The 131539-nt window shown below is 47.3% G+C and overlaps 2 protein-coding genes across 2 annotated transcripts; both read right to left on the bottom strand.

The window, feature by feature from the left end:
• Positions 1-43478: 43478 nt before the first annotated feature.
• LOC149326726 (acetylcholinesterase-like) lies at positions 43479-44954 on the bottom strand. Its single transcript, XM_089564660.1, has one exon. The coding sequence runs from the start codon at positions 44952-44954 to the stop codon at positions 43479-43481; it is 1476 nt and encodes a 491-aa protein (XP_089420786.1).
• Positions 44955-63714: 18760 nt separating this feature from the next.
• Positions 63715-130941, bottom strand: LOC149326725 (acetylcholinesterase-like). The gene is made up of 7 exons (XM_089563455.1): positions 130813-130941; positions 106790-107010; positions 99969-100315; positions 86323-86610; positions 80726-80993; positions 75990-76354; positions 63715-68473 (listed from the first exon to the last, which is right to left on the bottom strand). Exons 2-7 carry the CDS (start codon positions 106988-106990, stop codon positions 68338-68340), a joined length of 1605 nt encoding a protein of 534 aa, XP_089419581.1. The 5' UTR covers positions 106991-107010; positions 130813-130941; the 3' UTR covers positions 63715-68337.
• Between the last annotated feature and the right edge of the window lie 598 nt (positions 130942-131539).

Raw genomic sequence — 131539 nt, 5'->3', positions numbered from 1 at the left:
TCTGTACGACAGATTATAACCTAGATTACTTTCTTCTAGCCTTCTTTCCATATTTATCACGTAGAGCATGAACAGCAGCGGTGATAGAGGACAACCTTGCCTTAATCCTTTGTGCACCCCCACAGTTGTGGTACTTTTTTTTTCCTTCCCATGTAATTTCAACTTCATTACCTCGGTATATTTCCTGTAGAAAATCAATTACCTGATGACCGATACCTAAATCTTTCAACATGCTCCACAGGAGTTCCCTGTTCACGTTATCGTATGCACCGCTTATGTCCAGAAAGGCTAAAAACAGAGGTCTGTTTTCCGCCTCAGCTATTTCTATGCATTGGGTAAGCACGAACAGGCTATCATCTAAGCGCCTACCCCTTCTGAACCCTTCTGAACCCAGCTGGCGAGAGCGCGGCGAGGGCAGCACCTCCACTCGGCAGCGGCGCGGCAACAGCTTTAGTGCGCCGCGCCTCGCGCCGCCCTTGAAGGTCAAACGTGCCTCGCGGCCGCCCCGACGCGAAGGGCTGAAACCTGTCGTAATATTGCTTACGCAATAAAATCTACGCTCACTATGCACTGAGTGCAAATGTTTTCAAGCCCTTCTACATACACGTTATCTACACCCATAATGCGCAATGCGTGCATTGCAGTACTAAATTTGCTGAAAGCAGGGTGGAAAAACGGAATATTGCAGTATTTGAAAGATTAGAACCTCAGAGTCAGACCAAAGTCTCACCGAAGTTTCAGGGCCGACTAGGAACTTTCTTCAGGGTTGACTGGATGTCAGCAAGAGCCACACATTTATTGCGTAAGCAATACTGCGCCAGGTTTCGAGCCGTCGAGTAGCTCCCGGCGGTGGCCACGGTTGACCTTCAGCCGCAGCGAGGTCAAACAGATGGAGCTCTGTTGCCATAGCAACTGTTTCAGCCGCGCTCCACCAGGCGGCAGGACCACCGTTTCGCCGCCGCCGCTACCGCGCGCCTAGTCGCGCCCTCTCGACGCATGTGTCGGAATGTGGACAGAGGAAGAGAGAGGGAAGCGGGAAATAAATACGCGCGTTCGCCTCGGGTTGCTGCTTGCTTACGCAACTTGCCCGGTTTAACCAGAGATAAACCTCAACGAATTTTTTTAAAAACCTTCTCTTGGTTCACTGCTGAGTTCCGGGAAAAGGGTCGCCGTCGTGTGCGTCACAAGAGTTGGGGTGCGAACAATGCGTGTTCCCAGTTTGCCGGGGGACGTGCTGTGCGGCGTTGCGGATGCCATGTCCCCGAAGGAAATGTCCAAGTTCTAGTCATTTGATCAGATGCATATTTAACGCTGTGTAGCTCCAACTAAAGTTCACACGTAACCATTCTGGACCCAATTTCACGAATATATCGCTACAGGTCGTGGCCTAAGCAAAAGATTTTTCTTAGTGCAGTGACAATACTACCCACATTCTTGTAAAAACACGATGCCTCAGACTGCTTTGTGGCAGGCTGCCAGCCTGCCCATCGGGTTGTGGGCAATATACCAGGTGCATATACACGGTGTTTCACCTAAAGCTTTAAACAATTCTTAAAAATAGGTTTTTTGAGTTAAAAGAGCTCTTTTTTAACTTTAAAAAAACGCCCGAGGGAGTTTTTCTGCACAGCACTGTTAGCTGTGAATTACAACAGAATACAGCTGAGGTGTGCTAACTAGTAGGCTGTTTAATTATTATTGAATAAACTTTTTAGCTATTACTGCTTAAGCTCCTTAACTATTGAGAGGCATGCAGTCTAAGTAATAGCCATATCACTTTTTAGAATTGCGAAAGCGCGATTACCCTCGGCGCTGTGGCGCAACGAATTGTCGTTATTTCGACGAGTTACGTGCACTGGAGAGGTTGCTTTGCATGCAAGCTTATCTAAAGCGCATGTATTTTGGCGGGATGTGGGCAACATTTGTTGGGCCACAGCGCCGAGGGTAACCGCATTTTCGAAATTCTATAAACTGATACAGATATCACTTGCCATGGGCTACACGCCTCTCATTATTTAAGGAGTCCAACAGTAACAGTTAAAAACCAAAGTATTCCATACTAGTCAACCAGCCTGCTGCTTAGCAGATCTTAGCTTTATGGTGATGTACTTCACTTCATCACAGAAGCATTCAACGATCTCGTCATCATGGCTTGGTGTAGGCGCGTAGGCCTGCACCACCGTCAGCTTGTACATGTCATTAAGCCTAATTACAATAGCTGCCACCCTCTCGTCAACACTATAAACTCCTCTATGTTGCCAGCTATATCCCGATTGATGAGGAATCCCACACCTAGTTCTCGTCTATCTGCTAATACACGATAGCACAGTACGTACCCACACTTTAGGACTGTATACCCCTCATCTGTCCTCCTAACTTCACTAAGCCCTATGACATCCCATTTAATACCCGCTAACTCCTTCAACAGCACTGCTAAGCTAGCCTCACTGGATAAGGTTCTAGTGTTAAATGTTGCCAGGTTGAGTTTTCAATGGCGGCCTGTCCGGAGCCAGAGATTCTTAGCACCCTCTGCTGCGTCACAGGTCTGACCGCCGCCTTGGTCAGTTGCTCCGCAGCCGCTGTGGACTGAGGGCCGAGGGTTAATTGGTTTGTTCATAGAAGGCTGTGGCCAAGTACTACACCAGGGTGGACAAAGTTGTTACGCTTCGCCTTCTGAAGAAAAGTCGGCACGGTTGAAGCGGAACGCCGACTAGTCACGAAAGGCACGCGGGGTCAACGCCTGAATTGGAAGCAGCGTCCGTCTTCCAGGAAGAAGTTTTCAGCGAGCGTCTCCCCTACACCACGTGGACTTGCACGTAGCCTGGAGCCTGCACGTGCGAACGCATGAAATGAGCGGGAACGCCGCTCGTTGATATTCCAGCGTCTGCGCGACGTATATGGCATCTTTCTCCCTCTCCCAAGACGTGACGTGGGTGTATTCCCTAAGGAGAGAGTCTGATGGGTGCCACAGGGAACTTTCCAGGACACTCCTTCCTCGGCAGGCCCGGCCCCCATCTAGGGAACCTAGGGAAAGGAAATTCTTTAAAAACTCGGCAGCGAGTACGGCCGAGTAATTTCTCACCATCGGGCGTCTCACCATCGAGCGTCTCACCATCATGCCTCTCGTCATCAAGTTCTCTGTCGAGACTCTTTGCTTGTACATAATGTAATTTAATAGTATAAAGTTTTTCTTGTCTTTCCCGCACCCTCGTCTTCGACCTCCCTCATTCCCTCTCCGGCCCGACCATGCTACCTGATCCGCAACGAAGTGTGTTGTCGGTTCTGGTCACCGAGATCAGGCTGTACTCGAGGCCAGGTAATGCGATTCCATCGACAGGCGATTTTTTTAACCCGGTGGAGAATTGCGTGGCACCAGGATTCGAACCTCGGTCCTCCCGCACGTGAGGCGGAGGTTCTACCTCTACGCCATCGCTGCACTTAGGAAGTCTACAAAGATGTGGAATCGGCAATGACCAGAGTAAAATCACTGTACACTGTATTGGTGGGCGACATCAGTTCGAAGGTATTCAAGAAGCAGGCTGGAGACCAGGCGGTAGGCGACTATGGGATTGGTTCTAGGAATAGGAAAGAGAGTTATTAGTAGAGTTCGCACATAGAAATATTTAACGGATCAGGAATACCTTCTTCCGCAAACCAGCAAACAGGAAGTTGATGTGGAAGAGCCCCAATTGTGAGACCAAAAATAAAATATACTTGATACTGTGCGCTCACCCTGGCATCATAGAGGATATGGAGGTCCTCTGGAAGGTCCGTTGTAGCGACCACAGAATGATAAGGTCCCGTATTAGCTTAGATTTGAAGCGGAAACGGAGGAAACTAGTGAAGCGTAAGGCTATTAACGAGTTAGCGTTAAGAGGAAAAGTAGAGGAATTCAGGATTTTGCTGCAGGACAGATTTTCCGCTTTAGCTGAAAATGACGACCGTAATGTTGAAACAATGAACGAGAATCTCACAGCTATCGTTACGGAGAGTGCCGCAGAAGTAGGTGGTATGATGGTTCAACAGGATACCGGCAATCTTTCTCAGGAGACTAAAGATCCGATTAAGAAACGTCAAAGCATGAGGACATCTAACTCCACAGGCAGAACAGAACTATCAAAGCTATCGAAGTTAATAAATAAGCGCAACGTAGCCGACATAAGAAAACTTAACAAGGAGAAAATCTAGCATGCTCTAAGGAACGGAGGCAGCCTAAAATCAATGACGAGAAAACTAGTCATCGGTAAAAATCAGATGTATACGCTAAGAGACAAAGAGAACAATGTCGTTAGCAATATGGATATGATAGTTAAACTAGCCGAAGAGTTATACACAAATCTATACAGTAGCGAATGTAATCAGAACGTTACTGAGAGAGACAGTCGAACACAGCAATGGGACATCCTGCCAGTAACGAAGGAGGAAGTAAATAAAGCCTTAGGAGCAATTCAAAGGGGGAAAGCAGCTGGTGAGGATCAATAACAGCTGATTTGTTGAAGGACGCAGGGGAGATTATGCTAGAAAAATTTGCCACCCTGTATATACAATGCCTTGTGACCTCGAGCGTACCAGGAGCTTGGAAGAACGCTACCATTATCTTGATTCATAAGAAAGGAGACGTCAAGGACTTGAAGAATTTCATACCAATCAGCTTACTGTCAGCTGCCTACAAAGTATTTACTAAGGTAATCGATAATAGAGTCAGGACAACCCTAGACTTCAACGAACCAAATGATCAGGCAGGCTTTCGTAAAGGATACTCGACAATAGACCATATTCACGCTATCAATCAGCTGATAAAGAAATGCGGAGAATATGACCAATCCCCATGTATAGCCTTCATTGATTACGAGAAAGCATTTGACTCAGTGGAAACACCGGCAGTCATGTGGATGCAGGGTATTGTGGATGCAGGGTGTAGAGGAGTTTTATGTAAAAATATCGGAAGATATACATAACGATTTCACAGCTACCATAGTCCTCAATAAAGTCAAAAATAAAATTTCAATAAGGAGATTTGTCACGCAAGGAGACACGATCTCGCCAATGCTATTCACCGCTTGTGTACAGGAGGTATTCCGGTGCCTGAAATGGGAACATTTGGCGATAAGAGTTGTGGGGACGCTTTCGTCCCCTGCGTTCGCTTTCCCTCAACGCGCTAGTTCCCTGTGGTTAGCTCCTCCGCAAAGCACTCCTCTCGGTTCGGTGACTTTCCACTAACAGGGGAGGGCGCTCGCGTCGCAGCGACACCAGCGCCACGGATGGCGTTTTGCTGCGCGCTCGCGGGGAGCTACGGGGCCTCTTCTCCCTGGGACAGGATAGCGTGTGGACGTTCACGCGCAAAGCTTCGCTCTTCGTCGACGGGCGCCTCTTGGTCGGAACTTACTCCCGCCGAGCCCGTTCCGCTCGACCTCGGAGTTTATCCCTTTGCCCTACCGTGGGCGGACGTTCGCTCGTAGCCGTGCTGGTGAGTCGGACATCCTAGATTCCTCAGTGTATTTTGTTGCTAGCTGGCGTTATTGTTGTTATAGCAATAAATGCCTTGTTTGTGTCAGCCAGTGTGTCGTTCCTTTGTTCCCGCAGAGCACGGCCCGCCGTGGTCGGCGTGCGCTCAGTAGCGTACGCGACCACGGGGTGGGGTCTGCGCGGTTTTGAACTGTGTCAGCCGCGCTTAAAAGAGGAATACGTGTTTATCTCCCCATTTTAACCCCACAGAGTTAATGGAGAATACCTGAGTAATTTGCTATTCGCTGATGCCATTGCCTTGCTAAGTCACTCAGGACAAGAACTGCAAAGCATGATCAATGAGTTAGACAGGCAGAGCAGAACAGTGCAGCTAAAAATTAACATGCAGAATACCAAAGTAATGTTCAACAGCCTAGCAAGGGAACAGCAGTTCGCAGTTGGTATCGAGGGGCTGGAAGTAGTAAGAGAATATGTTTGCTTAGGGGAGGTAGTCACCGCTGATCCGGATCATGAGAGGGAAATAACTAGAAGGATAAGAATGGGGTGGAGCGCATATGGCAGGTTCTCGCAGATTATGAATGTGTCGTGTCCGGTCGCTGTGTTGAATGCAGCGAAAGACGCACACGGTACTTTTAGACTTCGTTTATTTAAAGCCGATGAGGGTGCGACCAGCGTCGACCGAGGCAGGAGCCGAACTGGCCGCCCGAAGAACGGAGGGAGTGGAGAAGCGTCCACGGGAGGGAGTGGCTTCCCAGAACAGGAGGAGGGTGCGGGGGCGCACAGTGGGGGGGCCTCTGGCGACAGCGTGCGACGAAGGGCAAGCGGTCGTTAGGAGGGGATGCGGGTGGTCGTTAGGAGGAGGATTGAGTGGTCGTTAGGAGGGGGCGCACACACACAAAAGCAACAAGGGGACACAACACTTCCTTCCCCCTTAGAAAGTTGCCTGGTATCGTGCAGGGGGTCGGCGCTCACGCGTGGAGGCGCGCTGGCTTTGTGCGCTCGGGGGAGAAACACTTGTAGGCTGGCTGTTGTTCGCTGCGTCTCCCAGGTCTGTCCTGGGCGAAGTCTCTTCTTCCGGGAAGGGGTGCCAGGCTATGTGGGAAGATGGTGCACGTGTTCTCTCCGCTGGCGGACAGCTCTCAGACGGCGTCGTAAATCTACGCAGCTGGTTGAGATGTCGGCGTGCTACTGTGCCATGTATGTTGACGAGCCAAGAGCGCAGGCCTATGCGTCTGACAATTGTAGCTTCCTCCCAGCGTGGCTTTTTCAGAAACTGTCGGGCGAGGACGCGCTGCCCCTCATTAAGCGTGCCGCAGCGCGGAATTGCTTTTTCTTCCCGGAACGTCTCTGCCTTTGGCTCGGGGAGGATGGCTGTGAGCTGGGTTCGCATTTCACGCTCGAACATCATATTCGAGGGGGTCTCGCCTGTTGTGCTCTGAACCGTCGTGTGCTGCTTGAAGAGAAAGCGCGCAAGGCGGCGCTGCAGCGAGCCTGTCTGATCTCTTTCAAGGGCGCGTTTTAGCTCGGCTACGTAGCGCTCGGCTTGTCCGTTTGTCGCTGGGTGGTAGGGGGCCGATGTAACTGATGAGATCCCGTTGTCGCGATAAAACTTGAGGATCTCCGCAGACACAAACGGTGTTCCGTTGTCCGACACTACCTTGCGCGGCAGGCCGAACGTTGCAAATAGTGATCGGAGGTTGTCAATGACTGCTGCCGAAGTCGTCTGTCCCATTTGCCTTATCTCAAGCCACTTTGTGTAGGCATCTACGACCACAAGGAAAGTGCAGCCCTCAATTGGTCCTGCAAAATCAATGTGCAGTGTGTGCCATGGTGTGTCTGGCTTTTCCCATTCTGGGACAGGAGCTTTCGGCGGGGCGCTCCGGCTGCTCTGGCAAGGCTTGCATTCTCGCACCACTGTTTCGATGTCGTTGTCAATGCCAGGCCACCACATGTAGCTTCTGGCACACTTTTTCATTGCAACGATGCCCCGATGTCCGGCGTGGATGAGAGACATAGCTTGTGCGCGTAGTTCTCTCGGCATCACAACTCGGGACCCAAATATGATGCAGCCGCGATGGGTGCTCAACTCTGTAGCTCGCCTGCGGTAAGCGTCGAAGTTGTCCCGTTTGAGTTTATGCACGTTGCCTTGTTGAACAGCTGTGTAAACTAGCCGGAGAGCTGCGCACTTCTGCGTAGATGCTGCAACTGTGCCTGCTGTAAGCGGAGGTTCTGGCAGTGCTTCGAACATCAGAACGTCTCCTGGTGGAAATGGTTCGTCAACAGTTGCGTCTAGTGGCAGACGGCTTAGCGCATCGGCGTTTTGATGTTTACTCCCATTGCGGTAGACCAGAGCGTAGTCGTACGCTGAGAGTTTGATGGAATGCTGCGTCGGCTCGATGACACCTTGCTGCTCCAGTTTGTCCAACTCTTTTTCAACTGAATCTCGGAGAGCAAACGGCACCGGCCTGGCCTTCAGAAATTTGGGTTGCGCGTTGTCCAACAACTCCAGTGTGACCGGGGGCCCTTCGTTTCCTGGAATCTCTTCCGAGAATACTCTTTCGTATTTCTCTTGCAGTTGCTCAACCATGTTCTGGCTCGGCGTCTGGTGTATGCCGCATATCATCACGCCTAGTGGAGAAAACCAGTTTCTCCCTAGAAGGCTTGATCCTGTGCCCTTCACAACAAGCAGAGGTAGCGTATGGGTCTGGCCGTTGTAGTTAACCTGCACGTTGGCAGAGCCCAATAGTGGCAGATTCTGTCCTGACCACGTTCGCAGGTGCGTGTCGTCTTGTTGCAGGGCTGGTGCGTCAGATGGCCATGAAGTTCGGAACGTGTCCTCACTGATCAGAGTACAGGCTGCGCCGGAGTCCACCTCGAACTTAATCAGCTGGTGATGTACGCTTACTTCTGTAAAAATCTTCGGTCGCGTGCCGAGATTCATGGTGTTCAGGTCGTACAACACAGATGGTGTTGCTGATGTTGTTCCATGGAGATCAGCCAGCGGCGTATTCTCTGAGGCGTTGACGCTGTGATTAGGCTGGGAAGGTGACTTTATCTTGGCAAGTCTCCGTTTCGTAATGCATGCTCTTTCGATATGTCCTCGCTTGTGGCAAAAATTACACGTGGCTGACTGGAATCGACATCCCTGGGGGTTGTGTTGGTCGTCACACCGCCAGCAGCGTTGTGCCTTTTTGACCGATTTTACAACAACAGAAGGCTTGCGCACCTGGTTGCTTGTCTGGTGTACCGGCTCGGTGTTCCGGCGAATCCCTCTCTGCTGGTGACCGGCGCTCTCCGCTCGAACGGCGATGTCGTAAGCTTTGCTGAATGTGAGGTCCTTCTCAGCGAACAGGCGCTGCTGCAGTGACTCGTCACTCAGTCCGCACACAAATCTGTCGCGTAACATCACGTCCAAGGGAAGCATGGTGGTGTTAGCAGAAGAAGCTGCGTCTCCCTCCTGCCCGGTAGCTGTTGTCGACAGCGTTCCAAAATTGCAGTCGGCAGCGAGCTTCTTGAGCGCGGCTACGTAGGCGCTCACAGTTTCTCCTCCCAGTTGATCTCGTCGTTGGAAGCGAGCCCGGCTGTAGACCTCGGATGGCCTTGGGTCGTAGTGCTTTTGCAGCGCTTTTACGATGTCGTCGTAAGACACTGCCGCTGGTGTGCTTGGCTGAATAAGGGCGCAGACAGTATCGTAGGTGTGCTCCCCGCACAGCGTCAGCAGGTTGGCCCTCTTCAAGGCTGGGTCTGTGATGTTGTTAGCTTCAAAGTAGAACTGAAGGCGTCCAATCCACGATGACCACGATGAGCCGTTGAATTCTGGTATCTGATTGGGAAACCCTCGCGTAGCCATGGCTTGTCAATAGCGTTGCGTAGCGCGGGTCGAATCCACTTTCTCGTCGCCACTGTCGTGTCCGGTCGCTGTGTTGAATGCAGCGAAAGACGCACACGGTACTTTTAGACTTCGTTTATTTAAAGCCGATGAGGGTGCGACCAGCGTCGACCGAGGCAGGAGCCGAACTGGCCGCCCGAAGAAAGGAGGGAGTGGAGAAGCGTCCACGGGAGGGAGTGGCTTCCCAGAACAGGAGGAGGGTGCGGGGGCGCACAGTGGGGGGGCCTCTGGCGACAGCGTGCGACGAAGGGCAAGCGGTCGTTAGGAGGGGATGCGGGTGGTCGTTAGGAGGAGGATTGAGTGGTCGTTAGGAGGGGGCGCACACACACAAAAGCAACAAGGGGACACAACAGAATGGCAGTTTACCGATATGCCTCAAGAGGAAAGTCTACAAGAGGCGTATCTTACCGGTACTCATCAATGGGGCAGAAACGTGGAGGCTAACAAAGAGGGTTCAGCTTACGTTAAGGACAACGCAGCGACCTATGGAAAGAAAAATGACAGATGTAACGTTAAGAGATTGGAAGAGGGCGGAGTGGGTGAGAGAACAAACGCGGGTTAAGGACATCCTAGTCGAAATCAAGAGGAAGAAATGGACTTGGGCAGGGCATGTAATGCGAAAGCAGGATAACCGATGGTCCTTAAAGGTAACGGAGTGGATTCCAAGAGAAGGCAAGCGTGGCAGGGGGCGGCAGAAAGTTAGGTGGGCGGATGAGATTAAGAAGTTTGCGGGGATACGGAGGCCGCAAATGGCAAATGACAGGGTTCATTGGAAAGATATTGGAGATGCCTTTGCCCTGCAGTGAGCGTAGTCAGTCTGATTATGATAATGATGGTTACACTTCTTCTAACTTAAATATACTAATTTTAAAAATCGTGTAAAGTCTTAGGTGAAACGTTCTGTATACTGCCCCCCCCCCTCCCCCATGGGAGGTGGCAGTTAAGCTAATGATTGGTCGCGAATGTTTGCTCGCGAAGAGCAACTTTGGTCTCACAAGCTCCTCCGATGGTAGTACCTCCCATCGCACACAAGTGGCGCGCCGCTTAGCCTTTTCACCTCTGTGCCAGGAAAGGTACGAGGTCTCGCAGCGATCTATGATTATCAAGTGAAAATAACCAATTCTATATATATATATATATATACATTACCCATTAACTCTATGGCGTCACACTTTTAAGGCAAAGCTAAAGTCTAATTTTGCGTATCTTCGTCTCAAGCCTTTCTCACCTTGAAAACGGAGCCTCCAACCGAAACCGAAATGAAAACCGAAGCCTTAGCAGCCGGGCGAAGCTTCCTATGCCTCCCAGTGGCCATTAATTACAGACTAGCGCCAATTCTTCCTCCCGTTACTTTCAGAGCGAATCGTGTGTGTTATATCCATGAGAATGGACGACTGAAACACGACGGCGCGGGAGCGGTTCGCATGGCATCTGCTTCATGCGCGGACTGGTCCAAAATCGAGACCGCTAGGGAAGGGGAGCGGAATCACTGGAATGGGCGAATTCACCCGTTGCACTGAACAGAGTTTTAAGGTACAAGTCTAAAAGCTGGGTGAGGCTTTTAAAAAAATCAAACAAAGCACATGATTGAAAAATGTTACTGCGCTACAACGAAGGCAAGGACTTAGCGAGTAAGGAACAAAGGACATGCACAGCAGGTCGTTTCTTCAACAAACAAAGCAAAGGTTTAAACAAAGCACGTAGTACCTGCATCTGAGAAGTGTTCGTACACACAAGGAAACTTGTGGGACGTTCAAGTGCCCTTAATAGTGGGATGGAATGGCAATAGATTTCACGTTTGCTGCCGCAGCTTCTGTTGCTACTCCTGTGGGACTCTGCGTCAGCTTGTTTGCAACTGTCGGACCGTCAACAGCGATATTCTAACTGCTAGTTGCAGTAGCAGGTATCAGCTATGCTGCGACGCTGCCAACTTTTGCTTAGAGGACTTTTTTATGCGAAGCATATTACTAGAGGTACACTACAGCCCTTCGCCGTGGTTACGCGCCGTGCACACCACGTGGTACAGTGACGTCACACCACGTGACATACCACGTGACACATGACGTCACGACAGAGGAAGACGGGGGTCCACCTCGCGCCGTCGCTGTGGTTGCACGCCGTGCAGACCACGTGGTGTGTGACGTCACACCACGTGACATACCACGTGACACATGACGGCACTACAGATCGCAGTCACGCGCTGAGAGAGGGGGAACGATGCCATCGCACAGACGCCGGAATGTCCTCGAGCGGCATTCCCGCGCATTTCTAACGCGCGTTCACACTCGGTGTAGGTGAAACGCTCGCTCCACCGGGCAGGCAGACGCGGCTTCCGTGGCAATCCAGGCGCTCACCCAACGCGCGTCTCGGGGTTAGTCGGCGTTCCGCTGTAGCCATGCCGTTGTCTTCCCCCACGACGAAGGCTTCTAGTGGTTGTATTAAAATGACCAAGTATTCAGCCAAGGAAAGCCATGTATTACCAAGGCTAGCCACCAATATGCTTCGCATCTGACTAGGCTTAACCTTAGCTAAGCCTCAGCTATTTTTTTATTTTTTATTTAGGTTCTCTATCTAGGTTGCTGAGAAAAAAGGTTGCTCACAACCCTGTGGACAAGTAGTGATGACGTCGCAAGGTCACCATACCTTTCTCGACTAATCAGCGAATTTAGTCTTGAACATCACGGGCTTTTGGTGTGACGACAACACTAATTCTACCTCATTAATGATACTCATGGAAACATAAATCAAATAACACAGGGCGGATATCAATTTTCGATACCAGCAGCTATGTACTCGTGTCGCTATAGGACGCATTCATCTCCTGTTTCGCACCGTAGGCAGCCATGACGCGGACTGGTGGCTGCACCAGCTCATCGCGGACGTGTTGTTCGTCTGTCCTCTCATCCGCCTGGCGCTGGAGTTGGCCGCTGAGAGCCGGAACGAAGTGTTCGGCTTCCTCTTCGACCACGCTGCGCGGGCCGGCCCCAGCACGCGACTCTCGGAGCTCGACTTCATCTTCGGCCGCGTGCTGGAAAGCTCGGCGGCCACTGCCGAAGAGTACCGCCTCTCGAGGACCCTGATAACCTTGTGGGCGGGATTCGCTAAGCAAGGGTGAGTGTTGACCCTCCTCTGCTGCTCACAGCAGCACTTCGAATGTGAGCAGAAACGAGGCTATAATTAGTTAAGTTTGGCACGCCATCAAGCTGAAAGCGAGTTTAGATTACGACGTTCTGGTCGCGCGGTTCAGCACTGATTCAGTTCTGAGACGTCAGTCTTGCGACGGCCACTACAGCTAAATATTGCCCTGCCCCCTCCCACGACATACATCCATAATACTGCGACCTAATAATACGGCCGAGGGTCTTCCGGTTAGGGAAACGCTGGAGCAGAAAGTCTGAAACGCCATCTGTATGAAGAAACTGCCGACCACACCCGGCGGGGAGCAGAGACATGGCCTATGTCGGCGCCGAAGTCGACATGTGCCTATATCCGCTGAACTGCGTCGACTACGACGGCGGTCAAGCGCTGTTTGAGATCAAAGGTCCCGCTTCGGCCACCGTGACGTCGCCGTGCCGCGCGCTCCGGTTTCTTTGGAGCATAAGCTTGCCTTAACAGCCGTGGTGGGCTGACTGACTAGGCATGATGCTTATGAAGGCTCTGAAAAACAAATAGTAGCATGCTCAGAGACCACCATGTGTTATCTTGTGCCAAATTCGATGCCTTGCATTGTAGCGGGGTGGCAGCAGACACCAGGGCCGAATTCTATGAGCTGTCCATTTTCCATTGTCCATTTCGCGTCGATTTGGTCTTCTGTCTTTGGTCACGCTGTTACACACGCGGCTCTCCAGCGTCTGTATGCAGTGACTCGCCCATTGGGTAGAAGGCGACCGGGCCTCACCATTGGCTGCACATCACAACCAGTGGCAACCAGTATTCGGCTCTGGTCGCCTGCTGATAGGAGAGCGCTACGATGGACCTTACCACTGGCTCCGTATCGAAGCCAATAGTGAGGTCCTTTCTTTAACCACCCAATGAGAAGGTCGCTTCCCACAGACGCTCGAAAGTTGTGGATATGTCTTAGTATCTTGAAACTTGGAGAAAACCACCTAGGCGTAAATAATTTCACAAGGACAAAAAGAGACGAAGAGAGAACCGACAGGTGCCAACTTCCAACTGTTTATTTCTAGAAAAACATACATTTTTAGCCTCAGGCAACGTCCACATTTACACACCACGTGCCTCATCGCAGCCGTGACTTATCGCCTCGCACGAACGTTATTTCACAGAAAATCGTACTCCGCCGTATGCAATTAAACTGACGCGTCACTCACGCACAAGGCTGTCTTTTTCTTTATGTGAAAGGCTTCCAGTAAAAGCCTCGCCTGCTTGATCTTGCTTTTGCCTAGAATCCTCGCCTTTTCCAGTCGAGGTGCACACTGTCCGTTGTCTCCTCGTCTCTTTTTGTCTTTGGGAAATTATTTGCTCCTAGGTGGTTTTTTCCAAGTTCCAAGATGTAAAACCAACTAGCCAGTCAACATGCCTTAATGTCTGAATAACCAATGACAGAGGACCAAGTGAACGCGAAATGGGCACTGGAACATCGACAGCTTATGGAATGCGGCCCCAGGCCGCGCCTCGCCCCTGCGCAAGGGCCACGCGCTTGAGCCGCCTCCGGGTGACGTGTTCTCGTTGGTTTGGTCCGCACTCCTAAGACAAGGACAAAGAAAGACGAGACGATACAGCGCTGTGAAACACAGAAAAGGGCCCGAGGAACTAGACATGTAACTTGCAAGGACGGAAGAGCGGGCTAGTTGGTAGTTCTTGGGGAAAACACAGCGCACTCCTAAGACAAGGACAAAGAAAGACAAGACGATACAGCGCTGTGAAACACAGAAAAGGGCCCGAGGAACTAGACATGTAACTTGCAAGGACGGAAGAGCGGGCTAGTTGGTAGTTCTTGGGGAAAACACAGCGCACTCCTAAGACAAGGACAAAGAAAGACAAGACGATACAGCGCTGTGAAACACAGAAAAGGGCCCGAGGAACTAGACATGTAACTTGCAAGGATGGAAGAGCGGGCTAGTTGGTAGTTCTTGGGGAAAACACAGCGCACTCCTAAGACAAGGACAAAGAAAGACGAGACGATACAGCGCTGTGAAACACAGAAAAGGGCCCGAGGAACTAGACATGTAACTTGCAAGGATGGAAGAGCGGGCTAGTTGGTAGTTCTTGGGGAAAACACAGCGCACTCCTAAGACAAGGACAAAGAAAGACGAGACGATACAGCGCTGTGAAACACAGAAAAGGGCCCGAGGAACTAGACACGTAACTTGCAAGGACGGAAGAGCGGGCTAGTTGGTAGTTCTTGGGGAAAACACAGCGCACTCCTAAGACAAGGACAAAGAAAGACAAGACGATACAGCGCTGTGAAACACAGAAAAGGGCCCGAGGAACTAGACATGTAACTTGCAAGGACGGAAGAGCGGGCTAGTTGGTAGTTCTTGGGGAAAACACAGCGCACTCCTAAGACAAGGACAAAGAAAGACGAGACGATACAGCGCTGTGAAACACAGAAAAGGGCCCGAGGAACTAGACATGTAACTTGCAAGGATGGAAGAGCGGGCTAGTTGGTAGTTCTTGGGGAAAACACAGCGCACTCCTAAGACAAGGACAAAGAAAGACGAGACGATACAGCGCTGTGAAACACAGAAAAGGGCCCGAGGAACTAGACATGTAACTTGCAAGGACGGAAGAGCGGGCTAGTTGGTAGTTCTTGGGGAAAACACAGCGCACTCCTAAGACAAGGACAAAGAAAGACAAGACGATACAGCGCTGTGAAACACAGAAAAGGGCCCGAGGAACTAGACATGTAACTTGCAAGGATGGAAGAGCGGGCTAGTTGGTAGTTCTTGGGGAAAACACAGCGCACTCCTAAGACAAGGACAAAGAAAGACGAGACGATACAGCGCTGTGAAACACAGAAAAGGGCCCGAGGAACTAGACATGTAACTTGCAAGGATGGAAGAGCGGGCTAGTTGGTAGTTCTTGGGGAAAACACAGCGCACTCCTAAGACAAGGACAAAGAAAGACGAGACGATACAGCGCTGTGAAACACAGAAAAGGGCCCGAGGAACTAGACATGTAACTTGCAAGGATGGAAGAGCGGGCTAGTTGGTAGTTCTTGGGGAAAACACAGCGCACTCCTAAGACAAGGACAAAGAAAGACGAGACGATACAGCGCTGTGAAACACAGAAAAGGGCCCGAGGAACTAGACATGTAACTTGCAAGGATGGAAGAGCGGGCTAGTTGGTAGTTCTTGGGGAAAACACAGCGCACTCCTAAGACAAGGACAAAGAAAGACGAGACGATACAGCGCTGTGAAACACAGAAAAGGGCCCGAGGAACTAGACATGTAACTTGCAAGGATTGAAGAGCGGGCTAGTTGGTAGTTCTTGGGGAAAACACAGCGCACTCCTAAGACAAGGACAAAGAAAGACGAGACGATACAGCGCTGTGAAACACAGGAAAGGGCCCGAGGAACTAGACATGTAACTTGCAAGGATGGAAGAGCGGGCTAGTTGGTAGTTCTTGGGGAAAACACAGCGCACTCCTAAGACAAGGACAAAGAAAGACGAGACGATACAGCGCTGTGAAACACAGAAAAGGGCCCGAGGAACTAGACATGTAACTTCCAAGGATGGAAGAGCGGGCTAGTTGGTAGTTCTTGGGGAAAACGCAGCGCACTCCTAAGACAAGGACAAAGAAAGACGAGACGATACAGCGCTGTGAAACACAGAAAAGGGCCCGAGGAACTAGACATGTAACTTGCAAGGATGGAAGAGCGGGCTAGTTGGTAGTTCTTGGGGAAAACACAGCGCACTCCTAAGACAAGGACAAAGAAAGACGAGACGATACAGCGCTGTGAAACACAGAAAAGGGCCCGAGGAACTAGACATGTAACTTGCAAGGATGGAAGAGCGGGCTAGTTGGTAGTTCTTGGGGAAAACACAGCGCACTCCTAAGACAAGGACAAAGAAAGACGAGACGATACAGCGCTGTGAAACACAGAAAAGGGCCCGAGGAACTAGACATGTAACTTGCAAGGATGGAAGAGCGGGCTAGTTGGTAGTTCTTGGGGAAAACACAGCGCACTCCTAAGACAAGGACAAAGAAAGACGAGACGATACAGCGCTGTGAAACACAGAAAAGGGCCCGAGGAACTAGACATGTAACTTGCAAGGATGGAAGAGCGGGCTAGTTGGTAGTTCTTGGGGAAAACACAGCGCACTCCTAAGACAAGGACAAAGAAAGACGAGACGATACAGCGCTGTGAAACACAGAAAAGGGCCCGAGGAACTAGACATGTAACTTGCAAGGATGGAAGAGCGGGCTAGTTGGTAGTTCTTGGGGAAAACACAGCGCACTCCTAAGACAAGGACAAAGAAAGACGAGACGATACAGCGCTGTGAAACACAGAAAAGGGCCCGAGGAACTAGACATGTAACTTGCAAGGATGGAAGAGCGGGCTAGTTGGTAGTTCTTGGGGAAAACACAGCGCACTCCTAAGACAAGGACAAAGAAAGACGAGACGAAACAGCGCTGTGAAACACAGAAAAGGGCCCCAGGAACTAGACATGTAACTTGCAAGGATGGAAGAGCGGGCTAGTTGGTAGTTCTTGGGGAAAACACAGCGCACTCCTAAGACAAGGACAAAGAAAGACAAGACGATACAGCGCTGTGAAACACAGAAAAGGGCCCGAGGAACTAGACATGTAACTTGCAAGGATGGAAGAGCGGGCTAGTTGGTAGTTCTTGGGGAAAACACAGCGCACTCCTAAGACAAGGACAAAGAAAGACGAGACGATACAGCGCTGTGAAACACAGAAAAGGGCCCGAGGAACTAGACATGTAACTTGCAAGGATGGAAGAGCGGGCTAGTTGGTAGTTCTTGGGGAAAACACAGCGCACTCCTAAGACAAGGACAAAGAAAGACAAGACGATACAGCGCTGTGAAACACAGAAAAGGGCCCGAGGAACTAGACATGTAACTTGCAAGGATGGAAGAGCGGGCTAGTTGGTAGTTCTTGGGGAAAACACAGCGCACTCCTAAGACAAGGACAAAGAAAGACGAGACGATACAGCGCTGTGAAACACAGAAAAGGGCCCGAGGAACTAGACATGTAACTTGCAAGGATGGAAGAGCGGGCTAGTTGGTAGTTCTTGGGGAAAACACAGCGCACTCCTAAGACAAGGACAAAGAAAGACAAGACGATACAGCGCTGTGAAACACAGAAAAGGGCCCGAGGAACTAGACATGTAACTTGCAAGGATGGAAGAGCGGGCTAGTTGGTAGTTCTTGGGGAAAACACAGCGCACTCCTAAGACAAGGACAAAGAAAGACGAGACGATACAGCGCTGTGAAACACAGAAAAGGTCCCGAGGAACTAGACATGTAACTTGCAAGGATGGAAGAGCGGGCTAGTTGGTAGTTCTTGGGGAAAACACAGCGCACTCCTAAGACAAGGACAAAGAAAGACAAGACGATACAGCGCTGTGAAACACAGAAAAGGGCCCGAGGAACTAGACATGTAACTTGCAAGGATGGAAGAGCGGGCTAGTTGGTAGTTCTTGGGGAAAACACAGCGCACTCCTAAGACAAGGACAAAGAAAGACGAGACGATACAGCGCTGTGAAACACAGAAAAGGGCCCGAGGAACTAGACATGTAACTTGCAAGGATGGAAGAGCGGGCTAGTTGGTAGTTCTTGGGGAAAACACAGCGCACTCCTAAGACAAGGACAAAGAAAGACAAGACGATACAGCGCTGCCTTTCTTCGTCCTTGTCTCAGGAGTGCGCTGTGTTTTCCCCAAGATGAACTACCAACTAGGCAGCTCTTCCACCCTTGCTAGAATACGGCGCCGATATCAAAAGCCCGCAAGTAATTGTTAAAGAACATGCACAATATTGCGTACCACCTCTTTTCCGCCGTTGGCCGGAATGCGAACAGCCGAATGAGCAACCGCGGCTTTCAAGGGATCGACATGACGGCTGGGACGCAAAGCTACCTATGGAGTTGTGAAATGAGAACATTAACGGTGCTTCAGCTTTGGTTAAACCGAGTGATGCGTGGCAGCTTCACGATGCTTTAGCCGGGCAAAGTCTTGTACTGTTCGTTGATCGTTTCTTTGGTATTTTCCAGGCTAAACCATCCCGTACCTACGCTTCTATCTCGTTTTAACCAAACCTAAGGCAACGCTAACTTTTTATGCTCGCCTGAACGCATGACGTCACTGCCTAGCACGTGAACACCACAGGTGAAATTCGTGCGAAAACGTGCCGCTGCTGCGGACCCTGACGTCACGGACTAGCACGTGAACACCACATGTGCACTTTGTGCCAGGCGCGCCGATGCTACTTCCGTTGTGTACTCGATTTAGGAGTCCGTGACGTCACGGCCTAGCAGGTGAACACCGCATGTCGACTTAATCCTAGGCGCGCCAGCGCTCCTTCCGTCATGCACTAGGTTAAAGATGGCGTGCCATCCCGCCCTAACATGTAAATGTCATGTTTAGGCTCCTAGGCGAGCCCAAAGTCGATCACGTGAGCAAATTTTGATTGGCATTGACGTCGCCTTGAGGTCCCCGGTTTGACCTTAATTTGACTTTGAAATGCCCTTGACCTTGTCCCTTGACCTCCCCAATAGCTTGACCATTGGTCTCACCATTGACGATCCACCGGTTCTCCACCCAAGGTTTGACATTGGCTTGAAGGTCATCGGCAACGCACGGCGATCTCGGCCTGAGACCTCTAGTCTCACTTCTCGCATCTCTCGCTTCTTTGCAAAAGCTGCTGCATCTCAGTCTGCTGGAACGGCGACACTGAGGAGTTCCCTCATCTAGGGAACATGCGCGTAGGCATGATTGCATGTGTGGGCGCCTAGCTGCTATCCCTGGGGGTCTGGTGATATAGCGAACATTATGGGAAATTTCTCATCCCACTGAGGGTGCATACAAGATCCTTTCAGACATTCAAATGGTTTCGAACCCATCACCACTGGCACTTTTGCTCCAAAGAGTTTCAACCCGTAAGGTTTGTTTTCCGTGGTTTTGAAATTGTTTTACGATGCGAATCTTTTCTAGCTCAGTATCTTAATACAGATGAAGTGGGACGCCATATTTTGATTCGACATGTGTACACAGTGCCGAACGTTCTGGATACAAATGTAGTTTTTGAGCGGTTAAGCAACTGAAACAATAGAGTATCCTTACGTGATGCCACAACGCACGCTGCTTTGAGTCCACAGAGACGGGGACGCTTCGCAGGATTTGTATTTTTGGAGCGAAAACGTCGGAGTTTAGAGCTGCAATTTGGCTTCTGGTCGACCAGGCGGTCGAAATGCTCGGCCTGTAAATTATGGTCGATTAAAAGTCTTTTACTACTACTACTACTACTACTATTTTACTAGGGCTGCAGACGTCCCTCTTTCATTCTGTGTTACTCAGGACACTTCCGAATGTACGAGGAAAGCCTTGGGCAACCTACATGGATGGAAAAGCCACGCATGTCCGCATAACTGCGGAAAAATTAAGAGTAAGTTCACCGTTGTTCTTTCAATCAACACACAGTCGATAACGTGCAAACTTTCACTACTCCGTTGCTGCTAACATTAGGCTATAAAAAGGTCATTATGCTGGTGTTGTTTTTTCTAACCCCAGTTGCAGTTCAAAGAGAAACAAACATGGCAAAGGACAAGGGTGACTACGCAAGCGTTTACTCTCGTATCAAAACTTCCTGCATAACTATGTTTGAGAGTTCGGCGTGTTTATTTTCCCAAAAAACCCCGACTCCGTTACGAAAGCCAAAAACCCAATACTTCCTCGAGGAATAATAAATCACTAACGATAGGACTGTACACAAATTTCTGCTGAATATTTGACCCCGATGAAGCAGACACCAAGAACTTGCGCATCACAAAACAACTCCGCATGTTAGCCGCGACATTGTTTCCTTTAACAGAATACGTATGAAGCGTGTTGTGTTGGTGCAATCACCACGGTATAAATTTGGGCAAGTCGGCACTGATCCATAACCTAAGAATAGCGCAAAACGACGGACAAGAGGGGAGAGAACACACACCCACAACACAGGCGCTAACTTCCGACTGACGAAGAAAGCCAAAACCAACCAAGTGAACGGAACCGAAGCATTTATCACATCTTTTTTCGATTTATTTTTTCTCTTAGGTCAGCGCATGCGCTACTTTTGCTCAGATTCCGTTCACTAGGTTGGTTTTCGCTTTCTTCGTCAGTCGGAAGTTATCGCCTGTGTTGTGGGTGTGTGTTCTCTCCCCTTTTGTCCGTCGTCCTGGTTTTGCGCTACTCATGTTATGGGTGCAATCACATCCAGCTTGAACAGTGATGCTTCTTTCAGCACTGCACACTCCTCTTCCACTTCTCGTGCATGCGCTTTAAAGTGCGGTTATCAATTATTTGTTTCAAAATTTTTACTCTGCAGGAAGTACCAGACTACAAGAAGAACATCTGCGATATCGTGGCCCATTACGTCCCCTATGGATCAGCGTAGATGGCCAGCTTGTCCTCGGCGAGAGAAGGACGGCCTCCTCGCGTTTGATTATGGCCGAGGTGATTTACGGCAAACAGTGCAGTGTTCGCGATTCACTCCACGTATTTAAGTTCTCTTCATCTCGGTCACGGCTGCTTGGTCGTCTAGTTTTGCACTTCGCCTTACTCAAATTTGTCAATTTTGGCATTATATAACTTCTTGCATTTTGTATTCTGCGCAAAGGAGAACATAATATGAAGCACTACTTCTCTGTCGTATGTTAATCAAGATTGTCTTCCCAGTGATTGCCATGGACTGCGTTTCATTATTTCAAGTTTTATTTTGTAGTAAATGTTGTGCCTTGTACCTGTATTAAACAAATTTCATTTTACTTATTTCCATGTTGATTCGCCTGCGTGAGGGGATACAAGCGATAACGCTTGGCAGAATGCCTCAGAACAGAACAAACAGATTAAGAAATGTTGGGAATGACGCCTGCTCGAATCGAAGCTTACTTCATCTCCAAAATTGGGACATACACTGCAAGTTTTTACACTGATCCTGAACAGATACCCATGCGACAACTCTATTACACATTACGATATATTGTACCTTATTATTAGTGTTCATCATTTCTCATATGTCGATTACGCAGCTATTTCTACAAAATAGGCCTCATGAGGAATAAATTGTAAATTGTGGGGTTTTAACGTCCTGACGCAACGCTTGGGCTGTGGGGACGCCAGGGTGGAGGGCTCCGGATTAATTCAGACAACCTGGCGTTCTTCAGCGTGCGCTGACGAGGCGCAGCTCACGGGCGTTTTTTCATTGCACTTACACAAAAATGCGACCGCCAGAGCCGGCATCGAACCTACGTCCGAAGAGTCAGCAGCCGAACACTAAAACCACTGAACCACCGCGGCAGATTCCTAAGCGAGAACACAGAACAAGGGCTTCAATCAGGGGCTAGATTTATGATCGGATTTAAATTGTTCACGACACATTTTCGGTAAAAAGCCTTCATGGTAACCATAAATTGTAACGGTAGCTTCTCTAAATATAGCGAGATTTGCGCAGCGTTCTCAGAGGTTGAACATTCGCCAGTAATTAATCATTGCGCACATGTGCCCACAAAGCCACAAGATGGACACACAACGAATTATTTCGACAATGCAAAAGCCACTCTTAGGTTTACTGCGTTTAATGTGAAGCATCAGCTGATTTGCATTCAAACAACTATAGCTGATGGGACGCCACTATTCCTTAGAAATCCGAAATAAATTTTCACTACTACGGAACCAAATTTCACTGAAACCATTGCTGGGCAGCAAGGACGAACGGTGAGAAGACGAACACATGCCACTGAACTATATGAAAAATAACCTCCTTCGAGGTACGCTTCGGAATTTATTCATTCATTTTTTTACACTAAATGCACAGAACTGGGCATTATGTGGGAAAGGGAGAGGGGCAGGGGCGGGTTTTTGTAGAAAGCAGCAAAACGATAAAAAAAGATAGAATCAGAAAAGCTAAGTGAATAGTTGAACGCAAGAAGGCAATTGAAAACTGGGCAAACGGGGCGCTACTGAAAGCAACCTCTGGTATCGATCAGCACAGCATACGAAACACGAGAACATAAACAAAGCAAAAATGGATCAGCAAAAATGTAACTGCATTTATCACTATCACGCGTTAGAACACTATCACGCGTCCTCTGTGTTCAAAAACATTAGTTAAGCAGCTTGAAAAGACGATACTACCGTACTGCTGACGATTCTTGTTGGTTATGCATCCCATTCTATTATTGCCAACACAAACGGCAATTGCGCATATGTTGCTGCGCGGGCGAAAATGGGGAGAGCGTTCTGTTCATGATAGAGACGAGCTCGAAAACTAGGCTCAACGGTATCTAATACAACCACAATCAACACTCACCCTTGACACATTTATCTCACCTTCGCTCACCTTTGTACCTTCGAAAACAGCAACTTTCGCGCTCTAAAGAAATGCTGTTCAAGAAAGGCACACGCATGTGTCCTCTTCCGCATGAGGTTGTTGGCCTCCATTTTTGTCGTAGTGTCCGATGTCGGCTCCGCACTATTACCGCTGTGTTTTCAAGACGCCTTGCTCTCATTATTAACGATACGGCGCAAAAAGTCCATCACGAATGCGATCTAAGTTATTCTTCTGCCCATGGAGCAGCGCTTGACACCATAGGTGTTGTCAAAGAAAACGGAGCAAAGAATTGCGTGCACACTTTGGCAACTAAAGTGTTGAGAGGCGAAAGCTGAGGACACTATGCCATGATGTCTTTCGGTGGATGTGACGTCCCACCGTTCCCGTGGCTATATCGATACCCAAATTATACACCTTTCGGGGATCCTAAGTGTTAATTACTCCTCTTAATCACACATTTCTCCATCTAATTTGACACAAATCTGACGTTTTTCCGACCATTCTGTGACAATTTTCACTACGCCATGGTGGCATCTGGTAGGTGTGACGTCACACCGTTCTCGTGGCTACATCGACGTCCGCGCTATTTCGACGCACTTTGGCCATTTTTGCCTATAATTAATTAACTCATTAACCTACAGTCACCAAAATTGGCTTCTAGGTTTATTTTTTCTTCCTCTATCTGAAGCAACCATTGGTTTTCTTCTATCCTTTTTAGTTCGAGTTAAATGCGTGTGACACGCTTTTTTTACGGCCGACAGTATGAGCCATTAAAGAACTACATATGCGTTGGCAGGAAGTAGCGTAGCCATTAGCACGCTCGGCTGCCGAACGGAAGGATGGTGGTTCGAATCCCATCGTACAGAGAGATTTTTTTTTAAGGTCTGAGTAAAAAAGCGTTACACCTCTGCTGAGAGCCTTCTGTCGACAACGATGAGGCATTAAAAGCTTTCGCCTTATTAAAATTTGGGCAACACTTCCTTGCAAATACTTGCGACACTGCCACAGCACAGCATCTCCGTGTGACTGTGCTTCTAATGCGCCACGTGGTACGTAAAATTAATGCGCATAATAAGGGCGCCCTTTTCGCCTGCGGGGATTTTCCATAGCTCCCAATGTCCTTCTTCTGGCTCCATGCGAGAAGTGAGCTTGGCACTTGCGAGCATAGCTGCCGACAACCTCCTCTCATCTTTGGTTATAGGCGCGAAAAAAGACACAACACAAGGCAGAAAGACGGGATGAAGCGCCACTCACAACTGATTTATTCGAAGGCAACACGCACAAATATATACCGTCTTACATGCCAGGAATACTATCAACTTCAAAGTTGATATGATAGCGAACGGGGGGAAAAAATCGTTCTCAGCCTTGTACAAACATATGGATGTGTCGCTGATGCACAGCCATGCACATCCGCTGATGTCATCCAAGGCTGAGAATAATTTTTTCACCCGTTCGCTATCATATCATCCTTATAAAAATGGTCTATAGACACTCTATAGACTTCTTATAGAGTGCGGGGTACAGCATGAACAAGCCGAAGGACGAAGCGAGAAGACTACACAGACGAGCGCTGACTCAAAACTGAATTTTTTATTGAAAGGAACAAACATATATACACAATAATCACGTGGAAAAACAGAGCAAAGAGCATTCATTGGTCCAGCAAAATCAAGGTCAACAACAATCGCAAAATATACCACGTGGCGAAGTCAGATCAAAGGCCCCCTGAGAACCCAAGCGAAAAAAGTCATGAATTATCTAAAAATAATACTTCTTTATCAACTAACGCCAATGAAGGCTGGCTGACACACTGTGACTCCTTCTTCCTCATGAAATGAATTATTACAAACTCGCCCAGCTATCCATCCTTGTTTAGGCGTAAGAGCAAACCCCTCTAAATAATGATACCTTCACTCACTTGTGAAGGATCAGTTTTCATTGTAGGTAGACGATTTGTCAATTGAACGCGGTAACCTATCCATGTAACAAGTGAAGGCGGGCTAGTTGGTGGTTGACAATGGAGTGCATACTGCAACCGGGCAAAACGACGAGGGACGAAAAGAGGAGAAAATTACATCAAAAAGAAAATGACTGTTGCATAAGCTCAACTCCAGTATCGTTATCGAAGAAAGAATTCAACTATCTATATGCTAACTTGTGCCACACGCTCCCACGTGCCTGTATAATGTGATGGTGTCTGCTGTTTATCAGGTGTGATTACGATTCTTGTATAAATGTGGTTTTCCTTGTAGCAAACCTGTGTTGAAGTTCTCCGTCTTGTCCATTGCTTTTCTCTCTTCGTCCCTCGTCGTTTTGCGCGGTTGCAATATGCACTCCATTGTCAACCTATCCATACCCGAAGGGTTCAGTTCTGTCCTCAGTGTCCAACTAATGCCGCAGCGCAACGGATCACCGCCGTTGCATAAACACAAGCTTGGTAAGCAGTCGTCAGGCGCAGCAGTGCCGCACGGAAGCGGAGGTTTCCATGCGCTCCAGCCACTGTTCGCACTGCGCTTGTCGGAATCCGTCCACGGCCGTCATGTTACCCGGGGCGAGCTGCATCGATGTCCGGCTGGTCGCAGTGTAGCGCGGCCAGGGTTGCCCCGTCGGGAGTTCGGGAACTCTGCGCACAGCACAATCCTTGAAGAAGAGAGACAAAGAATAACTCTGTTCAATTTTCGTGCTTAGGGAAAACCGATTTTAGCTCCCTTTGCCTATGATGACGCTTTTCCTTACAAAAATGATTGAGACTTAATTCTTACGGACTTTTTACGATTGTATTGCACTTCTATAGATATTTACTTTTTTCTATTCATAGCCGATAGACGGTCTAAAGAAAAAAAGACTACTAACAGTCGTCATCTTCATCATCATCAGCCTGACTACACTCACTGCAGGGCAAAGGCCTCTCCCATGTCTCTCTAATTAACCCTGTCCTTTGTCAGTTGCCACCACTGTATCCCCGCAAACTTCTTAATCTCATCCGCCCACCTAACTTTCTGCCACCCCCTGCTACGTTTGCTCCCTCTTGGAACCAACTCCTTTACCCTTAAGGACGAGCGGTTATTTTGCCTTCGCATTAGATGCCCTGCCCAAGCCCACTTCTTCCTCTTGATTTCAACTATCATGTCATTAACCCGCGTTTGTTCCCTCACCCACTCCGCCCTCTTCCGATCTCTTAACGTTACACCAATCATTTTCCTTTCCATAGCCCGCTGCGTTGTTCTTAACTTAAGCTTAACCCTCTTTGTTAGCCTCCACGTTTCTGCCCCATAGGTGAGTACCGGTAGGATACAGCTGCTGTATACTTTTCTCTTCAGGGATATTGGTAAGCTGCCATTCATGATCTGAGAGAACCTGCTAATACACAACTACTGCACTTCTACACTAGTACACTACTAATAGTGTACGGCCATAAATCTATGGACTGCCTATGGGGTTTGTAAGCCTATAGACCTTATGCAAAATTGCTGCCATCTATCGGAGAAAAGAAGAACCAGCGGAAAACCGCCATGTTGGAGGATGACTGAAGCTCGTTCCGCCTCTGCTCTCTGAATTTAGGCGTGCGTAAGCTTACTTACTGCTGTGCTGGCTCGAAAATCTTATTTCCTGTCACTTGAGCCTGTAAACATGACTGAATGGTGAGTCGACCTGTTTCTGCTGCCCAAGTTTCCAAGTGACTTCTCAGACGCTTACTACGCGACCAAAACACTTTCCGAACGCCACCGGGTACGACGCTACAAGTTTTTCACCGAGTCCTTCGTCAGTTTGCCGACGCTGAACACCAAGAAATGTACGAAGCAAGTGTAATTTTCGTTTACGGCTAAAAATGTGCGCATTTCAGTCTAGTTTGAGTCAGTTTTTATTTGGTTGGATACTTTGAACGGGCGTGCCGCTTGAATTGCTACTGTTGCGGTAGCGTTCTCTGTGTGTTGCGTCGACACCGAAAGCAAACGATAATAAACTTCACGCTCATGTTGGCAGTGTCGAAAGAAGTGGCCTCTCAACATGCGACCCTTTTCATTTTCCTTCAAATGTTCTACCGCATTTGTTTGTTTGCCCTAGTGCTCTAGTGCCCAGAGCCCCTAGTTTGCCCTAGTGCCCTAGACAGAGAAAGAAAACGTTATTATTATTACCGGGCACATAGACCCCTAGGTCCCCGCACGACCCCACTACACAATTGTTTACCATTCTTGGACTATCGCAGTTAAAAACACGTAGCCCGTGAATGCAGCAGTGTCTATGGTCTTACCACGACGAGCAAGCAGTTGTGCGCTGATATTTTTGGAGGATTCTACACGCGTTATTCATTCCCGCTACTAGTTTAAACTATGGTACCGCTTGAGCGGCTTCCCTTACGGTCATTTCTTTTTTTTTTTACACAACACACGGTTTCGTGGAAACCGGTCGGTTAAGTGAAATCGCTACATGCAAACAAGCCGTCGCTCCACAACATAGGCGCCTTTCCCTGGTGAACGATTGACTGACTTGCAGTGCACAAACGTTCCGTGCCACGGGCACTTGACCCTTGCTGGTGTTTCCGTCGAAACAAATATTCGCACTAAAAGCTAATGCGTGTAACCGCTGCGGCGGATAACGCTAGGAGCGACGGTTCTCACAAAGCGCGACCCGTACCACTGAACAGCTGATCACGATTACCCTCTTGCGAGGCCGATAATCGCAGCACTTCACGGGCAATCGCAGGAGAAAAACTACTTTTGTGTGATATTTTCTTCGTGCCTACAAAGCTTATTTCTAATTTCATTTGCTACATGGCGATAACGAAATGCGTTTCGCGACGTCTCGGCATGTAGCGACGGTACTGCAACATTTGTGTCGCGGATGTCGGGGATCGCAGTCCAAAAATAGAAATGCGCTCAAATCAAGCGCTCTTGCCTTTTTTCCCTGGGCGCCTTTGTGACCCTTCTGCTTACAGCAAGGCACTAAGCAATATGTGGGCATATTGAGGACGGTGAAACTCGAGCGCGCGCGACTAGCGTGCACCAGTACGTGTTGTGAATCCGGCAGCTATCCTCCAACATGGCGGATCGCTAGGTGGCAGTGCATTTCGCATAAGGTCTATAGGATATGGTTTATGGGGATTTAATTTCCCAAAATAACTCAGGCTATGAGGGACGCCGTAGTGAAGGGCTCCGGAAATTTCGACCGCCTGGGGTTCTTTAACGTGCACTGGTATCGCATAGCACACGGGCCTCTAAAATAGACTAGAAGTCAAGAGTTTAAGCCCGTCTGGTCGTGATGGAACGTAACGAGAAATAAAAGGTACCGACCAAAAGAAAGATGAGATGACCTTCGTTTGTTCACAATGAAAGCGCAGCGGAAAATTCTGGCCTTAAATACCGCGCATGTTAGATCTCAGACACATATGGTATACTTGAGGTAGATTTCCATCACAACGGTTCAGCGTATCTTTTGTCGTTTGGATAATCAGCGACTCGAGATGGAGCCGCGATGTTCGGTAGTTTTCTATTGCAAGGACATGACCCTTTTCTGAGTCAGATGCGCCCTCCCCCCCACCCTAGGGGGGGAGGGGGGAGGGGCAACAAGGCGCAATCCATGTGCCGACTGCGCAGTCGGCACATGGATTAGCGTGTACGACGCCAGGAAACTTTTCCTTCTTGAGTGGATCCTTCACCTGGACCAAATCATGAAGTTTGGTTTGGTTTGGTTTGGTTTATTTGGGTTTAACGTCCCGAAGCAACTCAGGCTATGAGGGAAGCCGTAGTCAAGGGCTCCGGAAATTTCGACCACCTAGGGTTCTTTGACGTGCACTGACATCGCACAGTACACGGGCCTCTAGAATTTCACCTTCAACGAAATTCGGCCGCCGCAGCTGGGACCGAACCCGCGTATTCCGGGTCAGCAGCCGAGCGCCGTAACCACTGAGCCACCGCGGCGGGGCCATTAAGTTTGCGAGCTGGCACATCGGCAAACTCTACATCGTAGCGACGCAGTATGCGCGCCATCGTCTCACTGTCCCCTTGGACATACGACATTTAATCCAGTTTTGGGGTGCCTGGGGTCCGGTGCAATGCAAGACGGGTGAGTTGGTGCTCCAAGGAGTCAATAAAATGCTCTGGGTAGCCGCATGCAGACAAATCGTGGCGTATGTGCAACGATTCAGCAGCGTGGTCATCGCTCTTCATGTATATTCTTTCTTGTTTGCAGAGGAGCCAGGCAAGCACGGAACGCTTTTGGGAAGCAGGGTGGACGGAAGTGAAATGAAGGTATTGGCCTGTATGAGTTGGTTTCCCATACACGGTGAATGTTAGTCCTGAAGGCTTTCGGACGACGAGGACATCCAAGAATGAAAGGCGGCCAGAAGCTTCTTCAACACTAAACTATGTTGCTGGTTCCGCGCTGTTGAGGTGTAGGGTGAAAGCATCCAGGGATTCTTTCTTCAGGACACAAAAGCAATCGTCCACGTACCTCAGAAAAACTTTCGGGGAATGTGTGAAGGAAACGAGCTTCGTGGTCCCCGATTGTCAGATTGGCCACAGTGACAGAAATAGACGTCCTCGTTGTTGCTCCATGAACCTGCTTGTATGGTGCTCGCTCGTAAGTGAACAAGGTGTTTGAAAGGCAGAGTAAAAGAAGTCGAACTAAATCCTGCACGCCTACTGGAGACCTTTCTGGCAGTGTGTGGTCAGCTGCAAAGGTGGAGGTGCAGACATCCACGGCCAAGTCTGTTGGCACGCTTGTAAACAGCCACTTTGCATGGAATGAGACCATGATTACCCCCACGACGATTTCAAGGTCTGGGACCTTCTCGATGAAGTCCTGGCTGTTTCGTATGCGCGCGGGGCTCCTGCCGACCAGTGGCGAAATAACTCTGTGTAGAAATTTCGACAGGTTTTGAAGGGGGGAACGGGTAAACTCCGCAATAGGACGCTACGGAACATCAGGCTTATGGGTCTTCTGTAGAACATAGATTTATTATAATTTATTATCAATACCTCAAATGCCCCAGGAATGGGGTATTACATGAGGGATGGGCTGAATGTGTCACTAATGGAAGATTGGATGGCAGCCTTGAAGTGCAGTGGATCGGAGTGGTGCACGGAGTCGAATGGCAGGCCGTTCCAGTCTCGAGCAGTTTGCACGAAGGTGAACCATAGTGGCATAATAAGTGGTAATACTGCGACTGGTGCTGCTAGGGAAACCATACTGAAGACGTCAGGCAGTAGCTTCTGCAGCTCTTTGAACTTTTGGTGTCGGATCCCGCGCGAGGCGAGCGCAAGTGGCAGCGTCATCTAAATCGTACACCCGACCAAATCTTTAACTGGCTCGGGCTTTGAATCGCTAAATGTACCTTGTAAAAGGTTCTTTCAGCTACACCGCTGGCATATTCATGCTGTAATTTGACGCGTGAGTACTTGCGTGTTTAGATCAAAGTTATCAGAAATATTCATCGTCTGCCACTACGAAGAGCCGAAACAAGCGGAATACGCAGCAATGGTTCTGGTCCATATGGCCTCCTCCTCTGGGTAAACTACCATTCCTTTCATGGCGGACAAGTCGTTTACCCAGAGTAAGCGCAAATGCGCCACCAGAACCATTGCTGCGTATTCCGCTTGTTTCGGCTCTTCGTAGTGGCAGACGATGAATATTTCTGATAACTAAACACAGAAGTACTCCACTCAAACATTATATTTATTTATTCAAAATACCTTACAGGGCCCAGAAGAGCATTGAGTAAGGGGGGGCAAAAACAACAGATTAAGCAAATAGGAAGAATAAATTAAAAACAACGCGTGATACAAACAACGCGTGATATGAACAAAAAGAAACCACGAAATGCCATCTTACGCGTCCAATTACAGCATGAATATGCCAGCGGTGTAGCCGAAAAGAACCTTTTACAAGGTGCATTTAGCGATGCAAGGCCTTAAAGATATGGCCGGGTACACTTGTCCAAGAGTACGGTGGCGCTACCCCTTCGAATGTACTTGCCAAACACTCGGTATCTACCGGCCGCAACATTGACTGAGAACAGGCACGTGTCCTTCCAAAAGAAAATAACCAAACATCGTGGCTCTATCTCGAGTCACTGATTTTACAAACAACAGATACGCTGGACCTTGTGATGGCAATCTACCCCAAGTATACGCTAGGTGTCTCGTATCTGACGTGCGCCGTATTTAAGGCAACGTTTTTCCGCTTCGCCTTGTGAGCAATGCACCCGTGGGGTAGCGAAAACGTCACTTCATCTTTCTTTTGGTCGGTGCCTTTTATTTTTCGCCATAGAATAGACCAGCCTATAGGGTTTGTCTATAGAATGCCCGTAGGATTTATTGACAAAAGTCCATGGACAGTCTGGAGGCTGTTTAAAGGAATTTTTGTAAGGATCTTAGTCTACAAATGATCCATTTATTGTTCAGCAAGTGAATTTACGTGTAGATATTTTTTTTTTCGGCACCAGACCGAAACCCGTGTTGGGGAGACCAAAAGCGACCCCGTGATCCACGTTTGAAAGTGAATGGCAGTGTAAGCCATCCTCAAGGACCTCCGCACAAAATATGTTGACATCACCGCATTTGCATTTTAATACAGTGGCTGGTGGCAATACCTGTATTTGTTTATTAACTTTCATAGCTGTTGCAATCTCCATTTATGTATTTATTTTATTTAAAAATACTGCAGGCCTATATGACACAGGCAGGAGGGGCATACAACACAACATTCACACACAAAGAAAAGAAAATACAACCCACAGCATAATTCGGGGAAGGAAACAAAGTAAAAGACCCCTTTTTTTCATTGGTACTCGCTAATCAGTAGATGCAAATAGGTCAGTCTAATTTTTATTTTATTTTCATTATTAGTACCTCGGTGTTCTTGGTCAGCCACCAACTAGCCGCCTTCACTTGTTACATGGGTTCTCGGTGTTCCTTTATATCCAGTAATCAAGTAACCATTACAGCTAATGCATGTTTAAGAAGCCAATAGTCCCTGAAACAAGGAAACAAAGCCTTCCCTGCTGAAAAAAAGTTATATGATGCAACCTCATAGATCATTCATCATAGAATATCATACAATCTGTATGACATATCATACAATCTGTATGATATATCATACGAATTGTATGATATATCATACGAATTGTATGATATATCATACGAATTGTATGATATATCATACAGATTGTATGATATGTCATACAGATTGTATGATATGTCATACAGATTGTATGATATTCTATGATGAATGACCTATGAGGTTATTGCATCATATAACTTTTTTTCAGCAGGGTTCTTTCATACGTATGTAATTATGAGCCCCTCGTTTCCCTACCCTTATCTGCTCAATATTGCAAATATCCACATTAAACAGCGCGAAAAAGACGAAGACTAAGACTAGCACCACCACGCGAGCGCTGACATACAACTGAAGATTTATTACCAAAGGCAACATTTGCAGACTGTCCCGCAAAACGAAACACATACACAAAAAAATCCACTGATTCCCATCTTAATCCTCGGACGTCTTATCAAGGAGGGTAAATTCGAGGCTAACCAGTGACAACGATGGTTTTGTGGCGCACACGGAACCCCCCCTTAATGTGATACACATCTGCTAACTCTCTCACTGTCTGATCGTTATGTTTGAGAGCAATAGACGTATGATGAAACAGTGGAGTGCACGTGTGTTCACGTTGCCTGCAATGAAGAGTTAAATTCGACCCCACAAAGCGTTCGCTGCACATGACACGTTTGCGTAATTCAGCAAAGCTTGGATAACTTTTCCGGAGCTGTGAATACGACTTTCACATCTAGTTTTTGCCTATCCGTTTCAAATTATGGGATATGCTGTGCATACAGGGTATCGCGGCCAGAATTTGTTTCTGTGTTCTCTCCGCTGTGTTAGGCGTAGTTTTTTACTCATTGCTGTACACATTACTTTACACATTTTTCTGCACATTTCTTCAGCCGGTGAGAGGATGAGCTTTTCCGGGTAGCTTGCTTCCCTCAACGTGCGAGTCTGTTGAATGAAGCTGCTCTCCATGGTGTGCGGGCAGGATTTTTTCAACGCATTACTCACACACAAGTTGGCGTTTTAGCAGTTTAAAATGAGCCGCCGCGGAGGCTCAGTGATTATGGTGCTCGGCGGCTGGCCCGAAAGACGCGGGTGCGATCCCGGCCGCGGCAGTCGAATTTCGATGGAGGCGATATTCTAGAGGCCCGTATACTGTGCGTTGTCAGTGCACGTTGAACAACCCCCAGAGGGTCGAAATTCGTCTTAAATTCTCAATTCTTCAGGCGGCTTTTTAGCTGGTTGTCAAGAAGACCTAAAAATATGTCGCTGAGAACATATGTGCCAGGCATGAGCCAATGCACACCCCGCCTTGTTTTGTAATTATTCTTTATCATTTTTGCTTATGAAATTGGATCCAAGGTAGAACATAAGTAATTCTAAGAACGATTCGGTGCTAAGTGCAAGAGTGTTTCGGAAAGCCACCGATGAACTGATCTTGAACAAAAAAAATTCGCTGTGGCTTAGCTTGGTTAAGCCCGGTAATTGTGAAAGCAATATCCGTACCTACGCCGTGGTTCAGCTGGTAATGTAGCTTGTGGTGGTGCTTGTGGTTAGACTTGTGGCGATGTGTCTGTTATACAATCCAATCCAATCCAATGTAATCTAATGTAGTCTAATCTAATCTAATCTAATCCAATCCAGTCCAGTCAGGCCGCCGTTCATGTGCACCGCCGTCGCACACGGACGGCGCGAGATCGCGAAGCAATACGCAGTTTTAGCTGCGCGTTTTTACGGCCAGCGGGGCGGAGCGGGCGAGCGGAGACGCGCGCGAGAAAACAGTTTTAGCCGGGCGGATCGCCCGTCTTCTCGAGCGGACTTGAGTCGAATTGCTCTGCTGCTCCACCTATAGGTCACAATTCGAGTTACAGGGAAAAGATTATCATTTAAGTCAGCTAATAATGCGCTGAAACTATTTAGTAAAGGTAGATTGTGTTTTTAGTTATTTATTGGGTAAATGTTGCGTTTTAGATGTACAAAAGAGGCTGCCATCTTGAATACCCATACACGCCCGCGCGCTCAAACGCACGCTCGCGCTGCCTATCGCTCCGCTGGAGAGGGCTTCCCAGCGGGCGTAAGCTTCGCTCCGTAAAAACGCTGGCCGGCCGAGCGACGCGCGCATGCGCAGTGGCGTCTGCGCTCGACCGGTCCTCTCCGCTGGCCGTAAAAACGCTCAGCTAAAACTGTCGAATGTTAAGCCGCTGGTGGTTGGCAGAGCTACTGCTTTCTAGCGACGTGAGTCGAGCCTAATCTTTTCAGCGTAACGCCACAATCGCGCTCCTAGCGGAGAGCGCAAGAGTTAGGCACCGCCGCGGCTTGCGACGGCGCGAGTCAGGCGCCCTTCTCTTCGGCATGACGTCACAACACCTGTTGCACTCCTAGCGGAGAGCGCACGAGTTAGACACCGGTGGTGGCACCGCCGCGGCTTGCGACGGCGCGAGTCGGTCGTCCTTTTCTTCGGCGTGATGTGCAAGTAGTAAAGCTTTCGCCTTAAAAAGCTTTCGCCTTAAGAAGCTTTCGCTTTAAGAAGCTTTCGCCTTAAGAAGCTTTCGCTTTAAGAAGCTTTCGCTTTAAGAAGCTTTCGCTTTAAGAAGCTTTCGCTTTAAGAAGCTTTCGCTTTAAGAAGCTTTCGCTTTAAAAGTGTAGTGTATCAGACGGACGCCAGGCTGGAACCGAACAAACGTTTATTGATACAGTGCCTTTTTATAGGCCGATGGACATGTGATCTGCCGACGACTGCTTGCGTGGCTGATAAGCGATACATGAAAATGCAGTGTTTAAAACATGCGTATGCGCCATCAGTACACCACACTCCTTTCTCCTAAGATTATTTGCACAATCCAAAACTGACTAGCTAGACATCAATGCCATAACGCAGGACAGGTCGTCGAACACGCGTTGATCTTCGCGGCTCGACCGGTACTTGGGTGGCTTGGCCTGGACTCGCCCCAGTGATTGCTTCTGGGCTAGCAGACAGCGGCTGTGGCTGCCTAGCTGTAGGAGGAAGCCTGACGTGGTAGTCCTCACTTGTGGCTGGGTCAACTTCGAGCCGCGTCCAGGCGCTCCTCAATTGGTTGCGGTGCCTGTGATGACGCTCGCCGTTGTTTAGCTGTACAACGTACGACACCTGACCTCTGACTGCCACAACCCTGGCAGCCTTCCGCCTTGGACCTGGACAAAAGCTTTTAGCGTAGACCGCGTCCCCGACACGAAACCTCTTAGTCTCCGGTCGTTGTAGCTCAGGCGCGTGTTGCCGGTCCGGATGGAGTCTGTCTAACGCTGACCTCAGTCTTCGTCCGAACATTAACTCTGCTTTCGATTTTCCCGTGACCGAATGTGGCGTCGTGTGTTGCTTAAACAGAAACCGGGAAATCTTGCACTGCGTCGAACCTTCCTGCTGCTTCTTCAATGCTTCTTTAACAACTTCTCTTACCATCCTCTCCGCCCTACCATTACTGGCTGGATGATAAGGTGCAGTGAAAATAGCACGCACGCTATTACACTTCAAAAACATTTGCAACTCTGCTAGTGAAAGCTGTGCCGTTATCTGAAACGATAACGTCTGGTACACCATGTGTCGCAAACATCTTCCTTAAGCTAAGCTGTTGACGACAGCCGTAGCTTTCATGGATGGCATGATTTCGACTTCAGCCCAATTGCTGTACGCGTCTACCACGACTAAGAAAACTTCTCCTTTCACTGGGCCAGCGAAATCAATGTGCAGTCGACTCCAAGGCTGATCTGGCTTGATCCAAAAATGTACTGGAGCCTTGAGATCGCTTTGACGGTTACTCTGGCATGGATGACAGTGCCGCACAAACTCCTCAATTTCGTGGTCCATCTTCGGCAACCACATGAGCCCTCTAGCTGATGCTTTCATGGCACTCATCCCTGGATGATTTGCATGCAGGAGTTGCAGCCCATTCTCTCTTGCTGCGGTTGGAATTATGACGCGATTCCCCCACAGTATGCAATCAGGATGCAATGACAACTCCGACCGTCTCACCTCATAAGGCGCAAACTTGCTGTCCACTTGTGTGTTGACGGCCAGCCACTGAGTAGCCATTCCTTCACACGGGATAGAACCGAGTCCTTTTTGATCAGCGCAGCAATGTCCGCCGCTTGCAGCGGTGCGCAGTCGACCGCTTCCAACAAGAGCACGTCCCCAGGCGGTCTTGGCTCGTCCTCGTTTCCCGGGGCTGGTAGACGACTGAGTGCATCGGCGTTGGAGTTGTCTTGGCCTCGTCTGTACTCAAGGTGGTAGTTATACGCAGACAACAGTAAAATCCAACGAAGCATTCGGGGCGACACAACTTCGGGCACTCGCTTGTCCGTGTTAAACAGGCCGAGTAACGGCTTGTGCTCTGTTATCAGTGTAAATTCTCGCCCAGCTAGGTACTGGTGGAACTTTTTTACGCCAAAGACCACAGCCAAACCCTCTCTATCAATCTCAGCATAGTTGCGTTCACTGACGCCAAGAGTGCGAGAAGCATAAGCTATGGGCTGCTCCTTCCCGTCATCCGCACGATGGGCTAGCACTGCTCCCACCCCCACAGGCGATGCGTCGCAGCGCAAAATTAAAGGACGCTTGCAATCGTAGGGCACAAGTACGGAGTCTGAGCTGAGTAAATTTTTCAGTCTCCCAAAAGCCCGCTGATGCTCACCTGTCCACTTCCATTCGTGGTCACGGTCGAGCAGTCGATAAAGCGGTTCGGCCGCTTCCGTCCTGCCCTTGAGGAAACTGCTGTAGAAATTCAGCAATCTCAAAAAGGCTTGCAGCTCCTTTTTGCTTGCGGGCGCAGGCGCTTGCCGGATGGCGTCCGTCTTGCTTCGGCTGGGATGCACTCCTGAGTCATCAATCCTGTGTCCCAAGAATTCGATGCACGTCTGGTTAAATTCGTACTTGTCCTTGTTTACTCGTAGCTGTGCCTTCTGCAGACGAGATAGCACAGTCTCTAATCTCTCGGCGTGCTCTTCTGCGTTACATCCAAAAATTATGTCATCCAGATAAGCTTTCACTCCGGGAATGCCCGCTAACAGCGTGTCAATGGCTCGTTGAAAAACCCAAGGTGCGACCGAAATGCCAAACGGCAGCCGCTTAACCTTGTACAGTCCCTTTATCGTGTTAACTGTGAGCACCTCAGCCGTCTCGTCGTCTAGCGTAAGCTGCTGATAAGCTTGGGCTAGATCCAACTTGGTAAAAAACTTGCTTGAACTTAGAGCTGTGAGCATTTCAGCTGTAGTGGGCAAGGGGTATCCACTGCTCTTAATAGCTTTGTTTACGGTACTGCGATAGTCGCCGCAAAGACGTAAAGTTCCATCTTTTTTTCTTACCACTACCAGTGGTGTTGCCCAGTTGGAGTAGCTGACGGGCTCTCATACACCTTGTTGCACCAAGCGGTCCACTTCGTTGGCCACGTCGTCCTTGAGGGCCAATGGAACTGGTCGACTTTTGAGGAACACCGGTTGGGTGTCATCTTTCAGTTCGATGTGAACTGGCGGTCCGTTGAAGCCAGGAAGGTCACTGCGAAACACCTCGGGAAATCGCGAAGGCACGTCCTCCACGTTTACTTGCTGTATTCCCCGCAAGCCAATACCTAACGGGTTAAACCAGTTTCGCCCAATCAGGCTGTTGCCTTGCTTCTGTACTACGAGCAAAGGTAGCTTTGCCTTCCTGCCTTTGAATTCCACCAAGACACTTGCTTGACCCAGCACGGGTAACGCCTCCTTCGACCAGGTTACGATAGTTGTTCCAGAATCTTGCAGTGGTATTTTACCGTGATTCCATCCATCCAGCGCCAAAAACATTTGAAGCGCTTGACCGCGGCGTTGTTCCTGGATGTAAAGGGCGCATACGACAATGTAACCCACCAGGCTATTTTGGACGCTCTGGAAGCTGCCGAGCTTGGTGGCCGCGTATTCTGCTGGATACGTAGTTATTTATCCAACAGATCTCTCTTTGTGCAGACAGAGGAAGGCCCAACATCTTCTCATTTCACTTCCCGTGGAGTCCCGCAGGGTGGAGTGCTCAGCCCAACGCTGTTCAACCTTACACTTGTCGGGCTTGTCGATATACTACCACAGTCGGCGCAACTCTCAATATATGCCGAGGACATCTGTATCTGGGCATCTGGAGTTACGCGCCCACAAGTTCGAGCGAGACTTCAAAAGGCGTCAAGTATTCTTGCTGCCTACCTTCGCCAGCAAGGCCTACAGATTTCAACCGAAAAGTGCTCGCTGGTTGCCTTTACACGAAAGAACATGTCTCCTTATACCGTATGCATAAACGGCACAGCAATACCCTACGTAAAGAGCCATCGGTTTCTGGGAGTAATCATCGACCGAAATCTATCATGGACCCCTCATATCTCATACATGAAAGAGAGACTGACAGCGATTTCTCACGTTCTCGCCTTTCTTGGGGGAAAGTCGTGGGGAGCGTCGGTGCGGTCGATGATCCAGCTCTACAACGCCTTATTCATGGGATTTCTTCGCTACAGCCTCCCTGTACTTGGAAATATTCGAAAAACAAACATACGAAGTCTGCAGAGCGCTCAAGCTCAAGCTCTCCGGACTTGCCTAGGATTCCCAAAATGTGCCTCTACGGCCGCATCTGTACTTATCGCCCAGGAGCATCCAATCCCTACCTACTTAACAGTTGACGCACTGAGGGCACATTTCCGGCACATTTCCCGGGTTCCCTCTCACCATCTTGCCAGTCGTCCTATTACCAGGCCGCGCACATCGTTTACAGACGTCATTGACACACATCCCGCCATTCTGCCGTCCCAGTTTACACCTGCCTCTAGACCGTCCTCGCCACTTTGGAGCCTGCATAATCCCCGTGTGCTTCTTTCGATACCTGGCATCAGGAAGAAGATAGACTTATCGCCGACAGAACTACAACAAGTCACCCTTGAATATTTACATGAGCACCATGCAAACCGGGTGCACGTTTACACCGACGGCTCAGTGAACCCTAACTCTTCTTCTGGCTCCGTCGTCATACCCGCAAGCACTACAGAAATTAGAGTTAGGGCAGGTCACCGCACTTCTTCGACGGGTGCCGAACTCACCGCTCTTCGTGTCGCCATTGAATGCATCAGTCAGCAGCGCCCTCAGCGGTGGTCTATTTTCACCGATTCGAAAGCTGCCCTCCAAGGCTTACAAGCTGCTCTTCGCCGTGGAGCCCATGAACAACTGGTCGCAGAAATTCGACAGCTACATCACTCTGCCATCAACAAAGGACATGACATTACCTACCAATGGCTACCGGGGCACAGCGGCATAGCAGGTAATCACCGCGCGGATGAGGTCGCGCGAACTGCGCACGACGACGGTGATTTTGTATCGATCCGCATTTCGAGATCGGATGCAGCGAGCAGGCTTCGCGCACTTGCGCGGGACATCACGCTTGCCGCGTGGAATTCCGGCCAATTTTGCAATTCCCGTTTACAATCCTTGGACCCAGACCTGAAGCTCCGGCTACCATCAGGCCTACCACGACGAGAAGAAACTTTGCTGTGTCGCCTCTGGCTTGGTGTAGCGTTCACCAATCACTACTCATTCTTAATCGGTATGGCTGATAGTCCTGCATGTTCCATCTGCGGGCAAGACGAGACCATAACCCACATTCTTTGTGACTGCCCTGCCTACACCACCGAAAGGCAGTCTCTCAGCCGTGCGCTGGAGCGCCTAGATACACGCCCTTTCACGGAGATTCTCGGCCCCTGGCCGCGGCGGTCGTCGGCGGAGAAGGCCTGCAAGGCACTACTCCGCTTCTTGAGAACTTCTGGCCTGCACGATAGGCTGTGACTTTAACGAACAGTGACGTTTTATAGTTACTGTTACTCTCCTTTCTCTTTCTTTTTTTATCCCCTCACCCCCTTCCCCCCGTGTAGGGTAGCAAACCGATTATTATTTCGGTTAACCTCCCTGCCTTTCCTCTTCTATATCATCCTCCTCCTTTCAATAACCCTGAACGTATCTTCACTCACAATTGAGCACGATGCGCCAGAATCAACCTCCATCGGAACTTCTTGCCCTTCAATCATTACTTGAACCATGAACTGTTGTTCTTGCTCGTTCACTTCGCACAGGGAAAACAACGCACTCATTTCGTACACGCCCTTGCGCTTATCTCCTTTCTTCTTTTGCTCATACGCTGTCTTCCGAGCAGTTCTACTATCGTCTTTCGACCGACAAGCCTTAGCTATGTGTCCAACCCTTTTGCAGTTGAAGCATGTCGCCTTTCTAAAACGGCACAAATGTGGAGCGTGCTTACCGTTGCACCGGTAACAGCTAAACCCCTCCGCTGGGGTGTCTTGCTTCGCACGGGTTGCTTGTACCATTTCCTGGCAGTCCGTCTCGTATCGACCGTGCTTGCGTATGTCTCGCTGTTGCTTAGCGGTTGCTTCTGCAGTTGTGGCCAAGTCATACGCAACCTTAAGCGTAAGGCTGTGTTCTGCGAGAAGTCGCTGCAGACCCCTTCGTTCCGGAGTCCGCATACGAAACGATCCCGCATCTATGACGTCCAACGGGAGTTGGGCGCTGCCAAAACTGCAGTCTTCGGCTAGCTTCCGAAGCGCCATGACGTAGTCTGCAACCGATTCCTCGGCAGCCTGGTTTCGCCTGTAGAACAAAAACCTTGCATACAGCTCCGAAGGCTTTGGATGCAGGTGCTTGCGAACGGCAGTCTTGATTTCTTCGTAGGTTGCTGCTGTCGGTCTTTCTGGCTTCACCAAAGTTACGATGAGCCCGTACACTTCTTCACCGCAGCTGCTCAACAGGACTGCTCTTTTCTGCTCTTCTTTCGTTATCAGCTGGTTCGCTTCGCAGAACATTTCCAGGTGCTCGACGTATTCGTCCCATGACGCGTTCGTGCCGAGACGATACCCGCCGATCCTGCCGACGGCCATCGCCGTCGCTGCCTCGTCGCCAACTGTTGTGTATCAGACGGACGCCAGGCTGGAACTGAACAAACGTTAATTGATACAGTGCCTTTTTATAGGCCGATGGACATGTGATCTTCCGACGACTGCTTGCGTGGATGATAAGCGATACATGAAAATGCAGTGTTTAAAACATGCGCATGCGCTATCAGTACACCACAAAAAGATAAATTTCGTGTTGGTAGTTGCCTATAGTGAATAAAATGAGAGAGCGTATAAGAGACGGAATCGCCCGAATCCCCCGTCGGTTCAAGCGTCTTAACGGGTGCTTGGACTGGCATAGCGCTAGCAGTGTTCAACTTTTGCTCAGTTGACGCATATTTGAAAGTATTTTGGAAACCTCGCGCACACTCGAGCGATGAGAGCTGCTACATCAGCAGTGGTCGACTGTCGTTTGAAACGCGCTTCTGCGCCATCTTCAAATGTTCAAATGTCGTGAATCCCTTTTGTTTGCCGGAAATTTCTGATCACTCGGCGCGGCTTTAGTAAATCTATGTTTCTGTAGATGCATCTATTTCGCTTGAACTGAACTATTTTTTAACTGAGCTGAGCATTTTTGTGGTGCTCCCTGAGGCTCTCATTGAGGCATAGTCCCGTTAGCCCAACATAGCGCTTCAAGGAGCATCACAACAATGCACACCAAACGGTGAAAGAGCACTTGGACATTCACTGTAGGGACTGTAAAGGCTGCATGCCACACTTCGCCCAAACGAGGATGATAAGCAGAAATCACAAGAAGCTTGCCCTCGTTATTCTAGACGCCGCAGAAATCGCGAGCATTGAGGACGCATGTGTCAGTAGTGCTTTGTTGGCATTAAGAACGACGGAAATAGAGTTTTTGGACGTAATATATGACGCCGTGGTAGACCTCTTTTATGGTGCGGTGAAGGGTGAGTCTCCCACCGTCCTCCGAGGGCTTGGGCCAGGGGATCAACGGTGCCCGGAAAAGGTCTACCTCGAGCTCCGCCTCGACAAACGCCTTTACCCTCCCCCTCATCCATCACTCACGGTGCCGGAGGCTCGCCTTCTTCGGCACGTTCAAATGTCATCAACCCGTCTCGCCTCTTTCTCTAACGCTATCGATCGGACTGTCCCAACTGCCCCTGTATCTATGCGGACCTTGCCCATTGTCTCTTCTATTGCCCGGCTGCTCAGCAGTCGGGTTCCTACCCCCCACCTTCTTTATCCACCACCACCTGGCTCGACTGGCTTGGCGCTGAAGGGGAGGAAGAACAGCGACTTCTGGTCGCCCTGGCGGTCGACATGCTCGGCCTGTAAATTTTGGCCGAATAAAGGTCTTCTACTACTACTACTACTATTACGCCGTTGTCACCTTCGACAGTTGTTAGCTTATATTTGTTCCTGTGATTGTCGTCATGTTTTCTTTGTTTGGTTGTGCCCGATCTGTATATTTTCGCGCACCAAGCAATAAAACCTGTTGAAAACCAGCGCTCGTCTCTCTGTTCTTCCTACGTCCCCGTCGTTTTTGCGCTGTCTACACTCATGGTATACCAACTTGCTTAAGCGTCTGTCTTAGCCAGGAAATAAGTGTTTGCACGCTACTGACAGAAAGTCACTAGCGTGCAAAAACTTATTTCCACCACTAAGCGGGGAAAGTATCGCTAGGCTGAGCTTAATCCCCGCTTTCTTATGTCCACTTTTAGCTATAGGCGTACAGTGTAAAGCAGGTGGAGTGGAAACTCATAGAGAACGCATTCTGAAGAGCACTCTCGGTATGAAAACAGTATATAACAGCTGCACTGCGTGCTGATACCGCCCAATGGCAACATATTCTTAATATAAACAATAACAACTTAATTGCCTTGAAAACATAATTACCTCTCGACGAGCTTGTTTCGCTTTAGCTTCTAGTTTCACCTTCTCTTGTGTACGAAGATTAAGCAAGCTTGAATTACATTTCTGTGCCACTTTTAAGGCACACAGTCGGCATCCGTTACAATCCCTTCTCTCTTTTGTATCCATGCCATACTACCTCAAATGCAATCTTGATCGAAGGAAAGCTAAAATTGAGGGGAGAAATTTTAATTGCTGAGGCTTGCGTTATGCGTCAATAAAGAACAGTTATTACGTGCACTCATGCCGAAAACTAAAAGCTATCAGAGTGCTTCTGCCCCCCACTGATCGCTTGGGCATCAACCATGAGGAGGGTTGACATATAACACATACACGGCACAGGAACACATATAGAACCACCATTTCAGGTGGCTGTTCGAAACAGTATACGTCCCCGAAGGGCATAGCGGGATCTACGAAGCCTCTCCCAGGTCTGCTCCCCATGAAGAAACCGGTCGCAAGGTCGTGGGGAGCCTGTACCCATACGGTGGGTCCCCGACGGTGGGTTCCGAATCTGCTACCTCCCGTAGGTTCTGTAGATCCCGCTATGCCCTTCGGGGACGTATCCTGTTTCAAATAGCCACCTGAAATGGTGGTTCGATATGTGTTACTGTGCCGTCTCGTGGTTGTCTCTGTGCCGTGTATCACAGCGCGCCATGCCCAATTCCACGCTCTTCCAGTTTGACATCAGCCGCTCTTTCGCGATAAGCTATATTACGTTTACCACGAAGTGGCACCAATTGTCTTACCCCTTTTCGGCGAACGTGGAGAGCATCTGCAGGACTGCCTCGCTGAGCTGTACGTCTTTCTCCGCAAAGTCAGTCCTGTCGACGAGCGGGCGTCCGAAGAAGTACGGAAGTTCCATGCTGTGGCCCACGCCTATCCAGGAGGGCAGATTCCTGGGCGACCGGTGCCCGAACACATACGAGTACACGGCGCCGTTTTTCGCGGAGTGGTGCTCGGCCACAAAATGCATGGGGCACACGAATAGCCTGTCGGACAGATAGTCCACGTACTTGTCCCTGAGCGACTCTTTGCTAACGGCTTCTCTCGCATAATTATTCAGCAAGTCAAGCGTCTCTTCCTTCGTCCAGGATTGAAGGACCTCACGCAGTGAAGACTCAAGTGTCACTTCTGGCACCGCTTCGAGGCGTTCCGCCTGCAGTGCGGGTCTGAGTCTCATCTCGAACGCTGTCGACCCCTCGTTCGCTGTGACTCCGACGAGAACGTCAACGTTGCCCGCGAACCCTTTCGACACGGCTGCGACTGGCATTCGGGGCAGGTATTCGGTGTGGAAGGTCGGAAGGAAAGGAAACACCTTGGGAACGGCCGCCTTCGCCGCAGCGCGGACCAATTCTCCCGAGGACTTCGTGCGGAGACAAGAAAGCACGAGAGACGGCCGCTTGACGAGTGTCGTCTGGGAGTCCGAGCAGCCCACCAGGGCCGCGACCTCGTCTCCTTTGGCCACGCTGTGTTGAACGGACTCGAAGAAGTCCTGCGCACCCATGTTTCCGCTCATCATGACTGCTCTCCTGAAGAGGCCCTGACCCAGCGGAGACAGCAAGTGGCTGTGCACGCTCATGCCTCCCGCACTGTGGCCGAAGACAGTGATCATCGCCGGATTTCCACCGAAGGCGGGAGCGTTCCTGCGTAGCCAGAGAAGGGCGAGCCGCTGGTCCATCAGGCCCATGTTTCCAGGAGCCTCTGGTGTGTCCGCATTGAGGAAGCCAAGTATGCCGAGGCGGTAGTTGAAGGACGCGATCACGAATCCCATTCTAGCAGCCAGTACGGTTGCCGTGTAGTTGTCGAAAGCGGAGGAACCGCTCGTGAAACCACCCCCGTGGATCCACACGAGCATCGGAGCCATGTCATCTGCCCATCGGGCCACGGGTGTCCAGACATTGAGGTGAAGGCAGTCCTCGCCGAGCATGATACTTCCGACCGTGTCCGACCATCGACGCATCGTTTGGGGACAAGCCGTCCGGAGGTTTCTCGCGTCGAGGATCCCTTCCCAGGGCAGAGCCGGAACGGGAGGACGAAAACGCAGTTCACCGACAGGGGGCCGCGCGTACGGTATTCCCCGGTACTCTTCGACAGCGCCACCGAGAACGTTCACCCGGTGTCCGCGGACGACGCCCAGGCTGGTGCGCCTCTCGGTGCTACCAGCGCCGGTGCACAGCAGGGTCAGCGACGCGGCCGCTACGACCAGCCGACGACACATAGTCATGCCTTCCTGCGCACAACCAAGGCACAGGACTTATCACCTTCGGGGACCTTGCTGACAGCTTCCACGAAATTTACACAATACATTCCCCGAGGTGACAATACAAGCTAGTCGGTACTGCACTGCTAAGTAGCTCACCGGAAAACCCTACTAGATAGGTTACAACTACCCAGCTAACGCTGAAGCCTTAATGAACACCTAAGTGAGGGCGCTGCAATTTGTGCGAGGTTGTGAACGTAACTGTCTGCCCTGTGTACTCTGTTAGTGATGGCCTAAGGACACATGGAAAAGCGATCTCCCTTTCCTCTCTCCCCTTTCTGTCTCTCCCTCCGTTCTCCTTTCCATGTGTATGGTAGCATACTAGGCGTCGCCTAATTAACCTCCCTGCCTTTTCGTTCATCTTTCTCTCTCTCTCTCATTGAGGGCACTAAATGAAGCAGGTTTTGAAATACGTCAGAAATGGCGCATTGCTGATAGCAACACTGGGATAGTGGTGAAATATTTCTTTGAACATTGTTTCTTTTTTGAATACCACTAAGTGTATCGATGCTTTATAGCAAAGCTGTTAGGCGTCTAATGATTAATTGCGCTGAGTGATTTGTTCGTCGCCCAGATAGTGAAGCAAATAAGGTGTGGATTTCTCGGACAACTTTGTAGTAAAAGAGTTAAGTTAAACACGAAAAAAATTAAAGACGCACTGCCAAAGATATGCCTGCTGTCAAGGGAAAAAAATGATATTTCTTCTCCACTTAAGTGCCTTAGTAGCTGCTAACAAGGATCGCTTCCGTGCTGAAAAACTTTCGATCTTTATTTCATCCCCACTGACAAATTTTCGATGCTATTACTCCAGCTAATTTTCCAAGCTTTTTAAATAATGGTGGTTAAACTGGTGATAAAAAGGTGATAGGTAGCATTGAAATTGCAAATGCTTTTATTGCTTATTTCAAATTGGTCTTCGTGAAGTACAAAGGCGTTCTGTCAAGCTTCCATGCATCATACCCTCTAGTACAAGACATTGTTATCAATGAAGAAAGAATAAGGATTTTTTTTCTCAGAACTGCCGCCGAAAAATTTTCTTGCCTGGCGGCCCTCATTATCAATATCCGAACAGTACGCTCCCTGTGTCTCAAAATAGGTGCATGTCTTAATTAATCTTTTTCCAACTAGCGAGTGGGAAACAGCCATGTTAAGGGGTCGTCATAAGAATGTCGACAGACAGTGCATTATAAATCATCCTCTTACCCATTAATTTCAGAATTATGCGAGCTTCTTCAGCACGCAATACATAAACAAAACGCTGAATTTCTCCAAAAGCTCAATCATTTCTACAGTGTCCAACGTGCATTTAGGAAAGCCTTCTCCACATCCTCTTAACATGTATCGTACATGATTTCATAGCTTGAATAAATTCAGATAAACAAGACGTTGCAGTCTCCATTAGCTTCTCAAAACCTATAGGCGAAATCTCGCACAAATAGTGATACACCGGGCTGGTCAATTGCATTCCAGCTTCTCTTAAGAAAAACTATTGTGATACATTCCAGCGGCTAAAAAGACAGGGACGAAGGTAGACGAGACAGGACGAACGCCGGACTTCAACTGAGGTTTATTTCACAAACAGCGATAATATACAAAAGGGGGCGCAAGGAAAAGTAATCCGTGACAAGATTAACCCATAATAACACATAATAACACATTAACCCATCCACATTCGCCGAAGCTGTTACCAACCATTTTTCAACATAACACTTGTTCATGTGACTGTATGTACCCACCCCTTATGTAATACCCCCAGTGGGTCTTTAAGGTATTAAAATGAAATGAAATGAATGAAATAAAAAAATGCAGAAGGCTCCTTTTTTTTTTATTATGGGTTAATCTTGTCACGGATTACTTTTCCTTGCGCCCCCTTTTGTATATTATCGCTGTTTGTGAAATAAACCTCAGTTGAAGTCCGGCGTTCGTCCTGTCTCGTCTACCTTCGTCCCTGTCTTTTTAGCCGCTGGAATGTCTCACATTAGTACTACCAACCAATTAGCCCAGCTTTCTACGCTTAATGACATTCTTTAGAAAAAACTGTCTTCAAAGCCTATTGTTCCCATAATCATCATCATCATCAGCCTGACTACTCCCATTGCAGGGCAAATGCCTCTCCCATGTCTCTCCAATTAATTCTGTCCTTCGCAAGCTGCGGCCACCGTATCTCCGCAAACTTCTTAATCTCATCCGCCCACCTAACTTTCTGCCGCCCCCTGCTACGTTTGCCTTCTCTTGGAATCCACTCCGTTACCCTTACGAACCACCGGTTAACTTGCCTTCGCATTACATGCCCTGTCCAAGCCCATTTCTTTCTGAAGAATGGCCTGAGGGGCGAGTTGGTGCATGATGAAATGAACGGCGGCGCAACAAGGACACTAACAAGAGAGGGGACACCACATGGTAGTGTGCGCATGTGGTGTCCCCTATCTTCTTAGTGTCCTTGTTGCGCCGCCGTTCATTTCATCATTTCTTTCTCTTGATTTCGACTAGGATGTCATTAACCCGCGTTTGCTCCCTCACCCACTCCGACCGCTTCCAATCTCTCAACGTTACACCTATCATTTTCCTTTCCATAGCTCGCTGCGTTGTCCTTAACTTAAGCTGAACCCTCTTTGTTAGCCTCCACGTTTCTGCCCCATAGGTGAGTACCAGTAAGATACAGCTCTTGTCGACTTTTCTCTACTGTTCTTAATTCTGGCGTTCACCAAGGTTCCGTTCTCGTATAATTTAATTATTTTGATATTCTAATGACTATGAGAGAGACGCTGTTGTAAATACTAAGCTATCAGCCGACAACTGCATTATTTACTCAGGTTCTCTCTCAGGTTCTATAAGTTCTCTCTGCTAAGAGAAGAAGGGTACGAGCTCAGTGGCTCAGTGGTTATGGTGCTCGGCTGCTGGCCCGAAAGACGCGGGTTCGAACCCGGCCACGGTGGTTGAATTTCTATGGAGGCGAAATTCGAGAGGCCCGTGTACTGTGCGAGGTCAGTGCACGCTAAAGAACCCCAGGTGGTCGAAATTTGCGGAGCCCTTCACTACGGCGTCTCTCATAGCCCGAGTCACTTTGGGACGTTGAACCCGAATAAACCGAAACCGAATAAACCGAAACTAAGAGAGTGACGCTGTTGTAAATACTAAGTTATCCGCCGACAACTGCATTATTTACTTAGGTTCCCTCTCAGGCTCTATAAGTTCTCTCTGCTAATAGAAGAAGGGTACGACCATATATGTTCATTCTCGGAGAATCCAAAGAGTAAAATAACAATAAAATTGTGTTTATCTTTTCAATTCAGAAAATAAGAGATGCGTTTTGGGCTTGCAGTCGCCCCTGGCCCGTACATCCAAGCGACTCACCTGAGTACGCAGGACTCTGAGCGGCTGCCTCCGGACGCTGCTCGGTGCCCCCACTGAGCGGCCGATGCGGAAAACAGCGCCAGTCCGTCAGCCGTGTCCATTTGCAAAGCAGCACGCTCTTTTGCGCCGTGCTCTCCCGGAGGCACAAGTCTGCGCATCAGTCGTCCCGATTCCGGGAGTTTAGATGCGTGCACATTGTGCAATCGGCTCACTGAACTAGAAGAGTTAGGGATGGCTGCTATGGGTAGCGAAAGAATCACCGGACGAGTGTTGCAATGCAACTTTGCAATGTTGCAATATAAACATACCACAAATTTCAGATTCAAACAATTGCGACGATATTTTGTTGATATGTGATGCATTTTTTTACATTCATTACTTCTGATTCTCTGGGTGCACTATCATCTACAGAGACAATTTTGCTCATTTCTCTAAAATTTTGATTATTTCATGGAACTTGATGTGTATATTCTGCCTTAATGTATGTATATGTGTACAAAATATTTATTAGAGAACATTAACTACATCTTTGTGATTCTATTACATGTATATTTCTTGATTACGTATCATTTTGCACTAGACGAGTCTAGAAGCTGTTGTTTTAACCACACAATTGTATTTATTAAGTGTATTTCATTGTTTGTATTCTATAGTCTGTACTTTTGCTCTCCGTTTGTTGTATCTTTATTATGTTTATTTCCATCACCTAATATGTCGAAGCCACTGCTATCTAACGGTTTTCCGGCCCCAGTCGAGCTGCGAAAGCAGCTTTTTGCCTGGAAATCCTTCCAGCTGTTCTGGAGAAATAAATTCATTTCAATTCCATTCAACTAATTTTAAGGCGGAAGCCTTTAATGCCTCATCATTGTAAGCAGGAGACGTCGACAGAAATGTCACGCTTTTCAATTGGTCTAAATGGTCATGACGTCGTAGTGCGCGAATTTCAAACGAGGCCAATTGTACTTTGGCTAGTAACCATGCATCCAATTAAAGGGATGGCATAGTGATGTTCCATGTAAAAGAAATAAATAAAACCGAGTAGAATCTTCGTCGAGTTGGGGAATCCAACCAGCGCTCCAGAGTGCGAGACAAGCGCGCTAACCACTCCGCCATGCCAGCTCGATGGTTTGGAATGAACAAAGGCGCGTCTAGTGGATACGGTGTCTTCGTTCACTCCCATCTCCCTCCGTTCCCTGACGGAAAAATTTAAAAAAACAACAGAAAGAAAATGAAACAAAGCAAACCAGTGCGCAAGGCAAGGCTTTCGCCTTTCAGCACTTCAGAGAGCCAAAGTGCCCCCTGAATTTTTGTTAACAAAATACCGTCTGATACCCGAAGTCTGAACCGAGTCAACAATTCTTTGAAACGCTTAGTATATGACGATTTAGGTTGCAGAACATAATGACACCGCCATTCGTCGTCATCGCTCTCATGAAAACACGACCGCGCGGAATGCGCGCGAGCTCGCCTTGAGTAAAGAAAGAAGCCGAAGTGTGGGGCAACCGAACGCTCAGCTTTAGGGCTGGTACCGACGTCCACTGCAGTCGCCTACTTTGACGTACCCAACCGTACTGAACCACGCGTGACAATATTTGAAATATTTTTGGCTTCGTTTGCAACTTTTCGCTGTCTCGGGAGCAAAGGAGAAATGCGTATTGGCATTTTAGAAGAGCCATTCGGCGCGCTACTTGGTTCTTTCTGAAGGTGCGGGAACAGCGCAGGCATGAGACACAAGGAACAAAGCCTTCATTCAGCGCCCGTGTGCGTCTTTCAGTGTTCCTTGTGTCTTGTCTCTGCGCTGTTCCCTCACCATTCGTAGTGACATGTCGGGTTTAACGTCCCGAAGCGACACGTTGGCTATGAGGCACGCCGTAGTGGAGGGCTCCGGATTTATTTAGACCACCTGTGGGATTTTAACTTGTTTTTACGTCGCACAACAGCACACAGGCGTTTTCGCATTTTGCGAGAACGTTTTTGCAGGCCAGTTGGTTGATTACTGCAATTGGTTTTTTGCGCAGAAAGACAGCACAGGAAGGAACGAACATCAACAGGACTTTGCTTCCATGGAATTGCGGCTGCTGCAGCCGGGGGTCGATCCCACGACAAGCCACATGCTTGCGTCTTTGACCTCATCCTCCTCATCTCTTGTTAATGACCCGCCGCTGTGGCTCAGTGGTTACGGCGCTCGGCTGCTGACCCGAATTTCGATGGCGGCGAAATTCTAAAGGCCCGTGTGCTGTGCGATGTCCGTGCACGTTAAAGAACCCCAGGTGGTCGAAATTTCCGGAGCCCTCCACTACGACGTCTCTCATAGCCTGAGTCGCTTTGGGACGTTAAACCCCATGAACTAAACCAAAAATCAGTTTTTCCTCGTTTGCCCCGGCATCCCAGAACTTACTGCTTAGCATTCTCTGGCAAATCATGTCTGAGTCACTTTGGGATGTTAAACCTGAGTCGCTTTGGGATGTTAAACCCTAATAAACCAAAACCAATTTCTTGTTAATGACTCGAGAATAATAAAGACAGATCCCTGCGGCAGCAGAAGCTCCTGCCATTGTTCTGATACCTTGGCTTCATATTCATGACTCATAATGCCGGCGTAAAACTGCATATCTAAAAAAAATAGGAAGGCTTCAAAAGCACGTTTTGTTTTTCCTAACGAACACTTATATACACTATCTCTTCTCTTCTCTTCGCTTTTGTGTAACGCTCCGTGGATATCCTTCAAAGCCTTATTACAGCCAGCCTAGCACTGCTCAGTCATGCGATACTAATCCCAAAATTTATAACTACGTTTACGACCACAGCATAGATACAGCAACCCATGCGCTGAAAGAGCTAGAAGATAGTCTAACAAAAACGCGTTAAGCTCATGCGACGAAGATTTAAAAACTTGTTTTCTGAGGTAAGAACCACCAAGTTTGTCTGCCAAAATTGTATACCTTTGCTCTAACTTCTTAGAATTAATGCCACTGTTTAGAACATTACGTCATTATTCAATGAAAACAATGTCCTCGTTTCATTATGTCAGTCTTATTTTAAAAAGTTCTCCAGATTATTGGGCTTTTCCCTCGGAAATATCGCTCATTATCGCGAAATGTAAGGTTAATGTGATACTATTCAATTATATACACTTACATCATCTACCGCCACCTGATTTTCAGTGCAGCAACTACTGAAATTGTCAAAAACTACAAATACTGAAAAGTTTTTCATAAACCCTGACAGCATTGTGTCAACTTATCTCACAAGTACTTTTTTTTTTAATATGGGAGACTTGCAGTTGCCAGAATTCACGAGTGCCCTTCCTCAAAGTTATCAGACATGATATTTCAAATAAAACACCTTTTCTTTCAAGGTTACCCGGGCTAGAGAAACGAGGTTCAGTGCTCCGCAAGCGCTGAACGGAGCGTGAACAGTTGTAGGGCTTCATATCGTGACCAAAAGTTAGAAGCTGGTGACCGCTATTGCTTAAACAATCGCACCAAACAGTATTGTCCCTCAATACGTTACGCATCCAAAAGTGATACAGTAATCTTACAGCTTATTCTATACTTTTGTTTCAACACCACGGCTGCGACAAAACTAGAATAGTCCGACAGTTTTCGCAAAAGGGACGTTCCCAAGGGAGGCGAGACGAGACCTGCGCTCGTCCTCTCTTGCGAATGTTCATATTGCACAACCCGTCTGGCTTTGCTCGATATGAACCAACCTGCCCACAAACGCATGCTGCCCACAAACGCAGTCTCTGCTATGCAGAGACTGCTTCGCCTACAATCTTTTCAAAAGCGCATGCATTTTGTCGCAATGTAGCCAAAATTTATTGGGCCACTGCGCCCAGGGTAACCGCGCTTTACAATTCTAAAAACTGATATGGATAGTACTTACGGTGGGCCTTTCAGTAATTAAGGAGCTTAATAGTAATAGTTAAAAATCTATCTATTTAGTATTAGTTAATCAGCCTGCTAGTTAGCTTCCGTATTCCGGTGTACTACCCGCTGAAAGTGCTATGCCGAAAAGGCGTTCTTCAAACTCAAAGAACCTATTTTTAAAAATTGTTTGAAGTCTTAGGAGAAACACCCGGTATTTTCGCTTGAGTCATCTTTTTCCCCTCTTAATCCGCTATACACTGGTATTAAAATTCATATTTATTACCTTGGTTACAAATGGCTGCCGCCGGGAATGTGCAAATGTTTTTATCATGTTTTATCAGTTATTGCAAGCTAATAAAAAGCCCAACAGGACGTGAGGTATACATAAATAACTGCGTTATAAAGAGCTTGTAAAAGCAGAGTACAGAATTAATTGTTGATCCCATGGATAAGGTGAGATACAGTAAGATAGCAAAAGGAAGGCTAATGGAAAGAGTTATATTTAAAATACTTTTCAAATCCTAAAAGCCCTGTCTCGGTCGCCAGTGACTTTAAGCTAGATCGTTCGAATTGGTTGTGATCCTAGTTAATGCCACATTAATTCACTAATGTAGAGCACTGAATAAAGACTCTTAAATGATAAGATCCATGCTACAACGTAGGATCCATAATTCTTGAGGTATTAGAGCGACACGCCATAGGTACCGTCTAGACAACCTGAGCGTGTCCCACCAGGTTTGTCAATGAGCACGTTTCTTCGAACACATGAGATTGTTGACGTCGCGGCGGCGCACCGCTCTTTGTACGGTGCGTCGTCAGCGGCCCTGATGCTCCCAAATAGGATAAACCACGCGCCTAGAGGCGGACAAAGGCGGAATGTTTCCGTGATTTTGGATTCACCACCGTGTAATACAAGCCATGATGGATGGGCCGCCGTGCGACAGCCTACGGACGGACGAGGTGCATCGGAGCACGGTAAGAAACATCACTGGCGTCACTTCTAAGCAGAGGGGCGCAACCAACGACATTCATGTCGAACAACATGTACGCTGCGGCATACGAACAGAAGTAAACAAGGCCGCCATGAACAAGTCGTTCGATGCGACAACCACCATTTTCGTACGGAACAGGAAGGCACCGGTTTAAATGAAGACAGCGATCCACCCTACTATATACAAACGGCGCGTATAGCTTCAGTGGCGTTGAGAAGGCATGAAATTTTAACAAAACGCCGAAATGCCCTTGAGCAATTCTGCGCGCAAACTGCATGCCGCTGTCATCAATCCATACCAAGTGAGTTAAGATGTAACCGCTTTTCCTGACGTTATAGGCGATGACTGTATTCCATCTCATACGTTCCGCCGCCGCGGTGGCTCAGTGGCTATGGTGCTCGGCTGCTGGCCCAAAAGACGCGGGTTCGGTCCCGGCCACAGCGGCTAGAATTTCTTTGGAGGAGAAATTCTAGAGGCCCGTGTACTGTGCGATGTCAGTGCACGTTAAAGAACCCCAGGTGGTCGAAATTTCCGGGGCCCTTCACTACGGCGTCTCTCATAGCCTTAGTCGCTTTGGGACGTTAAACCCCACAAAAACCAAAAACCAAACATACGTTCCTTGCAGCGCTATGGAAGGTGGTGACCTGCTCAGCCAATCAGGAGATGACGTTAAACGTGTTCCTTTGCGAATCGTTGTCCGCTCGCACAGTACCGAAATACGGGTAGAAAAGGGACTAAATCGGCGCTGTCTACGTACTGTAGGCGTAGGCACGTTTACGAATGTTAAACGAAAGCATTTTGCAGGATGTTACGTCGTTTGTCCCATTCCTATTTTTAGGTCACCCTATACGCACAGGCACACTGCGGTAAGCTCAGCCCAGTGGCGCCATCTGGTTGTTAGAGCGGGAAATATTTTTGGCAACAAACCGGCGCTGCTCTTAGCGCTAGAAGCGGCAGAATTATCCTTCAGAACAGCCTGGCTGAACGTAGTTCAAAGAGCGGAAGCTCGATTAAGCATGGTCAGACACTGTTTGCTGTGGTTTAACGTTTCCTCGCTCTATCCTTCCCCAAAGCGCCCTGTCGACGTCCTTGATGATACGGCAAGTTTCTGGGCGAGTTGGTTCCGATATTCCATGACTACAGCGCAACGAACGGGACAAGAAGAAGGACACAGGCAGAGACACAACACGTGTATATTGCTTAATTCGTAAAATGCCGAGGTAATATGAAAAAAAAAGCATGGGGACTTCTTCATGACATAATGGGTAAATCAGTGAACAGAAATCTAGATACTGAATTAACCCGTACCTTTGGCAGTGAAAGCAATCAATCTAGGGCGGACTCGTTCAGCGAACAGTTTGCTACATCTGTGAAGGAATTAAAAGCGCAACCGCAGGTTCCAACGGCTCTGTACAATGGACCAAACGTACCAAAATCTGCCTACTTACCAACGGTTGATGACACTGAGTTGTGGAATATTCTTCAGGTCCTCCCACTGACCAAACCTCCCGAATACAATAGGATCAGACTACGAGATCTAATAAATAATTACAGCAAACTAAAAACTGTGATCATGCATATTCTTAACGGTTGTTTCTCAATTGAGGGGAATACCACAAGGTATGAAAATATCTGTTTTATGGCCCATCTATAAGTCAAGCAAAAAATCTGATGAGACATGTTACCTATCAATCGCTATATAGCCTACCATTACTATATTAATGGAGAAAATCGTATATCAGAGCATTTTCCGGTGTGAGACTACCACAGTAGATCTTCTAGAAGCTTGTTGTGACAAAATTAACATGGATATAGATAGAAATGAGGTTGTCCTTGGATTGTTTTTAGACTTAACCAAGATCTCGGTTTCCGAAGGGATTCTGTTGCAGAAGTTAGAGAAAATTGGATTTAACGGACCTTTTCTAATGTTTTTCTCAAACTACCTTCCAAATCGTGTTCCAGTTGAGAGAGTCGAAGATAATTTCAGTGACTCCAAACTCTTTTATATGGCGTGCCACAAGGCTCCGTTTTAAGACCTTTTCTTTTCAACATTTATGTCAATGATTTAGCGGATCTTAGACTGAATTCAGTACGTTACCAATACGCTGATGACACAGCGTTCCCTGTTCCGAATGAGTCGTAGAAAGGCTGCGGAGCTGTTACAAATGAATGTTATAAAAATGTGTGATTGGTTTTCAGGTAACCAGATTTACATTAATAAGCAGAAAACGGCTCTGATTTGTTTTAGAAATCCTCGCAAAAAGGTCATATTAGATGAATCTGTTATTGTTCACGGTACTTTCTGCCCTAGATGTCTATGTGTTCCTCTGCCCTTGTCTGAAAGAGTCAAATATCTAGCATTCATCTCAACGCCAACATGTCCTGGTCTGCTCATGTTGAGCATCTCATCAAACGACTCCACGTAACTTGTATGTATATGTGCAAAATGAAATTCAATGCTTCTGTTAGGTTACGTCAGCTTGTGTTTAAGGCTATAAGAGAGTCTGCTTAAGGTATGGTGTCAATGTTTATGGCTAATGTGCATTGTCTATACGGAGCCAAATTGATAGATTATTACACAGAATTGCCGCAGATACCTTGTATGGCACGTCTAAGGAGTCCTTAGATAGTGCTGAAAGAATGCTCGCAGCTGACGTGTACTTGGATTGGTTTGGTTTATTAGGGTTTAACGTCCCAAAGCAACTCAGGCTATTAGAGACGCCGCAGTGAAGGGCTGCGGAAATTTCGAACACATGGGGTTCTTTGATGTGCACTGACATCGCACAGTACAGGGGCCTCTAGAATTTCTCCTTCATCGAAATTCGGCCGCCGCGACCGGGATCGAACCCGCGTCTTTCGGGCCAGCAGCCGAGCGCCGTTACCACTAAGTCACCGCGGCGGGGCTGATGTGTACTCTATTCAAGATTTGGTTTGGTTTGGTTTATGGGGTTTAACGTCCCAAAGCGACTAAGGCTATGAGAGACGCCGTAGTGGAGGGCTCCGGAAATTTCGACCACCTGGGGTTCTTTAACGTGCACTGACATCGCACAGTACACGGGCCTCGAATTTCTCCTCCAAAGAAATTCAGCCGCCGCGGCCGGGATCGAACCCGCGTCTTTCGGGCCAGCAGCCGAGCACCATAGCCACTGAGCCACCGCGGCGGCCTATTCAAGATTTATTTACACATGTAGTTATTAGTACAAACTACTTTTCAAATAACTTTAAGCTTCCTATAAACAAACTTAAAATACTAAGAGAAGTAGAGCCGTTTAAACTTCCATGACATATACACACTACGGAAAAAGGCGCCGAATGTTCTACACGCCCTTCATTTAACCAGCTTCCAACTAAAATACTATCATTAGAGACTCTGAAAGAGGTCAAATAACAAGTAAAGTCCTAGTTAATTACGCCTAGAGCTTTGCAAATGGTACACTGACATAATCGCTCGAAACACTCTGAAAGTCTTGCTGACGTGTGTTATGAAGCACGGTTGTTTTTAGCTGTGCCCTCTGAATCTGTGTAATTGACTTACCTTTGCAGTGTGTACAAGTGAATCACACTTGTTGTTCCTATCAAAATATGTTTTTTCTCTTATATATTGCAAACCATGTTATTTTGTCTGTACTGAGTCTGCACTTTGTATGATTGCGTGGCCCGCCCACAAGCGGCCTGTCTAGCGCTTCCGCGGACACACATATTTCCATGTGTAAATATGACAAAATAAATATCTTTGTATGTGTGTATGTATGTATGTATGTATGTATGTATGTATGTATGTATGTATGTATGTATGTATGTATGTATGTATGTATGTATGTATGTATGTATGTATGTATGTATGTATGTATGTATGTATGTATGTATGTGTGTGTGTGTGTATGTATGTATGTATGTATGTATGTATGTATGTATGTATGTATGTATGTATGTATGTATGTATGTATGTATGTATGTCGGAGCTTCTTAATAAACCCTTCAGTTGCGAGTAAGCGCTGTGTTCCCTTTTGTGTCTGTATTTGTAGCGCTTGTGTTGTTCACCAAGAATCTAATCCCACACCTGCCACCAGTCCTCACTAATCGTCTTCAAACGGTGAGAAACCCCCGTGAACGTATGCGATGGTCACCATCCTTTTCAGCGATTCATCCAGTTCTCTAAAGAGGCTCCTTTTTAAGCATGAAATGCTTTTAGCCCCCGTTGTCGGCAGTGTGGTGACGTCACGCCGAGACCGAGAGCCATCATCCGGGCACTGAAATCCACTCATCCAGGCACTGAAATCGAGTCATCCGGGCACTGAAATCGAGTCATCCGGGCACTGAAATCGAGTCATCCGGGCACTGAAATGGAGTCATCCGGGCACTGAAATCGAGTCATCCGGGCACTGAAATCGAGTCATCCGGGCTCTGAAACGAGAACATCCGGGCACCGTACGAGACTTAGCGAGATTTAACGAGACTCCGTAAGCCCTCCTACGCGACCGGCATGCAAGCACTGGATGGTCTCCAAATGAGACAAAAAATAACTGCTGCCAGTGCCTTCTCAATGTTTATCAAGATATCAGTGGAGCTGTGGGTTTGATAACGCACGGAATTATAATTTCCGATTTCTAATAACGCGTGCAAAAACCACATAAATTGCATGTTGCACTTCGTTGTCGTACGTGATCCGGGGGAGAAGCGCTGCGTTCAAAGGGCAAGGCATCGTGCCGAACGGGTGGTGGCGTTCCTCCCTTCCTTTACGGTGCGGTTCGGGTGTCCACCGAGATGGCAGAGAATTACTGCGCCATTTCCTTTCCTCAAAAAACCTTGCGTTCAAATGACAAGGCATCGCGCTGAATGGGTGGTGGCGTTCCTCCCTTCCTGTACGGTGCGGTTCGGGTGTCCACCGAGATGACATTAGGCCCGTAAACATTTCATGATTACTCTACTCTCGGTTACGGGAGAGGCAGAGATTTTTTTTCATTCTCCCTGCCATTCTTTCACAGATTTAACCCAAGATTACTTCCGGAAAGCCAGCTTCCTTCACACGATAAACTTGCTATTTTAAGGCAGCCTTCATTCTGTGGGGACATGGTTTAACAAGTGACGCTTTGAGACACGTGGCCGCCATCCCACGCTTTCCACACCTTGAGTGTCCCCAGTATGGCTTAGAGGTGGCTGGCTGACCGGCAGCACATGTCTGCAGACATGTCTTTCTGTGAAAATAATTTTTATGTCAAAAAACTTGAAGCATCTTTATTCCAGTAGCTCTACTGCTAACATCACTCCTTACGGTGACTCTTCAAAACTTTTGGTGACTTGATCAACCACAGCAACAGTTGGATCGTGGATGCACGTGAAGACGGCGATGTAGTTATCAACGTATCTCAGTATCTTAATAACCCTCTCATCTAAACTTGCTTGTAGTTCCTTGTTCGTCCTACCAATATAAACATCACTAAGATCCAATGCAAGCGTCATGCCGCTTGTCCTTCCAGTCAGCATAGGGAGAATCCAGCTGCAGAATCCAGTGTTCAACGGAAATATCGCCCCTACGGATGAACGCCACCTCATCATTACCGAGGGGGATGCAGTCCTTGACACATTTAATTAGAGGAGAACGAGGGAGCAAATAAAATAATTCCTCTTATGGGGAACAGCGCAACAAAGGCGGGACATGCACAGAAGACAAGTGCTCCACATAATTCCTCCACATCTAGGCTAAAGGCGGAGCATTGCACGAAAGGAATTGCTCGAGGTCAATCAATCTAGGTACCTTAAATGAATCTACCCAAGCCTGCGAATATAAATGCTCTGGAGGTAGCCCGAGACGGTGTGCTGCCATGAGTCCTTCTCAGTCTCTACGGCTCAGAAGAAAATTTCAGCCTCACGGGTATTTGCCGAATTCAAACACACTTAGCTGGAGACCTCTGGCATGCTTGATGCTTGAGCACAAAGCTTCAAAGTTAAGCCATAGCGGAGCGCCAGAGCTTGTCGTAGAAGGCCTCACTTTCAACTCTCAGAAGTTCTGAATTAGAACATGCCCCTCTTCCTCAAAAATTTTTTTTCGATAACACCGAAGAGCCCCTATTCAGCAGATACCACCGGGCGGCACCCATCACATACCAAATACGACACTAACGCCTTAACACCTTCACTGTAAGGCTGCCTACAATGCAAACTGGCGACGACTGCGGAGCGCTGAGCCTCACATCCTTTCGGAACCATGTCTCGATGTCTGGAGAGTGCCAACATATCAACATGGTCGATGTTTGGTGAAAAGCAAAAATTTGATTCCTTTCCCAAGGTGCTCAGTGGACTCCCTGAAGAATTGTTTTTTTCTCAAAGCAGTGAAGATGTCTTTGTTGAATTTGTATATAAACTACTGTTCCTTCAGTATTACTGTTTTTTGTGTACCGACCACTACGTGGTTTCTTGTAAATTCTTTTTTTTTTCAGGCCTTCCCAGGCCTGAGATTGCATCAGGGTGTGTCCTCTTCTCGAGCGCTACAGTTTTTCATCCTGAGATTGTACACTGAAGAAAAGATAATAAATTCTGTCGTCATTATTGCGCAATTCCTCCACGGTCATATGGAATTTTCGCGGCTTACCAGGCCGGTGGTGAAGTTCCATTTAGGAGGAAAATATTTACAAATGGGAACGTTGGTGATCGTGAAAAGTTGATGAACAAAGCAAGAAAACCCCTGAGAACAAAGCACAAAAAGAGAGGAGCGCTCGCACTTAATTGAACTTTCATTTGTTCCAAAACGAAGATTATAAAAAAAAACAGCAACAGCATGTATCCGGAATGCACTGGATGCCCAAACTGTTGAATGCTCCACTCTGCGCTGCGCTGCTCCAACTGCGCTGCTCTCATGTGACCCTCAATCACGCGTTCTGTTGGCCGTCTGCAAGCCTAAGGGCGGCGTAGGCGGAGGCTGCAGGATTCGTTTGCTTGTGCTTTCCGTGTTCGTTTGGTTTCGTATTATTATAGATAAAGCGATATAACCTTGAAATCCATAGTTACGAAGTCAATAGGGGTTCCACTGCAGTTTCTGTGGCCGTAAACTCACCTGTAGACCGAAAACAAAAGAAGAATAAGTTCAAAACGAGAACAACACCGAAGGTAATCTGGCGTGGCGATGTTTGCTTTCATCTTCAAGCTTTTAAAGCTTTATTTCTTAATATCACTGAGTAAAAATGCAGCATTAACATCTCTATCAAGCGCTCGACTGCGCCTTGAAGACTGCGAAGTCGAAGACTGCGCCTTCGTCTTCCCCACATTATACCGCGTCGTGAAGCAACATTGCATTGCCGCCTTTGTATCGGTGTTGCATTTTCGAAGAGATGCACGTTCCGGATTGGGACGGCCGACAGCCCTGCTTGTGAAGGATGTGGCTGCGAAGAGGCAGTTGCCTGTGTGAGTGGCCTACCTTGGTGACCGAAAGACGTGCAGAGTCGATCACACTTGTCTAGAGCGCTCGAGCGGTGCCGTCCGGTGGAAATAATGCGAAATTCTAAAGTAGGCATTGACTTTCACTGATAATACTGATAGAAGCACCAGCACCTTACCGCACCTTACCAGCACCGCAGGCACCAGCACCTTACCGCCAGCAAAGTAGCTGCCACAAGATTTAACTTCATTTGCTCCCCAGCACACCGCTCGAGAACTCTAGACAAGCGTGAACGACTCTGTACGCTGCGTTTTGCCTTGAACCGCCTCGATCCTCACCCTTTAACAGAGGATAAGATCCTGGGGCACAGTAGTGGACTGCCCTCAAGGCTCTGTTCAGCATCTTGAGAGCGACTGGCTTGAGGGACCAGTTGTGAGAGTGCCCCTGGCACCCCTCTCTCTTTCCCTTTTAAGGCGAAAGCCTTTAATGTCTCATCGTTGTAAGCAGCAGTTGTCGACAGAGAATGTCACGCTTTTCAGTTGGTCGAAACGGTCGTGACGTCACAGTGCGCCAATTTCAAACGGGGCCAATTGTACTTTGGCTAGTAACCATGCAACCAATTGAAGGGACCATATAGTGATGCTCCAAGTAAGTGGGACTGAGCTTAGTTAATTGCTTAATTACCCAATTAGCCTAATTAACTTCTCTAGTCAGGCCATATAAATAAATAAAACCTAGTAAGAAATTGGTCGAGCTCGGGAATCGAACCCCGGTCTTCGGAGTGCGAGACGAGCATGCTATCCACTCCACCATGCCAGCTCGATGGTTTGCAATGAACAAAGGCACGTCTAGTGAATACGGTGTCTTCGCTCACTGCCATCCTCCTCCCTTCCCTTCCGGCGAGGTTTAGGTGTCCACCGAGATATGAGAGAGAAATACATTTCCTTTCCTTAAAAACCAATTTACCGACGAGCGAGGCGTAGAACCGAATGGGCGATGGCGTTCTATGGACTCCCTGGCAGCGTTGCAAGACGCTCTCGCGTTCCACTCTTAGAGGCGAAGCTTAACATCTTAACCACACATCAGTGACCACACTTTAGGTCAAAAAAGTGCACCCCTCCCCCCCCCCCTGAATTTTGACAGGTGTCCACCGAGATATGTGAGACAGTTACTGCGTAATTTTCTTTCCTCAAATACAATTTTCATTTTCTTCATTACGGGCCATCTTCCTTTTTCTTCTTTCACTCCCACTTCCTCCGTTCCTCTACGGTGTGGTTCAGGTGTCCACCGAGATGACAGAGATTTACTGCGCCATTTCCTTTCCTCAAAAACCGTTGCGTTGAAACGGCAAGGCATCGCGCCGATCGGGTGGTGGCGTTCCGTGGACTCCCTGGCAGCGCTAGAACACGCTGTCGCGTTCCACTCCCAAAGGCGAAGCTTAAGCTTAATTAGCAGTTAATTAGTATTCAGGCATTAATCAGTAATTAACCATTGGTTGGTTTATGGGGTTTAACGTCTCAAAGCGACTAAGGCTATGAGAGACGCCGTAGTGGAGGGCTCCGGAAATTTCGACCACCTGGGGTTCTTTAACGTGCACTGACATCGCACAGTACACGGGCCTCGAATTTCTCCTCCAAAGAAATTCAGCCGCCGCGGCCGGGATCGAACCCGCGTCTTTGGGGCCAGCAGCCGAGCACCATAGCCACTGAGCCACCGCGGCGGCACGTAATTAACCATTAATTAGTGATTTGTCATCACTTAGTAATTAGTACTCAATTACATGTGACGCCACCAGTGCCACAGAAGCACTGAAAGTGGTGCGGAAAACGCTTTCGCCTCTACGCACTTTAGACAGTCAAAGTGCCCCCTGAATTTTTGAATCCCCTCATCTCTCTTTCCCTGTGCAGGGTAGCCAACCGGAACACTCCTCTGGGTAACATCCCTGCCTGCCCTCTTCCTCTTTATCTCTCTCTCTCTCATTGCGAAGTGTCTTCGAGGGTCCATTAAACCTCTGTGAGCCGACGGCGGTGACAGCTTCGGTCGGTGGGCCATTTAAGGCTAAGGCTTTGCGCAGCAGAAAGAACTTCTGAAAGAACGAAAATATCTTCGACGGAGGTCCGTCTGGTTGGGTTTTTTGAGATACTTGAGAGAAAAAACTGACGCCAACCAATATTTTAATTTTGCCCAACGTTTCGGGACCAACTCGGTCCCTTCTTCAGGGGTGGCTGCTGGCACACTCTAGTCGCCCCTGAAGAAGGGACCGAGTTGGTCCCTTCTTGGGCAAAATTAAAATATTGGTTGGCGTCAGTTTTTTCTCTCAACCAACTTCTCAAAGGTAGTGATATGAGCTGTGGCGGATTCACTTTATTATGGAGTCTGGTGCTGGCGCTACATGGGTTTGTCTTAATATACTGGTTATCAGAAGGCAGGCAATCTACAGCATAATACTTAATGCGTGGCAAGTTTGTTGTGCATACTGCACTGTAGTCATCAGTCTCCAGCATGCTATTAGTTACTATGCACAGCGCTGCATCGACGTGTTCAAGAGTCATGTGCATTAATGCAGTCGAATTCAGTACCAACCCTTCAGTCCCGGCACAAGTTGCTTCGGTTGAAATTCTTGTTTTTGTCATTTAACCATAAATTTAGAACAAATTCTTCGCCGTATCTTAATCTACAGAACACCAGACAAACCCGATACTCCCACCTCCTTTCTCTGACCCCGTATTTTTCAAAGACTGACTTATTTCAGTACTCTTTCTTTCCGCAAACAATCCGTGACTGGAACAGATTACCAGCTTCGTGTGTACGGTCTCTTGACCTGATAAGTTACCATTGTTAGCTTGTTTTCTAGCTTGGTTTCTTAGTTGTTTTTTTTCTCTTTAATGGCATTTCCCGCTGCTCGTGTTCTCTTTGCACTTTGGTATTATTGCTCAATTAGTGGTCTGTTCCTGTACCCCCTCCTGCTGGGGCCTCACGGCCTGCAGTATGTAAAAAATAAATAAATAAAATAAAGGGATGATGCCGTCCTTCTCTGCATTATAGAGATTGCAATAGTTTGTCAAGGCTCCAAGAAGCCACCGGTCTGGTCGGACTATGCCATGAATTCCCTGCATTCGGCAACCATGAACATTGCTCAACTCAAACTTTATTGCGAAAGAGTATTTACATCATGCTTCCGCCACCAAATTTCTCAATGAAGACAGCCGCACAAAGCCAGAAATTCTCATATTCAAAGAGTGTAGATGGCTTGCATTGCTATTGGAGTGCATATTGCAACCGCGCAAAACGACGAGAAGTTCAGCGTTTTGTCCTGTGCTTTCCTCTCTTCATTCTGCGTCGTTTTGCGCGGTTGCAATATGCACTCCATTGTCAACCACCAACTAGCCCGCCTTCGCCGGTTACATTTGCATCGATATCACAGCAGCCGCCAGGTTGGCGAACCAGGAGCACACCGGGAGTATGCGCATTTCTACGATCCGCCCATACTCCAACCTGCACCGCGTAGGCTATTCGGGGTTCACTGTCGTTACATCACGTGACAGCAAGTGCAGCCACATTTTACAGGATTAAAAATGTGGAGATCACAAGCCCGTCAAACTACAATAACACATGGTCATTATCAGGTATTTTACAAGGGCGAGAAAACTGCAAATATTATATGGAAATCAAACCGCAGTGGCTTTCCCTTTCCAGACATGAGTTCCGGACAGAAACCCATGCAGCCACAGCTGAATCTACTGCATAAATGTCTTTCACAAAGCATAAATTGCAGTCAAAGGCATCCGACTCATTCATGAGGGTGACTGGGTTCAAGCATCGGTGGCGCGAGACAAGACTGTCGGCAAATAAAAAAAAGAGACTGGTAGAACTGCAGCCAGAGCTGCACTGTTGCTTGGTTTCTCCGTACAGCACAGAAAAGCTGCGCCTATGTTAGGCAACGTAGAGGAAGCTCGAGCATGGAAGGTGACACGTTATCGGCTTTCAACCATTGATTCCTCGGAAAGTACGAGTGACAATTCTTTATTCGTTCTATGTAGTTTTCCACTGTGCAGAATACGCCCGAGAAATATTTTTAACTTCACGCAAAAAGTAATAACACAATTCGCTCTTTCATGTAAACTGACTGTTTCCTTGCATATCGGAGCTACCGGTACGAACGCATGAAAAACGCTCAATGCGCGGCAGCACAAAGATCGTTCTCACTCTGGAAGATACCGGCAATGCCAGTCTAGTACTGGGTCATGAAGTCCTGCATGTATCATTTAATTACTGCTTATTAAGAAATATTGAAGAGTAGGAAATTATTCAACCAACCTAACAGAACGTACTCGTAGATAAGGCGAGAAATTTCAGGTTTCCGAAACAGCTAAAAATTAGGAGTAATATAGCGCAGCGAGCGATGAAAAGGAAATGATCATCAGAGGAAGTTAGGTAACAAGCAGGAACCAATATATTACACTGGCGGCTATCAAGACCAGGAAATAGGAACGGGCAGTATATGTGAGAAGAAGAATAGGCAACTGGCGTTCTCTAAAGGTGATTTAATGGACACTATGATATCCTTATAGCGGCTTGAAGGTAAAGTGGTGACGTCAGTAAGCAAACTGGGATAGGAAGACCGGGCTTGCACACACAAAAAAAACATTAATCGGAGAGATCAATGCAAGAGGGCTTTGGCCTCCAGCGGACTTGACGTAACTGGTGACAATGACGATTGGGATACAACGCTCGGTTCAAACGTCACACCAACGCCTCCTGTAATTTCGATGCCTGTCAGGTCATCTGCTTTCCAATGGAAGCAGCGTGGAATCAACTTTCACCGGTCCATCAAAAATGGCGCACAGAAAAACACGAAAAAACACAAAGAGAACGGACAGGACAAGAGCGCACTAGCAACTGACGCGTCGTCGTAAGAACACCTCTCACACGGTGACCTCCACCGGTAATCCGTGATGAGGCGGAAAACTCTAGACACGGCAGAAGAACATACCCTTCGCCGACTACAACCAGACACTCTCGTAACTCCACTTAAACTCCACCAGTGGTACCCCTCACTCTACAAACCACAGTGTCCACACTGTACAGAAATAGCTAAGGCTTTTCACATAGTGTGGGCATGCCAATTAAATCCCGCTATTTACAGGATTCCTAATCCCAATTTAGAGCAGCCGGAGGCCATTCTGTATTGCGAGGACCCCGAGTAGCTACGAGGACTGGTTCACAGGGCCCAGGCTGCGGCGCAGGCCAGTGGGCTGCCGGAATAGGTTTGGATTAGTTTATTGATGTTTAACGTCCCAAAGCGACTCAGCCTATGAGGGACGCCGTAGTGAAGGGCTCCGGAAATTTCGACCACCTGGGGTTCTTTAACGCGCACTGACGTCGCACAGTACACGGGCCTCTAGAATTTCGCCTTCCGGGCTGCCGGAATAGGCGGACCACCCAAGGCTCCAGTACCTGCCATTGTTCAAATGTTGTTTTCAATCAATCTGTCGCGTAGGCTGCGGCTCCGCGCGGCGTCTCCTACATCCTCTGCTACTTTTCAATCAATCTGTCGCGTAGGCTGCGGCTCCGCGCGGCGTCTCCTACATCCTCTGCTACTTTTCAATCAATCTGTCGCGTAGGCTGCGGCTCCGCGCGGCGTCTCCTACATCCTCTGCTACTTTTCAATCAATCTGTCGCGTAGGCTGCGGCTCCGCGCGGCGTCTCCTACATCCTCTGCTACTTTTCAATCAATCTGTCGCGTAGGCTGCGGCTCCGCCCGGCGTCTCCTACATCCTCTGCTACTTTTCAATCGATCTGTCGCTGAGGCTGCGGCTCCGCGCGGCGTCTCCTACATCCTCTGCTACTTTTCAATCAATCTGTCGCGTAGGCTGCGGCTCCGCGCGGCGTCTCCTACATCCTCTGCTACTTTTCAATCAATCTGTCGCTGAGGCTGCGGCTCCGCGCGGCGTCTCCTACATCCTCTGCTACTTTTCAATCAATCTGTCGCTGAGGCTGCGGCTCCCCCCGGCGTCTCCTACATCCTCTGCTACTTTTCAATCAATCTGTCGCTGAGGCTGCGGCTCCTCGCGGCGTCTCCTACATCCTCTGCTACTTTTCAATCAATCTGTCGCTGAGGCTGCGGCTCCGCCCGGCGTCTCCTACATCCTCTGCTACTTTTCAATCAATCTGTCGCTGAGGCTGCGGCTCCGCGCGGCGTCTCCTACATCCTCTGCTACTTTTCAATCAATCTGTCGCTGAGGCTGCGGCTCCGCGCGGCGTCTCCTACATCCTCTGCTACTTTTCAATCAATCTGTCGCTGAGGCTGCGGCTCCGCGCGGCGTCTCCTACATCCTCTGCTACTTTTCAATCAATCTGTCGCTGAGGCTGCGGCTCCGCGCGGCGTCTCCTACATCCTCTGCTACTTTTCAATCAATCTGTCGCTGAGGCTGCGGCTCCGCGCGGCGTCTCCTACATCCTCTGCTACTTTTCAATCAATCTGTCGCTGAGGCTGCGGCTCCGCGCGGCGTCTCCTACATCCTCTGCTACTTTTCAATCAATCTGTCGCTGAGGCTGCGGCTCCGCGCGGCGTCTCCTAAATCCTCTGCTACTTTTCAATCAATCTGTCGCGTAGGCTGCGGCTCAGCGCGGCATCTCCTACATCCTCTGCTACTTTTCAATCAATCTGTCGCGTAGGCTGCGGCTCCGCCCGGCGTCTCCTACATCCTCTGCTACTTTTCAATCAATCTGTCGCGTAGGCTGCGGCTACGCCCGGCGTCTCCTACATCCTCTGCTACTTTTCAATCAATCTGTCGCTGAGGCTGCGGCTCCGCGCGGCGTCTCCTACATCCTCTGCTAATTTTCAATCAACCTGTCGCTGAGGCTGCGGCTCCGCGCGGCGTCTCCTACATCCTCTGCTACTTTTCAATCAATCTGTCGCTGAGGCTGCGGCTCCGCGCGGCGTCTCCTACATCCTCTGCTACTTTTCAATCAATCTGTCGCTGAGGCTGCGGCTCCGCGCGGCGTCTCCTACATCCTCTGCTACGCAGCGGCACCACGTGACCAGCCGCAACCGGGATTGGCAGAAAAGCCACCCAGCGGGGAGTACAGGGGCGAGGGACCGGAAGGGGGCCTTAAGCAGGACCGAAAACTGGACGAGTTGGTGAACGTTCAACATTATGTACAGCGCGAAAAACGAAGACAGGGGAAGAAACATGCAAACAAACAAGCGCTGACTATAAGCTGTAATTTTTTTAGGAAATACTCGTGCTTATAAAGGCTTCAACCCAGTACGCGCAGGCGCACGAAGCATGAAACACAACAAAAACAACAGAAGCAGCAAACCAAACCATACGTGCGCATTAGCCTCATTGCACTGCAGCAGTGCTCTGTAGATAGTTCAGTTCTACCTGGTGTAAAGCCACCGAAGGTTTTTCAACGCACGGGATGCGCGATGTGGCGATCAGATACGCCTCTACTGTTTCCCGGCACTTCTGATTTCTGTGCCTGAAGACAACGTCGAGTATTTCCTAATAAAGTTTCAGTTGATAGTCAGCGCTTGTTTGTTTGCGTGTTTCTTCCCCTGTCTTCGTTTTTCGCGCTGTACATACATAATGTTGACCGAAAGGGCTCGAATGGGCACTTTGAGGTCATCTGACAGGCATCGAATTATACAACAGGCTTTGATCACATGGCCCCTCTGACGCGCTAAGCCACCGAGCCAGCCTCGCCGACAAGGCGTTTTCCGTCCTGGACGTGGCGGGAGCAAGTCAAATGCTCCACAGGCTGCAGCGCTCGGCGTGGAAGCTGTGGACCTCGGTGGCGGTGTTGTTCGTCAAGAGCAGGGAGACGGGTTCGTCGGCAGTGTACTTGGGCCAGGGAGAACGAGCTGGCGACTTGGGTACACTGCAAAGACGTGCACAGCAAAACGATCATGGGGTGGTGCATATAAAACATACGAAGATCCTGTTTCTCGCCTTCAAAAACGAGCTATTCTTATGATAACTTATTCAAATAGTACATACCCCTGTAGGCCACTCTTTAAGCAGCTTCGTATCTCACCCCTATCAATGGCATATAAACTGAAGATAGCTGAAATAGTAAACAATGTAATAAAATCTAACAACCCCCTGCCCCTTAGTTTATTTAGATCACCAATGAAACAAACAAGAGCTGCAACTAACAACCTATTTAATTTTACTACCTTGTTATAATATGTACGGCCGGAGACTACTAGAATACAGCAGAGCCCATGTGTCGAAAGAAATCCCAAAAGAAGTTAAAGGAGAAAACAACTTTTCGGCATCTTTAAAACACTATTTAATTTCCATGGAAATGTAGGAATGAATTGAATTGTGTGTGTTAATCTTGAAGTTTTTTATTTACATGGTCTGCAGTAATATTGTGCTTGTTTTGTATTTGGACCCCTCACTAGCCGTAAAGGCTATGGGTCCAACAAACTGTTTGTGTACTGTTTCTTAGAATAAATAAAGAAAAAATTCAAAAAACAATTCCTCAGTGAAGTGAACACTCAGGATCAATTAAGGCGCACGGAGGACGACTGCGCTCAATATCTTTTTATTTATTTTTTTGTTTATTTCTCCTTAGGGCAACATACAGGTATTGCCCACGAGGCAAGACACAAGGAGGTGCTAAACCTCCTGACTGGGTCTTGTCCTCGCCTGGGTACAGCAGCAGGAGCGCTATTGCATTATACAACAAAAAGAAAGGCTGTCTTTGCCATCACTTACAAAGCAGACGCATCATAAACAGTCCTTGTAAATATATACAGATAATAAAATAATAATACACACTAAATAATATACAAAAATGGTACAGAAATGCAATACATTAGGGTTGTTCGAACCGACATATAATTGAATCAAACGGAACCAGCGATACATCACTATGTCAAAATAAAAAATTGATTTATTTATTTATTTATTTATTTATTTATTTATTTATTTATTTATTTATTTATTTATTTATTTATTTATTTATTTATTTATTTATTTATTTATTTATTTATTTATTTATTTATTTATTTATTTATTTATTTATTTATTTATTTATTTATTTATTTATTTATTGATTGATTGATTGATTGATTGATTGATTGATTGATTGATTGATTGATTGATTGATTGATTGATTGATTGATTGATTGATTGATTGATTGATTGATTGATTGATTGATTGATTGATTGATTGATTGATTGATTGATTGATTGATTGATTGATTGATTGATTGATTGATTGATTGATTGATTGATTGATTGATTGATTGATTGATTGATTGATTGATTGATTGATTGATTGATTGATCGATCGATCGATCGATCGATCTGGCAAGGAAGCTTGAGCGCCAAGTGGTCGGCAGCGTCGCTGTCACCGCCGAGACGCCGTCACAGCTGTTTCAATGACAGGCTTCTTAACAGTTTTATTTTTTTTTTTATTTCTCTAGAAGGCAATTACAAGGGGCACCAAGGTCGACACCCTGGATTCCGCCGAGTACACCAGCGTTCTTGCTGAGTGCCACCGCGGTGCCACTATCTAAGCTTGCCGAAGTCGCTGGCATTGCATGGACCGGCAAACTACAAAACTATATAACAGGATGTTGTGTTGTCTTGTGTTGTGTTGTGTTGGGTTTAGTGGCGCATAAGCATCTAAGGCTATCATGCGCCTTGCTCAAGGAGTAGGAAAATTGATTTCTGTAGAATTTTACTAAAAAGCGAAAAAAATCGGTAGTGTAAAGAGCCTAAAAATTTAGTTGCTGCTACACTGTAATGCAGGGAGAAAAAGTTTGGATATATTAGCATTAAAACGCTTAAAAAAGGTCGAGTAACCTCAGTGGCAATCCTCGGCTGGGCAAGGATCCCGGGGTTCCCAACCAATCAAGTAAAAACCTCAGCATTCTTCTCAGGAATGAGAAAGCGGCTGGGGTGTATAAAAAGTAGAGCAAAGCTGTGGATCACACTTTATAGTCTCTTGAGAAAACGTGCTTCTCTTAAAAAGCTAAAAACCGAGGATATGTCAGCAATTGCATTGTCGCTTAAGACAAGTCTAGGGTGAAAAGGAATGTGTTCATTGCAAAATTGAGTGAAGTACTTTTTCCTTATTTTTTCAAGTTTCAAGCATGGGAATAAAATGGGATTAATTGTAAGTTCGTCTCCGCATTTTTCGCACACTAGTTTTTCTTGTTTTGCAAGCAGGAAGCTGTGTGTAATGTGTGCATGTCCAATGCGCAGACGACATGAAATCTTAAAAGAATAGAAAACTGAGCTAGTTGGTTCATCCTTCTTGGTGGGAACAGCCGAAATAACAAAACGCAGACACAAAAAGGAACACACAGGACGTAGACGAAGCTGACTGTCAACTAAAATTTTATTGGAAAACCCGCGCTTTTTGTTCCCTTGTCAAAAAGATCTTGCTTTTATCTCCCGCGGGGTTCGTTCAAGAAGGAAATTTCTTTTCTTGATAGAGAGATTGATGGTGTACTAACGCACCGCTGTCCTGTTTCCCGTATCGCCAATGCCTCAAGGATCTCACGTGTCACTTGGTCTGCATACCTTTTCATGACTTGAACTTCATGCAACTTGGGCTCACAATTGCGCACTTTTTTGCCTTTTTTGTTTTCTTTACAATCTCTGCAATGCAGGGCTAGATTGCTGCTTGGGGCACCTGATAGCGATGATGCATGTTCCCTTATCCTATCATTTTTTTTTATTGGTTTATTTTTGGTTTACAATGCATACGTAAACCAAGGACGAGCAGGCAAAAGGCGTTAAACAACACCTGACTAAGGCCTGCCCTCCTATACAAAAACAAACAACAAATTAAAACAAACATTCAAAGCATTTGACAGCAACCGACTTCGAACAGAAAAAAAAAACGCAGGTTAAAATTTAATTAGCAGTAGTATACAGATTTGATACCAAAAAAGATACAACGGTGTTTACTTATACAGCACTGTCACGAAAGTAGCATATCATGCACGGCTCTTTTATAGCTTTGGTCACTTCGTTTTTCCATTGCCATAGAAAGTAGCGGGGCGTAAGCATTTAGAACTCGCGGTATCATAAATGTCAACATTTGGTGGCCATAATTTGTACGGGACTTTGAAACATGGAAACTAGCTGTTCGGAAGTTATATAGTCCAGGCATGTGCAGATATGTGTTCTGAAACGTTTCTTTACTGTATTTTATTTGATTCTTTATGTATATAGCCAGTTTTTTGTCATACATTGTTTGTATCTTAAGTAACTTGTGCTTTCTAAAAACCTCCCCTGTGTCTTGGCTGAGTGTAAGGTTGAATACAGCTCGGATAGCCCTTTTTTGCAGCGCAAATAATCTTGCTATATTAGTAAGTGTTGTTGTTCCCCACACAAGTAGGCCGTAATGTATATAGGAGTGAACTAAAGAGTAGTATAGCTGTAGTTTGCATCTGACAGGTACAAGCATTCGTAGTCTGTTTATTATGCCCACTGACCGCGATACTTTACTGCGTAAATAATCTGAATGGTCATTCCACAGTAAGTGCTGCTCGAAAATTACTCCTAAAAATTTTATTGAATTTTCACGAAGTAGAGTTGAATTTTGAAATTTCAGTTGAAAACTTTCAGTAATCATCTTGTTTTTGGCTCTAAATACGACATATTTAGTCTTTTCAACATTTAGTTTCAATTGGTTAGATTCCAGCCATGAAGAAAGTTCTTGTAGCCATACGTTTGCTTCTTTTTCTAAGATAGCCATATTATTTCCTGAAAAGAACACATTAGTATCATCTGCGTAAATAATAATATTCTTAGTCTGAGGTATGTTCACTATGTCGTTAATATACAGAAGGAATAGTATCGGTCCTAAAATAGAACCCTGTGGTAGTCCAACTACAAGGCACCTTCCCGTCTGCCCTATATATTGTTTGCCACAGGCCAGAGGGATATTATAAACCACACCTTTAACACACTTGCTGAATCTTGTTCGGTGCGCGATCTGGCATTGCTTCTTCTTTTGCCTGTTGACTCGAGCACACATGCTCATTGCCTTGTTCGGTGCAGAGCAAACAACCCGGACTACGTGCCTCTTGCCAATCTTCATGAGGTTGTGGGTCAATCCATAAACATACATGACATGAAATCATTACCATAAAACGTTCCTGGTGCCCGCAGGTCTCCCATTCAACAAGGACAGGCTTTACTAAATGTAGCTTGTAGTTAACTTCGTTGTCCCATGAGGCCTGCCATTTTCATCTAAGTTTATTTTTTACAAGTTTCATATAACAGGGACAGGCGAATTATACGGGGCGATTCAGCGCTGATCTAGCAGTCAGCGTTGTCTGTATAAAACTGCAATGGAATTTTCGGGACCACAACTTCAAGGACTCTGGCGATACTAACTTCCTTTCAGTACCCAGAATAAAATTAATGGCGTGAAATAAAAAATAATATCCTAGGCTTAGACTATACAAATTGTTCTCTTCATTTAATAAATTTTGAGGACAGTTTATCTTGAAGAGCGAGCTGCCGGGCTAGTTGGTGATGCATTTTCTGAAAAAGTTAGCGCAAAAAAAACGGACAAGGGACAGAAAGAAAGGACAAAGGTGAATGCCTGATGTGTCCTTTCTTTCTGTCCCTTGTCCGTTTTTTTTGCGCTAACTTCTTCAGAAAAGTTTATCTTGAACAACACTATCTGACATGACTGCTGGCAAGTCGGCAAACATATTGCTAAGTTGGCAAAATCATATTTCTGCCCACCACACAAATCGCGGATCAGGAGCCCAATACTAGGCTCTCTGGTTGCCATTGTACTGCCAGAACACTGCCGCTAAAGCGCTGCGATGAGCGCGACAGCGGAAAGTCAGCGTCCATTTTTTAGGAGACCATTGAGCCAGATGATTTATTACTACATCTTCTCTGAATTCAAGCTTCTCTTAGTGAAGGATTAACCTTCAGGATTACACAGGGTGTTTCACTTAAGGCTTTCCACAAATTTTAAATACAGGCTTTTTGACTTAGAAAAGCGCTTTTTCCGGCATAGCGTTGTCAGCGGTGTATTACATCAGCAAATATAAAACTACGTGAAGAAGACGGCACGGGAGGAGAATACAAAGACGCATGCGCACTGGTGCGGTCAGTAATCTCCGTCTACACTGCATCACATGCAACGGCAAAAGCTGCGGACCTTATCTGGAGAAAACGAAATTCCTATCGGAGACAAAGACAAAAAATTGGCAGTGGTTTAGGTCTGGTTAAACCTGGAGGATTGCGAAAGCAACGGAGAGGAGAGAGAGAGAGGCGACGGAGAGCGCGCGGCAGCGGCGGCGGCCCCGGCACGCTAGCTATGCGCCGCTACTGCGCATGCGCAACTGGCGAGCGCGGCGGCGGCACCTCTGAGTCACCCGCGCAGCGACGGCGGCGGCGGCGCGCCAGCTGTGTGCCGTGTGACGTCACTGCTCCTCGCGCATGCGCAGTGTGGCCTTTGATCACCTCGGCGAAATGGCTCGGCGACTCGCGTAGTGTTTTTTCGCAGCAAAAAAAACGAAAATAGAAATTATGGAGGCACTGTACACCGCCATAAAGCGCGACAAATGCATTAGTTCACCTCCTTCATTGTTATCAAAAAAGATAGAATTCGTATATGGGCATACCCAGACTCTCCATCGGTTTTAATGCACACGTTGCCTTTGCATTTTATTAGTCGCGGCCTCAAGCATGATTTCTTTGTGTTTGTATCTTGCCTGTTATATCTTAGCTTTGTGTGTGCGTCTTTGTGTCCTCCTGCTAGCCCGTCTTCTTCGCGCAGTTTTATATTTGCCGATCTTATTAATCAACTAGTCCGACATCATGTCTTACTGCAGTGTATTACATCGAAATTCAGCTAAAACATGCTAATTAGCGGCCTGGTTAGCAAATATTGAGCAGTTAAGTTTTTAATCCTTACTGTTAGGCTGCTTAGTTATTGAAAGGCGTGTAGCCCACCTGTGGTAGTATCCGTATCAGTTTTTAGAATTTCGAAAGCGCAGTTACCCTCGGAACTGTGCCCCAACGAACTATGGCTACATCGCGCCAAAAATGCGTGCTCTATTGAGAACTTTGCATGTAAATCAACTTCTCCAGAGCACGCAACTAGTCCAAAATGCCGGAATTTGTTGTGTTCTAACGGCAAGGGTAGCCCCGTTTTCGAAATTCTGAAAATTTATGTGGATATTGCTTACGGCGAGCTACAGGCGCCATAATAATTAAGGTGCCTAACATTGTAATTAGTTAGCCAGCCTCCTAGTTAGCACGTTGCGGAAATTCTTGAGTGGACTCACAGCAGCGGACTTCCTTTAATCGTGAAATGAAAAGAAGCCGATAGTGTGTCTACAGCCTACCACCCAAGAACAACGTGGACATGTTACATACTCCTCAGGGAATTGTACTGTCATCTGTTTTCTTTCTCCTTTTATCACCTCTCAAGATGCAAGCCCAGCGTGCCAACCTGGCACTGTCTGCTTAACACCCCTGTTTTAAGGCGACAGCCTTTAATGCCTCGTACTGTCGTGACCAAGGAATGTTAGCAAGTGTGTCCGCGTTTCGGCGTCACTACTTAAAATACTGTCGAGGCTGGGAATCGAACCAGGGCCTTTGGCATCTGAAGTGAAGACACTACCACTCCATCACGAAGGCTTAAGGTTTTAGCATAAATAAAGGCCATGTAGTGAATGCACGGCTTTCATAAATCAAATAAAGTAAATAAAAATATAAAAGAAGGGAATTAAAAACCAACAAAAATAAAAATAAAATATGACAAGAAATACAAAAAGAAACAGTGCACCAGGGAACGCTTTCGCCTTGCAGCACTTTAGACAGCCAAAGTGCCCCCTGATTTTTTTTCCTTTCTCCTTTTATCCCCTTCTCAAGATGCAAGCCCAGCGTGCCAACCTGGCACTGTGTGCTAACACCCCTGTTTTCTATTGCTGTTTCTCTCTCAAGGATACGTCGAAAAGGACAGTGAGATAACCCTGCAGAAAACACCTAATTCAAGGGGCTGTGACCTCTGCTGTAGAAGAACTGCAGATTGGGCTAGTTGGTGTAGATTCATAATGAAGGTTCAACAGCGCACACACACACAGACCAAGAAGGAGACAAGGCACAAACACCAGCGCTGAACTTAGCGGTTCTGTGGATGCACACGTGCTTTTAAAGCGGTTTTACCTTTTACCAGCGCCAGGAGATTGTTGACATTGCACATGGGCGCTGTTTTTTCGCGTGTGTATATTGTGACGTGCTTCTTCCCTCCAATAAAATCACTTCTAAGTTCAGCGCTGGTGTTTGTGCCTTGTCTCCTTCTTGGTATGTGTGTGTTTGCGCTGCTGAACCTTCATTATGATCTCTGCTGTGTCGCGGAGCGCCGCAAGCTCGGAAAGAGACTATAGACCTACCCTTTCTCGGCGAAGGAGGCGATCATGTCGATGAGCTGCTCGGACGCCCTGACGTCTTCGTCGGCGAAGTTCTCCCTGTCCACCAGGGGCAGCCCGAAGGCGTAGGCCAGGTCCATGCCGTGTCCCACCCCGGCCCAGGGAAGGCGGGCCCGCTTGGCCGGCCAGTGGTCGAACACGTAGGCGTAGACGGCGGCGCCCCGCGAGGCGTGGGCCGCCGCGGCCGCGTGCATGGGACACACGAAAAGCCGGTCGCTCAGGTGGTCCACGAACTGGCGTCGCAGGGAGCTGCCGTCCGAAGCCGCCTTGGCCGCGTACTCGTCCTCCACGATCTCGGGCGCCGCGTCACCGATCCACGAAGAGGTCGCCTAAAGGGAAACGTGCGCTGGCTGACCGAAAAGTCGTGTCTAGGTGAATGCAACAACGGCGAATCGTAGTAGAATGTAAACATGGGTCACTGACCACGTCAAAAATGGGGGTTAATTGACGTTTCGGAACCGCTACGGGTTCCTTGTTCACAATATTGTGAACAAGGAACCCGTAGCGGTTCCGAAACATCCACTAACCCCCTTTTTGACGTGGTCAGTGACCCAAGTTTACATTCTACTATGCCACTACCTGACCAGACGGGATTCCGTCAAACCCCGGATTACAACGGCAAATCGTATCCACTTTCTAGCATATCCCACTCACGTTTGCTCTAAACAGGAAGGAGTAAAAAGGAAGTGCAGTAGCGGACAATTTACTCCCTTTTTACACCCATATGGGATGGGCATGTTCGCGTTTAGTGTGTAGGCAAGAAAAATGCGCAACGAAAGTGCGACGCATTATTCCGCCAGGCGGCGGTCAACTTGCACGGTCAATGGAAACATGTAGCCTAGTATTATGTGGAGCCATCATGGCTGCCGGATAATATAAAGCGGATTGCACACAACACTGCAGCAGCTCGCCCCACTGGACGGGTTCACTAAACCACCGCACCAGATTTGATACGGCACCTGTGAGCGGTGGCGCATATTCTCAACGAGGCACGCTAAAAAATACTATGCGCTACTCTCAGCGCTGCTCCATGGACTGACCGCCTCGTCAACAGACCAGTCGATTGATTCAACGATAAAAATTCTCAAGAGGCTTACCACAGTGTATAGAGATATTAAGTGACGGCTCCTTGCTGTGGCGGAAAAATATTGATTATTCATTATTATTTGTCTGTGGCGAAGTGCGCGTTACGTCACTACTCTGACGTTGGTGACGTCGTTGAGGTCCAACCACTGAGCGTTGCGATTTGCCATGATGCGCTGCATGATGACTGCATGCGCTGCATGATCACATGATGCGCTGCATGATCACTAACGCCACTACCCGCTGACCACTCAGCGTAGAGAACCGGGAAGCGCTCACTTAGAGCAACCCTAAAGGGACCCTGAGGGGAAAGCGCCAACTGAGCCATATGGATAGATTATTCCTCGGAAACATTTACAACCCTTTTTCTGGGCGAGAAGGTGCCTGCATTGCTGAGAAAATCACTAATGAAGTAGAAATGTTATAGCGCAAACAGAGACACGGACAAGAGAGACGAAACACACACACAAGCGCTTACGTGTGTGTTTCGTCTCTCTTGTCCGTGTCTTTGCGCTACAACATTTCTACTTCAAGATGAACTACCAACTCGCCCAACAGGAAGTTTTAATCACTAATGAAATTCCCGAAATTCTCCCTCACTCAAAAGACCCGCGAATCGGAGAAGGTTACGTCACGCTTACGACGTATGTTCCAACGAAAGCGAGAATACCAAGCCTGCGACACGTGACAAGGCGTAGGCCACGCCTCGAGACGGTGGCGACAGCCGCGACCAGCCCTCTGCTTGTGTTGTGGACTCCATTCGCAAAGTCATCGGTCTAGTACTGGCCGCTGCCAAGTCCCAAGGGATTCCGGCCGGTGATTAGGAGAAACGAATGGGAGTTTAGGCTAAAGCCTTCTCCCCCGTCATTTTTGACGGGTGCAAATAAAAGTTATTTCTCTCGCATAGCGTGCTTCTGTGCTCTCATGTTCTGCGATTTATTCATGCTGAGATGCCATCTACCGATAGTGTGCGTTTGTCATCCATGAATCAGTCTCGAACACATCCGAATGTCACCAGTGGCCGTATTCTATGAGCTATTCACTTTCCTTCGTCCATTTCGCGTCCATTCAGTCCTCTGTCAGTGGTCACTGAGATATACCTGCTGCTTTCAAGCGTCTACGGCAAGCGACCCGACCATTGCGTGGTTGGCGATCGGACTTAACCACTGGCTGCAGTTGGATGCGATATGCAGCCAATGCCAATATGCAGTCAAGTCGAGTCGCCAACCACGCAATGGTAGGGTCGCTTGCCGTAGACGTTTCTAAGGCGGAACCCTTGAATCATAGAGTTTCTTACTATTACCTAGAGGGAAAGCTGGCAACCCGTCTATGGGAGTTTGCGTGGAGGCCCCTCGAGACCACTTCAGCCACCATGGGCGCTCAGAGCATCATGGGGCGGTGAGCTACCGACTGCAGAACCACAACTTTTGGCCAAAAAATAGTAGAAAAATAAAGCTGCTCGATAACTACAAATGTCCTAACATTCAATATCTTGTCTAATGATTGCAACAAATGAGCAGAAAAGCATTTAAGTGCAAAGTTTGCCCAAAATAAGGGATGGCTAGCTTTCCTATTGGCCAAATAATGAACACTACAAAAACTAACATTTCGTAATTAACAAGCGCATTTTTGAAAATAAATATGTTTTCAAAAAAATGTTGTTGCTTTGATACTTTAAGAGGTTTTTTTAATGGCATTTCGGAAAAGGGAAACCTTTTATTGGCGTCGTACGTCGTTGAGGTTTCACTACTATGGTTTTTGCACTCTGCGTTCGCGCGATAGTCGTCTGCGCACACACGAACAGCGTTTTCGGACTGAAACATTTTAGTAATGACACTCCGTGTTCCCGAAAAAATACCACTGTCCCGCAACAAGTAGCTCACCGCCCCGTGATGCTTTGAGCGTCCATGGTGGCTGAAGTGTAGCGCCGCCAGCTTTCCCTCTAGGTAATAGTAAGAAACTATGCCTTCAATGCCTCATTGTTGTAAGCAGTTGTCGACAGAAATGTCACGCTTTTCAATTGGTCGAAATGGCCGTGACGTCACAGTGCGCGAATTTCAAACGGGGCACAACACTACTTTGGCTAGTAACCATGCAACCAATTAAAGGGATGGTATAGTGATGCTTCAAGTATGTGGGAGTGAGTTTAGTTAATTTGCTAATTAACCAATTAGCCTAATTAACCTTTCTAGTCAGACCAGATAAATAAATAAAACCGAGTAGGAAATTGGTCGAGTTGAGGAATCGAACCAGGGTCTCCAGAGCACGAGACGAGCACGCTAACCACAACGCCATGCGAGACAGATACATTTCCCTTCCTCAAAAACCAATTTACCGACGCGCAAGGCGTACAGCCGAACGGGCGATGGCGTTCTATGGACTCCCTGGCAACGTTATAAGACGCAGTCGCGTTCCACTCTTAGAGCCGAATCTGAACATCTTAACCACACATCAGTGACACTAGCAGCAACACCGCGCTAAAGGCTTCCGCCTGACCGCACTTAAGATCGACAAAGTGCCCCCTGAATTTTTGTAAACACTCGAGTATATCGCAGTGATCGCTAAGAGAGGACCGAATAGACGCGAAATCGACGAAGGAAAATGAATAGCTTATATAATACGGCCCCTCGTTGCTATGTTCGGCAGCGAACACAAAACAGCGAGCAAGCTAGCGATTTGGTGTTCGGCTAATTTCCGCGTCAAGGGAAAGCAGGGACACACTCATCTGCAGTGCTTTCTTCATCTTCAAGCGTGACAACACGAATCTGCGATCCTTGCGATCGACTAATTAGTGCACTGTGTGTCGTGGGATACACAATCGCTGATAATTTCGGCAAAAGATTTCGCACAGCAAGCCAGTGAAGCGACCTCTTGTTGATATAGCCTTCACTTCGAGCTACGGCAGCCTAGCGTCTGTGCGAGTGAGTGGTTGGTAATCTCAAGAACAGGAAAAAACTGAATCGCGCTCAACCGGGTGACACGACTGAAATGCGTGAGCCATCGCCATTACGAGATACGCTCATTGAACACACACCGATTTCTTTTCAATTTTTGTTATTTTTCGTTCTTGGCGTATTCGTTTTCATCGTTTAACAAAGAAACGACACTCGGACTGAAACAAACAGGCATTTATTGCTAGAACTACAATAACGCCCATTTGTCTCAAACTCCACCCAGTTACACTTATTCTTTTTCTTGTTGTTGTTGTTGTTGCCGCCTAATTCAGCTTTTCGCCATTCATTATTGACCAACGTTGTACTGTGATGTATCGTTTTTCATTTTATTGTATTGCATTAGATTTTGTTGTATTAACGTGTTATTCTCAGTTGTATTTCCTTTGTCCCCCCCCCCCCCCCTCTTATGTAATGCCTCAACAGAGGCCTTTAAGGCTAAAATAAATGATGATGATGCTGAATCGAGGTCGTTCGATTCACCAGCAGGGTGGCGAGCTACCGCTGGCCAACGCTAGGCCAAAGGATAAACTCCGCGGCCGGACGGGACGAGCTGACGAACAATTTTCCCACCTCGAGGCCTCGCCCCGCTGGCGAAGAGCGGAGCGCCGCGCCGAAACCCTTTCCTTTACCTTACCGCACCAAAATGACCCGCGCTCGGCTCACCTCGAGCAGTTCCTTGTGGAGCGCAGCTCGGTCGATGTGGTCCAGGTTCTCTGCCAGCAGGTGTAGCCTGGGCTGCGGCCACGCGAGCGCCGAGGCGCCCTCGTCCGAAGTGACGCCGATGAGGAGGTCGACGTCGGCGGCGAAGAATCCCTTGCGCACGGCCACGGCAGGCACCTTGGGCAGGAAAGCGTCGTGGTAGGTGGGCGAGAAGGGGAAAAGCTTGCCCGGCACCGCCTCGGACGCCGCCACAACCAGCTCCTCGGCGGACCTGCCAGACAGCCCGTGGATATCAGGAGCTCCGAGAGAAAGCGCTCTCTCTCGACAGTGGGCCCCGGATGACAAAGCAACCGCAACACACAACGAACATCAAACATCAACTCAGAATTGACGACGGACAACCAGGGGGTCTGGCCCATCATCATCATCATCAGCCTGACTACGCCCACTGCAGGGCAAAGGCCTCTCCCGTGTCTCTCCAACTAACCCTGTCCTTTGCCAGTTGCGGCCACTGTATCCCCGCAAACTTCTTAATCTCATCCGCCCACCTAACTTTATGCCGTCCCCTGCTACGTTTGCCTTCTCTAACATAGCACCGCCTTTATTTAAAGTTTACTGCGGACCCTAAGATCGGCCAATCCGAGAGGCATTAATGCATTTAAAAATGTTAATCACCTGATGCGGCGAATGTGAGCGCTAGTTACGTTTGTGAAATGCTTGACTTATTTTGCTGCATGATCTTCGCGCACCTCACTTCCTTACGCAAAATTCGAAGTCCTGGCGAGCCTCGCGTTTACGAACGGCGCCTTGTTCTTTCCTTGGAATTTTTTAACGCTGCAAGCAAAGAATGTTGCAACAGACGGGCTGGTAGCGAACCCTCTCACAGACGCAGAGGTGTGCCGCTTATGCGTCATGTCCCATGCTCACGCTTCCGTCTAAGCCCGGCCCCGAGGCTACACCACGATATCCTGACACGCCGGTGAAATGGGCCTCTGCTTTGAGCCTCGGCCGTGCCAGTGCAGCTCCAGTTCTTCCGGCGCCGCCAGTGTAGCCTGACGATATACAGTCTCCCGCAGGACTCTCCCTTTAAGGCGAAGGCCTGAAACCCACACACCCGCGGCTTCTCCGCAGTCGTCAAGCATCTGTAGTGAGATGATGGATGTAACTCACAGCCCTCCCGCTTTGCAGCCTAGACCTAGAGAACCTATGATACCACGTGGAGAGAACGCCTATGATACCACGTGGGGGTTCAACATCCTCCGTAACCTAGCATAGTTAGGTATCCGCGGAATGCTGAATTGCTTGAACGACTTCTTGGCTAACTGCACCGCACATTCCGAGTTCACCTAGGAGCAATTCTCTAAATGAATTTCTTCCATGAGGACGGCGTGCCCCAGAGATGTATTCTAAGCACGATATTCTTCATTGTAAAAATGAATTCTTTATCTAAAATTATCCCCGAACCCGTAATGTATTCGGTTTGTGTAGGGGACCTCTAAATAGCACGCACCTCCTACAGCATATCTACCTGTGAGAGACAGATACAAATGACACTAAATAAACTGACTGCGTGGACACAGAAAAATGGTCTCAAGTTTTCTCCTCAAAAAAAAGTTGCGGTTCTATTCTCATTGCGAAGGGGCCTACAGGTCGATCCCAATCTCTACCTGAATCAAACCCCACTACCAATTAAGGAAAAACAAATTTTTAGGCGTCACTTTTGACAAGAAACTGACATTTGTACCATACATTAACAACCTCAAAAAGAAAGCTTCTGAAGGCCTAAATGTCATAAAAGTGCTTTCACGAAAACGATAGGGGTCCAATAGAGCACGCCGACAAATCTATCGCTCTTTGGTGCGCTTCAAGCTGGACTGCAGGTGCATAGTACAGAGGGCAAAACACATGCCTAGAACAACCAAACTGTGTGTTCCGAAGCTCCCACAGCCGCTGCGATCAAGAAAGCAAAAAATGACGATGAAATTCTATGAGTTTAACTGCACATGTTTGCATCCAGGCCATTTTTAACCGAATCTTATGGCTAGTTATCGCATGTTACGCCCGAAACACGCTCTGAGCGTGCTCTAGACATGCGTTTTGCCCTCTGTACCTATATGTTTCAGCAAGGGCATCCTACTTGAAACGATTAAATCCTGTTCACAAATTTGACCTGCGCCTATCATCTGGAACATAAAGAACATCCCCGATAGTAAGCCTTTACAATGAAGCTAATGAGCCCGCTCTATAGGATCGAAGAATCGCGCTGACATCGTTACCAAGTGGCCATCCAATAGATTATTTAGCAACAAACCACATTTTATCAGGCCGTAAGTACTGCGCTTTGAAGACAAATGCGAAGAGTTAGCTTCACGAAATCCTCACAAAGACATGAATGTTTGTCACCATGGTAGAGCCTCCTTGCCGCATGTGACTTCATATTAACACATTTACACAAAAAGCAAACGCCAAAGGCGCACACACTACAAGATTTATTCGCACTGCTAGAAAAATGTGACCCCTACACTGAAGTTTATCCCGGTGACTCAAAAACATAAATGCACGTTGAAGTGCAGTAGCTCAAGACAAAAGTGAAAAAAATGATACGACTGCCACAGTGCATATCGATTTTTACTGCCGACTGTTATGCTATCCGTGTGGCTGTACAGCAAATAGTAAAGTAGAACACAAAAAAATAGCTTCATCTTCAATGATCCCCTGAGGTTGTTCACAGCACTGCACTATAAAAATGCTGCTGAACCCTTAATAGGAAACATCATGCATCATATAGTTAAAGTCACAACATAAAAACACATTAGGTTCTGTTGCGTCCGCAGTTACGTTGGAATTGTGGATAAGAAGACAGCAGATGCATGCGCTGCAAAAGCCCGATTTGATCAAATAAAACAAGCGAACATACAGTACGGGGATTGTTTGAAGTTAACACACAGTAAAGAGAGAAATAATCGACAGGCTACATGGGAAGATCAGGTAAAGAAGAAACTGCACTCTTTAAACCCCATTTTAGGAGAATGGAAATCATTTAGACACCAAGAACGTTTCACATAAGTCATTGTACGTCGCCTACACATTGGACGCATACCTTACACACAGTTTCTTACTGGAGAAACAAAACAAACCCCGCTGCGAAACGTCTGGCGGTGAACTCATAGTAAGCCATATATTTTATTTCATGTACAAAACTGAAAGCACTAGGGAAAAATTATTTGACATCAATATACAATGAATACATCCCATTACACCCCATGTTGCTTTTAGATGATCCATCAATTGTTGATTTTTCAAGTATTTTTAATTTTGTTAAGGCACTCAGTATCATAAACAAACTGTAAGTATCGTCTTTAACACAATACATTCTAACTCTTTTCTTGGCGCATCATACGCTTTGTTGCTTTTGCGCCATGAAATTAAATATAACTAACCGTGCACTCTAAACACGAGTGCGCCTACATATGAGTAAAAAGGGAGCAAGCTGTCCTCTAGCGCACTCCCTTTTAGGAGCAGGGTACTCTGAACAGGCTAAACAGCAGACAGATAATATCTTTGAACAAAGTGAGGCCCGTCCACATGAGCAGTGGAACGAAGAACCTTTTCTATGTATAAAGTTTCAAATCTGAATTCGCGAGTGGTCACAGAAAACCAGGTAGATCCGGAACGCCTCTTTGTAGAAGTGGCGGCGTGTGCTCGCTCATAGCTGGCATAACCCAAGCGTTTGTTCAAATGACCCTATATCAGGCGTTACAGCAATCCGCTAAAACGCCGCAGTAGTTAAACTGGCTGCTGTATTTTATGGATTATAACATGCGGTCTTTTGCTGCTGTTCTTCATTCACTGAAAGTGCCATTTAACGCCTTGTTTAGTACCGTAAAGTGTGGCCGGGCCTCCACGGTCTAAGTTGGCCATTTAAGAGCCTGTGAAGCTCAATAAACTGGGCCAATATAAGTGACATGGTCACGCAGCTACGCTTTCTCTCCTTTCACGTCAGTGTGGAAGAGTCCTTGGAGAGAATTTTGTGCCGTGATTTTCATTTCTTAGACCTTCCAGGCAGTAAGCATAAAACAACCAGTATCGTTTATAATTTCGGTCTCATCAGAAAATTTCAACTGCCGCAGACACAGAAAATAAGTAAATATCAGTTTAGCAATCTTTTTTTTCAGTCGCCACCACGGCCCTTTTTCACCTTTGTGTCTGCTAGAACAACCGAAGCGCCATCTGAAATAATCACAGAAAGTTGTAAAAAGAGAGGAAGCTGTCCTCAAGCACACACCATTTTATAAAAGGGTGCGGGCGAGAGTACGGCTTACTGTCTTTTTATACCCATATAGGTGTATTCGTGTTTAGAGTGCACACTTCAATCAACCTAACGATCAAGCAGGCTTTCATAAAGTTTACCAGACAAAAGATCGTATTCACATTATCAATCAGGTGATGGAAAATGCGCAGAGTATAATAAGCCCCTATAAATAGCCTTTATAGATCACGAGAGGGCATTCGATTCAGTAGAAACCTCAGCTGTCATGCAGGCATTGCTGAATTATGGTGTAGAAGAGCCTAATGTGAAAATACTGGAAGATATCCATAGCAACTACACAGCTACCACAGTCCTCCATAAAGTCACCAACAAAATTCTAATAAGGAAAGGTGTCAGGCAGGGAGACACAATCTCGCAAATGCTATTCACCGTCTGTTTACAGGAGGTATTCCGGGGCCTGAAATGGGAACAGTTGGGGATAAGAGTTAATAGAGAATACCTAAGTAATCTGCGGTTCGCTGATGACATTGCCTTGTTGATTCACTCTGGATATGAACTGCAAAGCATGATCAATGAGTTAGACAGGCAGCGTAGAACGGTGGGGCTAAAAATTAACATGCAGAAAACCAAAGTATTGTTCAACAGTCTAGCAAGAGAACAGCAGTTCGAAATTGATGGCGCGGTGCTGGAAATAGTAAGAGAAAATGTCTACTTAGTGACCGCTTATCCGGATCTTGAGAGGGGAATCACTAGAAGAACAAGAATGGGGTGGAGCGCATATGGCAGGTTCTCTCAGATCATGAATGGCAGTTTACCAATATCCCTCAAGAGAAAAGTATACAACAGCTGTATCTTACCAGTACTCCACTACGGGGCAGAAACGTGCAGGCTAACAAAGAGGATTCAGCTTAAGTTAAGGACAACGCAGCGAGATATGTAAAGAAAAATGATAGGCGTAACGTTAAGAGATCGGAACCGGGTGGAGTGGGTGAGAGAACAAGCGCAGATTAATGACATGATAGTTGAAATCAAGAGGAAGAAGTGGGCTTGGGCAGGGCATCTAATGAGAAGGCAAAATAACCGCTCGTCCTTAAGGGCAACGGAGTGGATTCCGAGAGAAGGCAAGCGTAGCAGGGGCCGGCAGAAAGTTAGGTGGGCGGATCAGACTAAGAAGTTTTCGGGGATACGGTGGCCGCAACTCGCAAGGAACAGGGTTAGCTGGAGAGACATGGCAGACGCCTTTGGCCTGCAGTGGGCGTAGGCAGGCTGATGATGATGATTATAAAAGGAGCGTCATCTGCGGTACAAGTGATGAGAAGGTGGTGCTCACCGGTTTCGCAGGCATCCGACCACTTCCTCGGGGCGGGACTCGAGCGAGCCTCCCTGTCGGCAGCCAACGATTTCGGCCAGGGCGTCCCCCTTGGCGACGCTGCGGTGCACGGCCTCGGACACGTCCAGCGCGTTCATGGCGCCGCTCATGGCCACGACGCGCCGGAACAGGCCCCGGCTCATGGGCGACAGCAGGTGCGCATGCGCGGCCATGGCGCCCGCGCTCTCCCCGAAGAGCGTAATGCGCGAAGGGTCGCCGCCGAACTGCCGGATGTTCTTCTTGATCCACCTGTGCGAAGAAGCCGGTGTGAGTAAGCTATTTCTGCTAGTAGTATTACCATTACGAAAGCGGCCGTTTTCATGATTCCAAGGTTACGTGGAAGAGAGAGAGAGAGAAAAAATAGCTGGGATTGAGCTTTGCTTAAACCTCGTAGGCTGCGTAAGCCCGTCTAGCAGCGTCTTGAGCGCGCCGCTTAGCAAGGCGCTGTTCGCGTTCATCTGTCTCCGAAGCTCGTTGTCGTTTCCTGGATTCGTCAAGCCGACGTAGCCTCCCTTTCTGTTTATCAGGCGGCATAACGACTTAGCCGACAAGCGAGCGAACGCATTTTATACCGCTCACCCCCTCCGTCCTCCACTCGGCAGCGGCACGGCTGCAGCTGTAGTGCGCCGTGCCTCGCGCCGCCTTTACCCGCCCGACGGCTTGAAGTGGGAGCCCAGCGACGGCCGTTCTTTTTGCCATGGCAACGACGCTCCGTCTCTTTGCGCGCCGTGCCTCGCGCTGCCCTTACCCGACGGCTTGAAATGGGGGCCCATCTGCGGTCGCTCTAAAGGTCGACCGTGCCTCGCGCCGCCCCTACGCGAAAGGCTGAAGCCTGGCGTAGTATTGCTTACGCAATAAAAACTATGCGGACGATTATTAGACTCAGCGCCTGTACGTCGCAGCTTCTGTTGCAACTTGCGTGTGCCTGCGCCAATTTCTTTGCAACTGTTGGCCCATCAACTGCCATCTCGTGCCGCCGCGGGAGCCCAGTATTTATGGCGCTCGGCTGCTGACCCGAACCATTAACTGCCTCCTGCCTGGCGTAGTATTGCTTACGCACTAAAATCTATGCGGACGCTTATTAGATTCAGCGCCTGTACGCCGCAGCTTCTGTTGCAACTTGCGTGTGCATGCGCCAGTTTCTTTGCAACTGTTGGCCCATCAACTGCTATGTCGAGTCGCCGCGGGAGCCCAGTGGTTATGGCGCTCGGCTGCTGACCCGAACCGTTAACTGCCTCCTGCCTTGCGTAGCATTGCTTACGCAATAAAATCTATGCGGACGCTTATTAGATTCAGCGCCTGTACGTCGCAGCTTCTGTTGCAACTTGCGTGTGCATGCGCCAGTTTCTTTGCAACTGTTGGCCCATCAACTGCTATGTCGAGTCGCCGCGGGAGCCCAGTGGTTATGGCGCTCGGCTGCTGACCCGAACCATTAACTGCCTCCTGCCTTGCGTAGCATTGCTTACGCAATAAAATCTATGCGGACGCTTCTTAGATTCAGCGCCTGTACGCCGCAGCTTCTGTTGCAACTTGCGTGTGCATGCGCCAGTTTCTTTGCAACTGTTGGCCCATCAACTGCCATGTCGAGTCGCCGCGGGAGCCCAGTGGTTATGGCGCTCGGCTGCTGACCCGAACCATTAACTGCCTCCTGCCTTGCGTAGCATTGCTTACGCAATAAAATCTATGCGGACGCTTATTAGATTCAGCGCCTGTACGTCGCAGCTTCTGTTGCAACTTGCGTGTGCATGCGCCAGTTTCTTTGCAACTGTTGGCCCATCAACTGCTATGTCGAGCCGCCGCGGGAGCCCAGTGGTTATGGCGCTCGGCTGCTGACCCGAACCATCAAATGCCTCCTGCCAGGGTGGTAGGGTGGGTGCACTGCCAATCTATTGTCCAGAACTCACTCAACGTTACAGACGCCAAGCCGCTTATAGTCGGCCTATACACCATAGCTTTCGTTCTGTAACCAGGTTCAGCAGTAGTTGACCCGTGCCTTTTTTTGTTTGTAAGCAATAAATGCGATTCGTGTTTACGGATGTTGAGAATAACACCTACGAGTAACGGTGTAGCAGCTACACGTCTTCAGTTATCTGCTTTTGAAAATTTGCGTCGGTAAGGCGCTCAAACCTTGTTATTGTGAAAAAAAAGCGAGAATTGCCTTATTGCATGAGTGGCACGTATAAATTGTGTTCAAGGGGACAGGGTAAGCCATTGTTTTCCCATGTATTTTAGGCCATATTTTGGTGCACATTTCAAAACAACCAATTGAGGTACCGCCTATTTGTTTATATCATTTTTATCGTTGGTTTATGCTCTTTTCTCTGAACCAAAACTATGCAACACAATTGAAACACTAATTTTTATGGTATTTTTGTCTCGTGAACTAGATTTAAGTATGATTTTGCTGTTACTTTTGTCGATAAAATAAAAACAGATCACTGCACTTGCCTAATTTTGGTTTTGTATGTCCCCAAATGTTCATATAAAGCACAGACAAAGAATTGACCTTCTGCCTCACATTGTTTTGAAGTTAATGGTACCGTCGTGACAATAAAGAGTTGTTTTGAGATAGCAGGATACGTTTTTGGGCGAGTTGTTTCATGACGAAGCGAAGATAAGTGCGCAAAAAGGACCCGTCCTGTCTCTTCTCTCGTGATCGTCCTTTTTGCGCACTTAGCTTCCCTTTATTTTGAGATGAATGAGTTTAAAGTAAAAAGTGACTTTTTTGCCTAGTTTTTTGCTTTACCAAGTTTTGTTGACCAATTTATTTCATAGGCACGAACTCCGTAGTCATTATTCAACGTATCTTATGCTTTTTCTACCAGCTGTTTAGTTTCCTTGGCTTCTTTTTTTACGTGCTCTGCTGCTCAGCCATTAGAGGAAACTTGCCACCAGTCAACTTCTCTCAGCTGGTGGAGATTGCTACTGCTTCAGAATCGCCAAAAGGGCTCCAGTACCTTTGCTCTTGCTATTTTACCGCTCTCGAATACTCAGAGCATCTGCTGTGCACAACCTTAGTGCCCCCAGTAGTAAAGTGGCATTTTTTTTAGCTTTGCCCCCAATGATGCGAGTAAAGGTCTAAAATGCTTGCATAGAGCGTAAGACCTCCAAGACTATTCCTAAATGTGTTTTTACTCCAACTGGGAACAAGAAGCATGCGGTTGCCGTCATGGAATCGCTACGTTATGTTTAAGGCCTTGTCCGCTTTGTGGTGTTTCATGCAATGCGTGTCTCATGCTTCAGTGGATGCATTCATTTCCTATTTTGTGTTGATGTAAGTTTCTCTTTAAACACTGGCCCACAGTTTTGCTGCTGTAAACGTATATCTGTACTTATGTTTTTCGCTTGCGGCCCAGGGCCCCGTCAGGCAGAATTTATCTGCCTTTAGCTCCGGGCTCCAGGATTTTGAAAATCCGAAATAAAATTCAAATTCAATTGAAATTCAATTTCAAATGGCTGGTAAGGCATTGCCTCTACAAAAATGTGACCTGGCCACTCGCGTCGTCAGTTTCAAAGCTATTGTTTAAAGGGAAATACATACAGTGCATGAACATTAATTTTCTGCAGTGCATTAATTTTCTCCAATGCTAGAAAAAATGCAGAAAAGAATGCACTACCAAAAATTACGGAAGAGTAAAAATCGAATTTTTTTGGATTTTTTGCTTACCCTGTCCCCTCAAGCAGCATGAACAGAACCAAATTTTCATTTATCTCAGAATACTACAAGTCAAAGAGCAGGCTCAAGCAGGAGATAGCTAACAAACCCAAATTACTTATTCATGTCCGAAAGCTCTTCCTAGAGCCTAATTGAGTGCCTTTGTTATTTTGAATATAAAAGTTGTTTTTTTTTCGCATTTAATGTCCCGAATAATAAGGGAGTAATTACTCATTGGCATCCACCCAAGCGCAGCCATACGGCTACAAAGGAAAGCTTTCCTTTGTAGCCGTATGGCTGCGCTTGGGTGGATGCCAATGAGTAATTACTCCCTTATAACAAATTTACTCCACCTTGGGGGATTGCCCTAAACATTTGGTCAATGTCCTGAATAGATAGAGTGAAGAAGTTACCTGGTCGAATAATTTCCTGGGTTGAATCCAAAGTCCCCAGCAATGGCGCGGGCGCCCGAAATGAACGCGGTGACTGTACCTCCCTCCTAGCAAGTTTTAGGTGCCGTCACTCCGCCAGACGGCACCACCGCGTTTTGTTCAGCGCTCCTAAAGCCTCTTTTGAAAGCGGACAGGTGGCGCCACGACAATGGGGCCCGTCAAGATGCGGAGCTGCGGTGGCCTTACTGCAAGTGCTGCGGGATAGTTCGGGCCGCTGCGTGTGCGTGCGCTTAAGCGCGGCAAAGCACATCAGGATTGCAACTGCTGCTGTCGACGCCAGGTTAGTTTACGCTACATCAAGCTTCACTTGATGGGATTGCATGTATGGGGGCACAACAGCGAGTAAGCGGCCTCCTGTTCTTTCGGGCTGGGCAGTTACTTAAACCTGTATTGCAAAGGACTACTAGCTCAGCATTGTCTCAAAGCACCTGGGTATCTAAGCCATGCCCGAATGACAAAAACGGTAAACACAAATTTGAGTAGTCGAGGGTTTGACGGCATACCGTCTGGTCGGGAATCATGGTGATGAGGATTGCTGGTCACTGGCCAAAGTCAATAAAGAAAGACGTTTCGGGAGCGCTACGGCTCCCTTGTTCACTATGAAGCAATCGGCGCACGGATCCGTCCTTTTGTAGCACTCAGTAGCGTTTTTAATGACTTAGCATAGATAGGATGTAGAGTCCCGTCATTCCTGTTTAGTGTTTTAGACGATGTCTGTATGATCAGCGACTCAAGATTCTGCCGTGCTGATGTGTTCTTTTCTGCTGTCAATATCTTTACTTGATCCCAGTTAATCTCGTGGCCGGATTCTTGCACATGCTCGGCGATGGCGTTAGACGTTACTTTCTGGTTTCGGACGTCGTTCTGATGCTCTCTCAGGCGTCTCCTAAAGTCCTTTGTCTCACCAATATATATTGATGAGCAATCGGCGCAGTCAATTTCATACACTACGCCTGAAAACCTTTCACGAGGGAGCCTGTCCTTCACATTCACCAGTTCTGTTCGTACCTTGCCAGCGGGGACGTGCGCGATGTTGACACCATGCTTGCGGAAAATACGTGCAAGCGCTTCGCTAATTCCCGCTACGTATGGGACAGCAGCTCGTTTTTCTTTTGGTTTTTCTGTGCTATCGATTTCTTCGGAGGCAGGCTGATTCGCTGGCATTCTTCTTTCGGTGTTCCTGACGAAGGAAAGAGGATAGCCGTTTCTTCGCAGATCGGATTCTATTATTTTCATTTCGCTCTTTAGATTGCCATCTTTACTGCAGACTTGTCTGGCACGGTTGATCAGGGAGACAACCACAGACCGTTTGTGAGCGACTGGGTGCACAGAACTGAAATGTAAGTATCTTCCGGAGTGCGTAGGTTTGCGGTAAACATTAAATGAAAGGCCAGTCGGAGTACGGGTTACCGTGGTGTCCAGAAATGGGAGGCAGCCGTCCGTTTCCTCCTCAACAGTGAACTTGATTGAGGGTTCAATGGCGTTCAGGTGGTCCAGGAAAATGGTCATGTGCTTGCGCTCCAGGACACAGAAACAGTCGTCCACGTATCTTAGAAATATTTTTGGTCGCGGCTGGAAAGTAGTTAATGGAAAGTAGTTAAGTAGTTAAAGCAGTGTATCGTAGTTAATGGAAAGTAGTTAATGGAAAGTAGTTAAAGTAGTTAAAGTAGTTAAAGTAGTTAAAGTAGTAGTAATGAAGTAGTTAAAGTAGTTAATGGAAAGTAGTTAAGTAGTTAAAGCAGTGTATCGTCACTTAAACGACAATCAGGTTTATCAACTCTTGCCCATCGTCGTCGCATTGCTTCTCTTAGTCTGTTTCATAAGTTTTTTTACAGTTCCCTCGGACAGCAACCCTATATCACACCGCCCGCTCGCATATCTCATCGCACCGGCCATCCACTGCAAGTGTCATGCCAACGCGCCCGCACCGTCACTTTTTCCGCATCCTTTTTTCTTCGCACTGCTAAAGACTGGAATGGCCTTCCCCACGACATTGATGCCATCACCTGCCAATCAAGTTTTGTGAACAATTTAAATATGCATTTCATAAATATCATGTAAGCAATCATATTCAACCTATATTTGTACTCCCACCCCTTATGTAATACCCCCAAAGTGGGGTCTTTAAGGAAATAAAGTGAAGTGAAGTGAAGTGAAAGCTTTCTTTTCGATGACTTCCATCGTGATGTTCGCCGCTGTCACCGAAATTGCTGCTCCCATTGCTCTGCCGAAAGTCTGTTGGTAAAAGGTGCCATTATACGTAAAATAGGTGTTAGCGAGACAGAAGCGCAATAGCTCGCATAGCTCTGCTGCGTCGAAAGGGGTCCGGTCTTGCCACGAGTCTTCATCTTCAAGGCGTTGCCTGCAAGCTTCAACGGCCAGATTGACCGGAACGCTAGTGAATAGTGAGCAGACGTCGTAGCCTACAGGCCAACGATGAAATTGCAATTCTTCCTGCGGATAAAGGCAATGTCACTGTAATCCTTGACCGCTCTTCTTACCGGGAAAAAATGGAAAACTTGCTGCAGGACGAGAATACCTATCGCCGACTACCAAAAGACCCCACATCAAAGGTGCAGACGTCTCTTCAAAGAATGCTTGCAAAAATCTTCGAGGGCCTTCCACCATCCATGAAACGCCTCTACTATCAGCTGCTATGTACGAACGGCTCGGCACCCGCCATTTACGGGCTTCCAAAGGTTCACAAAGAAGGCACCCCTCTATGCCCAACAGTAGACTTCAGGAGGTCTCCTGTGCACTCGCTGTCACAGTACCTTCACGGTGTTTTGGCTCCACTGGTTGGAAAGACAGAAACGAACGTCAAGAACTCGTCCGATTTTGTCAACAAGGTAAAAGCCATCGTCCCTGAAGACAACGACATGCTCGTGTCTTTCGACGTCTGCTCACTATTCACCAGCGTTCCGGTCAATCTGGCCGTTGAAGCTTGCAGGCAACGCCTTGAAGATGAAGACTCGTGGCAAGACCGGACCCCTTTCGACGCAGCAGAGCTATGCGAGCTATTGCGCTTCTGTCTCGCTAACACCTATTTTACGTATAATGGCACCTTTTACCAACAGACTTTCGGCACAGCAATGGCAGCAGCAATTTCGGTGACAGCGGCGAACATCACGATGGAAGTCATCGAAAAGAAAGCTGTAACTACTTTCCAGCCGCGACCAAAAATATTTCTAAGATACGTGGACGACTGTTTCTGTGTCCTGGAGCGCAAGCACATGGCCCTTTTCCTGGACCACCTGAACGCCATTGAACCCTCAATCAAGTTCACTGTTGAGGAGGAAACGGACGGCTGCCTCCCATTTCTGGACACCACGGTAACCCGTACTCCGACTGGCCTTTCATTTAATGTTTACCGCAAACCTATGCACTCCGGAAGATACTTACATTTCAGTTCTGTGCACCCAGTCGCTCACAAACGGTCTGTGGTTGTCTCCCTGATCAACCGTGCCAGACAAATCTGCAGTAAAGATGGCAATCTAAAGAGCGAAATGAAAATAATAGAATCCGATCTGCGAAGAAACGGCTATCCTCTTTCCTTCGTCAGGAACACCGAAAGAAGAATGCCAGCGAATCAGCCTGCCTCCGAAGAAATCGATAGCACAGAAAAACCAAAAGAAAAACGAGCTGCTGTCCCATACGTAGCGGGAATTAGCGAAGCGCTTGCACGTATTTTCCGCAAGCATGGTGTCAACATCGCGCACGTCCCCGCTGGCAAGGTACGAACAGAACTGGTGAATGTGAAGGACAGGCTCCCTCGTGAAAGGTTTCCAGGCGTAGTGTATGAAATTGACTGCGCCGATTGCTCATCAATATATATTGGTGAGACAAAGGACTTTAGGAGACGCCTGAGAGAGCATCAGAACGACGTCCGAAACCAGAAAGTAACGTCTAACGCCATCGCCGACCATGTGCAAGAATCCGGCCACGAGATTAACTGGGATCAAGTAAAGATATTGACAACAGAAAAGAACACATCAGCACGGCAGAATCTTGAGTCGCTTATCATACAGACATCGTCTAACACACTAAACAGGAATGACGGGACTCTACATCCTATCTATGCTAAATCATTAAAAACGCTACTGAGTGCTACAAAAGGACGGATCCGTGCGCCGATTGCTTCATAGTGAACAAGGGAGCCGTAGCGCTCCCGAAACGTCTTTCTTTATCGACTTTGGCCAGTGACCAGCAATCCTCATCACAAATTTGTGTACCGCGTGTTGCATATTGAGCGCTCTGTTTTGTTTTTAATTGTGCTGCGTAAACTTCTCGCCTCTTTCGGCTCGAGCACCAAGCGCAAGGTAGCTAATGATGATGCACACTTTATTTAGTAAATTTAAATGAGTAATTTTGATTAGTCGACTTCGGCAGAACATTCGTCGAGGCCAGCTAAGCAGCTGATCTGACAAGTTGCGCCATCTCCCGAACAGCGAGGCCCACCACCCGCTCCGAGCCCGGACATTGGTTGCTTCGCAGTGTATCATCATCAGCAGCAGCAGCCTGACTACGCCCACTGCAGGGTAAAGGCCTCTCCCACGTCTTAATCTAATCCGCCCAACTAACTTTCTGCCGCCCCCTGCTACGTTTGCTTTCTCTTGGAATCCACTCCTTTACCCTCAAGGACCAGCGGTTATCTTGCTTTCGCATTACATGCCCTGCCCAAGCTCTTTCTGGTGCATGGATACACAGGTCACCCTTTATGCCAGTTTTACAATAGTAAATACTAGAAAAAAACTTTATCCTCAAACAATAACTGCGTTTTTCTACCGTCTGCCATCCCAGCGAGTTTTTTTGCTCGTGAAACGCTAAAGTTCCTGGTATAATTATTGAAGACATCGAATTCCCAAATTCTGCACCATTCCAGTTTATTTTTATTCATTTTATGCCACGGGTTCCATACTGAGCAAGCATATTCGAGAACCGAGTGGTCGTTAATCTTGAAAAGCAAATATTTTGCTTCTAAAGGGAATTATTTGCTGTTACGCCTTAAAAAAACCAAGAACGCGACACGCCTTTCCTCTTAAATAGTCGGCATAGTTTCCGTTCTTTGGAGCATGCTCGATTCTCTTCATATTACACTTCCTTATGTCAGCTACCTAGCACTTAATTATGAACTTTGATAGCTCTGCTAGTTCTATTCAGTCTGTAGAGTTAAACACCCTCATTCTTTGGCGTTTCTTAACTGAATCTTTCATGTCCAGAGATATCTTTCCGGTATCCTGTCGAACCATCCTACCGCCTACTTTTACGCCGCACTCCGCAGTGATAGCTCTCATATTATCAATCATTGTTTCAACATCACGGTCGTCTTCCTCAGTTAAAGTGGAATATGTGTTCTGTAGCGAAATGCTTAATTCCTCTACTCTCCCTAACTATACGATTAAGCCTAATTACGATAGCTGCCACCCTCTCATTAATACAGTAAAACTCCTCTATGTTGACAGCTATATCATGATTGATGAGGAATCCCACACCTAGTTCTCGTCTGTCCGCTAATCCACGATAGCTCAGTACGTATCCACTCTTAAGTTCTGTATACGCCTCATCTGTCCTCCTTACCTCTCTAAGCCCTATGGCATCGCATGTAATAGCCGCTAGTTTCACCAACAGCACTGCTAAGCTAGCCTCACTTGATAAGGTTCCTGCATTAAACGTTGCCAGGTTCAGTTTCCAATGGCGGTCTGTCCGGAGCCAGATATTCTTAGCACCCTCCGCTGCGTGACAGGTCTGACCGCCGCCTTGGTCAGGTGCTCCGCAGCTGCAGGGGACTGAGGGCCGAAGGTTAATTGGGTTGTTCATGGAAGGTTGTACGAACTACTACACCAGGGTAAGCATCTTCTGGTAAGGGAATGCGTTGTCGGTTCTGGTCACTGATATCAGGCTGCACCCCTGGCCTGATTATGTGATTCCATCGACACATGGAGGTTGGTTTTTTTTTCTTGCGGAATTGCGTGGCCCCAGGAATCGGATCCCGGTCCTCTTGCACGCAAGACGGATGTTATACCTCTACGCCATCGCTGCATATTGCTGTATTTCGCAGTAAATATTATCAATATATACTCCTGTTAACAGCAGCGTTGAAAGGATCGCTCATCCCACTGCAAACCTTAAAGCCTTCGGAGCAACAGCCCAAACAGGACAAGGGACCAAGAACGAGTGGACACACACAGCGCTATGGCACGGCATGTGGCCACGACAATGAGCGTGACTGTCATAGATGGATCTAGGGAAGCACATTGAAAAGGGCCCGTTGAACTTCAAATATGCTTTAACAACGTTGAAATTCGGGCTTATTGGTTCATACTTCATGTGCTTCCCTAGATTCGTCTATGACAGTCACGCTCATTGCCGTGGCCACATGCCGTGCCATAGCGCTGTGTGTGTCTACTCGTTCTTGGTCCCTTGTCCTGTTTGCGCTATTGCTCCGAAGTATGAACCAACAAGCCCGAATTTCAACGTTGGTAAACATATTTCTAGTTCAACGGGCCCTTTTCAATGTGCTTCCCTAGGTCCGTCTATGACAGTCACGCTCATTGCCGTGGCCACATGCCGTGCCATAGCGCTGTGTGTGTCTACTCGTTCTTGGTCCCTTATCCCGTTTGCGCTATTGCTCCGAAGTATGAACCACCAAGCCCGAATTTCAATGTTGTTAAAGCATATTTCTAGTTCAACGGGCCCTTTTCAATGTGCTTCCCTAGATCCGTCTACGACAGCCACGCTCATTGCCGTGGCCACATGTCGTGCCATAGTGCTGTGTGTGTCTACTCGTTCTTGGTCCCTTGTTCTGTTTGCGCTATTGCTCCGAAGTATGAACCAACAAGCCCGAATTTCAACGTTGTTAAAGCATATTTCTAGTTCAACGGGCCCTTTTCAATGTGCTTCCCTAGATCCATCTATGACAGTCACGCTCATTGCCGTGGCCACATGCCGCGCCATAGCGCTGTGTGTCTACTCGTTCTTGGTCCCTTGTCCTGTTTCCACTATTGCTCCGAAGTATGAACCAACAAGCCCGAATTTCAACGTTGTTAAAGCATATTTATAGTTCAACGGGCCCTTTTCAATGTGCTCCTTTAGATCCGTCTATGACAGTCACGCTCATTGACGTGGCCACATGCCGTGCCATAGCGCTGTGTGTGTCTACTCGTTCTTGGTCCCTTGTCCTGTTTCCGCTATTGCTCCGAAGTATAAACCAACAAGCCCGAATTTCAACGTTGTTAAAGCATATTTCTAATTCAACGGGCCCTTTTCAATGTGCTTCCCTAGATCCGTCTATGACAGTCACGCTCATTGCCGTGGCCACATGTCGTGCCATAGCGCTGTGTGTGTCTACTCGTTCTTGGTCCCTTGTTCTGTTTGCGCTATTGCTCCGAAGTATGAAATACCAAGCCCGAATTTCAACGTTGTTAAAGCATATTTATAGTTCAACGGGCCCTTTTCAATGTGCTTCTTTAGATCCGTCTATGACAGTCACGCTCATTGCCGTGGCCACATGCCGTGCCATAGCGCTGTGTGTGTCTACTCGTTCTTGGTCTCTTGTCCTGTTTCCACTATTGCTCCGAAGTATGAACCAACAAGCCCGAATTTCAACGTTGTTAAAGCATATTTCTAATTCAACGGGCCCTTTTCAATGTGCTTCCCTAGATCCGTCTATGACAGTCACGCTCATTGCCGTGGCCACATGCCGTGCCATAGCGCTGTGTGTCTACTCGTTCTTGGTCCCTTGTCCTGTTTCCACTATTGCTCCGAAGTATGAACCAACAAGCCCGAATTTCAACGTTGTTAAAGCATATTTCTAGTTCAACGGGCCCTTTTCAATGTGCTTCCCTAGATCCGTCTACGACAGTCACGCTCATTGCCGTGGCCACATGCCGTGCCATAGCACTGTGTGACTACTCGTTCTTGGTCCCTTGTCCTGTTTGCTCTATTGCTCCGAAGTATGAACCAACAAGCCCGAATTTCAACGTTCTTAAAGCCTCTACCCGAGCTGATGTGGAAAACGTTAGCGCTTAGATGTCAGTGCCACATCACGCGCACACATGCATGAACGCAAGCTTTCAATTCATTCGTACTTGTGCTATGCATCGTTCTTTGGAATGAGTTTCCCGTCTTCATTGCACGCATTTGAAACCATCAACTATTACAAGATCAGATCAGCTGGGCAAGTATAATCCCAAATGACGTCATGAGTTCTTAAATCTTTCTTAATCTGTCCCATGATGTTAATTTTTCGTTTCTTATTAGCGGACCGATTTCGTTTATCGTGTGTTCTACAGCGCTGCACATTCTACTACCTCAACTGCTGTTTCGTCGGCTTATTATTTGCCATTTTTGTGGCGTTCATGCTACTTATTATGTTATAACATTATGTACAGTCCCCGTCAAAAGTATACAGCCCAAGGGGCTTGCTTCTAAACTGTTTAGTGCGGCTCCCTAGCACCTCTAGCAGCCCAAAGCTTGGCAGGATTGAGCACTCGAAGCCATTTATGGTTCGAGAGATTATGGTCGCTTAGGATGCATCACTGGGCACGCTGCAGGCCCCGTAAGCAAACCCCTTGTGCTGTATACTTTTGACGGGGGCTGTCATTGCGGCTAAATAATAGTTTCGCTTTTGTGTTTTGACATGTGCAGTACTTTCCCTTTAACCCTTGTATTCCGCTTAGTACTTCACTATTTTTTTCCTTTCGCTAATGTTTTTGTCTCCTCTATTAACAATGCCGCTCTGGGGGCACTAAAAGCTATTTTTAATTATTTAATAAATAAGGGACATGACAAACAGAACAGGTCATCAAAGCACGTACACGTGTGCGCTGCATCAGAGTCATTTCGATAGCTCTTTCAGTGTTAGTTATGAACCAAACGCTTATAAAAATGCTCTATAGAAAGTCTATAGACTTCTTAGACTCTATTGACTTCCTATAGATATTGCTTTTTGTCTGTTCACAGTCTATAGACTGTCTATAGACAAAAGTCTACTAAAAGTATATGGCCATAAATCTATACATTGTCTATAGACTGTCTATGAAATTTGTATTGCCTACAGACTGTTCTCTAGGATTTTTCTATAGACAGTCTATAGACTTTATAGACAGAAGTCTATAGACACTCTACAGACTGTCCAAACTTTTTTTGTAAGGGACAGGCCCAGAAATTCTTGCCGCTTCGATCGCGACTGCGGTCACTGCGATCGTCCCTTATGAAAATGGCCTTTAGACAGTCTATACACTTCTTATTGACTCTGTTGACTTCCTATGGATATTGCTTTGCTCTATTCATAGTCTATAGGCTGTCTATAGACAAAGGTCTACTAAAAGTGTATGGCCATAAATCTATGGATTGTGTATGACTGTCTATGGCATTTGTATTGCCTATAGACTTTTGTCTATATACAGACTATAGACTTTTAGATAGAAGTCTATAGACACTCTATAGACTGTCTAAAACTTTTTTCGTAAGGGGTGGTCCGCCCGCGGCGGCCTCCTCACTTGAGCGCGAGGTGCTGGTCCAGGAATCCCATGTTGCCGGGCGCCTCCGGGCTGTCGGCGTTGAGGAATCCCAGCACGCCGAGTCGGTAGTTCATGGAGGCCACCACGCAGCCCGTCCTGGCTGCGATCGCGGCGCCCGTGTAGTTTTCGTACGAGGCCGAGCCGTACGTGAAGCCGCCGCCGTGTATCCAGACCAGGACGGGCGCCCGCTTCCGCCCCTCGGCCGTCCAGACGTTCAGGTACAGGCAGTCCTCGCCGTACTCAATGTCGCCGCCCATCAGTGTGTTCCTCACTCGCTGCGGGCACCCAGTCCGCCGGCTGCTGGCGTCCAGCGTACCCTCCCACGCCTGCAGCAGAGACAGATCGGCGAGCGTTTTAAGGCCCGTTCACACTTGCCCAAAAATCCGGCGAGCGAAGCGGATTCGCTCGCCGCAAAAACAAGGACCTGTTCTCACTTGTTCACGCGCGAGCGAGGCGGATCCGCCGTGCCGCTGCTGTTTCTCGCCTTTCCACACCGCTTCGCTGATAGCGGCATACACAGATATAGTAACAAAAGAGCATAAATTTACGCGGTCTACGTACCAAAAGCGTATGCATGCTTACGTACGTTAAACGCAGGTGGTGGTGGTGGTGAAAACATTTATTCAGAACAGGAGGTGTTTGGATCGGCCCGTAAGGGACCGATCCTCACAAACACTAGGTGGAGGTCCCTAGTTTGGGACCCCAGTGGCGGTAGCCGCCGCCCGGGCGCGCCCGACCAAGGCTTGTTGGGCCTGTAAGTCGTGGCAGCCGAGCAGGGTCGCCTCCCAGTCCTCCCGGGTTGGGTTGGGGATAGGGGGAATGGCCGGGTTGGAGGGGCAGGCCCACACCATGTGATAGGTGTCCGAAGACACCGCACCACAGTGCGGGCAGCTGCCGCTAAAGGAGGGGTCAAAATGTTTTAGTGCTGCCGGGCACAGCAATGTATTGGTGAAGAGGCGGAGAAGAAGCCGCTCATCCGCCTTCTTGAGGCCTTTACATGGGCTAGGGTAAAGGCGATGGCTATCTTGAAAGTAGGTTGCGATATTTTTGAACGTATAAACCGGATTAAAATCGGGTTCCTGATCAGGTGGGGAGGAGAAAACAGCCCGGTGAGAGAGCGCGCGGGCGGCTGCGTCTGCTGCCTCGTTTCCTGCCAACCCCTGATGAGCAGGGGCCCATATGAGGTGACGGTGTGCGGGGTCCGTATCCCGTATGCAATTTTGGTATATTCGATAGGCTAGGAAGGGAGTGCTGCCTTGTTCGACGTTCCGACAGGCCCCTCGCGAGTCGGTAATTATGTATTTTGAATTGGAATGTGAGGCCGCGAGAGCAATCGCGACCTCTTCTGCTTGTGTTGCACTGCGGGCTCTGAAAGTGAGGCCGTTAACTGTGTTGCTGTTGTGAACTACCGCGGCCGTGTACCATCCCCCGTGGTGAGGGCCGGAGGCGTCCACGTAGTATACACCTGTTTTGTTGCCATAATATCGGGCTAGCGCTTCCGCTCGTGCCAGGCGCCGACCATTATGGTCTTCATGTGACATGTTTGCTGAACTCCATATACAACACACCCCTCCAATGGAAGACAGGTTTCGCATCCCGGAACTGTGGAGACGTGCCCTCCACGTGCGGCCTCTTCCAGCAAACATGTCACATGAAGAAACGCAGGCGCATTCTCACTTTTAGTTCAGCGTATGCCAGCACAGACGCAAAAATAGACTTTACCTATAGTGGCGCCATCTGGTTGTCAGGGCAGGAACCATTACTGTCAAAAAACCGACTCTGCTGTTAAGCCTAGAAGCGGCAGAATCGTCACTCTGAATAAAAAAAAAGCAAGTTTATCACTTATACGTCTTCGTAGAGGCAAGATGAGACGAAGCGAAAGACCTGTGCCGAATTTCTGGCCAGTGAACGCACTGAAAAAGGCAGCAACAACGAGAATTCAATCCGAAGCGACGGGTCCGGCTTCGAAGAGCGCCGCCATGTTGGTCGCCGCGCGGCGGAAATGGGTCCAGCCCGATCGCCCTCGCCGCGCCGCTTTCCGCGTCGCTCGGCGTCAAAAGCGGCCGAATCCGCTTCGCTCGCCGGAATTTTTGGCAAGTGTGAACGGGCCTTTAATGCGGAATTTCATACTAGGTCTCCATGTCGTACTCTTCGCCCCAACGCACAATCTTTTAAGGCGGAAGCCTTTAATGCCACATCGTTGTAAGCACGAGTTGTCGACAGAAATGTCACGCTTTTCAATTGGTCGAAACGGTCGTGACGTCACAGTGCGCGAATTTCAAACGGGGCCAATTGTACCTTGGCTAGTAAACATGCAACCAATTAAAGGGATGGTTTAGTGATGCTCCAAATAAGTGGGAATGAGTTTAGTTAATTGCTTAATTTACCATTTACCTAATTAACCTTTCTAGTCAGACCAGATAAATAAATAAAACCGAGTATGAAATTCTTCGAGTTGGGGAATCGAACCAGGGTCTCCGGAGTGCGAGACGAGCACGCTAACAACTCCGCCACGCCAGCTTTTTTTTTTTTTATTTATTGCCTGACTTCGGCAAGAACCACAGTACACAAATACACTTACAGAGCGCAATGAGCAATAATTAACAACACATCATATTAAAACTCCTTAAGCGTCACCAAAGGCTCGACTCTTTCGAGCCACTCGGGAGCTTCAGGAGCAAGTTTCTGAACTTCAATATACTTATGCATGCACTCCCGAAAATAGATCCGTGCAGGCCTTGCATCAGGATCGCAATGATATCCTGCCATTCTGGAGCGCCAAATACAATGGAGGCCCATTAGCATAATGAGGTCGAATGGTGTCCCATCCTCACTCTCCACAGGCAAGTACCGAATACCATGAGCGTCGAGCGGAAATTCCTTTTTTAAAGTCCGTTGCAAAATGTCCCAAAAGTATACCCCCTCCCAACAGTGCAAAAAAACGTGGTCTATTGTTTCTGGTTGTTTACAAATTAAACAATGTGATCCCCAAGGTAGAAATAACTGCTTCCTTTCCAAGAATTCCTTTACTGGTAGTGTTCCGGTATGTAATTTAAAGAAAAAAGTTTTTGCACTTGGCGGCACCTGCATCGCCTTCACACGCTTAAGTACGTCGCGTCCCTGGCCTCCATTGTATAAGGCCCTGTACATAGGTTGTGGAAGAACTACATCGCACAAATCTTTATACAACTTCTTCCTGCTAACAGAAGATAAATATTCATACGAAAATCGAACAGACAGGAATCGAACACTCACGACAACCTAGATAGACAAGCTAGATCGTTTGGAACGAACAAAGGTGCGTCCAGTGCATACGGTATCGTTCACTCCCATCTTCCTCCCCGTTACGGCGAGGTTCAGGTGTCCACCGAGATATGCGAGACAGATACATATCCTTTCCAAAAAAAAAAACAATTTGCCGACGACGGGCGATGGCGTTCTGTGGACCCCCTGTCAGCGTTCCAAGACGCTGCCGCGTTTCACTCGAAGCTTAACATCTTAACCACACAAGCAGCAACACCGCGCTTAAGGCTTTCGCCTCACCGCACTTTAGGTCAACAAAGTGCCCCGCTGAATTTTCTTCTTCCCTTCGCATCCCTTCGCGGCGATTTATTTCAGTCACCTGATGCCATCTTCCTACGCCGCGATCATTCTTTCAAAGTTAAACGCGTAAACTGTCATTCATCGTCTTACGCCAATTCATTCATTCCCCGTACTATCACTGAATGGAATAGTTTGCCATCAGTCATCGTCACAGAAACTGACAATAAAAAATTCCAAGCGCTTCTTCACTGTGACTGAAATGTGTAAAAGTTTGCTCTTTTTGTTAGTTTTCATTTTTCCTTTGTGTTGTGCCTTATGTTTTAATTATCGTTTTTTCCTACACGTACTTGTTAAAATGTACCGCGAATACTAATATGATTGCCCCCCCCCCCCCCCCCCCCCCGCTATGTAATACCCTCTTCTGGAGGGCCTTTAGAGGTAACTTGAATAAATAAATAAATAATGAGAGTGTTCGATGCCAGCGTCGCTTTTAATCATGGAATGCATTTAACGGCTACATTTCCAACTCCCTTCGTCGCTATCTGAGTTACTATAAGGAAAGAAAAGACAAAGTATCAATCGCACACTGCTGGACGTAATGACTGTGCCGGGTAGGAAGGAGTGAAAGGGGAAGCTGTCATGCAGAACAAAGGCATGAATCAGGCGTGCGCCTGTCGTCGTGCACAATGCTTTCTCCGCATCCTGCACTCTGCCGAACACAACGCAAAGTTAAGACTGTTTCACGCGCACGCGGAAACGCTAACGAATCCTGCCGCCGCAAGGAAAAAACCTGTTTTTAGTCGTCGCAGCGGCTAGAGCGAGGAGGTCCCAACAAGATGGAAACTTTTCGCTGCGGCGCGCCGCTCAACCGTTCAGTTCGCTCTAACGCTTTAAAGTCAGCTGCGCTTTAGTGTTACCATCTTTTAGTGCCAGCTGGGGCGGCCGGGTTTCGATGGAGGCGAAATGAACACGTGTGCTGTGCGATGTCAATGTCCGTTAAAGAACACCAGGTGGTCGTCTGCTACGGCACCTTTTTCTATTTCATTCCAACCTTCCTCATGGCATGGTTGAGGGGTCCACAGAGAGCCACAACTGCGCGTAAGTCAAGAACATTCGCCGTCAGCTCAGAGAAACAAGGTCGCTCTTGCCGAGTTCAGCGATTTACGAAGCGTAGCGTAATCATCATCAGCCTGACTACGCACACTGCAGGGCAAAGGCCTCTGCCATGTCTCTCCAATTAACCCTGTCCTTTGCCAGCTGCTGCCACCGTATCCCCGCAAACTCTCACTTAACTTTCTGCCGCCCCCTGCTACGCTTGCCTTCTCCTAGAATACACTCCGTTACCCTTAAGGACGTTATCTTGCCTTCGCATCACATATTTCTTCGTTTTGATTGCGACTAGGATGTCATTAACCCTCGTTTGTTCCCTCACCCACTCCGTCCTCTTCCGATCTCTTAACGTTACATCTATAATTTTTCTTTCCATAGCTCGCTGCGCTGTCCTTGACTTCAGCTAAACTCTTTTCGTTGGCCTCTATATTTCTGCCCCATAGGTGAGTACCGGTAAGATACAGCTGTAAGGTGTCTCCCCGCGGCATTAATGTATCAGCGGGCTTTAGCATTTTTACCCACCCATACCTACATGTCCCGCATGCTTCGTCTAAGGTTGGGTGCACCGCTTATTTTCTTTGTGGCAGACTTCTAAAATTGTAGCGAAATAAGGAGACCCCTGCCATAAAAAAAATGTGGCTATGAGCCTAGCTGTGACACTGCCTCAGACGACACACACGAGACACGCGGGCAGATCCCGCTGTGTTCTACTCGCCTTGGCACGGCGTGTACCGTGTTAAGCAGCTTTATCCTAGTTGAAATCAAGAGGAAGAAGTGGGCTTGGGCAGGGCATGTAATGCGAAGGCAAGATAACCCATGTGTCCTTAAGGGTAACGGAGTGGATTCCACGAGAAGGCAAGCGTAGCAGTGGGCGGCAGAAAGTTAGATGGCGGATGAGATTGAGAAGTGTGCGGGGATACAGGGTGGCCGCAACTGGCAAAGGACAGGGTTAATAGGAGAGACATGGGAGAGGCCTTTTCCCTGCAGTGGGCACAGTCAGGCTGATGATGATGATGATCCCTGTAGTACTTTACTCGTGACCCTGCCGAAACTCCCGGCTGAATTCAGGCAATTCCGCGGCTTTCCTTTTTTTTTCCTTTCCTCCCGTTGTTATTCTTTTCCAGTGGTACCAGTTCGCAAGATAATTTCTTTTCTACTCAAAAGGCGCCCGTGTTCTGTGCGATGACAGCACAAATTAAAAATGTCCCCCATAGTGGAGGGAGAAACCCTCCACTACGGAACCTCTTTCTCTCTTTCTATTTTCAGTCTCCCCATTATCCCTTCCTTTGAGGCGCGGTTAAAGTGTCCACCGAGATGTGAGAGGGCCCCATTTTTCCATTGCCCTGTTTTCAATTCCTCCAAGCCAATTTTTCTTGTCAAAATACGCTATCCTTGCTTTCTGTTTTGGTGTGCTGTGAAAGGTTCTTCCTATATTTATTGCCAGCATTGCAAGAAATGTTCCATTTGTAAGCCAGCGCTTGCGTCAGTTCTTCAGTCTGTGTCCCGTTCCTTACTCGCTCTTTTCGTCGCGCGCCAACTCGCCTTGTAAGTGTCTGTAACGTCCCACAGAGAACGGCCATCATTAAAGGGCAACTGAAGAGTTTTCAGAATTCGATGATTCTAGCCGAGCCGAATGCTTGAAACTTTCAGGTAAAGCATGCGAAATCCTTTTGCGCTAGAATTTGAAATGGTGATGCATTCGCCGAATAAAGGGGCATCGGCGTTGAGGCTTCTCTGAAGTGCACAGCGACAGGCAGAGGCCCCAGTGATGACGTCACGTACGGCGGCGCTAAGTTTGCAGCGAAGAAGCGGTTCTTTCAAGGATGAAAAGAATGCCGTCGAAGGTGAAGCTCATGAAGCATTGCTTGGCGGCATCGGAAGACGCATGGCAGTATGTAGACGAAGGCAGTAGACATCTGAAATTTCTTTAGTTTTGACGTCACCACGAGTTTCCCCGCAGTTATCCAGCGCAGTGAGAAGCCTGAAAATTGTCGTGGTTTTAATCGGTGATTGCGTCGCCATTTTAAATGCTAGCGCAAAACTACTTTGCACGCATTACCAAGAAGCTTCATAGATTCGAACTCTCGAATAACCTCGAATTGTCAAAAAACCATTTCACCTTCCCTTTAAGGCGGGCGCCCACACACCTTGGCGGGAACCGGGGGCCTGAAGCGGAGCTCTCCGACGGGCGGCTCGGCGTAAGGTATGCCCCGGTACTCCTCGATGGGCTGCCCCAGCACGTGGACGATGCGGCCCCCCACGGGTCCCAGCTTGGTGGGCCGCTCCACGTCGTAGGGGATGGAGAAGAGCGCCTTCATGATCAGCCCCAGCACCACGGGTCCGTTCATGGCGGCGGCCTGTGCTGCTGCTGCGTGGTGCGAGGGAGAAAAAAAAATAAACCAGTGAGCCTAATCCGCAAGAAAGTTTGCGTTTGAGTTCCGACTATAACACTGCGGCAATAAGGAGTCCGTTCAATGCGGAGATATATATGGATATCCTCGTGCTTTCGTAAACAAACAACAGATTATCAAATTATAACATTGCGTAATGCCTACCAGTCTGTTATTCAGATTGCTTTAGAAAGTTATAGTGTGTCTGTATCTAAGAAAAAACTGAAGATTCTATTCCCCCCTGTTAAATTTCAGCTACTCCGTATACTTAGTTTTTTGAGTGTGTGTATGTCTTCCTTTTCTTTTACCTGAATGTGCATATTATGAAATGTTCTGTTTGCTGTTAATTGATATTTATTATCATCTATCATTAACTATTTTCTATTGTGATAATGTTGCTCATTGTTCTTTCTCTTTAGTCCATTCGGCCACCGTTTCATGATGTGTTAATCGGGGTGTAGGCCTTGTCAGGAGGCATGCTTGGTCTACCTCCTTTAGCCTCACCTCGAGGGCATATTGTACATAAGATGGCCAAATAAACATACTACTACTATTGCTGCTACTTTCCACATATGTTTCCAGTACGGAGTCCGTGTTGATTTCAACTAACAGTTTAAATCATTCATATGCAAATACGTAATTCAATGCAATGCACGTACCCATCTCAACGAAACAGTACTATAACCAAAGAGTCATATTAATTCATAATGTAATTCATTCCCTGCTACAATATAAATATTCTTTGTTGCCATGTGCGATCCTCCTTTGGAATAGTTTGCCTGTTCTGGCAGTTAGGTGCTGTACTGTTGACACTTTTGTGGAGTGTATTCAAAGCACAGAGATTTGAATCGATTTGTTAAGTACCGTTGATGTTGATCTGTTTTCATTGTCTCCTTATTTCAAGGCGGAAAGCTGGGCTAGTTGGTGTGTCATCATTAATTAAAAGACTAGCTCATAAAACTAGGACACAGACATAGCAGGAGACAGAACGAGCGCTAAACATCAACTGAGGATTTAGTACGACAAACATGTGCATAAAAGCACTTCGGTGGCCCATGCGCACACTGGATTAGAACGAGCACAAACTAATCAAAATGTGGCAAACTGCTCCTGAGAAACATTCCTCTTTTCTTGGTCAGGGCAAATGATGTCGTGCTGACACAGTTATCACCTTCCCTGTTATTGTGATACGCCTTGCAATTTCGACTTTGGTATTTTTCCACACATCCCAATATATGCCTGCGCTGCTGTTTCCCAAGTGACCTTGATGCCTGTTTAGTTTTTATTCACATCATTTTAACCTCTCCTGCTTGGTCCCGAAGAGCGCCTGCAGTATTTGTAAATGAATGAATAAATATGTATTCAGAATTCCTGCTCTATACAAATACACTTCCAGAACCGTAAATCAACTACATCGTGAGGAACAAAGCCACAAAACAGGACGGGACAGAGCCAGGCGACAACACAGGGTGCTACTGACAACACACCATTTGTTTAAGAACACCTGTCTCTGTCCCGTCCTGTTTTGCGGCTCTGCTCCTCACGATGTTCTACCAACCGGCCTACAACCACGTCCTTCTAAACCAACTACAGGTATAAGTGAATACAGCTCTATACGATTATTGTGCAGTTCCTAATTGTCCTCTTAGTTTTGTGATTTTTATTCCTCCTCGCGCTACTCTTTCTTCGGATGTACCACAATATTAAACTCAATTCAGCCTGATGGCTCTGCAGGGAAATTTTCCAGTGTTTCTGTGTAACGTGTTTTCAGTTTTATGCTGAGATTATTAAACTATTACAAATATGATATCATTTTAAAAAAGGCCCATGTCTTCCTGGTGCGCTAGTTCTTGCCCCCGATTACTGTTTAGTTATTTTAACGTTGCCGTATACTTTCATTTTATGTCACACCATTCTGGTTGTTACCCATATTTCGTGGGCTGGATCTTTCTTGAACCTTTCCAGTCTTCGTTTGATCCTTTTGCTGTATTAATTGATCTGATGCTAATTTTCTATGGTGTTGCTTTGATGCGACAGTCTGTTAATGCATTTGTCTGGTTCTTTAAGTAATATTTCCTGAACCCCGTTCGGAAAACGTGTACGAGGGGGTACCCAAAAGAAACCGGACTTATTTTTGTTTGAACCTATTTGTGCACATTTTAAGCACAGACCTTCAATATCCTTCAAAGTATTCCCCACTTGCAATGATACGCTTGTCGAATCTTTCAATCCATTTTTCAAAACATTGTTTAAATTCATCTTTTGTGATGCTTGACAGTGCCTCCGTCGTTTTTTTTTTTCACCTCAGCAACATCAGCGAAACACTTTCCATTCACCTTTTTTTTTCATTCTAGGAAACAAAGAAAGTAGCACGGGGCAAGGTCGGGAGAGTATGAGGGTTGAGGAATAAGGGTCATGCCATTTTTGGTCCAAAATTGTCTTAGAGACAGGGCTGTGTGAGCATGGGCATTGCCATGATGGAAAAACCAGTCACCCGACCGCCACAAATCTGGCCGCTTCCACCGCACACTGTTGCCCAATCTTTTCAAAACATCCAAGTAGAAAGCCTGGCTAACTGTCTGACCCTGCGGAACAAATTCTCAATGGACGACTTCTCTCACGTCAAAAAGCAAGTGAGCATTGTTTTGAGGTTTGGTTTCACCTGACGAGCTTTCTTGAGGCGAGGTGAATTTGAAGTTTTCCATTGGCATGATTGTTGCTTTGATTCAGGATTCGATTCAGGAACACTTGAGTTGTCCCCATAGCATCGTCCTTGTACGTCTTTCTTACTATTTCAAGAGTTTCTATTCAACTTTTTCCGAGCAAAAATCAGAATTTCACCGGCGCACGCTGTTCACGAAAATCAGCCATTGCAAAAACGACATTCACACAAAACAGTCACCACTCAAAAACTCTGCCTAAACTAGTCTGACCTCCTTCAACGACGGCACTTGGCTTACTGACTCTGGAATGTTCGTTCTATGCGCTCCTAGTGGCAAAACGCGGTACCACAGAAACTTTGCCGACCAAAAAATTTAGTCCGGTTTCTTTTGGGTACCCCCTCGTATATTGTAGCTTCCTTGCTCTGCACATAATCTTGTAACGCAACGGCTGTCTTGTTTTTGTTTTCGGGAGGACAAGCCATTGTCAGGTGCATAATAACGCCTTTTGCTTGCACTACCCGGCTTGTTTACGTGAAGTAAATGAACCGAAATCAACTTCAAAAAGGTTCAGTGTATATGTTTGTGTATAACTGCAACCACGTCCCTGTTCAACGCCAAAAAGAAAGTACTTGTACTGCTGCAGGCTGTCCCTTGTTCAGCCTGTTCCGTATTTGTAAAGTGTTAAATATATTTTTGTCCAACTCCAATGCGTTCGTGTTTTGATCCCAGTAAACGTGTTATGAGTGTTGCTGCAGGCTCAAAGTAGTTGTGTTGCTGCAGGCTCAAAGTAGTTAGTGCAAGAGGGCAAAGGTCTCATCAGGCTTTCGATCTTCTAGCCTTATGCCACCCGCAGAGATCCAATTGTATTGATTGCTGCAAAAGAAGGCTATTTTAATTTAAACTTAGGTATGCATTAAGCATACTTTCCACACAATTTGCGTGTTACGTGTTTGACATCATGCGAAGTCTTAGCAAATTTTAGAGTTTCCATATGCGCTGTCCCTGTAGTGCATATAGACTCCGTTTATTTCATGTGGTTTCCAAATGAGCCGCACGAAAAGTATACGGAGTTAGGTAGCTAATCGTGTGGAAGCAGAGTGTCACCGGAGTTACTGCACGAAAGCTTCAAGCATGCGGGACAGTTGCCGCCTGCCTGCTTTTTGCACTTCTTCAGTGGCTCGACGCAGTCACGGTTGACACAGTCGATGAACCGGGACTGATTTTTCGCCCTTTTGAGGTTACACCTTGTTGTTTGCTGAATTTCATTTTTAACGCATGTTATGCTCTTAGCTCTCATTATTGGCAGCCTCAGGCGAACATCGTCCCTAAACCGCGGCCAAGTTGACACCGAAACTCAAGATGAAACCAACGCCAAATAGAAAGCCGTATATGAGAAAAAAAAGAAACAACGAAAGAAGCAATGCCGGTGCAGACCTAGTAACATAATTTACTCACTCCTCAGAGATCTTGAACATTCCTGGAACACGTGAATATTTTCGACTGCATGGTCGGGAGGTGAGCCAGACGCCTACCAAAGGTATCATGAAGAGCAAACATCTTTAACCTCCAACAAGTTGACCATCACTGCTTTTTCCTCCATAACATAAAAAAATATTGCCTCTCTGAACCGACTCATGCCTCGTATAACCGGTTAGCATTGCGCGAACCCGCCACCCCTTCACTCAGCTGCTAGCACGTGCCTCACAATGCTGGCAGGCACACAGTAGAGGCTAACAAGTCAGGGAGTTCTTCCTGTGCCGCATATACTTCCCGCCCCTACCAGCAGTGGTCTCGGAACACACACTTCGTTACTTCACCAAGTTTTTCAAGGCACAATAATAAAAGGTCACGATATAGTTTTCCGGTGCCTGCCAGGACACTGCGGAATCAGAGGAAATCACCGCGCGAACAAAGAAACTCAGTCCTCCCATAACGACCGTCTTCATGTGACTATTCCTTGATCAAGGATTAGCGCAATGAGTAGGCTTCGCAGGATGGCGCAGGATCTCACACTTGTCTCACGGAACACGAGCGAGCTTTTCAATCGTCACCACAATACACTGGGCCCTGAACTATGCATTCGTCTTCCACCTTAGCGCGACATGAAGCAAAAATTCAGCGGGGGGGGGGGGGGGGGGGGGGCACTTTGTTGACCTAAAGTGCGGTGAGGCGAAAGCCTTAAGCGCAAAGTTGCTGCTTGTGCCACTGATGTGTGGTTAAGATGTTAATTGAGTACACAACTGTTTGTGAACCTTAAATGCTGTAGACACTGGAGGGCCTTTCGGAGGCATCCGTGGGATTCGACGCTTGTCTGCAAACACTCTCCAGCGTCCCAGACAAGGAGAACTATATATGCGTTGGCAGGAAGTAGCATAGCCATTTACCTAGGTAGGCTGTGGAACGGAAGGATGGTGGTTCGAATCCCATCGTGCACAAAGACTTTTCTTTTCTGGTCCGACTAGAAAAAGTGTGACACCTCTGCTGACAACCTTCTGTCGACAAGGATGAGGCATTAAAGACTTTCGCCTTAATATTACTCCGCCCTCGACGGCTTCGTGTGGCTTTTACAAAGTCGTACTCCTTCCGCACTGGCATCGCGGACAGCCCTACCTGTGACGCATGTGAATGTGAACAGCAAATGAGACATCTACTGCTTGAGTGCCATGCTGCTTAGCACAGAAGGGCATACGTTGGGCTGGGCTCTGAACCACCTCGATCCTCGCCCTCTGATGGGGGTACGACCCTCGGACTATGGTCACAACAATCTACGGCCCTCAAAGCATGCAAAATACAGTTCAATTATTTGAGAGCGACATGCTTGAGCAATCGATTGAGCGCGCTCCTCCCTTCTTCCCTCTTCCGCTTTTACATACCATCATCCCTCTCTCCCAGTGCAGGGTAGCGAACCGGAATTCCATTAAGGCTAACCTCTCCGCTTCCCTGTCTCTCTCATGCCACGTTACAGTTCGGGATGTCGGTCCAAGATGCTGCTCTTCCACAGACTGAACTATTCAATCGGCAGAAAAGAATAACAAGGCATTACAATATTTTTCTCACCGAGGATAAATCTGACACTCCACATAGCGATCGCAACAGCTTTTCTAAGAGCTCGCTGTAGCATATGCCTGTAGAAAAATGCAGCATCACGGTAGAGAACAAGACGGTGACGGCAATGCATGGAGGACAATTCTTCAACCATAGGCCCCGCAGCGGTGGCTCAGTGGTTATGGCGCTCGGCTTCTGGCCCGAAAGACGCGGGTTCGATTTCGGCCGCGGCGGCTGAATTTCGATGGAGGCGAAATTCTAGAGGCCCGTGTACTGTGCGATGTCGGTGCACGTTAAAGAACCCCAGGTTGTCGAAATTTCCGGGGCCCTTCAGTACGGTGTCCCTCATAGCCTCAGTCGCTTTGGCACGTTAAACCCCAATAAACCAAACCTAAACCAATCTTCAACCATAGCATAACTCTCTGCCTAGCTATAAGTCATGTCTTGACAAGCGGTGTAAACGTGAGAGGTTCAGAAATGTAGGACCTTACGGAAGGTTGAATGCACGCAGTCTACTTAGCTCCTTGTAACGGACGGTTTTCATGATACCGTAAGTAAGATCAGTTCAGCCATTAAATGACGGCAGCATCACCTACCTCCGAGGCGCGACGACTACCAGCAGCATCGACGTGACATTTGTCACAAGTTCATTCGCCCACAACTTTGGCTGGTGCACTGATTTGGAGACACGCGGAAGCGACCATTACCCAATCCTCATATCGGCTTTCCATGCGCTGAGGAACCCAAAGAAATTCCTTATAAAATCTACAGACTGGGACGCATACAAGGACGCTGTAAGCAAAGGAGTTGCTGCGGCAACTCGAAATGAGGAATTAGCATCGACAATGGCGTATTGCCTGAGAGCGAGTACACAAATTACAGCTAAAAATGATAACCTACCTTCAAATGATGACACATTCCAAAGGCTTTGCGCTATACGCAGGCGAGCTGAAAGGAAAGCTCTGCGCACAAAAAGCCTCGATGACCTACGTGCATGCCGACGGGCACAACGTCACATTCGACGCTACATGGATAAACTGAGTCGGCAAAAGTGGCGTGACTTTTGTTCTACTCTGGATGTGCGCCAACCAGTAACCAACATTTGGCGGATAGTTAGAGGTATGCGCACGCCACTTCAACAACTCCACCCCTTCGCTGCACTCTCCCTTCACGAACAAAAATCTATAAAAGAAGTCTCAGAAGAATACTGCAGGCTACTGTCGACAGGGTCAGGGCATTCGACACTCTCCGCAGATGGTCAAACAGGCATCCCAAAGGCGGCAGTGCCAGCGTTAGACCTGCCTTTCACAATGGAAGAACTATCCACAGCTATCGCGGAGACAAACAGACACACGTCTCCGGGTCATGATGAGGTGACCTATGACGCCATTGCTAAGCTACCCCACACCTCCCGTCTTCGACTCCTGGAGTATTACAATTCTTCCTGGATGGCTGGTGAGGTCCCCACGGAATGGAAGCTGGCGAAAATTGTGCCCGTTTTGAAGCCCTGTAAGCAGCCAACAAGCTACGAATCATTCCGGCCCATTGCCCTACTGAGCTGCGTAGGTAAGCTCATGGAGCGCATGATCTCCAAGCGCATAATTTGGTTCCTAGAAAGCCGAAATGAGTTCCCCCAAGAAATGAACGGGTTCCGTCAAAACAGGTCGGCGACTGACAATATCATCGCCCTCGTCTCATCACTTGAGGAGTACTTTCATGCTGGGTACATCCCGGCAGCCGTTTTCCTAGACATCAAGGCCGCCTTTGACTCTGTCTTTCACCATGCAATTCTCGCAGCCTTTGGCAGTCTTGGCCTTGGAGGAAGGCTATACAAGTGGATTGGGCATTATTTAAAAGAACGGCAAATTTTTATGACCACTCCAGACGGTCCAACTCGCTTTCACGCAGTGGAGAGGGGCGTACCACAGGGAGCGGTGCTCAGCCCTCTCTTGTTCAATATTGTCCTTATTCACATAGCAAGAAACCTTCCGCGAGGGGTCCGCATAACAATTTATGCTGATGATATCTGCATCTGGACCGCATCACGTTCGCGCTATATTACCCAGCAACGTCTTCAGAGAGCGCTATTGCACGTTTCGATGTACCTGGCTTCCAGAGGTCTTCGTCTATCGCCAGAAAAGAGTGTTGCAATGGCGTTTACAAGAAAAACGATGACCCGATATCCGCTGCTCCTAGGCGGACGATCGCTGCCATATGTACGATCTCAGCGATTCCTGGGTGTTGTAATCGACTACAATCTGTCATGGTCACCTCAGATCAAAAAACTCCGCCAGAGGATTACTGCAGCATCGCAAGTGTTCAGGTTCATGGCGGGAACAAGGTGGGGTAGCAACTGCCGATCAATGCTTCTGCTTGAAAAAGCCTACGTTGAAGGAACCTTGCGCTACTGTCTACCAGTGCTTCAAAGATTATCTACATCAAGCAATAAGACTCTCAATGCCGCACGGAACAACTGCCTGCGAATATGTCTTGGCCTACCAAAAGGTTCCTCTGCGTCAGGAACAGTAGCGGAGGCAGGATGTCTACCACTAGAGGTGATTGCCGCCCAGGAAACTATGCGTACCCATCTCCGCCATGTCCTGCAAGGGAAGAAGCACTTCCTACACCGCGTCCATCTAACTCACAGCAACTCTAGCTTTGGCCAGGCAGTACAGCTCCTGCCCCTTCCTACTATTAATCAGCCACAGAAGCTACTACCTCTGGCCTTTCCTCCATGGACACTCTATCCTCTAAAGGTGAAGAAGTCTGTTCCAGGTGTGAATGCAAAGAGACGCATGCCACAGGCAGCGCTTCTGCAAACTACTCTCGCCTACTTAACGGAGGAATATACGCAGCACATCCATATCTTCACCGATGGTTCAACTACTAAAGAAACCTCTTCTTGTGGCCTTTATGTGCCCTCAACAGACCATGCCCTTTCTTACCGGCTGCAGCGGAGGATATCCTCTACGACAGCTGAGCTTCACGGCATTAAGGAAGCTGTTTCTTACATCCTGCGCCGAACCGCCGGCCGTTGGGTTATCTTCACCGATTCAAAAGCATCGCTGCAGATCCTCGCCAACCTGCTGAAGAAAACGAATCACCAGCCAGTTTCCCTCGACATCGGGTATATACATCATTTAGCTATTGCCGCAGGCCACTGCATAACATTTCAGTGGGTACCTGCTCACTGTGGCATTCTGGCTAATGAAAAAGCAGATGAAGCGGCCCGTAAGGGCCATCAACATCGGAGATACATTCGAACTTTTTTCACGAAATCGGATGCGTCCCAAATGGCTAAAAGTTTTGCTTACGAAGAAACGTATCGGCTTTGGAGTTTGCCGACACATCAGTACCAATTTCTTCACTCAATCGACCCACATCTTAGATCAAGACTCTCACCCAGAATTCCTCGACAACTGGAAACACTTTATCACCGACTTCGTCTGAATTCTGCATATACAAACCGCTTGCGATACCGTTTTGGACAAACGAACAGTCCGCATTGTGACAATTGTGCCGCGGTAGAAACTGTGGAACATATCCTACTTGTGTGCCCTGCGTATGCTAACGAGCGTGCTTACTATGAACATTGCATGCAGAAGCTCTGCCCAGTGCCCCTAACAATGGACAAAGTTTTAGGTCCCTTAGCCTGCTTCAGGCAACAGAGACTTGCAATGAACTTTCTTTTTTCATATTTAAAAGACATTGGACATCTAGATAAGCTCTAAATTCACTTGCACGTTACCTTCATGCATTCTTCATGCAGTGAACTTCGTCAGCCCATTTGTCGGACTATGCGCTCCATCATTCCATAGGTTACATCAATACTCGCCATTGCATCCTTAGTACCCATTTCATGGCCGCATTTTATCTTCGTTTTTTTTTTCTTTTACCTCTTCCACGCTGCTCTCCTACTGTCTTTTTCTCCCAAATTCCCCTTCCTACGCAGAGTAGCATGCCAGCGATTTTTAAACGCCGGCTAAATTCTCTGCATTTCATTAAAGAGTCTCTCTCTCTCTCTCTCTAAGTAAGATTGCTGGTGCATCGGTACAGAGAATAAAATTTCGGGCAATACCGGTGCCATTTATCTACTGCACACGTTCAATACGTAACCTTAAGGGCACTGCACAGTGAGGCAACTTATTAGAAAACCGCATAGAGTTCCCTGACGAGCATGTCCACTCGGCGCCAATTAAAGAATTACGGAAATGTTCACGTCACCTTAACAGTGGAATGCGACAGTATTAGAAGCAACGTTGCTGATACAAATATATGCGTCTGTGTCAGTTCTTTGACCACATACACAATTTGTCACTGACATCGCATCTTATTTGCACACACATAATCATGCGCTCAGTGAGTCCGCAGAGAACCTCTTCCAACCTGCTTGTCTCACTCTTTCCCAGTGGCACGCTCCCAACTTGTTTTACAGATATGAATTTTCGGGCCATGGTAGGCAGTTCGTAATTGCACTTAATTTCTTCTAAATATATTTATCGCCTCCTGCCACGCTCGGCAGGTTGTGTGACGTCGCAGGACCACGTAGCCTCTCTCGACCAATCCGCGTCTTTTGTGACAGACACAGGACTCGAAATCGCATGATGTGAAGGCTCATGCTATCTGTCGCATTAAAACGGCGAACAACCGCCTTGTCATTTATTAAGCACGGCTTCCAAAAAGAGGCGGGCTGACGATTTGAAAAAAAAAAGCCTAGAAACAAGTTTATCAACCAGTGTCGCCTTTATGTCACTGTATTACATTTGTGCACTCCTTTTTACCATTACATTGTTCTTTGCAGTGTATTTACAGTGTTCAATGCCTCCTTGTCTGATATTAGTATCTAATCTTCCTCCGACGTAGACACTTGTATTCATCTTTTTTTTTTTCGCATGAAAAGAACTGCGTTCAGTGTACATACCTGTCTTAGCAATTTGTTACTAGTGTGTACTTTTGGGGTGTACAAGTCGTACATTCTTTTTTTTTTACCTTTTTTTCTATTGTACGAGCGGTACATTCTATACTTTACCATATGTACATATTTTTCTTCTTTTCTTCTTTTTTTTCTCTTTTCATTCTTCGAGGCAATATGTATCGGGTTATTGACGTGTACTGCTGCTGCTTTGTAGGGGACGAGGACTTGTCAAGCTGCTATCGCAGCTTTTTGCCTCGCCTCCCCCATCTTTGATGAAAATAAATGGAATAATAATTATTGAGGAACGATTGCGCAAAAGCCACTCCACCAGATTCTAGAGGACAAAAACAAGTCACGAAACGTCGGTTCCCATTCAAAGAGCGCGCCACACGAATGTCGTGAATATTTTGTGTACATCGAGGACAGCGTGATCTTGCAGCGCCCCCTTCCACGCGGAGGCGGATGATTCCGTCCTCTGTGTGATCTGCAGCGCCTGGCTGGTCCGGAGTCTCGGAGACAAAGAAACTGCCGGCTTGACGAAATGTGACTCAAGGCCTTCTCATTGCGTTTGAAGCATGCGGAAGAAACGACACGAAAACACCCAAGCCGTTTGCGGCCGCATTGCGCAATAAAAAAATAATGACCACTTTACTGCATTACGCGTTTACAATGGGTTAGCGTAGGAAGCTTTTCTGCATAATGAGGCACTTTGGGTAGCTGCGAAGTTTCTGGGCGGTCGTTGCCTATTTGTCGAAATGCTTCCGTTTTTTTTTACAGTCCCACTGCTGCTTAGTTTTAATGGTCATTATATGCTGCTTATAACCTGCTTACATTACCTTGCTTAGTTTTACAGGCCCCTCATTACAGGCTGCTTAGTTTTACAGTCATACTGCTGCTTGTTTTTTATTCAAGTTAGTATTAATCTACCGCGGGTCCCGTGACAGTCACTCGAATTTGGGACCTTCGCCTGTATACTGAATTTATGTAACCAATATGTACCCAATAAATTCTTATCTTATCTTATCTTCTTATAAAGAAGAACGATGGATAGCTAGGCGAGTTTGTAATAATTCATGGGCGGTACAGCGCGAACAAGACGAAAGACGAAGCAAGAGGACACACAGACGAGCGCTGACTCGAAAGTGAATTTTTATTAAAAAGAGAAAACATATATACATCATAATGAACAAACAGAGTAAAGAGCATTGGTCCAGCAAAATCAAGATCAACAATCGCACCGTATGCCACGTGGCGAACTCCGATCAAAGGCACCCCTGAGAACCCAAATGAAACAAGTCACGAATTATCTAAAAATTATACTTCTTTATCAACTAATGCCAAAAAAGGCTGGCTGATACACTGTGATTCCTTCTTCCTTATGAAATAAGCTTCCATAATCTCCCTGCTCATTTTATCCCGGTGTGGAAACAAAATTTTAGTTTTTGTGACCAAAGGGCGGCACTTTTTCTGTTTCTTTTTATCGTTTTCTTTCCCACAATCGCGGCAGTGATCTTTAAGATGTGAATATCTGGTGTCTGAAAGTGAGTTAAGATGTTCCCTCAGGCGAACGTTAATACAGCGGCCTGTTTGACCAATGTAGACTTTTTTGCACGAGAGTGGAAGTTCATAGACTACACAGCATGCGCATTCCACCTGACCTGTGAGTAACACGGCATTTGAACGGACTAACTCCTAATACCTTTTCACTGCGGTTCCTGATGGCCCGGCAAAGCCCGCTCAACTTACAAGGTGCCGAAAAAACAACATCAACTTCAAACCTACCAGCTACATTTTTGAGATTATTTAGATTTATGTATGTAGGGAATGACCGCCATTTTCTTACAGGCATTGTCCCTCTTTGATCTGACGAAATCCGTCCTCACCAGCCGCACCAACTTTTCACACGTTGCCGAAATAACCGAATCAGGGTACCCTGCGGTTTTCAGCCTGCTGACCTGTAACAATACATTCTCTTCGATACAGTGAAAACACGAATTCTGTAAGCTCGAGCGGAGGGCAGACAGCTATTCCATTTTTTACATTTGTTGAGTATCCGGAAGAGTAGTGCAATACCTGTTTCTGGGACCTTGGGGAGTAAAGCCAACAAATATGGTCGTTCTTGAATAACAACCTAATACTCAAAAACTGGAGAGAATCCTTCAAGGGCACTTCAGATGTAAACGACAGACCATCTGCGCACTCCCGAAACAACTTCAAAATGTCTATCATCCTCCTGTTGAAGTTGTCTCTTTTAATCAGTACCAAAAAATCACCCACATATCTGAAAATCTTCACCACCATTCCATCACTGTGTTTACTAATTTGTTTATCAATTCCACCTACGAAAATATTGCTCAACACAGGCGCTACCCTATACCCAATACAGATGCCCTTTTTTTGCACATAGACGCCGCCTTGCAAGCCTACATGAGTTGACTCTAAACAAAACGACAGCAGTTCAAGAAAGGTGTCAAGAGATACCCCGCACTGACCCATAAAGCCTACTTCATCATTGTCATCAGTGATGCACTTTTTCACTGCTTTCATAATCCCGTTGTGAGGAAGTGAGTAATAAAGATCTTCAATGTCAATACTGAAGCCTGTACAACAACCTGGGTTGCTATGCTTTAGGAAAATGGTTACTTTGTCTGTATTCCTAAACAAGAAAGGATCATCCACAACAAGGTACCAAAGATGCTTTTCTAGATAGCAAGATGCACAGTGCTGCCAAGTGCCAGTTTCCGAAATGATAGCTCTGAAAGGAATGTTAACTTTATGAGTCCTGGCGGAGAAAAACAGATCTAACTTATAGCCTTGTGCTTTTCGAACAGCCGCCGCCAGCGGTACAAGATTACATTGCTTCAGTAACGAAACGGCCTTCTCCTTAACATTCTGGGAATCTACATCGATACGTTTAAAACACTTACTTACTTACTTACTTACATCTTATCTTAGTTAGATGTGACGTCTGTGTGAATTTGCCGAAAAGTACCATGAGCCAGTGAGGAGAATACTTTCTTGAAACTGAAACTGAAAGGTTCATTCTCTAACACACATTACAGTGAGAAGAGAGCTGCCTAGGAAAGCTTGTAGTAGTACCCCAAGTATGAATGAGTTCGCACTATGAATTCGCACCAACTCGCCCAATTCTCAACTCTTTTGAACCCCAAGTATACATCGACAGCAATATGTTTCAGTTTGAGTACAACATGCTATCCCCCTCAAAGGAAAAAAAAATGAGAGAAAGAAAAAAAATCCCAACACGTACACCGAACACAACAAAAGAAAGTGGACATGCATAAAAATGTAAACAAGATACACAATACACCAGACTTATCTACAAAGATACCACAAAGCGTTCGAAAATGCACATCATGGACAGTAACTGATGAATGAGATTTCTTCTACTCGTTATTTTCTGCCAGCTTGCTAAGGTAATGTCCAATGCTATAACTGTTTACCGTTTGAGGTGCGGCAGAAAGGCAGAAGCCAGGGCAAGTGACATCGTGTATTGTACTCTGGTGCGTACTGATGAAAATTAAAGGCTACCAGCATTATTTGTTTTAACAGCGTTCACAATAATTGGTACGGGTGCAAAATATCAATACATAAAATATCAGATCGCTTAAAATGCGGGAACTCATGGCTATGCCATGGTATGCTTGCAATCGATCTGACTGCACGTTTCAGCGCAACTATTAACTTCTGCTGGTAATTCCTCGTCATTTCCATTTTTGCCGATTCATTCTTAGTCACCTTCAGTTTGATGAGTAATCCTTAGTCAGTTTTAGTGATTATCTATTTTACAAAGTCATTTCTTCAAGCACATTTTTTACGTGGAGAGGGTTCTTTCCGTGGCAGTCATCTAGGAGAGCGGGATTTCCGTCCCTGCACTTTCCCACCTTGTGCCTTGTGTCGTGCGCGTGTGTTTGCACTGTGCTCTGCAGACCTTCACGCGCGTGCGACCCGTGTGTATGTTATGTTAATATGTAAATAGTTTTATTACCAGTGTACCTCTCTCCCTCTCCTTTCTACTATTCCCTCACCTCTTTCATTTAACTTCTCCAGTCTGTTTGCTATCCCTTTATTTCCGCTGACCCAGCTCAGGTGCTTCCAGCAACGATGGCAGTTGCCGGGGCTCGCAACAATCTTTTTCCTTCCATTATCATGTTTAATAAAAACCACTTACTACTACTTCCCCCTTGCCAACCGTAGCGGGTGTCAGGTGGCTCTTCCGTGTATACAACCTTACGTGCGCCAACACCGGCGGGTGCTTGCAATGCGACTTCCAACCGACAGCCACTTTATACTGCCTGGCTGAAATAATTAACGTGGAGTGATCATTGCAACCGAACAGGGAAGGCGATTCCAGCCTTGCGATGGGTGGGGAATGTAGTATTATATGTAAATGTGCCAACTTTGTGAATGTAGTCTTAGCGTAATGTCCCCCATCAAGTTAGAATGAGCGATTCATCGCATACAATATGGCGGCTGAAACTCATCTGAACCAGGGCTACTAGCCCTGAGACCTTACGACTGGATTCACGGGGCAAAAGGTTTAGGTTAGATTTCATTTCAGATATGCTGGAAGTCTGGCTTTCGTTTTACGGTGTTCAAAGTCCCAAAATGACTCAGACTACGACAGACGCCGTAGTGAAGGCATCCGGTTAATTTCGACCACCTGGGGTTCTTTAACGTGCACTGACATCGCGCAGTACGCGGGCCTCTAGAATTTGGCCTCCATCTAAATGCGACCTTCGCGACCGGTATCGAACCCCGGCCGCGATCTTTCGGATCAGCAGCCGAGTCCCGTGATGCCCCATAACGGCGGCTGAATAAGATGTAAGTGCAATGATAGGTAGATAAGAAGCACAGAGCTTCACTGTTTTGACTCATTTCTAGCTGCTTAATCAAATCACTAATAACTGGGTCTCAAATTCACTATGAATACTATTGACTATGAATTGACTGTTGTCTATGAATTGACTATGAATACAGCCCTTGTCCTGTGTCTTTCTTACTCTCGTTCCTCGTCTTTTTGCGCTACGTGTCACCATGAATCTTTACCAACTAGCCCAATTGAACGTCTTGCTAAACGAATACTCGAGTTTTGAATGAACGATTGTTCTGTAGAAGAGAAGCGTAGTGTCAGCAGGGGCTTAATGCAAGTTGCGTTTTAAGTATCCTGCCCTACGGTTAGCTCTACGTTCAATGAATTCGACGCGAGTTTTCCAGCTGAGGTTAGAAGTGATACGAATGCCCGCGTACATGTATGTCCTGACAGAATAAAGACCGGTATTGTTTTCAAATCAAATCAAATCAATCTATTCAAAGATCCTGAGATGCTTAGGGGCACGGACAAAAAGCCCTAAAGACGCTTGACGAGGTCCGTGCTCCCTACAAGGCGTACAGTGGAAAACGCTGAATGTTCGGAATACAGCCAGCGAATGAGCAGAAAACGCAGCTGCTCACAAAGCAGAAAGACGTACAATATAAAAAAAATTAGAATGCCGATAACAAAAGGCAAGCAAACTTTAGGTTCGAGAACATGAAAAATGTAGTGTTCAGAATCGGTTAAGATTGAAAAATCTTAGGCAAGAAAAAAACAAAACAGAATGACGCATATCGCTGTAACTGTACTTATTTCAAAAACAAAACAAATAAACTCACAAGATTGTTACATACATTTTTTAGACTAGAGAAACATACGGCGTGCATCCCTGAACGATTTGTTGAAGGCATCTGGATTATCTTCACCGGAGAGTTTGTGAAGGATAGATAACGGACAATATTTCAACATTTGTTTCCGTAATTTGTGTAGCATGCATTAACTTTTCAGGAAATTTTTGAATGGCGCAATGGAACAAACATAGGAAGACACGGAGACAGAAAGAACGCCTCAACTGAGTTTATTGAGGAAAACACCTTTATACGACAGTACATTATCATCATCAGTGTGTTATCATAGCTAGGACAAGCTAATAATAAAGAAAAATAGGTGTACAGGAAAAGATCATGTTTATGCATAAAAGCCAGTGAGTTGCTACTCACAGAAGAAGGAATGAAAAAAAATGCGAACACAATAGCAAGATGGAATGAGATGAACTACACATGATCACCTAAAAATCCAGTTCCCCACCGCTGAGTTTAACCGACGAAGTGCTTATGCACGTGGGCCCAACTTTCTGTATGTGAAATGCTTCGATAACTTCCCTTACAACTCGCTACCTGCCTTTGCCGAAACACTTTGCCCTTCCATCGCCGGTCCGCAATCTTTACAATCTCTGCAGTGATCAGGGAGGTCCCTCTTTCATTGTCTTTTATCGTCCGTTGGCGTTCACTCGCTCTCTCATTGAAACAACGGCCGGTTTTCCTAATGTAGACATGCCCACACTTGAGCGGTATCTCACAGATAGCCTCGGTCCTGCATTCCGTTTAACGCTGCATATGCTTGATAGCGCACCTTGGGGGTCGTTTGTTCATCATGGCGCAAACCTTGCTAACGACCCCCTATCTCCTTGATGATGTGCGCTATTTTGTGCATGTACGGAATTACCGCCACAGGCCTCTTGTCTCTCTGCTTGCTTGGCAGATCGCCGCTCAAAGCAAGTTTAGTCTTCTGCAACAAAGCTTCGCAAACAGCTGTTATCACAAGGCGGGGATAGCCAGCGTTGTTCAATCTGTGAAGCTGCTTATCAAAGCCAGCCTGAGCACAGTGATCGCATGATTTTGTGAGAGCGGCGTGTAAGCCCGTCATGACAATACATCGTTTCACCAGTTTATAATTTGCACTGCTGAACGGCATGAGGATTTTCTTGGAGAGGGGGTTATACACCCAGCACACATGATCTACACCAGTGAAATCAAACTGAACATCCAGAAACTGAATCTTGCCCCCTTGAGGAAGTTCCCAATGTGAGGAATTGTCTCTAAAAACGTTAAGAACATCAGCAAAAGCTTTGTCAAAGTTATAAGAGGTGGGCGGGTCAAAAAGAATAAAATAATCATCAACAAAGCGGAAAACACGCCTAACAGGTGTCCGGTTTAACTGCGCACAAATGCGCTGGTCAATAAAAGCTGGTTTGGTTTGGTTTATGGGGTTTAACGTCCCAAAGCGACTAAGGCTATGAGAGACGCCGTAGTGGAGGGCTCCGGAAATTTCGACCACCTGGGGTTCTTTAACGTGCACTGACATCGCACAGTACACGGGCCTCTAGAATTTCTCCTCCAAAGAAATTCTAGCCGCCGCGGCCGGGATCGAACCCGCGTCTTTCGGGACAGCAGCCGAGCACCGTAACCGCTGAGCCACCGCGGCGGCGGTCAATAAAAGCTAAAAAAATGTCCGTTAAGATGGGGTAAATAGATGAACCGATGCTAATTCCAGTTCTTTGCAAATAAAGCCACTGCTTAAAATCAATGACAGTGGATTGCAGATAAAATTCAAGCAAAGAAATAAAATGGTCACTGGTGATTCGAATGGCATTCTGGAACCTAACTTCACCAAAATCATTTATGCTCTCAGGAATGGCTACAAAGAGGCCATCGAGAGGAGCCGAGTAATCTACATCTATAGAGAACGCACACGATGCTGTGTACAATCCAGATCTCCCTTCAATTAAAACCGAATCAGAATTCTTAATAAGAAAAGGGTCATCCAGGGAAAGGTGCTGAAAGAATGCGGAAAGAATGTTGTAGAAATTTAGAGACATGGGATTGCCATGTCCTCTTTTCTGATACAATAACCCGCAAGGGACACTCAGGTTTATGGGTTTTACAAGTGAAGAAAACGTTTAAAACTCCTTTTTCTGCCGAGCTTGCCAGCTTCCGCACACATTCTAAATTCAGATCCTCTAGTAATTTTCAAGCAACCTGTTAAATCAACCTAAGACCTCCGTGTCTTTCTGTGTTTGCTCCATAGCGCCATTCATAAAAATTTGATGATGAACCAACTAGCCCGACAGCGAGTATTTGATCAACTTTCCACTTCTCCGGATTTTGTGTACAATACACAGGATGGTTCGTAGCAAGTCCGGCTAGTTCAGCTAAAGAATTGTCAGGTTTAATGTTTTCCGACTTGTAATAATGAACTGGTGTATAGGAATATAAGTAATCTATACCAATTATGTTAAATTTTTAAACAATTCGACTGTGTGTGAATAATGAGGGACTTTTGCAAAAATGCGGATAACACGATCCTGTAAACACGACAGTTTATTAACGTTTCAAGCGTTGTCTTTCCCCAGACAAGCACGCCATAATTCATCCCCGTAGAAAACAGGGAATTGTGTAATAATACATTAACTAAGATAGGAAAAGATGAACAGTACCGACGCAAATAGCCAGGCGTACGCGACAGCTTCCAAAATCGGTAGTTAATATGGTCGTCCCACGGCGTATTGTCCGAGAAATTAATCTCTAATGTTTTAAAAGGGCGAACCACTTCAATTGCAGTATTGTTAATTGTAAAGGATGGAAGAAAAATACCTCATTGACATGGGTGAAAGATTACTTCCTTTTCCTTTGCAACGATAATCTTTAATCACTCTCCGTTGACCAAGTTTTTATTTGTTCCATTGTCCCATTTGCTCGATCGGCTGAATTGATTGCTCGATTGTTCAGAAAGAAGACATACTTGTTGAAGTGATACGTAGGTAAGTTAGTCCTTCCGGATATGCCCATGAATTTGTATTTCTCAGCGTGAAGCGCCGTTTACAATTATTCTTTGCACCAGGAGGAGAACATCAGTTTCAATCGTGTGTGCGTCAGCGTCGGTTCTTATTTCGTGGAAAAGAACAGACTCATCTGCAAATAATTGAATGGATAAGATAACGCAGTTAGACATGTCATTAATGAAGATTAAAGGTCCAAGTGCGGTGCAGCGCAGAACACGGGACAGGATGGGGTGTGCGCATGAGTCATTCCTCTTAGGTGTTAGACGCTGTTGACGTTCCGTTAAAAAGCACTCAAATCATTTTAGTACGTTTGTATCAAGCCCTGCCATGTGCAGTTTTAGCAACCAAAGCCGATGACAAACCCTTATCGAACGCTTTAGCAAGGTTTCAAAATCTAGCCTTCAATGAAACGGCGATCCAGAATTGCGCTTGACCTATGAATGAATAAAAGAACGTGTGTCTCACATGAGTGTGAATTTCAAAAGAGCATGCTGCCGGCGAGTTGGTGCTGCATTTTGTCGTCGTCGTTTATGTTGTTTCCTACGTCCCTTGTATCGTTTGCGCTGATATTTTCACAACGTCAGTGTGACTTAAGAAAACCACGCTGTGCGTGAAGGAAAAATAAGTTCGATTTTAAGACCTTTACCATTACTGAAAAATAGGACACGTTCCATAATCTTACAAAGGATGCTTGTGATTGAAATAGGGCGATAATTATGAGGTGAGTGCCTATTTCCCGATTGTTTACAGGAATCACCTTCCCTATCTTCCAGTCATTCGGCATCGTATCATTATCTAAGTATAGCTGGAATATATCTAAATCATTTCCTGCCACCACGGTGGCTCAATGGTTACAGCGTTCGGCTGCTGACCAGAAAGACGCGGGTTCGGTCTCGTCCACGGCGGTCGACTTTCGATGGAGGCGAAATTCTAAAGGCCCGTGTACTGCGCGATATCAGCGCACGTTAAAGAACCCTAGGTGGTCAAAATTTGCGGAAGCCTTCACTATGGCGTCCATCATAGCCTGAGTCTCTTTGTGAGGTTAAACTCCAATAAACATAATCATAAACATCATTCAACTCTTTATGAAACGTGTGTTAATGGCGTCTATTCAAGGGGCTGAAACTGCTTTCATGTTAACCATAATTTAGGAGATTATTTCAACCGAATTAGATGGGCGTATGTACGCATGTATGTATGCATGCATGTACAGTATGCATGCGTGCATGTATGCGTGCATGCACGTATGCATACATGCATGTATTTAGGCATGTATGCACACATGCATGTATGTAGGCATGTATGTACAGTCTTTGTCAAAATAACCAGGCTGCACGTTTTTTCTTCTCAGCTGTATACTAAACCTATTACGCAAGCCCTCAAGCTCTAAATCTCTGTATAGTAAGAAGAACCCCTGTTCTCACCTTCAAAGAACTTTTTGATCTTTAGAGAAGCCGTGAGGGTTCTGTTATAAGAATGAGAAGCAAACCATGGAGCCTGGTTACTTTTGACAAAGACTGTATGTGTGCATGTATGCATGCGTGTGTGTATGTATGTATGCATGTATGTATGCATGCATGCATGCATGTATACATACAGGTATGTATGTATGTATGTATGTATGTATGTATGTATGTATGTATGTATGTATGTATGTATGTATGTATGTATGCACGTATGTATGTATGCACGTATGCATGCATGTATGTATGTTTGTATGTATGTATGTATGTATGTATGTATGCGTGCATGTATGCACGCCGAAAAAGGCGCTGAAAACACTTGATGAGTAAATCCATTCAGTTGTAGCATTTAAGAATTCCACCGCTAATGGCATGGTCATCAGTACTTACTTAAAAACCTATTCACACGATTAGAGACCACATTATACATTTTCAAAGAGATGAGTTTTAAAGTGAAGCAGCTGAGATAAATCATGTGGATTTATTTAGAAAAATAACCCGTAGCTGTTGTGTGAAAATGGTTGAGAAATTGTGGTTTGCCATGTCTTTTGGATACCTGGCTGTTTAGTTAAATCAGGAGCCGGTATACAGTTCAGGAGTTAGAGCTAACAGAGAGCTCATTCGACTCTTCTGTGCATCGCAACGAGGCTAAGAAGCTTCTGTGAAGTCAGCCGTCATGCGGCACGCGTACAGAATCTCATGATGTAAACAGCGCGAACTACAAGGGACAAGAAAAAGAAGGGACACAGGACGAGCGCTGACTCGCAACTAAAAGGTTTATTCACTGAAACCTTCTTATATGAAGAAACAATCAAAGGGAAGAAACAACACAAAAATTAAAACCATGAAACGCAACATTCGTCAGGTGCTCCCGAGAAAATTCATCTCCCTATCGCAAAGGAAAACAGATGGTTTGCTGACGCAAACCTGGCTTGTCCCTTGTAGTTCGCGCTGTTTACATCATGAATATCTACCAACTCGCCCAACTGAACGTTTTGCTAAACAGCATCTCACTCGCCCCTGCCCTCGATCTGCGTATTCGCAAATGGAATCTTCACCCTCCTACTCGCCGCGCTGCAGTTCGGTGGCTGTGGCAACTGGCGGCAGAGCCCAAGGATGCGAAATCAAATCCTGGCCATGGCGGCCGCATTTCGATGGAGGCGATACTGAAGAAGCCAGTGCGCTGTGCAATGTCAGCGTGTCGTCTTTTGTTTCTTTCTCTCGTCCTGTGTATCGCGCTGCTTTAAGATGAATCCGTTCCAACTTGCCCAGTTTTCTGTTCTCGTTAACCACATTAGAGAACATTACGTAGTCGAAATTAATCCAAAGCTCTCAGCTGCAGCGCAGCCCATGTGCAATTTTGGAACATTAATGCCCACATGACATCCAATAGCATAACACAGTGCAGCATAACATTACTGGATAACTTAGCCCCAATATAACATAACGGAAGACAACATAGCTTTGTAGTTTTACCATTCTATTATTGCACATGTTGCTTCACACGTCCCAATGAAATCCCGACAACGAGAAGGCAGTGCCCAAAATATTGTGACGAAGACCAGCGGCCAGCGGCCATTAAATCATCTCATACCCATCGTTCACCACGTCTCATTCTTCGGCTGGCCGCCATGTAACATTTGGTGTGAGGTGCTGGGGTCCCTTCATCGCCAGCCTGGTCACGGAGCTTCGGCGTCCGGGGCCTGCCGTGGACGTCGGCCGTGAGTACCTGGTCAGCGCCGCACGGCCGTGCCCCAGCCCGCCCGACCTGAACCGACCTCGACGCTCACCCCAGCCCCGTCCCCCGCTCGGACCACACTACACGACGACCCAAGACCCGACGGACCCAAGACCCGACGGGCCCAAGACCCCACCGACCCAAGACCCCACTGACCCAAACGTGAAGACACCGTCCCCCTGCCTCTGCCGTTCGGTGCGTCCAGAGACCTCGGCCGTCAGCTCCTGGCACCCTACGGCCCGGATGCTTCGTGGACCAGGACTCATTCTCTCATCTTTCTCATCGTGGCGGCCAGCACTGCACCATCTTCTACATATTGTTCGATCCTTCACTCAAGACCATCGCCATTTCGCCGTCTGTTCGTCACCGATCGGGACGATCGCTCGGAGGCCCCGGGTAGTGTGACGAAGACGAAGCTGGCAGTGGCGCGGGACGGAGCGCCCGCGCTAGGCAAGCGGCCATTAAATCATCTCATACCCATCGTTCACCACGTCTCATTCTTCGGCTGGCCGCCATGTAACAATATATAATATAGGATAGCACAGCTGTGCAATGTCAGTGCACATTAGAGAACATTATGTAGCCGATATTAATCCAGGGCGCTCAGCTGCGGCGCAGCCCATGTGCGATTTTGGAATGTTAAAGCCCATATGATATCAAATAGCATAACACATTACAGCATAACATTACTGGATAAGGGAGGCGTAGCGCGAAAAAGACAGGGACGAGAGAGACACAAGACACAGGACCAGCGCTGGTCCTGTGTCTCTCTCGTCCCTGTCTTTTTTCGCGCTACGCCTCCCTTAAACATGCTTTACCAACTGGCCCAGAACACCACTATGCTCAAATTATTGGGTAACTTAGCCCCAATATAACACAACGGAAGACAACATAGCATTGCAGTTTTACCGTTCTATTATTGCACAAGTTTCTTCGCACGTCCCGATGAAGTCCTGAAAACGGGAATGCTGCGCCCAAAATACATAAAATAGGATAACATAGCTCGTGCATGGCGCTTTGCGCGACCGCATGACAGGAAGCGCAACGCTCGCACGGGGCACCGAAGAGCTGCGCGCGGCGGCAGCCAGCCTCTCGAGAGCGTTTTCCTCCTGCTCGTAGCCGGCGAACGTGAGGGTCTGTTCTGCTCATCTGTTGCGGTTCTCGGGCCGCCCTCCCGTCAGGCTGAAAGTTCGTGGCCGAAACCGTAGCGGTACACCGTACGAACCACGTGCGCCCCCCAAAACATACGGTGTGTGTACGCAAACAGCAGCTGGATTGACTCACCTTGGACGGCAACTCAGCCGGCGAGACCTTGACGCAGGTTATCCCGGCGCGCGATGCCGGCCGTACGCACGAGGAAAAACAGGGTCCCGCTACGCGAGGCGGAATCGAGGGGAAGGGAGGCAGACTTCCTCGTCGGACCGCACTCGCCACCGCAACTGTTGCGACCACGCGATGACGTCATATGTGTGGAGGTAGAGCGAGCGTCGGAGGCCGCGTACGCTGCCGTCAGGAGCGGCAATTTTTAAGCTGCGCGCTCTCGCACTAGAACAAAATCAAAAACACAAACAACAAAAAAGGCGGGAGTGCAATTCAGCAATGAGTTTTTGCTATCCGCTGCAGGTGTGTACCGTATGGCAACAGCTATTCAGAAACATCAGTACCCTCAGAAGAGGGCAAATACGGGCTGGTTGGTACATGTTCTCCAAAGTGGAAAAAACAGCGCAATGAAAAACGACGCAAGAGAAGAACAAACACCAGCGCTGACTAACAACCAAATGGTTCATGTTTTTCTTCTTGTTTTCAATTTTATGTTCCATGTGCTTCAAGTTCGATAGTTTACATGTATTTTATGTTTGGAAGTGTTTTGTTAACATGCATTGCTAGTAGAAGTTGCTGCACTTATTCTTGTACTCCGTTCCTGTACATATTCTTGCACTGTAAAAAAAATATAATAAGGGGGTTGGGGGATACAGTTTCATCTAAGACATTTCTCTGCATGTAAACTCTG

The sequence above is a fragment of the Amblyomma mixtum genome, chromosome 10, assembly GCF_055824585.1.
Source record: "Amblyomma mixtum isolate Tamu chromosome 10, ASM5582458v1, whole genome shotgun sequence".
In the NCBI taxonomy this organism is placed as follows: domain Eukaryota; kingdom Metazoa; phylum Arthropoda; class Arachnida; order Ixodida; family Ixodidae; genus Amblyomma; species Amblyomma mixtum.
The sequence above is the reverse complement of the archived record's forward strand: the minus strand, read 5'-3'. Positions and strand labels throughout refer to the sequence as shown.

Excerpts from the sequence above, each read along its gene's own strand:
- LOC149326726 (XM_089564660.1), bottom strand. The coding sequence starts at position 44,954 with ATGTGTCGTCGGCTGGTCGTAGCGGCCGCGTCGCTGACCCTGCTGTGC.
- LOC149326725 (XM_089563455.1), bottom strand. The coding sequence starts at position 106,990 with ATGAACGGACCCGTGGTGCTGGGGCTGATCATGAAGGCGCTCTTCTCC. Across the intron at positions 86,611-99,968 it reads GACCAGCACCTCGCGCTCAA|GTGGATCAAGAAGAACATCC; the intron begins GTGAGGAGGCCG and ends TTCTTCGCACAG. Across the intron at positions 80,994-86,322 it reads GTCGGATGCCTGCGAAACCG|GTCCGCCGAGGAGCTGGTTG; the intron begins GTGAGCACCACC and ends GCTGTCTGGCAG.